General features: G+C 37.9%; 1 protein-coding gene across 1 annotated transcript; it reads left to right on the top strand.

The window, feature by feature from the left end:
* The first annotated feature begins 32670 nt into the window (after nucleotides 1–32670).
* LOC149202680 (E3 ubiquitin-protein ligase KEG-like) lies at nucleotides 32671–106482 on the top strand. Its single transcript, XM_089401667.1, has 4 exons — nucleotides 32671–32802; nucleotides 84176–84284; nucleotides 105860–106134; nucleotides 106294–106482. Exons 1-4 carry the CDS (start codon nucleotides 32671–32673, stop codon nucleotides 106480–106482), a joined length of 705 nt encoding a protein of 234 aa, XP_089257793.1.
* Nucleotides 106483–144179: the final 37697 nt, after the last annotated feature.

The following is a 144179-nucleotide window of genomic DNA, read 5'->3' on the forward strand; positions in this document are numbered from 1 at the left end:
TTGATCTAACTATTATTGATAAGCCTGGAAAGGAGAATGTTGTTGCAATTTTTTTTGTCCAGATTAACTTTTCCTGCAGGGAACGAAGGAATGGTTGATGATCAGTTACTAAATGAACACTTATTCACCATTTCATTTCTCTCTCCATGGTTTGATGACATAGAAAATTACTTGGTGTATTCAAAGTTTCCATCAAACTTGTCCTGCAAAGAGAAAAGAAAGATTTTGAGGAAGAGCACCCCATTCACTTGGATTGGGGGAAACCTCATAAAACTAGGCCCGGATCAAATTTTGAGAATATGTGTAAGGGAGGAGGAGGTCTTTGATATCCTTTTGACATGTCATGATGGGTCTTGTGGAGGTCACTTTGAAGCCAAAAGGACGATATTCAAGGTGCTACAAGATGGTTATTACTGGCCCACCCTACACCTGGATGTGAGGATGTATACTAGTTAGTGTGATTGATGCCAGAGGATGGGGAAACCTACCTCAAGGGATGAAATTCCTCTACAACCTCAAGTGAATTTTGAGTCATTTGACAAGTGGGGCATGGATTTCATTCGACCCATTGACCCTCCATCTAGAAAAAAGCAGTACATCATATTGTGCACTAACTATTTAACCAAGTGGGTTGAAGCCAAGGCCATCAAAGCAACAATAGACTAGAAGGTGGCCGATTTCTTAAGAGAAAATGTATTTTATAATTTTGTGTATCCTAGAGAAATGGTCATTGATCAAGGCAACCAGTTTACATCTCACATGATTTAAGATTTGTTAAGCCAGCACAAGATCAAGCATAGAACATCCACCCGTAATGACCCACAAGCTAATGGGTAAGTGGAGGTTACCAACTAATCGTTGGAGGGAATTCTGACCAAAGTGATTAGCAGTAGTAGCAAGGACTGGTCAGATAGATTAGTTGAGGCCACTTGGGCTTACAATACCGCCTAGAAGAAAACCACTATATTCACTCCTTATGAGCTGGTATATGGGAAGAAGGCCCTACTATCAATTGAATTTGAATACAACACCTTAAGAATGGTAGCAAAACTAGATTTATATCTCACCAAGGCGCCACAAAAGAGATGCTCCAGCTAAATGGGTTAAATGAGTTTAGAATGCAAGCCTTCTTGCACACAAAGGTGACTCAAGTCCAAAGGAAGATCTAGCATGACAAGAACATAAAGGACAAACAATTTCAAGAAGGTGATTGGGCTCTGTTGTATGATTCCAGGGAAAATGATTTTAAAGGGTAGTTAAGGACTAGATGGTTAGGGCCTTATGTCATAGAAAAATGTCATGATAATGGTTTAGTGCAGGTAAGGACCATTGATGCAGAGGCTATTCCTTTACCTATCAATGGGCATAGATTGAAGGTCTAGAAGAAGCCCTTGCTGAAGTAAGAATTCATCAATGGCATCAGCAAGGCAGTGATGGTGGTGGAGAAAGTCTGAACTTCTACCCCAACAAGTCCCTGAAGAAAGAAAAAAGAAAAAAAGAAAAAAAAGAAAAAAGAAGAAAGAAAATAAAGAGACTTAGGTGAAAACCTCCATGAGGCACCTGAGTCCCACTAATGGGGTCTTGATTCAATGAACCTCTGACATATCAAGTGCATTCGTGGCATATTAAACAATACCCTTAATTTGAATACATATTAGAAGATACCTCTAAATATCACATTATTTGACCCCCTACCAATACGAACCCAATACACTTTCCCAATTTAAAAACCTCTACTTTCACTAGATATTACATGTATCCATTTTTTCCTTAGCATTTTTTACACCCCTTTATATTTTTTTATTAACTTTAGGGTCCATTTTTATACCCAACAATATAAAAACCCTTTACCCCTTATATATCACCCAATATATTATGTCATTTTTTCCTCATTAAATGTCCCCCAATATGAACCCACATCATATGGTATTGCTCCCCCAGTGAAGCTCCCATGGTCCCACTGTTGGGTTGAAAACCTCTTGAGGCGACCCAGTGGTGTCGAAAAAAAAAAAAATATCTAGGTTAAAACCTCTTTTGAGGCACCCAGAGAAAGAAGCTATGATGAAAACCTCTTGGAGGCAGACTATTTGTTTAAAAAAAAAGAAAGAGAGAAAAGAAAAACTTTGAAAATGTTGTTTGCAGGTCAGTAGGAGGAGGATCATAGCAATAAGAGAGGAGCATAAGGACCTATATACTCCAGATTTTCATTCCTCCATCCCATATTCTTCCATATCCCAATAATCCCTCCATTTATGAACTCATCCATCTCAGCTTACACAGGCTCTGTGTTTTCTACAGTATTCACTAAAAACCTACAAGCGGATCCTATAGGAATTACTGTGGCTTGGGAATCCTTAGAAAAGTTACCCTAGAGCAAGGAGATGACCAGCCTGTGTCAAAAAATAAAATGTTTAATCCTCCACTTCATCACGATGCCTCCCATCACCATGATTACCCATGCATTCACCCAATAAGTCAGTTACAAAAATATTATATTTTCAAAAAAAAAAAAACAAATAGAAGAGGGTAAAAACATAAGACAAGGCGAAAATACCTGAAGACCATACCTCTCACCTACCAATCACTAGAAACCTTCCCTAACCGAGATAAGAATCCTTATGCTCTAGAAGTGAACAAAGGAATGGAAGTTTGGGGGAGAGGCAGCTATAGGACATGGTGTAGGTTTCCTGTAGGAAATCCTATAGCAATGTATCCCACAAAATAAAATTTTATAGGTTGCAGTCATATTCAGCATAGAGATCCCAATGTCAAGGAAGCTCCTCCAAAGCTTAGCAGCAACAGTAGGATCATCAACATCACTCTCTAGTACCTACACATCAAAGGAAACAAGCATCAAAGGATGCTAATAAAAAATAAATATATATGCAACAAATACACAACACATGGACATCATTCTCCAACAATCAACATCATCAAGGCATCTTACCCATAGGTATGTCATCTCGCTTAAGCTCTCTTGTTAGCATAATATGATAAAAAATGTAGGATTGTATAAGAGTTGGTTTTATAAGTAAAGGTGTCCAGTTAACTTGGACACCTTCGGCCAGTCGATGAGGAGAATATAGTTAGACCACTCCACACATGGTAGCAGTCGAATAAGAAAAAAGGAGATGAGGACAAAAATGTTGAAGTTACGGATGATCGAACTGGGAGATAATTACGAGGTAATTGGAAATGATGGAGTGGTAGTGGGACCAACAGTCCAAAGGTGGGTGCTCATACTTAGGTAGCCAAAACACCATCCCACACAATCACCCATATGAGAAAATAAAACATTGATTTCCATCTAAAGGAGGCATTTTCAATCTATAGGATTTATCGAAGCAAGGTTTCTCTCATCTCTTGAAGCAGTGTCTACAAGAAAGACAATGAGAAATTTTGAGTGCAGGAGAACCTACAGGATCCTACAGGAAGACCTACATGATCCTGTAGGGAGACCTACAAGATATAGAGAAAGCATATACAAGATTATTAGTGGGCATTTAGAGTGGAAAGATCAAAGGTTAGCTTCATCAGACAATAACTAGGAGGTAGGAGCTACACCTTCCCACATTTTCCAGTAAAAAAAATATAGAAAAAACCTCCATTTGGTTAAGGAAATTGTAGTCTAGGGGAATTATACTACATAGTTGTCATTTTAAATCTCTCGACCACTAGAATTTCGAATTATACCCATACAATCCTAAAAAATTACCAGAGGAAAAATGACAGGTGGATTTAACAAGAGGGAGCCCACAAACACAGTAAGAATTCATCAGCACCCTCCTGTAGTAGAAATCTTTACAAGGCATAATTGGATGGGTTTCTTTGAAAAAATTAGGTGATACGATGACAAGGTGGCCAAAGACTTTGCTCTCACACTCATACCACTAACAAGGACCCATGCCACTTTTGTGGTAAAAGTCCTCTCATTATAAATCACCCTTGAAGTCATAGGAAGAATCACCACACTTCCTTTAGGGTTTCCTTGGAGAAAGGAAGATAAGGGAAACAACACACTTGCAAAGAAGAAATTAGTTTTGTATGGGGAGGAGGTAATGGAGGACAAGAATGGGGTTAGAAGAGAAAGCCTTCCATAGCCTTGGAATGAAATTAGCTACCACCTCATTAAATATATATCATGTGAAGGGAGTTGTTGTGTGGTATATGGATACCATTTCAGGCTTCTCCAAGAACTGAGATTGCGATCGGACACACCTCCTCAAAATATACTAAGCATACCCTACTTTCTTCTTCAATCAGTGATAGATATGAGCATCAAAGTTCAGGAAAGAAAACATCAACAACTTGCCCATCATGGGTTAATCAAACTTATCCTAGAAGATGCCCTCCAAAACGTAAGACTCCCTATTACATGGAAAAATTTTAGAGACATGCAGGAAGAGGGAGAAATAAAATCTCTTGAATATGAGAAAAGCCCCACTACTAGTGAGAGGGATGAAGAAGAAAAAAGGGAGGAAGAAGGGGAAGAAAAGGAGGAGGAAAATGAAGAAGAGACAGAAGAAGATGTGAAAGAAGAAAAAAATGAACAGAGTGAGGGACTGGAGGAAGAAGAGGAAGAGAAAGACAAGGATGATAAGGAGAATGGACAAGAGGAAACAATTCAAAAGGAAGAACAGAGTTCTACAGTTCAAGGAAAAGAAGGGGAAGAATCACCAAGGGTATCTCAAAGACCCACTGAGAAAGAGACATCAATTGCTCTTACTGCCCTAAGTAAACTTATCAAGCAAAAAGGGAAGAGATAGAGACAAACCCCATTGTTCTTTAGGACAAGAAAAAGTACAAGGATTGGGCAAGGAAGACCTCAAACACCCACAAAAATTCCTATTGTCATTGAAGACTGATCAAAGCAGCAAGAAAAGATAACTCCTCTAGTGGAAAAACAAGGGGAAGGATCATCACGACAATCCTCCCCAAAATCTTCCATCACTTATGTTAGGAGGCCTATCACAAGGTCTCCCTCATTAAAAGGAAAAGGTCCCCTATAGGATACATAGAAGGACCTACAGGAAGTGGAGGCCATCCTACAGGAAACTCTACTAAACCTACAGGAAACTCAGAAAATGGACCAAGAATGTATCACTGAGTAGGAAACAAAGAAGGAAGATCCAAAATTGAGGGAACCTAGTCCTCAACCCAATCATGACTCTTACTAGAGGATCACTGAAGGGGGTAGGGTCATTCCATAGAAATTTTTCATCCCCTTATTCTTTGAGCTTGGAAAAGAAAGGGCAAGAACACATAGGTGGATGCAAATTCCCAAATCTAAAGGAGTGGAGGAGGTAGGCCACATGGAGGAGAGAGTAAAGGACATGGGTAGAGAACTTAGTAGCATAAGGGATAGAGAGGCAATGATGAAATCTCAGTTGGAAGTAGAGAATGCATGGCTAAGGGGATAATTACAAGAAAGGGAAAGTCAATTGGCATCTATGGCCAGTTTATCCTTAGAGGCAATCCAGTGCAGGATGCCAGCAAATTCATATGCATTGAATCTTAAGGAATAGTGGCTACAATTCCAAATTAAGACTTTAGCACATAGAGGGACTATGCCCTTCCAAGACTATAGACAATTCATTGATCTCTGTGATTAAATCACCATGGAGGATAGAGCTAAAAGGTCTGATTTTTATCCACAAAATTGGCCCTGACAGATTTGGATGTGTGGGACCCAAATTCAAAACTTGGTGACTTGAAATTAATGGCCTTAGCATCATGGATGAATCATGAGTAGGAAAGAGTTGAAGAGATGAAAAGGGAAATGGCAAGAGTAGAGACATAACCCCTCATGATAAGAGTTGAGCAATCTAACCCAATGGTTGTCATCAACACCAACAACTTGATTGAAAATGATCCTAATCTTGCAGCTAGGTACCTTGCTGCCCCAGAGCAAGCAGTCACACACTTAGAAGACATGTTTAGGTTGTTCAGAGATAACAACATGCAAGCTTGCCAAGGGAGATGGAACACCTTTCCCTACATCATAAAAATCAGAGACTACCATTCTCCTTAGAGAATGGGAGAGGCACTAAACAAAACACCAATGTACAAGCAAGCTCTACAAAGACTCAAAGTCAATTGGATTGGCTTGAGAGTCAGTCCACCACTAGTCATAGGAATGTTGGAAGGAAGGAAGGAAGAGAAAGAAAGCAAGTAGTGGGAAGAAATAGAGATGAAGGAAAGATTCTATTAACAGTAAAAGGAAACTACAATAGAAACATGGGATATCATGGAGGCCACTAGAGCAATGGAAGACATGGATATAGATTGAGTTTCTTCTCAGAGAATGAGCAACACTTTCAGTAGGGGGGTGATGATGAGCCTCATCATTGTGTAACTTTATGGACTTTAGTAGACCTCCAAGCTTATTTAAATCAACTCTTCTCATAATTCCTTACATATTTTTATTATATTTTTCTTAATGAGATGAGTAAAAGTAAGATGTATGTCTAGTGGACTAATGTGCATTGGTTGCAGTTTTTTGAGAACAAATCATGGCAATTTTGGCTAATTAAGGTCACAAAATCAAATGAGACAAGGACGAGATATTGTAGGAGATAGATCCTCCTCATTTAATACTCTCATTCAAATTTTCTCCATCAAATCACACTAGCTTGGAGTTGCAAGAAGCCGAGTCATGAAGAGCAAAAGGCAACCGAGCCAGTGACAGTTAAAGAGCCACTTCGTCTTGAGTTTGGGAGTCGAGCCTCCCTAGATTTAAGGAATTCATTGGAGACTTCAGTTCTATAAATAAAGATGCCTAGAGCCTCATTAGGATTCATATTTTTTATGTAAGAGTACTAAACATTTTCTAGTTCAAGACTTGTGGAAGACATTGTTATGTAACTTTTCTGATATGATAATGAGAATTAGAATTTTCTTGATCCAACACTAAGTTGATTCAGAGGGTTGAAGCTCTTGGGCTAGGGACCAACTCTAGCAACAAAGGCTCCTCCTCTTGTATTTGTATGCTTAGTTGATTTCATAGATTAATGGTTGAACTGGTTTTAGCATTATTTTATTGCAAGTAGTTGTGAATTTGATTAGTTGCTTCTGTTTGTGCATTTCTTCAGTAGTAGCTTAGAAAGATAAAGGAATACCAAAAATCCGATAGTAGGAAGGTTTGGCCTCACTCCTCCCCTCAAAGACTAGGGTTTGTGGAAAGAACTCCTATGCAGCCCCAAAAAGACATAATTCTGATTTCTTATGGAATTTAGGGCTTTCTGCTACTTGAGCCAACATTTTTTTAGTTTCCAAGAATAGGAATTAAATGTCATTTATGATATCTTTAGCCTTGCATTAGATATCATAAGGGTTGTGCATTATTCTTCAAGCTTTTCAATGCATGAAATAGGCAACTAGATAATGACATTTTGTTATCTTAGTTGATTGAATATCTCTCTTATTTGACATGATTCATGGATAAATGCCAGTGATTGATGCAGTGCAATAGTTTCAATAGTGCAGAGATATCTCATGACTAGAAACCCCAACCTAACTTCATCCATATATGATCATTGAAAAGCCACTAAGTCCCTCACCCAATTCATCATTCCATAAGGACAACTTTCTAGGTTTGTTGAGCAAATCAAACCATCTTACAAACTTTGTTTTGAGCTATGAAGAAGTCCTAATCACTCTCTTGCCTTATTTCTCTCACCATTCACCCTCCCTAATCCCTACACCACCTTCCAAATCACTCCTATTTCTCTCGGTATGATGCTATAGGAATACAGGGGATCCTATAGGAGCATTAGGACATCCTATAGAAGGCATTAGGATATCATGTAGGACGACCTGTAGTGGCCTGTTTTAAGGCCAAATTGTGGAAAAAAACATCTAGGAAGATAGGACAAGTCCCCTACCTCCTAAGCCATCTGACCTTCCTCCAAAATCTCTAACCCACCTGCCACATCACCAAGAGGATTTAGCATTCACATTTTCACACAAAAAAGACAAAAAGTAAAAAAGAGTTATTATGTTAATTTACATGCACAGCAATAGAATGTTTGGTTATTTTAGATTGCATGCCTAGGATAGTAGGATTAAACACATGTTAACTTAGCATCCTTTTGGAGCAAATCCTCTTAGCAGTTAGTTAGATAAATGGTGTGTTTAAGCATTTGATTTCAGTCTTTCCTTACTACAATAGACAAGATTTTAGTTAGTGCAAATTCCCATTTTCCTCATTGGTAATCAAGCTTCGTCTGAATAATAGAAGTTTGGTTTGAGACACCATATTTGTCTATGACTAGCTTAGCAATGACAAAGAGTGGACCCATCACATCTGCTTTTGTATACAACACTGTCACCTCCAAGTTTGTACGAACCTCGGGTTCATAAAGTAAAGTTGGTAGCCCCATGAGTTGTAGAATTCTTGCTGCAATACTGGTGCTCATCAAGTAGCTTAGATATTCATCATGGAGATAATGAGGGTGCATGGTGTTTATAATAATATCATATTAGATAGAGACACCAACTTCACTTCCAAGTTTTGGAGGGAGTTATTTGTAGAATTAGGGACAAAGTTAGCTTTCAGTATAGCTTATCATCCATAAATAGATGGACAAGAATAAATGGTTGACATGTATCTTAAGAACATGTTGAGGATGTATGTCATGCATTAGCAGAGGAGGTGGGAGGAGGATCTTCCAATGGTAGAGTTTTCTTATAAAAATTAGAATCAAGAATACTTGAAGATGAGTCCATTTCAGGCTCTTTTTGGGCTGAGTTGTAATACTCTTATTAGCTAGAGTGATCCAGAAAACAAGGTGTTTATTGGACAAAAACCATCTCCACCCCAAACCATCTCATTGGAAAATAAGCTTGTGATCTCAGGACTGGTTTAGGTGAGATCAAAGTAGCTTTAGGGTGGAGGTGGTTTAACCTCTTGATCGCCCATTTGGTTATGTTTTTTTAATCCCATGAGATCCCACATTCATGCTTGAAATATGGAATGGGGGTGATTGGGTGAAAGAGAGATTTGGTTCAACCCAATCTGTGGTTGGGTGGTACATGGAAGTTCCTAACTTGGTTGGATTTTGGATATGTTAATATGATCTATTTTCCTATTGTGATCAATGACCATATGCATTGGTTATTATGTTGATCCTATCTCTGATTTGTCATGGCTTCTATTATGGTTATATGCTCTTTATATGCATGGTTATATGATTCTCTCTTACTATGGATCTCGTTCATGATTCAATAAGTTATTGTATGGTTGATGAATTCATGGGCTAACAAGTGTGGTTGTAGCTACTTGATAGTTCCTTCAGTATTCTTAATAATTCTCTGATGAAGTTGAAAAGTTTGTAATCATATATGAATTCATGACCTGTAGCTTCTATGCTTATCATATGTTTGAAGAAATTTCTATAATGTATTAGGCATATTTTTTGCAAGGTCTAGACCTAATATTAATTGTTTAAACTTCCATTATCTTAAAATTGATTCTAGAAAGTTATGGGCATTTATGGGTAGTGGCATGAAGACTAACCCTGAATAAAGTGGCATAGATATCGCCACCACATGCACATAACTGGGATATCTTTGTCATAGCTACATGAAGACAGACTTATGGGTGTGGTTGGTGTGTTAAGCCAGAGAAAAAGAAGTTTCAACTCAGGGATTGATCACTGAGGGTGGTTTTCAAACACTTGGGTAATATGTGGTCCCTAAGAAATGAAAATATGTTTCTAGTTAGTAGGACCCACTTCCACAACTATAAATTTGATTTTAGGTCATATCATAGTGACTCAGCTCATGTTTACCCTCGAGAGCCTAAAAATTTTGGTAAATGTGGGAGGAGTTCATTACAAGAGGAATGTTTTTGTAACATACGTTTAGTAGAAGAACCAAAGGAAGAAGTAGACAACCCTATTGTTGAACCTTATATTAGATTTGAGGAATCTACAATGGTAGGAGAACTGCAAGGAGAAGTACACAATAGAGATGGTGGACTAAGGATTGGTGAAGGAAGAGGTAGAGGAGGAAAGAGAGGATTTCCAGGTGGTAGAGGTTGAAGGGGAGATGTTTGATACATTCATGAAGAGGATCCTTATGGGTTTCCTATGTTAGATACATATACCACTGTTACCATGAAAAATATCTCACCTTCTACAATTACTAATTTTCACAGCTTAAGAACTTAGGATACTCAAACATTTATTTTTTAGTTTTAAGTTTTATTTAGATCATATGATTATCTACTTGATAATCATAAATTGAAATTATTTCTGGACACTCTAAAAGATGGAATGTTTTATGGGTCTAGGAACATATTCTATCAAAACATAGGACGATATGAAACAAATATTCCTAGAAAAATACAAATATTTATGTATGCATCGTAACCTTGAGGACAGAGTCCTTAATATGGTTCAAAGACAGGATGAAAACCTTGAATATCCAATGGGAAGGTTTTCCTATAATATCAAAAGGGATAAACTACACAATTTATATGAAGAAACATAAAAAATTATTTTGCTAAAAACCATAAGGGATGAGTGGATTGATATTCTCAATTTAATGGGAAATGGATATGTCTCCCAGTTTTCATTTCAAAAATTTATGATTTTTGCAAAGACATTGTGAGAGGTAGGGAAAAATATGGTAATAACCCAAGACATCCAATCATGTCAAGTGTAAGAAATTTTCATATGGAACAACAAGTAGAGTAGAATTAGGTAATTTTCTTGACAACTTCAAAACATATATCATTGGAAATCTTAGCAAACAACTAGAAACTCTAAGGGTACAAAATAAGAAAAATGATGAGAATGTTGCATTATACATTTTATGTCCCAGGTGTAGGAAAATGCATGCTTTTTGAGAATTTCCTCTTGATAGTGTTGAAATATGTGTCATAAGTGTTAAGAAATCATGATACAAAAGAATTGTTGGAATTGTTGTGTTGGCAGTGATGCCAACAAGGTAATGGTCATGGTCATACTTTTCATATGCATGTGTGATGGATGTTTGAGTTGGTGGTCCTATTAATTGGCTTTGATGTATTGACAGTGAGATCGTTGTGTTGGCATTGATGTCAACTCTTGAGGTCATGCACCTATGTCAACCTCACAATGATGTAGATTGATGGACCACAGTGTATGTTGGCATGTGTTGGCATGTACATTGATGGACATGTAATGCTGATTGTTGATGTTGCTATAGGTAGATGGTTGTTGGATTAGTGGGTCCTGACCCAGGTTCAGAGTTAGTTGCGCCAAAAAAATCCCTACACTGTTGGCCCTTTCGGCATCAACCTATAGAGCACAGACTGAAGTCTCACCTGAAGTAGCATGAGGGGATGCTAGAACCAAGTTTATGCACCCTGAGGTTAGCGTGATGTCATTTCGTGCCCTCAATCTACCTTCACGCAGATCGATAATCCCTTGGGGCTTATCAGGCTTATCAATGAAACTTCCTTTAATCAACCTCTAGACCTCTGCGAAGGTCTACGACTGGCTTTTGTGGACCCTGAATAGGTAAATTAACTACTTATGTGCATCGAAGATTACTCTTAACCCAATGTTTGTTTAGATCTTCTTAGGTGTTTGATAGCTTTAACATTCAATCATATAGTCTTCACGTAAATAGTTAGCATCATTTGCGTTCATATAACAATATAAATTAGGTAAAATCGCACATCAATACATCATTATTTCATAAACGCATCATTCATCATGGCATAAAGCACATTCATACATAACGGAAGTAAATAGATAGAACACAGGAATTTCTATAATAATCTTCTTTATATTTATCCAGTTCAGCTTATAGACTCAAGAATTCTCTGTGCACTCAATTGTGGGGATCCATGCACTTAGCTATAGACTCTACCCTAGGCCTCTGCACACATAGCTATAGAAACTTTTCTTCCTCTAAGACTTCTATGATCTTCCCTTCTACTGACCCATTACATTCGTCTTTTTCTTCTATTCCTCCTGCCTTAGACTCTCTAAGACACACTTAATTATACAATCCTATGGTCCACGGACCATGGGTAGATCCTCAAAAATTCAAATCAACTTATATAAAGAAGGGTAAAATCATTTATGACTCTTTGATTATCTACACGCTCTGCGACCATAATTTGCGGATAATTTATATTTTATACATCAAAACTTGGGATTTTTGCCCCAAGATTAACTTGGGGGACCCCATCCTAATAGGCCCCCAACTCAAATATCATGACTCGCCCTCAAGTCACCTAGCTAGCACGAAGATCTTACTGCAAAGATCCCCCAGGTCCACTTGTGCAACTGCTACTTTAGTCATTCTCTACATGGCTGCCTGCTTGATCTGTTCCAACTAGATGCTCTATGGTTAGTCCTACATTGTCCTGCTTGATCTTCTACTGTGTATTGTGCAAGTTCATCAATTTTTCTTGAATATTGGAGAGACGATGTAGGCCTCATCCATACAAGGCCCCAATTTGTACTTAAGGACTACCTCTTTCTTCTATGTTGCTTCCACCTGTGTGAGCAGCTTCTTCACCTCCTGTAGCTTGGCGAGGTGCTATGTTGTAACAACGGTGCATGTTGTCACCCTTACTTTGTCATATTGATGTTGTAGCTCACAGACTTCTGTATTCAATCTCTGCAAGTTGGGATCTTCATGTAGAGTCGTTACTACCTCAATAGCCTGCTCAAATAGTCCGGTGCAGTCCTTGACCATGACATCCACCATCAAGAATCCATCATTAACAGCAGCTTTGCATTGTTCCCTTACCTCTTGTGGGGTTGAAGGATGTGACTTCATCTCTAGCTCTGTTACCTTTATGTTCATCTTAAACTGAAAACTGGCCACCTTTGCCTTGGCATCCGATACACCCACAACAAGCTTTCTAATCTTCACCTCTAACGATTCTTCCTATGGTGTCTGGAACTCTGGCACTGTTCTACAAGCTTCTGTCACAGTGGCCATGAGTTGGCACTCTGCGCCTGGATTTTCCCATCTACTGGCAACGCCTCTATCTTTTTGGTGAACATATGATGATTGATCACCCTATATTCACTGATTAGGCTTAGTGCATGCTACTCTTGAGGTTTAAACTCTGCTATCACACTTGCTTGCAGAATGTGACGGTACTCTTTGGAGAGCAAGACCACGTTGATGTTCTTTAGAGAACTCATGATGACTTTTTCATTAGCCGCCTCCATGCTCAAGGATCCAGCTGGTAGTGTGAATGTTCAGAGATCTAGTGGTTGAACCATCTCCATTGCCTGACTAGTTCTTGGTGCCAAGCTTGTTTGTCAATCACTTACCTATGTTGTGCCCACCTGGCTTCTACTCGTCTGAATTTGCAGGTCATGTAAATCCTTATGAATGGTACTTAGCACCTGTTGTTGTTGATGTTCAAACTGCTACACCAGTTCCACTGTGGTATCGCACACCTTGTCTCCAATCTCATCAAGATTGCCATCTGTTAGAGTAATTGGATCCAATGATGGTTTCATTGCTTTTGACTACTTCTGCGGTCCTTCCTTCTATTGATCCATGTATCTCTTTATCCGGAAGAGAGTGTTATGCTCCTCCTGACCACCTGGCCCTGCTCTGACTGCTCCTACTCCTCTGCTTGGGGTGAAGGGGACTTACCACTCCGCTCAGATTCACACTCTTCCTGTTCGGCCTGCTGCTTCACAGTGCACTCCTCTTCCACCTAGGCCTTCTCCATAGCCTCTTTTCTGTGCCTCTCGGCCAACTTCTAGACCTTATGCTTGACTTCTTCCTTCTTTTTCTTCTTCACAAACTTGTTGGTGCCTGCAGTGAGATCAGATAGAGAATGCCAATCTATCAGCTAGCACTTGATGGTTTCTTGAATGATGTCATCCGTGGCCAAGTAAGGGAGGTTGGATAGAAAAATCCATGAATTTGGGGTGCAAGGAAACATAAATATTTTCCTAACAAAAGAACAGTGGTTGGTCGGATACTTGTACACAGAGATACACGATATCTTCTTCCGCACCTTCCCGATCGAACGATATGAGTGGATTGCTAAATTGGCAGACGACCAAGAAAGGTGTTTCCTTGATGCTCCAATACTGTGGACCCTAGAGCTAGTACGGAGGTTGGAAGCTTTCGAAGATAATATCGCACGTGTTGTTGACAGCTCTCTTGATCGAGTCATAGGAGGATTTGTGAAAGAATTTGTTGTCGATACCTCAATCAGCTATAATGAAGTAGAGCGATGCTTTTTTAAGGGACCACAAGGTAAGTATTTGAGATCTTTGAATACTTGGATTAAAACTCTCTTGTGTGAAAAGCGAGTTATGCCACTGCCTTGATGTTTGGATCTACCCGAAGTGGATGATTCTTTAGAAATCAGGAGAGAGCAAGTCCTAAATACAACTCGTTGATAGAACCTCCTTCAAGTGACAACGAGGGAATGGTACATGCCTCAATGTGAAGCACTGTACAATTGATAAAGTAGTGTTTTATGTGAATACCTCATCCACCCACACCACCTCCAACTTTTCCTCCATAGCATACACCTTTGCTCACACCACCACCACCTCCGCCACCATTCAACATGTCGAATACCATGAAGTTGCATGTTTTCAAGGGTTTGGGATGTAAGGACCCAGATCTGTTTTGGTTGTATGGATAGCACAAAATATTACAAAAGATCATATAAAAAAGCCACAGTTGATTACTTCTCTACAAGATCGTGCGTTGACATGGTACATTAAGTACTGCACCGATAACTCATTGGCATCGTTAGTAGACATTGAGACTACTCTGAATAAGGAATTCGATAGGCCCAATTTAGAATCAAAATCAATCATTGGATTCAAGGAAGTTATATCGATAAGCCTTAAGTCTTATCAATCTATGTGAAGGTAGATTTAGGGCATAAAACAACATCACGTTGATCTCTAGGAGTGGAAACTTGGTTTCAGCATCCCCCAATATTGCTTCGGGTGAGACTTTAGTCCATGCTCCGCAGATTGATATCAAAATGGCCAGTAGTGTAGGGTTTTGTTTGGCACAACTAACTCTGAACCTAGGTCACGACCCACTAAGCCAACAAATGGTTCCATTCCCAAGATCGGGATCTGCATAAAGATATGTGTGATGTCACATCACTAGAATCCATCCAACAAAGAAACTAAGAAGTGGTTGGATAGAAATATCCATGAGTTCATAGCACAAGAAAATAAAAAATCCTCGCCTAACAAAAAAATAGTGGTTGGAAAAATACTTGTACACATAGATACATGAGATCTTCTTCTACACCTTCCTGATCGAACTATACGAGTGGATCACTAAATTGGCAAACAACCAAGGAAGGTGGAGGCTTGACGTCCAATAGTGTGGACCCTAGAGCTAGTATGGAGGTTGGAAGCATCTGAATATAAGATTGCGTGCATTGGTGACCACTGGCTTGATCGAGTCATAGGATGATTTCTAACAGAATTCATGGTCAATACCTCAGTCAGCTACAGTGAAGTAGAGCAACGATTTTTCAAGGGATCGTGAGGTAAGTATTTGAGATCATTGAATACTTGGATTAAAATTCTCTTGTGAACAAATAGGGTTATACCACTTCCTTGATGTTTGGATCTACGTGAAGTGAACAATTCTTTAGAAATCAGGAGAGAGCAGGTCCTAAATATAGCCCATTAATAGAACCTCCTTTGAGTGATGACGAGGGAGCGATACAGGCCTCAACGCGAAGCGACGTACAATTGATAAAGCATGGCTTTCCATGACCACCTCATCTTTCGACACCACCTCCACCTTTGCCTCCAGAGAATACACATTCCACCACACCACCACCACCTCCGCCACCACTCAACGTGTCAAATACCATGAAGTTGCCTGTTTTCAAGGGCTTGCGAAGTGAGGAAATGGATCAGTTTTGGCTAGTTGCTAAGGTTGTATGGATGACACAAAATATTGCAAATGATCATATAAAGAAGACACAATTCATTACTGCTCTACAAGATCGCGCGTTCACATGGTACATTACGTACTCCACTGATAACCCATTGGCATCATTAGCAAACACTCAGACTGCTCTAAAAATGAATTTGATAGGCCCAAGTTTGAATCACAATCAGTCACTGGATTCAAGGAAGTTATATCAATAAGACATTAACGCTTATCGATCTTTGTGAAGGAAAATTTAGGGCATGAAACAATGTCACAGTGATCTCCTGGTGTGAAACTTGGTTTCCAACATCACCCGATACTACTTCGAGTGAGACTTCAGTCAGTGCTCCGCGGATTGATGCCGAAAGGGCTAGTACCATAGGGATTTGTTTGGCACAACTATATTTGAACCTTGGTCAAGACCCACTAAGCCAACAATGGTGTTGTTATAGTTGATCATAGAGATCTACATGTGTTAGAGATGGTTCATGATATGCTAGTTGTGTTTCCAACTAGGTCCTCATTATCTCTTCATGTCTATTCCTATGAGCATGAATTTTAGTAGTGATGTGATGGACTCATGATGTGATATTGATGTTTCATAGGTAATTCTATTGTGTTTCAGCTTGTTTAAAGGTTTGATGGAGAGTGCAGGACTTACTCGCACACTTTCCAACCCTTTTTTTGGCCCTTCGAGGTCAACTTGACAGTCACACTTGGGAGGCATATTTGGTCTACTTGCAGATATGTGAGAGCCCACATCAAAGGTTTGGAGGCTAGTACATAAGTTGGAGAAGAGGATCCAATAGATGACTGAGGTCCTGGACTGAAGGATTGATGATTTCCCTGATTGTTGGCCATAGTCACATGCAAATTGCTTGTGGGAGCGATTGGAAGGCTCCAGTCGCATGCAGGCTAGAATATGGGAATGGTTATAGCCCCAGTCAATTTCAAACAATGTAAAGGGTGTGATTTGGGAAAGACAAAAGACAATATTCGTATTCCTCGTGTTGTTCGGAAGTTAATTGACAAAGAAATTCCTATAGGCTTCTATAATTGTTTGAAAAAGTCAGAAATTGTTTGAAAAGGTCCTCCAATGATGTGAATGCATTTACTGCACTAGTAGTGACCATAGTTGAATTCTTTGTTGCAATTTTTTCACCTTTCATCCTATCCCCAAGCTCAATTTCACCCTATAGTTTTTATATGCTTGATCTTAGATTTATGTGATGATTGATTGTGAGTTGATTGAGTTGAGGATGTATGTATGAGAGTGAGAATATATTAGAGAAGGGGTTTATGCTTAAAATTTTGAGTAGATCCTATATGCTTCAGTCCATGAGTGCTAAAAACTGAATAATGTTCATTTCTAAAGCATGTTTCAGTATATATCAGAATTGGAGTTGTTCGTGTAGTAACATATTGGAGAGTTTATGTATGTTGTTGGGTAGGATTTTTTAATGGCGATTCTCACACTTTTATTATGAAGAAGTTGTTGATGCATTTGGTGCATAGCCATAGTGTCTTATGTTTCTTAGTGTACTATGGAAAATTATTTTTAAGTAAGTATTTGATTGTGTCCACAACATTCTATTGGAGAGCACATATGTGCATTTATTTTATTTCTATTTGATGATGAGATCTCACTATTGAGAGAAAGTATGTAGAGATGATTTCTTGTTGAGCATAGTGTCTTGGGATCCAGTTTGAAAATACATGAATGGTGGCCCGCATAGTGGTAGAGGAATAATGACTTCATGAGAAAAGAGGAGGGATAGTGAAGCTTTAGCAAAGGAACAAGTTTCTCATCCAATTGTGGTTGGATGGTTTTGCAAAAACTGGGTGAGGCTAATTGGTCATGGTGGTGACCAGCATATTGGAGTCTGTAAGAGTTGATTGATAGTTTTAGGAGTAACTAGGCAAGGATTGTTGATTGTCCTAGCCTTAAGTGGGTGGTAGTCCATAGATCCATAGAGAAAAAAGTCTTCCAACTGATCAATAGTATCGAGTCTCCTAGTCGATGGTGGTTGGTATTTTGTATATTTTGTCGATTCTCCATGCTAATAGTAGTCAACTAGCTATGTAAAATCAGAGAAGAGCAAAAAAAACAAGGGTGGTTGTTCTCTTATAAGGGTTTCCAATAGAAATATTGTGTCTTATTAGTGATCATGCGATTTTCTGGATTTTTATTGTTTATGTTGCTCACGTGGTTTATGATTAAGCTTCTTATACAGCTATATGCACGTCTAATCTAATGAGTTGTTTGTCCATTTATGTGTGATTCACTAAAAAGTAATTAAAGGCTAAAATTGTTAAGAAGATCACACTATTGATTCACCCCCCCCAAGTAATGCTAAAATCTTTCCGACAATTAGTATCAGAGCGGAGCTCTTGGCTGCAACTTGATCACTAGAGAGTAGATTTGGGGTTTGTTGGCAAAAATTGATATTTTATTTTTTCATAATGATTGTTGTTAGTGTTACAAATTAAAAGGTATGGAACAAAAATGTAAAATTTCAATTATTATCTCGTGAATCTAACATTTGGAAAGTAGTATGTGAAGGTTGTGGTAAATATCCAATTGCGGATGCATTTTTGCAGCAAGATGCACAAGCACAATGCATAATCTACAAGAATCTTCATGATGGTGATATGAAGAAACTAGTGCGTTTGAAATGTAACAAAGATATGTGGGGCATGCTTGAATCTACATTTGGAGATGGTACAATTAGTAGTAAGGAAAATGAGAAGAAAATAAACAATGTGAGAGCATAACACATAAAACACATACACACAGAGATTTTCTCCTAGATCCCAAAACCAGGACTACCAACTTGATTTTTCATTATGTTCCTTTCAATGTTACAATACATATTTATACATGCTGAAGCATTAAATACCATGGACCAAAAACCATCGTGTCTAAAACAATGGACTGAAAACCATCGCATCCAAAACCATCTGCGAAAACCATGCACAAAACCATAGGTAGGTTTACCCAACCTAATATAGGGTCCAAAAAAAAATTCCCCGGGACGTTGCCCCATACCCCATAGAGGGGGACTACCCACACTCCTCAAACCCCTTGTGACCCCCCCACTGTGCAGTCGACAAAATGAAGGGGGGGCTCTGGCCCCCCTCTAATCCTCTAGGTTAACTAGGGAGGCTAGTCATGGTGTTATGCCGCTATACTACTAGTGTAACCCCTTATTGTTATTAGTAAAACCCCCTTATTATATTTTTGCACCCATGTAGTCCCCATATTGTTACTATTGTGCCCCATAGAAGCCCACTATTGTTATTATTGTGCCCTTACATTATTATTGTTATGTCGGCTCTGATTATATTATGACTCCTTAGACTCCTATATATAGAAAGGAGGTCTTGTCATTTGTATCATTGAAGAATTGTTCATTTGTGTAATGTAAAGGAGGTTGCCCCCTCGAAGAGGCTGAATTATAAGGTGTTGATCTATATTTTCTATCTTTTTGTGAGCTGGTTTCATAACATTTGGTATCAGAGCTTTGCATTCTAGGGTTTCGCTGCTCAAAATAGGTCATCGTGGCATTTTCACTATAACTTTTTTTCTGCAACATTTCAAAAGCGAAAAAAAAACCATTTGAGAAGAAATCGTACTGAACCTTGAATCCAAATTTCAGAGCTTTTAGTGCTATATTTGCGGAGATATGATCTCAGGAAGTTGGTCTTTTTAGACTCTTGAATTACATTCCAAACAGGTGACCTGGGGAAAATCGTCATAACTTTCTCTCTTAGCATCAGATTGAAATTTCGTCAGAAGTTACAAAAAGAGGACAGAATGTAGTTTCTTATGTATATCTTTCAGATCCAAAGGTCGAAACAGTGACATGTGGCATGTCGTACAATTTCGCTGTACTGAACTAGTCTATAATCAGGTCACCGTGGGAGATTTGGCATAACTCTTCCTTGGAGAATCCAATTTGGATCAGATTGGTGGCATTGCAAAGAGGACACTGAGGAATACTACAGGTTGTGATTTTAGAACTGGAAGATCTGAAATTACAGAGTTACAGTCATTTCAAGATCGAGCTCCTAAAATCAATAAAAAGCGAAATGAGGAAGTTTGATGGCAAGGATCCGGTAAATTGGATACTACAGATGGAGAAATATTTTAATATACATGGTGTACCACTGTTACAAAAGGTATGTATTGCATCTTTATATTTAGAACCAGATCAATTTTTATGGTATAAAGGGCTTTGTTCTCGTAAACTGCTTGTTACATGGTCAATTTTCACGAAGGAAATGATAGCACATTATGAGGATACAAAGAGAAACACCTTGTTTAGCCAATTGATAAATCTCAAACAAAAGTGTTCAATGGAATAACACATTGAGGACTTTCAAAAATTGAATATAAGGGTAAATGATATTCTAGGGAATCAAAGGATTGATGTCTTCATAGGTACTTTAAAGGATAACATTCAACATGAGCTTTGTCTTCGGGAACCTAATTCATTGGAGAAGGCATTCAAGTGGGCAAGAAAAATTGAAAGTGAAATTATGGAAAGAAGGAATACAACCACTCACAACTATAATTATGGAAGTTTTTCTTCTCCTAGCCTTCCACAACCTACAAGGGTGACACCACAACAATTGGAAGAAAAAAAAGAAAAAGGGCTTTGTTACAATTGTGATAGCAAATTCACTAAAGGTCATAAGTGTGTTGAGAAGAAATTATTTTACATAGATTATGAATAGGAGGAAGAAAAGTATCAAGAAACATAAAAAGAAGAGTATATACACTAGGAACCAACCCCAGAGAAATAAGAAATGAATCTGACCATATCTTGTAAAGCATTGGCAAGAATTACCACTCCTCAAACTCTCAAGATAGAAGGACATATCAAGAAGAAAAAGGTTCAAGAAGTGAAAGATCACATCAAGAAAGAAGAAATGAATCCAACCATATCGTGTAATGCATTGGCCAAAATTACCACTCCTAAAATTATCAAGATAGAAGGACATATCAAGAAGAAAAATGTTCAAGAAGTAAAAGATCACATCGAGCATCAAGAAATGAATCCAAAAATATCTTGTAAGGCATTGGAAGAAATTACCACTCCTCAAACCCTAAAGCTAGAAGGACATATCAAGAAGAAAAAAGTTCAAGCAGTGAAAGATCACATCAAGCATCAACAACAAGTTCTCCAACTTTTAAGGGATAATGCCACTTTGGTGCAGAATCGAATCAAACAACTGGTAGATCGACATTGCAGTTAAAAATGTTTTGATGTAGGTGATTGGGTATTTTTACGGCTACATCTCAAGCAAGCTATTTAGGAGAAGGAAATGTTGGCAATACTACATGCACTTAAGAAATGGATACCTTAACCAATGGGAAGACACTTCAAGGTAAAAATGGATCATGATAGTCTTAAATACTTTTTAGACCAAATATTATCTATAGAAGAATAGAAAAAATGGGTCACAAATATATTGGGTTATGAGTTTGACATCATCTATAGAAAAGGGAAGAAAAATTTTGTTACAGATGCACTCTCAAGAAAGGATGAGGATGTGGAAGCATTGTTTTGTGATATTTCTATTATTCAACCAGATTGGATAAACGAAGCAAGGGATGAATGGAAGAAGGATGAAGAAGTGTGGCCACTCATTCAAAAGTTGCAGAAGATCCCAATTCAAACAATATTGCCAGAACTTGAAGAGGAAGGAAAAATCATATTGGAACCTAGAGCAGTCACAGAAACAAGAACCCGACAGCTATGAAATCAATCAATTTCAGAGTATCTCATCAAGTGGAAGAACTTACCCGCTAAAGATTCTACATGGGAGGACAATAATATTCTACAGAAGAATCAAGAACTACTCAAGCGTTGAGGACAACACTTTTGAAGGAGAGGGGCATGTTAGGTCCCTATTCTACTAGTGTAACCCCTTATTGTTATTAGTACAACCCCCTTATTATATTTTTGTACCTATGTAGTCCCCATATTGTTACTATTGTGTCCCATAGAAGCCCACTATTGTTATTATTGTGCCCTTACATTATTATTCTTATGTCAGCTCTGATTATATTATGACTCCTTAGACTCCTATATTAGAAAGGAGGTCTCGTCATTTGTATCATCGAAGAATTATTCATTTGTGTAATGTAAAGGAGGTTGCTCCCTCGAAGAGGCTATAAGGCGTTGATCTATATTTTCTATCTTTTTGTGAGCTGGTTTCATAACAAGTGGAAAGAATATAACACAACCCAGCATTCTCCCACTTGTTGTTTTCCTTCCACAAGGGGCCATAGGAGAGCTTAGTCATTTACCCAGCCCCGAAATGACCATTGTTTCTCTACACCAAGAGAACTTCTCATAGCTCACAAATTTTGTCAATGCATCTGTAGTATTCTTCAAAGTGTCCACCTTTACCAGTAACACCCTTTTGTCTTCTATCATATCCCTCACAAAGTGATACTGAACATCAATGTGCCTTGTCTTTGAATGATAAGCAGAGGTTTTTGCTAAGAAAATTTCACTTTAGTTCTCACAGTCTATCCTTATAGCTCCCTGTACTAACCCCATACTTGAACACAATCTCTACAACCAAACGACTTCCTTGCTTGCATGAGTGGCTGCCATGTATTCTGCCTCTATAGTTGATAGTGCAACTACAAATTGTTTCTTACTCATCCAACTGACCGCACGTCCAAATGGGTTAAACACATACCCACTTGTAGATCTTTTCTGATCCGAATCTCTAGCCCAGTTTGCATCAACAAAGCCATGAATATCCAACACTTTGTCCAATCGTGGTATTCCTTGGTAGCACAAACCATAATCACTAGTACCACGCAAACACCTGGAAACCCGCTTCACTGCTATCCAGTGCTCCTTACATGGTTTTGACATAATCTTGCTCAATACTCCCACTGCATGTGCAATGTCTAATCTAGTCCAGACCATTGCATACATCAGGCTACCGACTGCACTTGCATATGGAACATGGGACATGTCCTATTCCTCTTCATGTGCCTTGGGACACTGTTCGGTAGATAACTTTACACCTACAGGAATAGGAACCTTCACCGGTTTACTATCCTGCATATTAAACCTCTACAGTATTGTCTTGACATACTTCATTTGGTTTAACCAAAGTTTCCTCTTTCCCCTATCTCTTTTAATTTCCATGCCCAAAATATAGTTTGCAGCACCAAGATCTTCCATATTGAATTTGGAAGACAATTGGGTCTTCACATCCTAGATAATTTCTTTGTCATTTCCAACCAACAACATATCATCTGCATACAAGACCAGATAAATAACACGTCATCAATTAATTTAAAATACACACAGTGATATAGTTTTCTTCTAGTGAAGCCAATTCCCCGTATAAATGTATCAAATTTATGATATCGCATCCTTGGTGACTGTTTTAACCAATACAGAGACTTCTTTAACTTGCATACCAATTCCTTCTTACCCTTCCCCGCAAAACCTTCAGGTTGCTTCATGTAGATCTCCTCTTCCAGATCCCCATGAAGAAATTTCGTCTTCACATCCATCTGTTCTACCTCAAAATCAAAAGCATCAGCAACAAATAAAAGTAATCTAATAGAAGCTACCTTGGCAACAGGAGAACCATAATCAATTCGCGACACCTGGAATAACCTTTTGCTACCACCGAGCTTTGTATTTCTCAACCTTTCCTTCATCATTTTTCTTCTTATTGAACACCCATTTGTTGCCAATGGGTTTCCTTCCAACCGAAAACTCCACCAGATCCCAAGCCTCATTTTTGTGCAAAGATGCCATTTCATCTACCATGGCCTCTTTCTAGAGTTTTCCATCCTCTGAATCTACTGCTTCCTTCACAGTTCTAGGATTGTCATCAATAATAGATAAAGAAAAATTTGAACAGAAATCAAATGGAATATACCTTTCTGGCTGCCTTCTTTCTCAAACTGATCTTCTCACAACGGGAGTTTGTGGCACTTCATCCTCTGATTCCTCTTCTGCTGTAGAGTCTGATTCTTCCTCCTTTAGCTCAAACTCTATCTTCTCAGGTTCCTTTGATAGGAATCCATGTTTAACAACATCTTTCACCTCTCTAAACACCATATCTCGGTTGTACACAACCTTCCTTGTTACTGGGTTCCAAAGCTTATAACCCTTTAAACTGTCCTTATACCCAATAAAGATGCACTTTTCAAATTTACTATCCAACTTGGTTCTTTTCTCCTTTGGAACATGTACATATGCATCACATCCAAATACCATTAGATGTGAAAGAGAGGTTCCTTACCAGTCCATACCTCTTGTGGAGTCTTATCCTCCAATGCCGATGAAGGTGATTTTTTGACCAGGTAACACGTTGTCTCCACCAGCCTCTGCCCAGAATTCTTGTCCTAACTCGACACCACTGAGCATGCTTCTTTCCCTTTCCATTAACTTCTTGTTCATTCTTTCTACAACTCCATTTTTCTCAGGTGTATATGGAGTACTCTTCTACCATGTTATAGCACACTTCTTACAGAATTCTTCAAATTCCTTACTTCAAAAATATCCACCGTTATCTGTCCTCAGCACCTTTATCTTCTTCTTTGTCTGGTTTTCCACCAGAACCTTAAATTCGTTAAACCTGCTAAAGACTTTAGATTTCTTCCTAAGGAAATATATCCATGTATTCCTTGAGAAGTCATCTATATATGATACATAGTACACAGACTTACCTAGTAATGGAACCTTCACAGGTCCAAACACATCACTGTGCATAAGCTCTAATATCTGTTTTTCCCTCTTACCACCAGAGGGGAAACTCACCTGATTCTGCTTCTCATATACACAATTTTCATAGAAATCAAAATCCAGAGAGCTATCAATCATACCTTCTGCCATACCTTTACCATGAAGTATTCGAAGGCCGTTCTCTCCAATATGTTCAAGCCTTTGATGCCACAACATGGTGAGACCACTATATTTTTTCGTCCACTTTCAGGACCTACAGAACTGTTGCACCCACCAACAACATTGCTACCTTGCATCTTGTATAGAGTTCCAATCCAAACTCCCTGCACCAATACCAGTGCCCTAGAACTATCTTGCAGGTATCCTTCTCGAAGACTATTTTTACACCTGCATCATCTAGCTTGCTTATAGAAATCAAATTTCTGGCCAATGCAAGAATATGTAAAACACCTGGAAGTGTTCTAACCCTTCCACCTTGCAATTTAAACTTTACCTTTCCACAACCAATGATTCTAGCCTTCCTATCTGCCCTAATAAGACATCACCACCATCGTATTTCTCATACTCGCAAAACCACTCTCTACGGGAAGTGAAGTGAAAGGATGCACCTGATTCAATCAACCATGCCTCATGATCTACATGTGTACTTGAAGAAGCCAGGTACACATCCCCACCTTCGTCTGAGGTGGTTTTTTCCTTTGCAGAAGGAGCATTATAAGATCCCTTTCCTTTGTTAGAAGATTTAGATTCACAATCCCTTTTGTAGTGCTCTTCCTTTGTGCATTTTAGCACACCACCTCTATAATTTTCCTGGAGAATTAGATCTCCCTCTAGATTTAGATCTCCCACTCAATGACTTAATTTTTTTTATGTTTTGGGACCGTCCTTGTACAGACAAGGCATCACCATTCTGGCTCTCCATATTTTTCCATCTCATCTCCTCTGTTAGCAATGATGAGACTATTTCATCAAACTGCAAGGCAGTTACATTGCTACCTATTGCAATAACTAGACTATCCCACAAATCTGGTAGAGAACAAGACAAACTGATGCACTTATCTTCATATGAAATTTTAATATCAATAGATAATAACTAACTTACAATAGTATTAAATGCATTCATATGCTCTGTCATTGAGTCTCCATCTTTCGTCTTCAGGTTATACAACTTTTTTCGTAGGAATAGTTTATTCATCAGAGAATTAGATTGGTACAAAGTCCGTAACATATCCCACAAAGCCTTCACCGTACCTTCCCCTGATACATTCAGCAATACAGAATCTGAGAGACATAATCATATTTTCTCTTTGCCTTCCGATCCAAATTCTTCCATTCTTCATCGGACACTCTCGTTGGTTTAGTACCTGGATCTACCATGATCCACTGATCTTTATCCACCAACATTTCCTCCATCTTGAGTTTCCAAAACTCAAAACTCTGACCATTAAATTTCTCGATCTCTATCTTTCCACTTCTCGCCATCTTCTTTCACCACCAGAATCGATCCTGCAGATATCCCACTGAACAGGGTCTACCACAAGCCCGAGTGAAACCCCTCAGCAACAAATGCATCCGCTTGAAGCCAAAACAACTCTGATACAAAATGTATGTTTTAACCCCATACAGATATTACCTACATATGAATTCTAAGAATAGAAAATAAACAATGTGAGAGCATAACACATAAAACACATATACATAGAGATTTTCCCCTGGATCCCAAAACCAAGACTACCAGCTTGATTTTTCGTTATGTTCCTTTCAATGTTACAATACATATTTATACATGCCAAAGCATCCAATACCATGGACTAAAAGACATCATGTCCAAAAACATGGACCAAAAACCATCGCGTCCAAAACCATGTGCGAAAACCATGCACAAAACCATAGGTAGGTCTGCCCAACCTAATATAGGGTCCAAAAAAAATTTCGTAGGGGGGGCTACCCACCGCCCTCATGTAGGTTTTAACCCTGTACGGAAATTACCTGCATACGAATTCTAAAACAAAAAAAATAAACAATGCGAGAGCATAACAGATAAAACACATATACACAGATATTTTCCCCTAGATCCTAAAACCTGGACTACTAGCTTGATTTTTCATTATGCTCCTTCCAATGTTACCATACATATTCATACATGCCAAAGCATCCAATACCATGGACTGAAAACCATCACGTCCAATACCATGGACCGAAAACCATCACGTCCAATACCATCGACCGAAAACCATTGCGTCAAAAAAACATGTGCGCAAATCATGCACAAAACCATAGGTGGATTCGCCCAACCTAATATAGGGTCCAAAACCAAAATTTTCCGGGGCGCTGCCTCGGACCCCATAAAGTGGGCTTACGGGTGCCCTTCAAACCCCCTATGAACTACGTGGAAAGAATATAACAAAACCCAACATTCTCCCACTTGTTGTTTTCTTTCCACAAGGGGCCACAAGAGAGCTTATTCATTTTTCCAGCCCTGAAATGCCCATTGTCTCTCTACACTAAGAGAACTTCTCAAAGCTCATAGATTTTTTCAATGCATCTGCAATATTCTTCAAAGTGTCGACCTTTACCAGCAACACCTTTTTGTCTTCTATCATATCCCTCACAAGGTGATACTGAACATCAATGTGCTTGTCTTTGAATGATATGCAGGGTTCTTTACCAAGAAAATTTCACTTTGGCTGTCACAGTCTATCCTTATAGCTCCTTATACTAACCCCATACTTGAACACAATCTCTACAACCAAACTGCTTCCTTGCTTGCATGAGTGGCTGCCATGTATTCTGCCTCTATAGTTGATAGTGCCACTACAGATTGTTTCTTACTCATCCAACTGACTGCACCTCCAAATAGGTTAAACACATACCCACTTGTAGATCTTCTCTGATCCAGATCTCCAGCCCAGTCTGCATCAACAAAGCCACGAATATCCAACACTCTGTCCAATCCTGGTCTTACATGGTAGCACAAACCATAATCACTAGTGCCACGCAAATACCTGAAAACCTGCTTCACTGTTGTCCAATGCTCCTTTCCTGGTTTTGACATAAACTTGCTCAATACTCCCACTGCATGTGCAATGTCTGGTCTAATATAGACAGTTGAATACATCAGGCTACCGATTGCACTTGAATATGAAACACGGGACATGTCCTCTTCCTCTTCTTGTGTCTTGGGACACTGTTCAACAGATAACCTCACACCTACAGGAATAGGAACCTTCACTGGTTTACTATCCTACATATTAAACCTCTGCAATATTGTCTCGACATACTTCCTCTGGTTTAATAAGAGCTTCCTCTTTGCCTGATCTCTTTTAATTTTGCATGCCCAAAATATAGTTTGCAGCACCAAGATCTTTCATGTCGAATTTGGAGGATAATTGGGTCTTCAAATCCTGGATAATTTCTTTTTCATTTCCAACCAACAACATATCATCCACATACAAGACGAGATAAATAACACGGTCATCAATTAATTTAAAATATACACAGTGATCTTCTTTGCTTCTAGTGAAGCCAAGTCCTCGTATAAACGTATCAAATTTCTGATACCACATCCTTGGTGACTGTTTTAACCCATACAGAGACTTCTTTAACTTGCATACTAGTTCTTTCTTACCCTTCGCCGTAAAGCCTTCAGGTTGCTTGATGTAGATTTCCTCTGCCAGATCCCCATGAAGAAATGTTGTCTTTACATCCATTTTCTCTACCCCAAAATCAAAAGTAGCAGCAACAGATAAAAGCAATCTAATAGAACTTACCTTGGCAACAAGAGAAAAAATATCACCAAAATCAATTCCTGGCACCTGGGAATAACCTTTTGCTACCAACCGAGCTTTGTATTTCTCCACTTTTCCTTCTGTATCTATCTTTTTTTGAACACCATTTGCTACCAATGGGTTTCATTCTAGCCATCAACTCCACCAGATCCCAAGCCTCATTTTTCTGCAAAGATGCCATTTCATCAACCATGGCCTGTTCTAGAGTTTTCCATCCTCTGAATCCACTGCTTCCTTCACAATTCTGGGATCATCGTCAATAATAGATAAAGAAAAATTTGAACAGAAAGCAGATGGACTATACCTTTCAGGCTACCTTCTTTCTCGAACTAATCTTCTCATAGCGAGAGTTTGTGGCTCTTCATCTTCTGATTCCTCCTCTACTGTAGAGTCTGATTCTTCCTCCTTTAGCTCAAACTCTATCTTCTCAGGTTCCTTTCGTTGGACTTCATGTTTAATAACATCTTTCACCTCTCTAAACACCACATCTTGGTTGTACACAACCTTCCGTGTGACTGGGTTCGAAAGCTTATAACCTTTTAAACCATCCCTATACCCAATAAAGATGCACTTTTCAGATTTACTATCCAACTTGGTTCGTTTCTCCTTTAGAACATGTACATATGCACCACATCCAAATACCCTCAGATGTGAAAGAGAGGGCTTCTTACCAGTCCATACCTCTTGTGGTGTCTTATCCTCCACTGCTAATGAAGGTGACCTGTTGACCAGGTAACATGCAGTATCCACCGCCTCTGCCCAGAATTCTTGTCCTAACCTGACACCACTGAGCATGCTTCTCGCCCTTTTCGTCAATGTCTTGTTCATTCTTTTTGCAACTCCATTTTGCTGAGGTGTATATGGAGTAGTCTTCTACCATGATATACCACACTTCTTACAGAATTCTTCAAACTCCTTGCTGAAAAACTCCCCACCATTATCTGTCCTCAACACCTTTATCTTCTTCTCTATCTGATTTTCCACGAGAGCCTTAAATTCTTTAAACTTGTCAAAGACTTCAGATTTCTTCTTAAGGAAATATATCCATGTATTCCTTGAGAAGTCATCTATAAATGATACATAGTACACAGACTTACCCAGTGATGGAACCTTCATAGGTCCAAACACATCACTGTGCACAATCTCTAATATCTGTTTTGCCCTATTACTACCAGAGGGGAAACTCACCCGATTCTGCTTCCCATATACACAATTTTCACAAAAATCAAAATCCAGAGAGCTATTACTCATACCTTCTACCATACCTTTACCATGAATTATTCGAAGGCCCTTCTCTCCAATATGTCGAAGCCTTTGATGCCACAACATGGTCTTCTCTCCAGAGACCACTAAATTTTCTACTCCACTTTCAGGAACCAAAGAACTATTGCACCCATCAATAACAGTGCTACCTTGCAGCTTGTATAGAGTTCCAATCCGAACTCCCTGCATCAATACCAGTGCTCCTCGAACCATCTTGCAAGTATCCTTCTCAAACATTGTTTTTACACCTGCATCATCTAGCTTGCTAACAAAAATCAAATTTCTAGCTAATGTAGGAATATGTAGAACACGAGGAAGTGTTCTAAGCCTTCCACCTTGTAGCTTCAACTTTAATTTTCCACGACCAATGATTCTAGCCTTCCTATCATCCCCCAAGAAGACATCACCACCATCATATTTCTCATACTCACAGAACCACTCTCTATGGGGAGTGAAGTGAAAGGATGCACCTGATTCAATCAACCATGCCTCATGATCTACATGTGTACTTGAAGAAGCCAAGTACACATCCCCACCTTCATCTGAGCTGGTTTTCGCCTCAGTAGAAGGAGCCTCATCAGATCCCTTTCCTTTGTTAGGAACTTTAGATTTACAGTCCCTTTTAAAGTGGCCTTCCTTTCTGCATTTCCAGAAGACCACCTTTACAGGTTTTCCTAGAGATTTAGATCTCCCTGTAGATTTAGATCTCCCACTCGATGACTTATTTTTGTTTCTGTTCTGGGACCGTCCTCGTACAGACAAGGCATCACCATTCTGGCTCTCCATATTTTTCCGTCTCATCTCCTCTGGCAACAAAGATGAGACTATTTCATCAAATTGCAAGGCAGTTGCATTGCTACCTATTGCAATAACTAGACTATCCCACGAATCTTGTAGAGAACACAACAAACTGATGCACTTATCTTCATCTGAAATTTTTATATCAATAGATGCTAACTGACTTACCACAGTATTAAATGCATTCAGATGCTCTATCACTAAGTCTCCATCCTTCATCCTCAAGTTATATAGCTTTTTCCATAGGAACAATTTATTCACCAGAGACTTAAATTGGTACAAAGTCCCTAACTTGTCCCACAAAGCCTTCGCCGTAGTTTCCCCTGATACATTCAACAATACTGAATCTGAGACACACAATCGTATTATGCTCTTTGCCTTCCGATCTAACTTCTTCCATTCTTCATCGGACACTCCTGTTGGTTTAGTACCCAGATCTACCACGATCCGGTGACCTTTATCCACCAATAGATCCTCCATCTTGAGTTTTCACAACTCAAAACTCTAACCATTAAATTTCTTGATCTCTATCTTTCCACTGCTTGCCATCTTTTTTCACCACCAGAATTGATCTCGCAGATCTCCCACTAAATAGGGTCTAGCACAGGCCCGAGCAAAACCCCTCAGCAGCAAAGGCATCGCCTTGAAGCCAAAACTGCTCTGATACCAAATGTAGGTTTTAACCCTATATAGAAATTACCTGCATACGAATTCTAAAAAACAGAAAATAAACAATGCAAGAGCATAAAAAATAAAGCACATATGCACAGATATTTTCCCTTGGATCCCAAAACTGGGACTACCAGCTTGATTTTTCATTATGTTCCTTTCAATGTTACAATACATATTTATACATACCGAAGCATCCAATACCATGGACCGAAAACCATCACATCCAATACCATGGACCAAAAACCATCACGTCCAATACCATGGACTAAAAACCATCACGTCTAAAAAACATATGCTAAAATCATGCACAAAACCATAGGTGGATCCACCCAACCTAACATAGGGTCCAAAACCAAAAAAAATTGAGGCGCTGCCCTAGACCCCACAAAGTGGCGTTACGGGTGCCCTTCAAACCCCCTATTAACTACGTGGAAAGAATATAACACAACCCAACACTTCAAACCCCCTGTGACCACCCCCCTATTGGGTGTGGAGCCTGATTATCTTCTATATTCAAAGGTATCGCCACATAGGACCCCAGTGCGAAATGGGGGCGGCAACTCCGCCCATAAAATATTCGCTGCAGGGGGTCCAGGGGGGGTGGCTGCGACCTTTGGGAGCCCTCCCCCTAGCGGGGGGTTTCGGGGGCAGCGCCCCCGAAGCTAAAAATAGCTGTAAAATTGCCTTGTAAAAGTATAGTAATTTCTAGTCAATCTGGACCGTTCATTAGGCGGATGATCTGACGGTAGAACTTATGTTTAGTTTAGGGTTTTTTGCCCTAGAAGGCAACCCCTCTCTTTGTATGAGGATATTGTATTTAAGGCTGTGTGATAGATGTGTATTCTGTGAGCAAGAAACAGAGAGGTGAGATTGTGAGAGAAAACAGAGGATATTACAGCGGATTTGCTGTAGGTTATGTCTCTTCATTTTGCTGGATAATAGAAAGGAAGGACTGGCTATTCGGGGTGGACGTAGCCCAAACTGGGTGAACCACGTATATCTGTGTCTCTTTTGTTTTGTGCGTTTTCTGTGTTTATATTTCTGCAATATTTTATGTGTTCCATTGCTCCGTAATATATAATTTTCTAACACCCCCCGTGCTACGCAATCATCGCAACAAAGGGGGGGCTCCATGCCCCATCTAACCCCGTAGTTAAATAGGGAAGCTAGTCATGGAAAGAATATAACAAAACCCAACAATCTAAAAGAATCTTCATGATGGTGACATGAAGAAACTACTATGTTTAAAATGTGCCAAAGATATGTGGGACAAGCTTGAATCTACGTTTGGATATGGTACAATCAACAGTAATGAAAATGAGAAGAAGAACAAGAATAATAACAAGAAGAACAGCCTACAAAAACAATAATCTCGTCCACAAGAGTCTCATTCTTCCAGTGCACATGATTCAGCACATGATGAGGAGAGAACATAAAATCTTGAACCTAATGGTATAAGAATTAATGATTTTATGTTGACGTATAATGGTTCATATTTCGATCATGTTGAAATGGATAGTGGAGATGAGAATGATATCAAGGTTCTTAGATTTGAGATTTCTAAGCTAACAGCTACATGCAAGGATCAAGAAAAACTATTGCAGATTTCTGCTGATAAGGATGCCAAGGTCAAGGAAGAGATTGTGAGCTTAAAACTTAAAATGGAAGAATTTTAAGGAGTAGAGGAAGGAATGAGGAAACAATATCAAACAAAGGTAGAAAAATGTGAGAAATTAGAAGCTAAAATTGTTTCTTTAAGAAAGGAGTGAAAAATGGAGAAGAGTACAATTTCCTTGGATAACTTCCTTGAGATCCAAAGATCACCATTAGATAAATCCGGTCTTGGATTTCAAAAAGATGAGTCTAGTTTTCATGCAGGTAAACATTAGGGAGAATTTTGAGGTCTAAAATGGGCCTCCTAAGGAAATTATAAAATAATAGTGGAAATAATAAAATAATATTAGATTTCATCATCAAATTTTAGAGGGAAAAATGAAACAACTACTTTTTCAACTCATACTTTAAAGTTATCTCCCTATGGGTTTACTCAAATTTTGGGTGGCACCACTTGTTTGATGTAAAATTTGATTCCTCATCAAATGATTACCCATGTTGCATACTTTAGATGGACCTTGCTACATGAAAAATGAGAAACACATGAAAAACGTAATTGCAATCATGTCTTTTCATGTAATTCTCTTTTTTTGTCTAGTAGGGATCATCGAAAATATGCAACATGGGTACTTCTTGGATGAGGAATTAAATCTTACATCTAATGAGTACTCCTGCTCGAAATTTGAGTAAAATCTTAGGGAGATAAGTTGAAAAAGATTGAAAAAATAGTTTTCTTATTTTATTATTTTTTAATACTTTTACTTTTTTACCCCAAAAATGGTGAATCACCCCCCATGTATGACATCATCATATAGAATCCTATTGGTTCTTATAAAGTTTACTTTGGTTGTACATTTTCCTTAGGAGGCCCATTGTAGACCTCAAAAGTTCTCTAATGAACACGATAAAAGAACCCAATAAACTTGTAGAAAACAATATTAGCAACAAAAGTGAGATCCAAGGAAATAAGAAACTGATCCCATAGCTAGTTAGTAAACAAAAGAGCCGACAATATAAAAACAAGAGGAACTAGCAGCGGATCAAGCAGTACAACCATCAACACTGAAGAAAATCCCAAGGAGCTCCTACATTTAGAAAACATTTTTCTTCTAGAGATAATAATGATAGATTTGTAAATTTTTAAAGGAATCAAGGTCCTTTTGTCCCTTGTGTGCATAATGTAGACTGTTACAGCTGTCACAAGTTTGGGAATATCAAAACGAATTGCTCAAGTAGATTGTATAGAGCATATCTACAGAGATTCTAGCAATATTAGCAGCCAAGGGTATTGGCCTTCAAGTATGATAGTGTTTTTTATCGTTTTTGTTATTCATGTCACCTTTTTCAAAATAATCCATCTCATTGCAGATCTTACCAATGGAGGAGAAGCACATTGCATGCACGATTTAGATTTGGCATGAGCATAAGAAAAGTTGATCCTCTTCACCATGTCAAGTGTTATAGATGTCATAGATTTGGCCATACGGAAAGAGATTGGTTGTTTCCTTGTTATTCAAGGAAGAATCATCAAAATCAGAAAAAACAAAGAGGATCTGACATAATTCCAGTGAAGAAAGAGAAGAAGTACTTGATTGAAGAGGAGAAAAAGCCACCAAAAACTATGTGGAGAGAGAAGGATTAAAAACTCTTCATCTAGTGAAGAGCATTCTCTAGTACAGTCCATGATTATTCATGCATACTTATAGAGGACTGGAGATGATGAGACGTGCATAACCTCAGGGGCAATGTATGATGGAGCTTGTAGCAACATTTGATGAGTTGATTGAGCCTCATGCACATTGAGGTCCATAGGATCAACCTGTCTTATTGGAGGTATATTGAGCTTAGGGGGAGATATGCATGGTATGGAGAATCATGATTTGTTACTTCTCTTTCACTTATTTTTGCTCATGTGATTAAATCAACTTTACATATGTATTCATGAGTGAAAATTAGCACATTTTTCATCCATGTTTATGTTTGTTGTTTCCACTAACAACTAGTTGAAAGATGTGCAACCATGCATAAATTGTGGTCATGAACCTAGGATGATTTGACATGACTTATGACATCGACCACCATTGTATGCATTGTTGTATGATGGTTAGTACAACCATGTACTTAGTATTGTTTATCATTTTACATTGAGATTATGTTGAGTCCTTAGCATGTTGAGCCATGCTAATGATAAGCTTGTTTTGGAGGATTCATATTGAGTCTATGTTGCATCCACATATATGGGCTAATTACAATATTATTGTCATTATGCATTATGTATTTTTATTATTAGTCCATAGGATCTTATCATAGAAGCTATATATTTCACTCATCTATTGATGTAAATTTTCATGGAGCCATGTAGTTATGATGTACTATCTTTTGGGTCATATATCTGAGTCATGAGGTCATGTTATTGATGAGCCTCATAAATGGGTAATTATATGGGCTCATTTTAACTCCTAACCTAGTCAAATCAACCATTCTCTTAGATTATTGTATGATTTTCTAATTATATTTATGCTTATAGGGTGAGTTGAATTAGTTATTATGCCATGTGGTCTAACATGTATTTAATGCATATTATTGATGCATTTCAAGGTCAAAGTCAAGGATCTAGTTGTCAAACTACAACAATAACTCAAAGTAGACAGAGGAGAGGACTTAGAGGGAACCCCCTCATTTATTTCTCCTCACTTCGAATTCCTCTTCATTCAACTCGAAGTACACGCAGCCAGATCATGCACTGGAATGCAGCCGAGCAAGTGGAAGATGATTGATAGTTATCTCTAGTTTTGGGAGCCAAGCCTCCCTGATTTTAAGGAAGTTGTTGGTAGCTTCAGATGTATATGTAAAGAGGCCTAGGGCCTCACTAGGGTTCACTTTTTTCTTGGGTAAACTCTGCTCAAATTTCAAGCTTACTATTTTGTGACAGTTTTATGTAATCTTGCTATTTTTTGATAACGAAGATGGAATCCTTTTTGAGGTAGCACTGAGTTACCTCAGAGGGATGAAGCTCTTAGTTTGGGTCACAATCCAAGAAGCCAAGCTTCTCTTTACTTGTATTCTTATGTTTTACTTCAATTTGTAGATTAGTTTGTTGTTAGATGTATTTCTCTTATGGTTAAGAATAGGTTGCTTTTGATGATTTAGTAGCTTGATTCCATTTGTGCTTTCTGCAGCAGGTTAAGCAGTGATCAGAGAAGATTCAACATGGTAACAACAATGCCTTGGCCTCTCTTCCTCCCTCTAGGACCATGATTTGAGGCAAAGATTCTTGCTGCCCTAAAAATGCAGATTTTCCTCATTCCTAGGACTTCCAGTGTTTGCAGCTCTCTAGTTGGCTGATAGTCCAGTTTTGCTTTGCTTTGGGTCTTCTTTATCATGTTCATTTCCTGATTTGCAATATTACTTTTGCATACTTTACTTTCTTACATCATTTCCTAGCATTTCCTTCTATACATCATAGTTTAGGCCATTTTAATGCAAAAATCTATTTTTCCTAGGATGCACTCATTTCATTGGTTGCTTGATTTTCTTAGTTGACTGTCAGTTTCTATGCAACAGATCTCTTCTAGGAGTAGGCTAGCTCACTAGAAATCACACCGTCCATCTGATCCATGACCTATAGATCTCCCACACCTCACCTCAACTCTGCCCTAGTTTCCTTCATTTTTCATAGAACTTCTTCCTCTGTCCTTGAGCAAATCCAATCATCTTTATCTCTCCTGGTGATTCATGGTAGAACTTAGGCACCCTAACACCTCATTCCAACCTTCATCCTTCCACCCACTCTCACACCCTCAAAACAACGAAAATTGCTCTCGGCCTCCTCCTGTAGGCCTCCTGTAGTTTCCTTGTTTTCCTCCTGTAGTTTTCCTGTGTCCACCTGTAGTTTTTCCTGTAGGCTTCCTTTTGAAGGCCGAGTGTGGTAAAATCCTTGAGAAGGCCACCTAAGACCTTCTAGGACCAATCCACACCATCCTACATCCTCCCAAGCTCTAGAATCATCCTCTAATGCCACCTGTTCGCTACCACACACACACAATAAATTAGATGCATGTTAAATTCACATAAAAACACATAAAAATCCAAAAACATGTTTTTTGCTTATTTACTTCTAGAAATGGCATGGTTATATGTTGTTTACTTCCTTGAGAAAGTAATGGCATTTCTTTCATGGTTTTCATAGTGTTTTTGGCAAAAGTGGAATTAGCTTGTTAATTAGGGTTTACTAGGTTTTGCTTCACATTCTAGTCTTTCTCTTTTCTGTAGTTAGAATAGCATTTGTAGAGTAATCTTCCTTTCCTTTCATCACACATAGAGCGTCTTCTGAAATTTATAGAAGCTGGCTTGATCTCCTTGTCATCTTGCGCGGGCTGACCAGGCGACAACCTGTAGTGAGAACTAGTACCTGTGCATATAGCACTGACACTTCCAAGTTTGTTATGAACTATCGGTCTGATAAAAGTAAAGTTGGCAACCTAGGAGTTGTAGCATTCTTATTGCAATACTGGTGCTCACCACTTTTTGGTGCCGTTACCAAGGAAGCTTTAGAGTATTCTGTGATTACTGCTTTCTTCTATTTCCTATTCCAACATTCTGCAAATAGTTTATTTTGGAAAAAGTAGACTAGTCATTTCTTTTCTTTCAGTTCTGCATTTCCTTCCTTTCCTTTTCAATTCTGCAAATTTCCATTCAGCAAGTTCATTTTAGCTAGTTGCAATTTGTTGTGTTCAATTACAGTTTCAATTTCTGCAGGTACTTTCAGTGTGGCGAAAAAGAAACAAAAAAAAAACCAACCAAAAATATTTCCTTTCATGCCTCATAGGAATAGAGATAACCTAGGAAAATTTTTTCCCAGCACCCCCACTACTTCACACAGCCAACCTTCTCTCTTCTTCCATGGATGAAATCAAGTATAACCCTTAGGTGAATAGCTAGACATATTTGAAGAACCTATAGGGGAAGAAGAAGAAGAAAACATTCCTCTGGAGCCAATGGCTGAAAAAAGAAATGCTAAGGGAAATGGAGAGAGAATATAGGGTACCTTCCCCATTTGGGAGACCAATGGGGAAACCAAAATGAAGAATATAAGTCCTTCAGCCCTACCTCACTTCCATGGTTTGACTAAAAAATATCTGGACACCTTCTTGTTCGAGTTTGTTGTCATCTGTCGAACTTATGACTATGCAAAAGATGAGCAAAAGTTGAAACTATTCCCTTCTACTCTCAAGGATGGAGCACTATGCTGGTTCATGGGATTACTTGGAAATAGCATCACAACTTGGGCTCAGATGCAGCAGACCTTCAACAACAAGTAATGAGACTATTGTAGGCCGAAAGATACTAAAGAATAAATCTTCTGAATGACCATAGGAAGTGATGAGTCCCTGGAAGAATATGAAGAGAGGTTCCAGCTCAGTTACAAAAGGGTCAGGTGTACACTTGACCCTGAGTCTCTGAAGTTGGTCCTGCTCAGGGGAATTTGAGAAGACCTTTTAGACACCTTCCATCTACTAGCCGGGGGAGACATCTACCAACTATCCTATGAGGACATAAAGATTGTTTTTAGAAACCATTCTAGAGGAGCCAGAAAGAAAGGTATGGGGAGCCAACCCATAGCCAATACCTCTTCTTCCGATTCATCGATTAACGGTGAAATTGGAAAGATGCTGGAAGACATCAAGAGTGAGATGCTGCAAAATATTTCCACGCAAATGGATGCATTACATATCAAAGGAAAACAAGAGGAAGTAGAGATGGCTTTGGCCATTTTTTTCCCTACATGGCATCCTAGGAATGAATGCCCATTGAACTCTATAGAGGTTTGTTCAGTTTGTAAAGAATATCATTCTACAGATGGGTGGCCTTCCTTGCCTAGACTTAAAGCTGTATACCAAGGGGGCGAAGGATTCATTGAATAGATATATTACATAAAACAAAGGAGGCCACATGGACCTAAAACATACCAATAGGGGATGCAAGGGACATCTCAGGCATACTACAACCCCTACCAAGTCACCTCCATACCTTCTTGGGCCCCCCTACTCATCCTTCCTGGTCCATGCCTCCTCCTTGGTCCTTCACAGCTCAATATCATGCCCAACCATCCACCCATTCATTTCAATCCTATGCTCAGCCACAACCTCAATGGAATGCATCTCATCAGGGGTGGAGGCCCTAATACAACTCTCTTCTCGCTCTTCTTCCTCCACCACCTGCCCAACCACGACCGCTACCTTTTGCTCCACCAAGGCAACCCCAAATGCCTGCCCAACCAAATCCGAACCTGAGCAATAGACATGCTCAGCAAGTGTATAGCGGGGAGCCATCACGACCAACTTATGCTGTGGAGATTCAAGAAATTAACTTGCAATCCAACAAAGTTATCCCAGATAGCCAGCCTCCGCCCAGGGAGGTTGAAGAAGATAAAGAGGAAAGCGAACCTAAAGCAAATCCACCCTTTCCTAAGAGACTATCCATGACAATCCAGCCTACCCCAGAAGAGACTGAACTCCTGGGAGAATTGAAACATTAATGTGTGAAGCTACCACTTCTCCAAGCCATAAAAGATGTGCCTATCTACAATAGGTTGATCAAAGAGAAGGGCTTTAGGAATCCAGGAAGGTGCAAAAGAGATGCCCCAACCATCAATGTCATAGGATAACTGTCCGACCTGATGTTGGGGCAGATAATCTATCCAAAATATCTGGACCCTGGAAGCCCAGTAGTTGATGTCGACATCAATGGAACAATGGTCCCACATACCATGATTGATCTGGGAGCTGCCATTAATGTGATGAGAAAGGATGCATTGCTCAAACTTAACCTCCAAGGCTCCTTGAGGAAGACCACGATAGTGCTGCAGCTAGCAGACTACTTCACAGTGACCCCTGAGGGGATTGTGGAAGATGTGATGGTCTCCGTTGATTCTTGGGAGTACCTTGCTGATTTCTTAGTTCTACAGCCTAAGGCAAAGTTCACTGGGTATCCTAGGACTTCCAGTGTTTGCAGCTCTCTAGTTGGCTGATAGTCCAGTTTTTCTTTGCTTTGGGTCTTCTTTATCATGTTCATTTCCTGATTTGCAATATTACTTTTGCATACTTTACTTTCTTACATCATTTCCTAGCATTTCCTTCTATACATCATAGTTTAGGCCATTTTAATGCAAAAATCTATTTTTCCTAGGATGCACTCATTTCATTGGTTGCTTGATTTTCTTAGTTGACTGTCAGTTTCTATGCAACAGATCTCTTCCAGGAGTAGGCTAGCTCACTAGCAATCACACCGTCCATCTGATCCATGACCTATAGATCTCCCACACCTCACCTCAATTCTGCCCTAGTTTCCTTCATTTTTCATAGAACTTCTTCCTATGTCCTTGAGCAAATCCAATAATCTTTATATCTCCTGGTGATTCATGGTAGACCTTAGGCACCCTAACACCTCATTCCAACCTTCATCCTTCCACCCACTCTCACACCCTCAAAACAACGAAAATTTCTCTCGGCCTCCTCCTATAGGCCTCCTGTAGTTTCCCTGTTTTCCTCCTGTAGTTTTCCTGTGTCCACCTGTAGCTTTTCCTGTAGGCTTCCTTTTGAAGGCCGAGTGTGGTAAAATCCTTGAGAAGGCCACCTAAGACCTTCTAGGACCAATCCACACCATTCTACATCCTCCCAAGCTCTAGAATCATCCTCTAATGCCACCTGTTCGCTACCACACACACACAATAAATTAGATGCATGTTAAATTCACATAAAAACACATAAAAATCCAAAAACATGTTTTTTGCTTATTTACTTCTAGAAATGGCATGGTTATATGTTGTTTACTTCCTTGAGAAAGTAATGGCATTTATTTCATGGTTTTCATAGTGTTTTTGGCAAAAGTGGAATTAGCTTGTTAATTAGGGTTTACTAGGTTTTGCTTCACATTCTAGTCTTTCTCTTTTCTGTAGTTAGAATAGCATTTGTAGAGTAATCTTCCTTTCCTTTCATCACACATAGAGCATCTTTTGAAATTTATAGAAGTTGGCTTGATCTCCTTGTCATCTTGCGCAGGCTGACCAAGCGACAACCTGTAGTGAGAACTAGTACCTGTGCATATAGCACTGACACTTCCAAGTTTGTTATGAACTATCGGTTTGATAAAAGTAAAGTTGGCAACCTAGGAGTTGTAGCATTCTTATTGCAATACTGGTGCTCACCACTTTTTGGTGCCGTTACCAAGGAAGGTTCATAGTATTCTGTGATTACTGCTTTCTTCTATTTCCTATTCCAACATTCTGCAAATAGTTTATTTTGGAAAAAGTAGACTAGTCATTTCTTTTCTTTCAGTTCTGCATTTCCTTGCTTTCCTTTTCAATTCTGCAAATTTCCATTCAGCAAGTTCATTTTAGCTAGTTGCAATTTGTTGTGTTCAATTACAGTTTCAATTTCTGCAGGTACTTTCAGTGTGGCGAAAAAGAAACAAAAAAAAAACCAACCAAAAATATTTGCCCAGCACCCCCACTACTTCACACAGCCAACCTTCTCTCTTCTTCCATGGATGAAATCAAGTATAACCCTTAGGTGAACAGCTAGACATATTTGAAGAACCTATAGGGGAAGAAGAAGAAGAAAACATTCCTCTGGAGCCAATGGCTGAAAAAAGAAATGCTAAGGGAAATGGAGAGAGAATATAGGGTACCTTCCCCATTCGGGAGACCAATGGGGAAACCAAAATGAAGAATATAAGTCCTTCAGCCCTACCTCACTTCCATGGTTTGACTAAAAAATATCTGGACACCTTCTTGTTCGAGTTTGTTGTCATCTGTCGAACTTATGACTATGCAAAAGATGAGGAAAAGTTGAAACTATTCCCTTCTACTCTCAAGGATGGAGCACTATGCTGGTTCATGGGATTACTTGGAAATAGCATCACAACTTGGGCTCAGATGCAGCAAGCCTTCAACAACAAGTAATGAGACTATTGTAGGCCGAAAGATACTAAAGAATAAATCTTCCGAATGACCATAGGAAGTGATGAGTCCCTAGAAGAATATGAAGAGAGGTTCCAGCTCAGTTACAAAAGGGTCAGGTGTACACTTGACCCTGAGTCTCTGAAGTTGGTCCTGCTCAAGGGAATTCGAGAAGACCTTTTAGACACCTTCCATCTACTAGCCGGGGGAGACATCTACCAACTATCCTATGAGGACATAAAGATTGTTTTTAGAAACCATTCTAGAGCAGCCAGAAAGAAAGGTAGGGGGAGCCAACCCATAGCCAATACCTCTTCTTCCGATTCATCGATTAACGGTGAAATTGGAAAGATGCTGGAAGACATCAAGAGTGAGATGCTGCAAAATATTTCCATGCAAATGGATGCCTTACATATCAAAGGAAAACAAGAGGAAGTAGAGATGGCTTTGGCCATTTTTTTCCCTACATGGCATCCTAGGAATGAATGCCCATTGAACTTTATAGAGGTTTGTTCAGTTTGTAAAGAATATCATTCTACAGATGGGTGGCCTTCCTTGCCTGGACTTAAAGCTGTATACCAAGGGGCCGAAGGATTCATTGAATAGATATATTACATAAAACAAAGGAGGCCACATGGACCTAAAACATACCAACAGGGGATGCAAGGGACATCTCAGGCATACTACAACCCCTACCAAGTCACCTCCATACCTTCTTTGGCCCCCCTACTCATCCTTCCTGGTCCATGCCTCCTCCTTGGTCCTTCACATCTCAATATCATGCCCAACCATCCACCCATTCATTTCAATCCTATGCTCAGCCACAACCTCAATGGAATGCATCTCATCAGGGGTGGAGGCCCTAATACAACTCTCTTCTCGCTCTTCTTACTCCACCACCTGCCCAACCACGACCGCTACCTTTTGCTCCACCAAGGCAACTCCAAATGCCTGCCCAACCAAATCCGAACCTGAGCAATAGACATGCTCAGCAAGTGTATAGCGGGGAGCCATCACGACCAACTTATGCTGTGGAGATTCAAGAAATTAACTTGCAATCCAACAAAGTTATCCCAGATAGCCAGCCTCCGCCCAGGGAGGTTGAGGAAGATAAAGAGGAAAGCGAACATAAAGCAAATCCACCCTTTCCTAAGAGACTATCCATGACAATCCAGCCTACCCCAGAAGAGACTGAACTCCTGGGAGAATTGAAACATTAATGTGTGAAGCTACCACTTCTCCAAGCCATAAAATATGTGCCTATCTACAATAGGTTGATCAAAGAGAAGGGCTTTAGGAATCCAGGAAGGTGCAAAAGAGATGCCCCAACCATCAATGTCATAGGATAACTGTCCGACCTGATGTTGGGGCAGATAATCTATCCAAAATATCTGGACCCTGGAAGCCCAGTAGTTTATGTCGACATCAATGGAACAATGGTCCCACATACCATGATTGATCTGGGAGCTGCCATTAATGTGATGAGAAAGGATGCATTGCTCAAAATTAACCTCCAAGGCTCCTTGAGGAAGACCACGATAGTGCTGCAACTAGTAGACTACTTCACAGTGACCCCTGAGGGGATTATGGAAGATGTGATGGTCTCCGTTGATTCTTGGGAGTACCTTGCTGATTTCTTAGTTCTACAGCCTAAGGCAAAGTTCACTGGGTATCCTCTCATTCTGGGAAGACCCTGGTTGGCTACAGCCGATGCCTACATCAGCGGTCGAGCTGGGAACATGACCATAAAGAACGGGCACATGTCTAAGAAGTTAATCCTATATCCTCCTACCCAACCCTTGCTAGAACATGATCTACCTCTCTAGTTGGAGGAGGAGGATGAGGATGAAGTTTATTCTACACCACTTTGCACCTTAGAAATTGCCATGGGGGGAAAAACACATGATGAGGATGATATGATTGAAAATTTGATTCAAAATCCACCTCCCAGTGTATCACCATTAGAAGACATAGTAAAATAAACCCAAAACAACCCCTCAACTAATCTCTTTGTGGTGAAATCCACTTTTCTCCGTGTTAAAAATATAGAGTTCGGCCCAAAAAGAACATTGAAAATCAATCCATCCCTATCTACTTCCCAAGAGAAGGAGATATGCAACATACTAAGAAAACATCTAGATGCCCTCACCTAGAGTTATAAGGAGATGAAGGGAGTGCACCCTTTAGTATGTACTCATCATATATATATCAAGGAAGATTGCAAGCCAGTCAGGAAGCCTCAAAGGAGGATGAACCCAACACTTAAAGATATTTTTAAGGAAGAATTGTAGAAAGTGCTTGATGCAGGATTCATCTATCCCATTTCTAACAGTGAATGGGTCTCTCCTTTGGTGCTAGTGCCAAAGAAAAATGGTAAGTGGAAAATTTGTGTCGACTATCAGGAATTGAACAAAGCCACTAAAAAGGACCATTTTCCTTTACCTTTCACAGATCAAGTGTTAGACGGTTTGGCAAGGAAAAAGTGTTTCTCCTTCCTAGATGGGTCAAACAGATTCAAATTATCCCCGAAGACCAAGATAAGACCACTTTCACTTGTCATTGGGGTAACTTTGCTTACCAGGTCCTTCCTTTTGTTTTGTGCAATGCTCTAGCCGCTTTCCAAAAACTGGTATTGAGTATATTTTCTGAACTAGTTCATGATCTAGTAGAAATATACATGGATGATTTTACTCCTTATGGCTCTGATTTTCAGGAAGCTTTATCTAACCTAGGAAAGTTCTAGATAAGTGTATTGAGATGAACCTATCCCTCAATCTAGAATAATGTGAATTTTTGATGACTGAAGGGACCATGGTAGGTCATGCGATCTCTCAACAAGGACTGTAGGTGGACCCCAAAAAAATTGCCATCATCAAAAGGGTCCCTCCTCCTCAAAAGGTCAGAGATGTCAGAAGCTTCCTAGGCTTAGCTAGATATTACAGGAGATTCATTAAAGACATCAGGAAGTTAGCCTCTCCTTTGTTTGGCCTCCTAGGCAAAGATGTTGAGTTCATATTGTCGGAAAACTGTCAAGAAGCCCTAGATACCTAAAGAGCAAGCTAGTGACTGCCCCAATTCTCAGAGGCCCAAACTAGGCGCTACCCTTTCACATTCACACAGATGCCTCGAATAAAGCAATAGGAGCTACATTAGGACAAATTGATGAAAGGTTACCTTGTGCCATATACTTTATAAGAAAAAACTTATCAAAGGCAGAGTTAAACTATACAGTGACGGAGAAGGAACTCCTAGTTGTCGCGCATTCCTTAAACAAATTTAGACATTATATCACAGGGTATCAAACCTTTGTGCACACTGATCATGCTGCAATTAGATATTTAATGAACAAACCAGATGTAAACGCTCACATTATTAGATGGTTGCTTTTAATGTAGTAATTTGATCTGAACATTATTGATAAGCCTGGTAAAGAGAATGTTGTTGCTGATTTTTTGTCTAGAGTGAATTTGACTGCAGGTGAAGAAGGAATGGTGGATGACCAAATGCCAAATGAACACCTATTTTCTATATCAGTACTCTCTCCATGGTTTGCTGATATAGAAAACTACTTCGTTTCAACACAGTTCCCACCACACCTATCCTGAAAAGAGAAGAGAAAGATAGTAAGGAAAAGTGCCCCTTTCAACTGGATCAGAGGAAATCTCTTCAAACTTGGCCCAGATCAGATCTTGAGAAGATCTATCGTGGAGCAGGAAGTCTTTGACATCTTCCTGACCTGTCATGACGGGCCTTGTGGAGGTCATTTTGCAGCAAAAAGAACTGCATTCAAGATATTGCAAGTAGGCTACTACTGGCCCACTCTTCATCAGGATGTGAGGAGATACACGAGCTAGTGTGATCAGTGTCAAAGGATGGGGAAACCCACTCCAAAGGATGAAATTCCCATGCAACCTCAAGTGACCTTTGAGCCATCTGAGAAGTGGGGCATGGACTTTGTGGGGCTTATCGACCCCCCTTCAAAGTAGAAGTAATACATCATTGTGTGCACCGACTACCGGACAAAGTGGGTAGAGACAAAAGCAATAAAAGCAGCAATAGAGGAAAAAGTAGTTGAGTTTTTGAGGGAAAACATATTCTATAAGTTCGGGTATCTGAGAGAGTTGGTCACAAACCAAGGCAATCAGTTCACTTCCAACCTCATTGAAGACATGCTCACACATCATAAGATCAAGCACATGACTTCCACTGCTTACCATCCACAAGCCAATGGGAAAGTGGAGGTTACTAATAGAGCATTGGAAGGGATCCTAACCAAGGTAGTGAGCAGCAGTAGAAAAGACTAGGTGGACAGATTAGTTGGGGCCACTTGGGCCTTCAACACAACATGGAAGACCACCACTAGGTTCACACCCTATGAACTGGTCTATGGGAAGAAGGCTTTGTTGTCAATAGAATCTAAATTCAATACCCTCAGGATGGCAGCCCAGCTGGACCTAGACCATAGTCATGCATAGAAGGAGAGATTACTTCATCTCAATGGATTGGATGAATATAGATTACAAGCCCTTCTCCATACGGAGCTAGTTTAGCCTCAAAGAAAGATATGGCATGACCGAAATATCAGGGAGAAGAAATTCAAAGAGGGAGATTGGGCACTACTCTATGATTCAAGATACAAGTATTTCAAAGGCAAGCTGAGGATAAGATGGTTGGGACCCTACACTGTGGAGAAATGCAATGATAATGGTTCAGTTATGATCAGAACCATTGATGATGAAGCCATCCCCATGCTTGTCGATGGACATCAGTTGAAAGTCTACAAGAAACCCCTCTCCAAGAGAGAGTTTATTGAATATTTGAATTAAAAAATGATGCTAGTGGATCATGTCTTAGCTTCCACTTCACCCACTCACTGAAGAAAAAACAGAAAATATAAGGACTCAAGTGAAAGCCTCCATGAGGCGCTTGAGTCCTATCACTGGGTTCAAAACCTCTTTTGGGGCGACCCAGTGATGTCAAAAAAAGGGGAAAAGAATAAGATCCCTAGGTGAAAACCTCCCTTGGAGGAACCCAGGGCTAGCAATTAAGGTGAAATCCTCTTTGAGGTGCCCTAGTTGTTTTCCAAAAAAAAAAAAAAAAACAGAGAAAGAAAAAATTGAATATTTAGTGCATTGCAGGTTTGCAGGAGGACTACAGGGAGCAGAAGAAGGTGCCAAGGGGACCCTGACATTCATACCAGCATCCATCTCATCTTCTCCACACCTTCCTCCATCATTCTTGGCATCTTTTTCACCCCACTGTACCTCTTCTTCCGAAATTGTGTTTTCTACAGGAGGCTCTACTTTTTCTACAGGAGGCTCCTGTAGGAATTACAGAGAGCCAAAAGTATTTACAGAAGGCAACTTGAGGGACAAGAAAAGCATCATGAGTAACCTATAATCCCTCTTACCATCTTCAAGCCTCCTTGCCATCATTTCCAAGCTTGCATCACACTCCAAGCATCATTATTGTTTTTTTTTCCTTTCCAAGAAAAAAAACAGAAAAATAGTTTTTCAATTTCGAAAAAAAAGAAAAATAAAAGGAGGAAAAGGCACCATTAACTTTACCTGAAGCCTACCTACTATCCCTCCATCATTCATCTCCACCTCTGGCATCATTCTTGAGCTCCAAGCACATGGAAATAGCTGAAGTTTCAAGGGGAGAAGTAGCTACAGGAGCTCCTGTAGGAATTCCTGTAGCAACTGATCCCATATAAGTCCAACACCAGCAACAAGGGAAAGCACATCTGAAGGTTGAAAGGGCACATGAAGCTCAGCTCTAGTAAAACAAGAACTTGAAAAAACACACAAAAACACATCAGTAAGCAGAGACAGCATGCATGAAGGAAAATGAAGGCATGCAGTAGAGAAAGCCATAACACCTCACAGTCAATGGCAACAAATACACTTGGATTAAAGGTAAGTAGCTAAGTCACTCCTCTATCTACATTTGTCTGACTAGAAATCATATGAAGGCAATGATATGGTTGAAATCAAAAGAGGGAAAGGTGTCCAGTTAACTTGGCCACCTTCATTGAGTTGACTCCACTTAACCGAGATGTCACCCACACGTGCGCACAATCAACTCAAGCAAAAGATGCGAAGGACAGGTAGTGGAAGGAAGAGTTAACTCTGGTGCCATAATGAGTAATGATTATGAGGGAGGGTCATGATGACCACATAGGTGGGGAACAACAATCATAATCTGGGTAATGTACACCTTGCCAGCTCAACACTCATAACCGAAAACAGCCATAAAAGGTAATGAGCACTCCTCCCAACGCATTCTCACCACATTTTCTTCAGTTCCTCCTCGTAACTCAGCCACAAAGTAGTCTTCTTATGCCCCCACAGCCTTGTATCCACCATCCTCCCTTGAAAACCTCAATATTTTTGCTCTCGGCATTTTCTACAAGAGCACCTATAGGAAATCTACAGGAGGGACAACAGGCTTCTATAGGAGGGGCAGTGAGTCATTTTGAAGGGAGGAAACATGATTTTTGGAACCAATTTTAGTCTGAAGAGGTAGGGTTCATGAATGTCCTCTGTTGAATATCAAAATTTGAAAGAGTTGGTCTGAAATTGAAGATAAAATGAGTCTTTAAGAGGGTAGAAATACATTAAAGAAAAAAAAAAAAAAAAAAAATTGCTTAAAAAAAAAAATACAGTCCCCTCTCTTTTTCAATTTCACTCAAAATTCTTTTTCTCCACCTCCATATCTGGTTCTTCAAAAGAAGTACAGGCAATATGATAGGGCGGTTTATGAGAAAGAGCCCACTAACTCCAGTAGACTCCATGCTCATCCTTGAGTGGTGGAAATTTTTACAAGGGCAAACTTGATGAATTTCTTTGAGAACTTTAGAGCGTTTGATGATGAAATTGCCGAGGAATTTTCTCTCTCTCTGGTCCCTCACACAAGAACTCATGCTAATGTAACCATTAGGGGCCTCTCCATTGAAATAACCCCTGAATTCGTTAGTAGGCTCACTACCCTTCCTCTTGGGCTGCCTTGGAGTAAGGATGAGAAAAAAATTGGCCAGGCTGGCAAGAGGAAATTTTTCCAAGATAATGAAACCCCTGTTGAAGACAAAAAATGGAATTAGGATAGATAGTGTACCATATCCCTGGGATGGGGTTAGCTACCAATTGATCAAATACATTTCTTATGAGGGGAGGCACAACATTGTTTATGGATATCATTTCAGAATCTTCCAAGAACTGAGATATGGCATGGATATCCCAGCACATCAAAAGCTCAGTATCGCTTACTTTCTCCTTCAGTCCCTAATTCACAGCAGCTAGCTCACCATGGCCTAATCAAGATCCTAGTAGAAGAATCCCTCCATACCCTTACAATCCTTATAGCATGGGAAGTTTTCATAAATATGACAGCTGAGGATGACATCAAGGCATTAACCTATGATGTTAGTACTGCTGTCAGTGAGGAGGGGAACAACAAGGAGGAGAAGATGAAGCCAGTGGTGACGTAATAGAGCAAGAGAGGAAGGAGGAAAGAAATGAAATAGAGGAGGGGATAGTTGAAGGGACAGAACAGGAGGTAGAAAAAGAGACAAAGAAGGAGGAGGAAAAAGAAACAAAAGAGGGAGAAAAGGAGGCAGAGAGCATAGAGAAAAGAGAAGAGTCCCCTGACACTTTGGAAAGAGAAGCAGAAACTACCCTCACTACCCTCGGTACACTAGTCAAGTAGAAGTAGAAGAGGAAAAGAAAAACCTCCATGTATTTCAGGGCAAGGAAGAGTACCAGAATTAAAATAGGAAAACCTCAGCCCTCATCAAAGACTCCCATTGACATTGAAGATTCACCATCTACCTAGGTGAAATAATCTCCTTCCAAGACACCCATAACCTATGAAAGGAGGAATACAAGATCCTCTACATCGAAGGGAAAGTCAATTCTACAGGACCCCAAACCAGACCTGTAGGAGGCTAAAACAGTCCTACAGGAGACACTGTCCAAACTATAGGAGACACAAAAACTTGAGGAAAAGATAGGAGGACAGCCAAAGGTGAAAGAGGAAGCACAACAGCTACAAGAACCTAACCCCCAACCTAATCTTGACTCCTATTACAGACTACTTGAGGGAGGCAAGATAATCCCACAGAAGTTTGCAATTCCACTGTTTTTTCGAATTGGAAAAAGAGAGAGTGAGAACGCGTAGGTGGATGAAAATAGCCAAGTCCAAAGAAGTTGAGGATATTGGCCACATGGAAGACAAACTCAGGGAAATGGGCAGGGAATTGAGCTCTCTCAGAGATAGAGAAGCCATTACAAGAAGACACCTTGAGAATGAGAATGCATTACTAAGGAGGCAACTACGGGAGAAAGAGACTAATTTGGCATACATGGCTAGCTTATCCATAGAAGAATTAGAATGCAGAACACCAGCCAAATCTTATGGCGTCTATCTAAAGGATCAATGGCTTTAATTCCAAATAAAAACTTTGGCATAAAGATGCATAATGCCTTTCCAAGACTACGGGCAGTTCATGGATTTGTGTGACCAAAGCACCTCCGAGGACAAAGCAAAGATGGCAGAGTTCTATCTACACAACATGGCCCTCACAGACTGGAATGTGTCAGACCCCAATGCCAAGCTACGAGATTTGCAATTAATGGCCATGGCGTCATGGATAAACCATGAAGAATTGAGGGTAGCAGAAATGAAAAGATTGTTAATAAAATATCAGAATGAACCATTGATGATAAGAGTCGAGTCATCAAATCCTATGGCACACATTAGCACACACAACCTGCTTGCCAATGACCCTAATATTTCCCCTAAATATCTAGCCAATTAGGAACAAGCCATTGCACACTTTGAAGATATGCTTAGGCAACCTGGGGATGATTGTGTGCATGCATGCATGAGAAGATGGAACACCCTACCCCACAGTTTGCATATTAGATAATACCATTCCCACATGAGGTTGAAGGAGGCATTGAAAAGAGTGTCAATGTACAAGCACTCCATGCAAAGGCTGAAGGTCAATTGGATTAGCCTCAAACTGAGTCCTCCACTCATATTAGGCATGCTGAAAGGTAGAAAAGAAGAAGAAGAGAAGGAGCAGAGGAAGGACATAGACACAAAGGCAGGATTTTATGGAGAACATGATCAAAGCACATCAGAAGCCTGGGATGCTAGGGAGGCCACCAGGGCCATGAAAGACAAAGAGATTGACTAGGTTGCTCAGAGGATGAGCAACACCTTCAGTAGGGGGGTGGAAATGAGCCTCATAAATGGGTAATTATATGGATTATTTTACCTCCTAACCCAGTCAAATCAACCATTCTCTTAGCTTATTGCATGATTTTCTGATTATGTTTATGCTTATAGGGTGAGTTGAATTAGTTATTATCCCATGTGGTCTAACATGTATTTAATGCAGATTATTAATGGATTTCGAGGTCAAAGTAAAGGATCTAGTGATCAAACTATAGAAATAACTTGAAGTAGATAGAGGAGAGGACTTATAGGAGGGAATAACCCTCATTTATTGCCCCTCACTTTGAATTCCACTTCATTCAACACGGAGTACAAGCAATCGAATCATGCATTGGAAGGTAGCCAAGCAAGTGGAAGATGATTGATAGGTATCTCGAGTTTTGGGAGCCAAGCCTCCCTGATTTTAAGGAAGTTGTTGGTAGCTTCAGATGTATAAGTAGAGAGGCCTAGGGCCTCATTAGGGTCGAATTTTTTCTTGGGTAATCTGTGCTCAAATTTATTGAGTACTATTTTGTGACAGTTTTATGTAATTTTGCTATTTTTTGATAATGAAGATGGAATCCATTTTGAGCTAGCACCGAGTTACCTCAGAGGGCTTAAGCTCTTGGTTTAGGGCCCAATCCAAGCATCCAAGATTCTCTTTACTTTTATTTTTATGTTTTACTTTAGTTTGTAGATTAGTTTGTTGTTAGATGTATTTCTCTTATGGTGAAGAATAGGTTGCTTTTGATGATTTAGTAGCTTGCTTCCATTTGTGCTTTCTGCAACATGTTAAGCAATGATAAGAGAAGATTCAAAAGGCTTGAAAAAGTGCCTTGGCCTCTCTTCCTCCCTTTGGGACCATGATTTGAGGAAAAGACTCTCTTGCTGCCCCAAAAACACAGATTTTCCTCATTCCTAGGACTTCCAGTGTTTGCAGCTCTCTAGTAGGTTGATAGTCTAGTTTTTATTTGCTTTAGGTCTTCTTTGTAATTTTCACTTCATGATTTGCAATAGTCTTTTTGCATGCTTTCCTTTCTTAAAGCATTTCCCAGCATTTCCTTCTATACATCATAGTTTAGGCCATTTTAATGCAGAACTCTGTTTTTCCTAGGATGCACTCATTTCATTGGTTGCTTGATTTTCTTGGTTGACTATTAGTTTCTATGTAGTAGATCTCTTCTAGCAGTAGGCCAACTCACCAGAAATCACACCCTCCATCTGATCCATGCCCTATAGGTCTCCCACACCTCACCACAATTCTACCCTAGTTTCCTTCATTTTTCATAGAACTTCTTCCTACCTCCTTGAGCAAATCAAATCATATTTCTCTCTCCCAGTGATTCATGGTAGACCTTAGGCACCCTAACACCTCATTCCAACCTTCATCCACATTTTCCACCCACTCTCACACCCTCAAAACAGCGAAAATTTCTCTCGGTCTCCTCATGTAGGCCTCCTGTAGTTTCCCTATTTTCCTCCTGTAGTTTTCCTGTGTCCTCCTGTAGCTTTTCCTGTAGGCATTATTTTGAAGGCTGAGTGTGTAAGAAGCCTCCAGAAGGCCATCTAAGACCTCCTAGGACCCATCCACACCATCCTACATCCTCCCAAGCTCCAAAAACGCCCCTTGACGCCACGTGTTTGCTGCCACACTCACACAAAATAAATTAGATGTATGTTAAATTCACATAAAAACACATAAAAATCCAAAAAAAATGTTTTTTTCTTATTTACTTCCAGAACTAGCATGGTTAGATGTTTTTTACTTCCTTGAGTAGGTAATGGCATTTCTTTCATGGTTTTCATAATATTTTTGGAAAAAGTAGAATTAGCTTGTTAATTAGGGTTTACTAGGTTTTGCTTCACATTCTAGTCTTTCTCCTTAATGCAGTTCGAATAGCATCTATAGGGTAATCTTCCTTTCCTTTGATCACACATAGAGCTTCTTCTAAAATCTATAGAATTTGCTTGAGATCCTATTGATAATGCGCCAGCTGACCAAGTGACAAACTGCAGTGAGAACTAGTAGTTGTGCATATAGCACCGATGCTTCCAAGTTTGTTACGAACTACCGGGTTGATAAAAGTAAAGTTGGAAGCCTGGGAGTTATAGAATTCTTGTTACAATACTGGCGCTCACCAGTTATGGTCATGTAATAGTCATGTATGAGATCTTATGTCACTACTACAACCATTTATTTATCATTTTATCTTTCATATGAGTCATGGTCATGTCAAGTTACAATTTTTATGGTGCTTCTATCTATCAAATGAAGCATTGTTTGCCGTGGAAGAAGTCATCTCAACCAAACAGTTGATATCTCTACAATTTGGAGATGGTATATATTTGGAGCGAGCATTATTTGTTCCTATTTACTTTAGCCATACATTGTTGGCATTATGATCTATTTGGAGTTGTGCATGCTATGTCTCATACTATGCTATGACAATGGGGTTTTTGGCCTCATGTGATGAGATGTTAAGGTAGTAGCTCCTATGTAGTTATGGGGGAGATTATGTTGGTTTCCTCAAATGATGTTGTTATGGAGAGGAGTGTTGTATGATGCATATTCTTGTTTGATTCATATTGTTGTTTGATTCATATACTTTATGCTACTCATTATTTATATATTTGATGTTGCTTATAGTTGCACATGTTGCATAAGTTGATTATGGTTTCCTTATGTTGGCATGATGATGCTTGTCATTAGAAGTGTTGGTTGGTAGTCTACTCTGGATGTTGATTGGATATATATGCTTCTTGTTTCTTATGTGGAGGCATGTATAACCTTGATATGCATTATATTTCAGACATGTAGATATGTATTATTCCAGTGCTTATGCTCCAGTATGTGCTTTAGTTCTTGCTACCTATTCATATGGAGTTGACCGTTTTCCATTGATGTCAAAGGGGGAGAGAATTTGGAGAGATTTGGATGGATAAAGTGTAGCTTCATTTTTTGGAGAGTGTATGGAGATCATCCTCACATGTTGATTAGGTTGACATCAATGCCAAAGGAGGATTTTTTTGTCATTTTTGTGTTGGAATTGATGTCAACAAGGTCATGGTCATGGTCATACTTGTCATATCCATGTCTGATGGATGCTTTACTTGGTGTTCCTATTGGTTGGCTTTGATTTATTGACAGAGGGACGGTTGTGTTGGCATTGATGTCAACTCTTGAGGTCATGCACCTATGTCAGCCTAATGATGATGCAATTTGATGGACCATCGTGTATGTTGACATATGTTGTCATGTACATTTATGGAGATGTCATGATGATTTTTGATATCTCTATAGGTAGATTTTTTCGTTACATTTGATCATAGAAATTTACATGTGTTAGAGATTGTTGATGCCACACTAATTGAGTTGTCAGCTAGGTCCTCATTAGCTCTTCATGTCTATTACTATGAGGATTAGTTTTAGTAGTGATGTGATGGATTCATGCTGTGATACTGATGTTTCATAGGTAATTCTGATGTGTTGCAACTTGTTCAAAGGTCTGATGGAGAGTGGAGGACTTGCTCGCACACTTTCCAAACTTTCTTGTTGACCCTTCTAGGTTACCTTAGCGGTGACACTTGGGAGGCATGTTTGGTCTACTTACATAAGTGTCAGATGCCATGTAAGAGGTTTGGAGGCCATTACAAATGTTGGAGAAGAGGATCTGATAGATGGTTGAGGTCTTGGATTGAAGGATTGATGATTTCCTCGATCCTTAGCCATAGTCGCATGCACATAGGCCTTTGGAAGCAGTTGGAAAGCTCCAGTTGCATGGAGGCCAGCCTATGGGAGTGAATATATCCCTAATTGAGTTCATATAGTGTCAAAGGTGTGACTGGGGAAAAACAAGAGAAAATATTTTCATTTCTTATGTTGTTCAAAAGTTAATTGTCAAAGAAACTCCGAGAGGCTTCCATAATTATTTGAAAAGGTATAAAATTATTTGAAAATGTCCTCCAATTACGTGAATGCATTTAGTGCACTAGTAGTGACATTAGTGGATTGATTGGGTCCAATTTTTTCACCTTTGATCCTATCCCCAAGCTCAATTTCACCCTACATGTTTTATATACTTGATCTTGGAGCTATGTGATGGTTGATTGTGAGTTGATTGAGTTGAGTATGTATGTATGAGAGTGAGAAGATATGAAAGAAGGATGTTATGCTTCAGATGTTGAGTAGATCCTATATTCTTTAGTCCATGACTACTAATGAATGAATAATGTGTAGATCTAAAGAATGTTTCATTATAGATCAGAATTGGAGTTGCTGGTGTAGTGATTGATTGGAGATTTTATGTATGGTGTTGGCTAGAGAATTTGATGGTGATTGTCACACATATTTCATGCAGGAGTTGTTGATGCATTTGGAACATAGCCATAGTTCCTTTTTTTTCTAAGTGTATTATGCAACATTATTTTTATTTGAGGACTTTATTGTATTGATATTTGATTGTGGCCACAACTTTTTATTGGAGAGCACATATTTTGTGAATTCGTTTTATTTCCATTTGATGATGAGATCTTGCCGTTGAGAGAAAGTATGCAGAGTTGAATTCTTGTTGAGAATAGTATCTTGCAATCCAATTTGAATGTACATGAAAGGAGGTCCACATAGTGGTAGAGGAGCAGTGAGTTCATGAGAGAGGAGGAGGGATAGTGAAGCTTCAACACAGGAACAAGTTTCTCATCCAATGGTGGTTAGATAGTTCAGTAGAAACTGGGTAAAGCTCATTAGTCATGGTGGTGACCAATAGATCAGAGTTTGTAAGAGTCGATCGATAGTTCAAGAGTAATTGGGCGAGGATCATTGATCATGGTGGCCTTCAATGGATGGTAGTCTGTAGATCAATAGATAAAGGAGTGTTCTAGCTGATCAGTAGTATCAAGTCTCCTAGATGATGGTGGTTGGAATTTTATATCTGAGGTTGGTCTCTATGCTTATGGGAGTCATCAAGCTATGCAAAATATCAATTGCTTGACATAATAGACATTTAGAGTAGATAAGCAACAACAAGGGTGGTTTTTCTCCCGAAAGGGTTTCATCAGAAATATTGTGCCTTATGTGTGGTGATTTGATTATGTGTATTTTTATTGTTTATGTCTCTCACATGGTTTACGATTTAATTTATTATATGTTTATACGCATGGATAATCTAATGATTTGTTGGTGCATGTATGTGTGATTCAGTAAAAAAATAATTAAAGAAAGAAATTATTAAGAAGGTCACACTACTGATTCACCCCTCCCCCTCTTAGTAGTGCTCAAAGGCTTCCAACAAGAATTTCCCTCAATAGCTAGGATTAAGGATTTTTTCGAGGATTAAGTTGTAAAAATTCAAGCTGAATCACTTTACTTTGTTCCTCCTAAGACTCCTTGGCATCCTAGACAAATAGTTATGGTACAATATCCCAATATAAAATATCAATGATATGCACAACCAAAAAGTAATTGCGATGAATGTATGTCCTAGAAAATTTGGCCACCTCAACCTCAAAAATCATCTTAGTTGGAGAGTTGGAAAAATTATTATGGTAGGAATCCTCAGTATCCTCAATTCCAATAACCATACCCTCAATATCAATCTCAGTACTATCCCCCTCAATCTTCATAACCTAATCAAGCACAATTTCAACCCCAATTGATGAAAAGTCAACCACTTCCCTTCCAATCCACTCCATTTCCTCAAAAATCTAACCAACCACTTCTAGATCCAAATAATAAAGCTCCTCAAAAACCCATTTATAATGTTAAGGGTCAAAACTTTCAAGCTTGTATGATAGCCACTCTAGGTATAAATGATGTCCAACTTATATTTGGTAGGATTTTTCGAAAGAAGTCGCCACCAATTGTCATGCAAGAATTAAAGGAGGAAAAAATTCGTGAAAAAGAGGTATCTCTTGATCAAGAACAGACTCCTGAAAATGAATAAAACCAAATCCTATAATTCATCTAATAAAGCAACCTTTTATTTCCTTACAAAGTCCTCCTTTTCTTGAAAGGCTTCCAATTGATAAGGGAATAATAAAGTAAATAATTTTACCTAAATATAATATGGTAGATGAATTGAAAAATATTTTCATCAAAATACCTTTAACTCAACATATAAAAGAAATAACCATATTTTCAAAAACAGTAAAGGAGTTGTGCATTAAAAAACTAGGAAGAAAGAGAAAAGACATTAAAAACATTAAATTCGTAGGAAGGATTGCAGAAATTATGATAGGGATATCAATAATTCAAAAATATTTAGATCGAGGTAGCCATATTGTAAAAATTCATATCAATGGTAGTTATACTCCAAATACTTTGATTGATTTAGTATAAGTCAATAATATCTTGAGCAAACGAACTATGGATCAATTAAAGCTTTCTAATTTTCAACATATCGCAACTTTACTACAACTAGAAGATAGATCTGTTATTAGACCTGATAGCATATCAGAAGATGTATTTGTATCTTTAGATTCATGGACCTATCCTCTTGATTTTATGATTTTAGCTCCCAATAATAATTTAGGATGCCATCCATTGATCCTTGGTAGACCTTGAATAGATATAGTTGATGCATTTATAGGTTGTAGATTGGTGATATGTACATTTCTTATGGAAGTTATACTAAGAGATTCACATTATATGCGCATGAAAAAATAATAACTGAAATAGAAAGTGAAGTTTGGATTGATGATGATAATGAACACTTTGAAGATATTCAACCTATATTTACTCTTTCACAAATAGATGTGGAGTATGAATTGATAAATTTGATGAATAATAATGATTCTTCTTGATATTGTGAACATGATGAAGGCCTTTAAGAGATATGTAATACTGAATATTTATCATCTCGATAATCTAAATTAGCTTTACATTATATGCAAAAGTTTGACAATTCTTTAGTAGAAATTTTTCCACGCAAAACATTTAACATTAATAATAACTTGGAAGCATTTCAAAAGAAACAATTGATAAATATGCTAAAAAGACATTGCTCTACATATGCATAGGAATATACTACCATGAACGGAATTGATCCTAATGCATGTATGAATGACATTTACATCGAAGAAAATTCCAAATGAGTGAGACAACCTTAGATAAGGATGAATCCTAATCAAAGAGAAATTGTTAAGGAAGAGCTACAAAATTTGCTTAATGTGAATTTCATTCACCTAATATCAGATAGGTAATGGGTCTCACCTTTAGTGAATGTTCCTAAGAATAATGGAAAGTGGACAGTGTGCATTGATTATAGAGAACTAAATAAGGCTACTTTATAAGATAAATTTCCACTAGCTTTCATTGTTCAAGTACTAGATACTTTAGTAGGAAAGAAATATCTTTCATTCTTTGATGGTTTCAATGGATATAAGAAAATCCAATTGGCACCAAAAGGTCAAGATAAAACAACTTTACATGTCCATGGGGTACATATGTTTACAGGGTACTTCCTTTTGGGTTATGTAAATTTGCATCTAAAACATTCCAAAGAGTAGTTTTAGGTATCATTTATGATTTCATTCATGATTGTGTAGAAGTTCACATGGATGATTTCATTTTTTATGGAAACAATTTTGAAGAAGCCCTTGAAAAAATAGTAAAATATCTCATTAGATGCAAAGAAGCAATTATTTCGTTGAGTCATGAAAAATGTTTTATGATGCTATAATGAATGAATTGTTTTGGGTAACCTATTTTAGGTGATGGAATCAAGGTGGATGCACCTAAAGTGGAGGTAATCCCCAAAATTCGAATTCCTACTTTTTAAAAAGATGTTAGAAGATTTCTTTGTTTTACAAGATATTATAGAAGATTGATAGAAAACTTCAAAAAGATAGGTTCTCCACTCTTTAAACTTCTTACAAAAGATTGTGATTTTGTTTGGAATTCTAATTTCCATATGGAAATTGAATCATTGAAATAGAAAATTACTATAGAACCAATATTAAGACGGCCTAATTGGTCTCTTCCTTTTCATATTTCTAATTATGCTTCAGATACAACCTTAGGAGACGTGTTGGGACATAAATACTTGACTCCTTATGCTCTTTATTATACAAGTGAAAAATTGATTGACACAAAGTTAAATTATACAATAATAGAAAATGAGTTTTTAGTTTTTGTTCATGCCATTAATAACTTTGAACATTATATTACTTGTTATGAAGCCTTCATTCATACATATCATTGTACTATTATATATTTAATGAATAAATGAATTACTTATGGTAGGATAAGTAGATGGTTTTTATTATTACAGGAATTCAATATTACCATTCTAGATAGGCCATGAAAGGAAAAATCAATTGCGTATTTCCTTTCTAGGGTTTAGAATTATAATGTTGACACTCCTTTGAATGATAATTTCCCTTATGAATATCTCTTTGTAGTGTCTACTAAAACACCTTGGTTTGCAACTATTGATAAATATTTAAATAAGAGAAAGTTTCCCCTATTTATCAGCTAAACAAAGACATAAAGTTATCCAGATCAGGGAACATTACTCATGGATAGAGTGAGAATTTTATAGAAACAGACCTGATCTAATTATCCATATATGTGTTTGAGAGAATGAACTACTAGAGATATTATAATCTTTCCATGATGAACCATGTGGAGGGCCCTTCAGTGATAAAAGAATTGCATCCAATGTCCTTGTTTTGGGGTATTACTCAGCTTATATTTTTTATAAGTCCCAAGGAATATGTCAAAAGATGTTTTAGATGTCAAAGAAGGAGAAAAAATGTTCCATCAGATGAGAGGCCTCTGTAACCTTAGGTACTTATAGAGCCATTTGAAAAATGGGCTCTATATTTTGTTATTTGAATCAACCCTCCATATAAATAGAAAAGGTATATTCTTGTTTATATGGATTATGTAAAAAAGTGGATAGAATCTAAACCACATCCTTTTTCTACTGAAAATTTTATAATTACATTTATTTTTGAGGATATTTTCACTCGTTTGCATGTCTCAAGGGAAATTGTGACAGATCAAGTTACTCAATTCACATCCAAGTGGGTGCAGAAAATTATGAAGCATTATGAAATCAAACATCAGAAGTCCACTCCATATTATCCACAAGCCAATGGGTAAGTGTAATTTACCAACAAGTTAATTGAAGAAATCCTTACCAATATTGTACACTTAGACATAAGAGATTGGGCAGAAAGACTTCCAGAGGCCCTTTGGGCATACCACACAACATGGAGAAACACTATAGGACATACTCCTTATGATAATTTATATGGGAAGCAAGTATTGCCTCCAGTTGAATTCCAAGTGGATACTTTTGGGACAACAACAAAGTTGGGGTTTGATCTATATGAAGCTCAAAAACAAAGATTGGAACAATTGAATGAGCTGGATGAGATCCAATGGGATACCATACAAGAAAAAACATAATCTAGTAACAAAGAACCAGGTGGTATGACAAATTCATTAAATTCAATAAATTCAAGCTAGGTGGCTAGTCTCTTCTTTTTGATTCTATGTTTAAGGATTTTCAAGGAAAACTTCAACACATCGGCTTTTTCCCTATGAAATAGATACTCTTTTTCATAATGGAGTAATTAGAATCATGACTATTTATGAATGAAAGGCTACTTTCCTAATGAATGGGAATAGTTTAAAGTTATATCATAAGCCCTTGACAAGTGAATAATTTGTCAAACATTTGCAAGAGAGTTTTGATTTGAAGTTAGAAAGAGAGGGAGATTTTTATTCCTTATCATTAAAAGAATTTTAATTTATTTCTCTTCTAATAAAAATAATAATAATATAATAATAATAATACTAATTAAAGAAAAAAAATAAGAAAAAAGGGAAGAAAAAAAGAAAAAAATAAAAGCATAGTCATGAAAACCAACATTGTTGGCATTTCTATGCAGGAAATGTTAGCTAAAAATCAAGGGGACATTGCTAACTTATATTTTCACATTTCCTTTCTTCTTTTTGCATTTTATTTTATCCCAATCTTTATTTGAAATAAATTTTGAAGTCTAATAAATGTTTTTGAAGACATGTTTCTCTTTTTAAAGAAAAATCTCCAATAAGTTGCAGAACTCTCAAAATTATTCAACATCAATAAAGCTTAGCCACATCAGCATGAACAAGTTTCTAAAATAAGAAAATAAATTGAGCAAGTAGTTGTAGAATTGTCAATATTTCGTTGTTTAGGTCAAATTCTAGAGCTAGTGAGATACCTACAACATTATTCAACCAATAAGCATCCAAAAAGCATCATGGGCCTGTAAAAGTAATCAAGTGGTTACATCAAATGGTATGCACATGGCCTATTAAATTAATTTTCATTAAGGATATGATAGATTGTTTAACTTATATAATGGTTTTGATACACCTTTTGAAATGACTACCACACTTAGAACACTTACCTATTATCCCTACCATAACTCGGTTCATCATTATAACATCCTTCCATCACCTATCTATAATTAAAATTTTCATTGTTAAAAATATCCTAAATCCTAATGGTCCTACAAACATGGGTCAAATAAACTAGTGGGATATTTTCACAAGAAGAAAAGTTTTATTCAAATTCAATCCTCTTTCTATTACATTCATACATTGACATAATAAACCTTTCTCACTACTCACCTCTTCATCTATTTTCATCCATCTCTAACAAAAGAGGCAATTCGAGGGCACAACTTCTCCATTGACATGGTTGTTAATGTGAGGTTTGAATAAGATGGAATCAGTTTCATTTGTGCTTATTTGAGATTCAGAGACCAGATGTAGAAGGTAAAATGGCTTCAATTCTTTGAAAATTTTGATGGGTATGAAGTAGAGGTCACAAGGGAATTTTCCAGAGAATTCAATGATTTGTAGGAATAAATAAGAAACATAAGGCTGAAAATATGGATTCCTTCATAGCAAAGGCTAGAGAACATGCTCGCCATGGTGGAAGTTGGTTCAAGAGTCGAATATTTCAAGATTAGCATTCAAAAATATTTCTACATGATCTAAACATGGAAACATTGGCTTTGAAGAATGGTATTCTTGTTACAACAATCAAATCCAAATGGAGGAACCTATTTCTTATGCAACCAAATCACAAACAGAATAAAATGTAGATAAATGACATGAAAATAATCCTCTTTGAGAGGGAACCCTCCTTTACATTGAATAAATGAACAATTATTGGATGATACAAATGAAAATACCTCCTTGGTATATATAGGAGTCTAAGGGGTCACAATATAATAAGAACCTACATAAAAATAATAATGTAAGGGGACAAAAATAAAAATAGTGGTCTTCTATGGGGAACACCAATAACAATATGGCTACATGGGAAAAAAATAACAATAAGGGGGTTACACTAAAAATAATAGTAAAGGGTTGCACTATTATTATACAGAACTAACATTAAGACTCTCTCCTTCAAAAAAATTGCATCCTCAATGCTTGAGTAGTTCTGGATTCTTATGTATAAAATTCTCATCATCCCATGTGGAATCTTAAGTGGGTAAGTACTTCCACTTAATAAGATACTCTGAAATTGATTGATTATGTAGTTATCTTATTATGATTCTGTGACTACTTTAGGCTCTAATATGATTTTTCATTCCTTGTCAAGTTCTGGAAATATTGTTTGAACTGGGAGTGGGTCATCGATAACTTTCTTTAAGCATGAAACATGAAAAACTAGGTGTACTTGGGAGGATGCAGACAACCCTAATTTGTATGCCATAGTACCAATATTTTGCGACACCTTATAAGGACTATAATACATGGGAAATATTTTATTATCCTTCTTAGCTTGCTTGAGGGAAATTTGTTTGTATGATTGTAGCCATGAAAACACCCACTTCCCTATGTCAAAACTTCTTTCATTGTGGTGTTGATATGTTTTTTGTTTCATTCTATTGTACGCTAGAGTGATTTTATCATTTAAGAGTTGGAGAGCTTGTTGGTGCTTTTTGTGATCTTCCACTGCTTGAACCTTAGAATTTTCTCTTAAAAATAATTTGATGGACAGTGGATGATATCTATAAACTACCATGAATGCGATCATTTTTCATACAATATGGAAGGCATTGTTATACCGCCATTCATCCAGAGGTAACCACTTGACCCATTGCGTTTGTTTATCATATACAAAGAAAGGAAAATATCCTTCCAAATATTTGTACACTATCTCATTTTTCCCATCAGCTTGAGCATGATAATATGATTTATGACCTAATTTAGTACCAAGAAAAGAAACTAATTCTATCCAAAATTTCCAGTGAAAATGGGATCTTTGTCACTTACAATAATATTTGGGTTACCATGTGGCTTTTGGATTGTTTCCATAAATGCAATAGCAATTGTACTTGTTTTAAAAGGATTAGATAATGCACAAAAGTGTGGATACTTGGTAAGTCTATCAACTACCACCACGATTAAACTCTTCCCTTCAGACGTGGCTAAACCTATGACAAAATTGGTTGAGATATCCTTTGAACACTGACTTGGAATGGCTAAAGATTGTAACAAACCTTGGGTCTTAATTAACTGAACTTATTTTTTTGGAAAATCAAACATTTTTCCTTGAACTCCTGAATATCAGATTTCAGTCCATCCCAAGAAAATCCTTTTTCACCGTGTGGTATGTTTTCGAAATCCTGAGTGCCCTCCTAAAGGAGAGGTGTGCAATTCCAAAATAATCTTTTGTTTGAGTTCAAAATTCTTAGATAGATATAAATGATCTTTGTAACATAAAGAGTCATTTTTCTAGATAAATGTATCTGATGTACATGGATACTTTTGCAAATTTCGAATGAGTCCCAACACCTCTTTATCATTCTTCCATTCCCCCTTACTTCAGTTATCGAGTCAGGTTGGATAATAGAAATGGCATAGAGAAATTATTCCACATCCTCATCCCTCCTTGAGGGAGCATCTGCAACAAAAATTTTCTTCCCTTTTTTGTAGATGCTTTCAAATAGATAACCCAACATCTTAGTGACCCATTTTCTCTTCTCTTCTGAAGAAAATATTTGTTCCAGAATGTATTCAATACTATCATGATTTTTTTTTACCTTGAAGTGTCCTCCCATTAGGTAAGGGTGTCATTTCTTCAGGGCATGGAGTAATTCGATTATTTTCTTCTCATAAATAGGTTTATGTAAATAATTTCCCTTGATTTGAAAAATTTCAAAACCATTCAGTATTACTTATTGCATTCAAACAACGATTCCATTTCTTGAAGAATCGCATTCCACGATAAAGGTTTTTGTGAAGTCTGGAGTAGGTAAAACTAGATCTTGGTAGATTTCCTCTTTAAGATGTTCACTAGATTTAGTTTCTTTTGGAGTCCAAAGAAATGCATCTTTCTTCAGTAATGTTGTTAGATGTGTTGCTATTTTCCCATAATTATTCACAAACTTGAGATAATACCTAGTTAACCTGAGAAATCATTGATGATGCTTTAGGGTTGTGGGGATTTTCCAGTCCATGATGGATTTAATTTTGTTATGATCTATGTTAAAACCCCAGGGAGATAAAAAGTGACCCAATTATTACACCTCTTATACTGCAAAGAAACATTTGCATCTTTTGGATACAATTGTTTCTCCTCCAATAGTTTGAACACTCTGTCAACATGTTAAACATGGTCCTTCCAAGACTTGTTGTAGCTTAGTATATCATCAAAAAATAATAACTTAAATTTTCTAAAGAAGGGTTTGAAAATGGAATTCATCAAACCTTGAAATGTGGAAGCTGCATTAGTAAGGAAAAAATGCATGACCAAAGAATCACATTGACCTTCATGAGTTGTAAATGTTGCTTTCAGAATGTTTTCAGTCTTCACTCTAATTTGATGATACCCTAAACAAAGATCCAACTTGGTGAGGTATAATTCTCCATGTAATTGATCCAATAATTAATCAAAGATAGGAATGGAAATTTTTTCTTTAATAGTGATTTTTTTTAACTCCCTATAATCCAAACGAATATGCCATGATCCATCCTTCCTGTGTACCAATACTATTGGAGCAGGGAAATAAATTTAGCTAGGTTCAATTGTACTCGCCTCTAGAATTTATGCAACCATACATTCAATTTCACTCTTTTGCGCATAGGGATATCTGTAAGGAATGATTTTTGGAGGAAGACTTCCTAGAATCAAGTGAATAGCATGATCATGATCATGAATAGGTGGGAGGACTTTGGGAGTCCCAAATACCTTGGAATGATTATGAAATATTTTTTGGATATCTGGAGAAACAAATTCTTTCGATGTTTGAACATCTAGTGAGCATAATTATGAAATTATGAATCATTGTTTGTTGCACTTGATTTGGTAATTTTGCTATCTCATGTTGCATTTCATCCTCTTCTCCATGCATCATAGTGGAGATTTTTGGTTTCTTACTAGGTGTAACCATTTTTGTTTCGAGATATTTTGGAATCAACTAATGATATCTATGCTTCACTATTCCCTTTCAATCACTTCAAATTGATTTTTCAAACAAAAGTTATGTAAAATAAAAATAAAAAATGATACACACCTTTTTCTTTCTTTTAGGATCTCGATATTCAAACAGTTGTCTCAGTAATTTTGGGTTCCCAAGGTCCAAAATTCCATTATTTGGTAGACCTGTCCGTCTTATTTCCAATGCCATAAGTCATACCAATATGGATTGTTCAAGATAATTTTATGCCAAATATCCCATGATGACCTAATTATGGACTAGTTCAGTACAACGAACTTGTATGGGATGTCACATGCCATTCTTTCATCCTTCAACCCTAAAATTGGTACAAGAAAAACCAGTTTTTGTTCACTTTTGGCCACATTTTATGAAATTCAAATCTAATGCTTAAAGATAAATTTATGTTGATTTTTCCTAGCTCACCTGTTTGAGGTTGAATTATGAAGCATGTAGAAACCCTAAATTATTCCAACCATATCTTAGAAAATATAGTGAGCCAAGATCTAACTTTTTTATATGAATTTCACCAAGATTTTTCCTTCAGTGGTCAAAATTTCAGTATCTGAAGATTTATAGAAAAATATTATAGCGAAAATGCCAATGTAACTTGTTTGAAACATCAAATCCCTAGATTCCAAAGCTCTAACACTAGATGTTATGAAACGAGATCACACATAGAAGAAAGTATAGATCAACAACTTGAAAACTTGCCTCTTCAAGGAGGAAACCTCATTTACATCACATAAATGAAAAATTCTTGGATGATTGAAATGACAATACCTCCTTGGTATATATAGGAGCCTAAGGGGTCACAATATAATCAGAGCCTACATAAAATAACAATGTAATGGAACAACAATAACAATATCGGGCTTTTATGGGGAACAACAATAATAATAGGGGGAAACATCAGCACAAAAACAAAAATAAGGGGGCTACACTAATAATAACAATTAGTTGTTACACTAGTATTAAAGGGACCTAACACGGTTACTTGTACTCAAAAAGTTGCTCACTTGTCAAGGTAGGTTTAAGACCTTACTCTTCTACCATGCAAGGTTATTAATGCACTTTTTTGAAGTAAAAGAATTAAATTTTCCTTATTACTTGATGTGGAGATTGAAGAAAATGGCCTTTAATATATAGACAGATTCTAGAAATATTGATAGGGCTTTGTATCATCATGGTTTGGTGAAAATTCTTGTTGAAGCCAAATTGAAGGCTACTGGTGGTAATTGGAAACACTATATAGCTAGAAATAATTTCATAGAGGTTTTAAAGGAAGAGGAGAGACAAAAAACTAAGAAGGGTCAACGCAGAGTAGTTCAAAACCTAACCCTAAACCTATTATTGAAGAAGAGGTTTTGACTATCAGTGAATCAATAGAGATGGAAATTCTATTGGAGGAGATAGAGGATGACACCCCCCTTAGCCAATTTTTGGAGAATATTAAACAAAAAAATGTTATAAGAAAGAAATCCAGTAAAAATGTCAAGAAACTAAAAATAATAAAGGTTACAAAGACCAAAAATAAGAAGAAAAAAGGAAACAAAAGGAAGACTACACAAGATGTAGTGGAGAAAAAGAAAAATTTGAGGAGAAGAAAGCTACATTTCAAGCATTAAGTTGAGCCACCACAAAAAATCCCTCAAGAGACTATTAATCTTAAGGAATTTCAAGGATAAAGATTGAAAGAATAGTTGCCAACCTGCAAATTCTGAAAGAATCTTATTTGTTTTGATCGGTAAATTCTTCTCTCAATCTATCACTTTCTGTCCTGATGATGAATCCCCTTTGGGGTTAGAAACATTGACATGATGGAGAATATACTATGGATAATCTGGGTCATACTTTTCCAATAAATGACTACAGAAGTTTAAAATTTAACATAACGTCCCTGTACGAACGGGATACATGGAATGAGATTTGTTCTCTCAAAATTTCAAGGATAAAGACTGAAAGAAGAGCTACCAACCTGCAATTTATCAAACAATGTTATTTGTTATGATCAGTAAATTCTTCTCTCAATCTATCACTTTCTGTACTGATGATATTTGAAGTGTCGACATGATGGAAAATATATTGTGGATAATTCGGGTCATATTTTTCCAAAAAATGACCACATAATTTTAAAATTCAACATAACTTCCCTGTATGGAGGGGATACATGGAATGAGATCTGTTCTCCCGAAATTTCAAGGATAAATATTGAAAGAAGAGTTGCCGACTTGCAATTTCTTAAACAATGTTATTTGTTCTGATTGATATATTCTTTTCTCAATCTATCACTTTCTATCCTGATGATGGATCCCCTTTGGGGTTCAAAATGTCAACATGGTGGAAAAGATATTGTGGATAATCCAGGTCATATTCTTCCAATCTTAAGGAACTCTATGATGTTGACATAGGAAAAGCAACAAAGTCCGCATTCTATCAGAGTCCAAAAATAAAAAATCCTGAAATTGGTCCATCCCCAGAAGAAATTTATGAAAACTTGAAGACTTTAGAGCAAAGAGAGCAATAGAAGGAAAAATCTCGCATGATAACTCAATTTTATGTTGAAGTTCCATATGATTATGTTCCTATAGTAAATTCTTAGAACCATACTACTACTTCTCAAGGAAAACAAGATATTGTTCACACTCTCAAACAAGACATTTATCAGTTAAAGGTATTGAACCGACACATGAGAAAAGAAAATGAAATGGTCAAGACACAAAATGACACTATGTTTTTAAGAGTGTGTCATTGGTACAAGAAGAACAAGAAGCTAGAAGCAAACAACAAAGTGCTGAAGAGTAACAACAAAGGGCTACAAGGAAAAATTCTCATGAAAAACCTAGATGGTCAGTTAATGTGTAAAAAATGTGAGCATCAAACATGGATGTCGTAATCCAAGGTTAAGAAATAGTCTAGTTAAAGGAAATTTCTTCAATTTTGAGTTTTTGTGCATGAGGACCTGTAACATCCTCAATGTGGGGGAGCATTGAAGCCTCAAATTCTCCTCATTTTGACATATTTTCACCCCTTTTCATCCATTCCATACATTGTTTTGACATATTTATAAGTTATACTATCATTTGGGTCATCCTCAGCTATAGCAATAAGATATCAAACATTTGTATCTCATAATCTAGATTTTCCTTATAGAAATGACTGAAATATTTCTATTGTAACACCCTACTCCTACATTTACTAAAGTTACCTACTCCACTGGGGTAAACATGTGACGAGAAGATACTATGATTTGATTCAACTCGCCATGTGCAGTTAAGGAAGTGGAAACAACAAAACACAACCAATCTAACCTTCTACACATGCTACAAAACCTTCAGGAGCTAACCAACCCTTCGAAGTGACCAACCTCTGAGGTAAATTGACATTTCACTACCCTAGATGATCATTCACTCCCATGACATGGACATGCATGTGACTGGGACCTTCCAATGGTTCACACATTGAGGGAATCCATGAAACTAGGACCTTCTAATTGCTCACACATCAAGGGAATCCATGCGACTAGGGTCTTTTTCAATAAATTCTATGTCAGTGACAACATATTCTATGCCACTTTTTGAGGGCTAGGACTTAGGCCACTGCCCAGAAGTTAATGAAACTTCCATATATGATAAATAACAAAGAAACAAATTTACTAATGCGAACATTTGATTAATGAATTTAATGGACTCCTTCTAGCCATGACAGGAATTTCATCAAACATGTGACAAATATGCATTCTATAGGTCATAACAACATATGTGAGCATAGGGGTGTCATACTTATCTAAGAATCGCTAATAATTGATGCCTGATCACATTAGCTACATTTATCATCTATTAGTTCAAATGTTCATTGTTCATTCATTTAAAAATCAAAACATGATGATATCCATACATCATCATTGTCATAAAACAAACTCATAATGAACATATAACCAATAGAAATAATAAGCAAATAATAACCATAAAAACCACATATGAACAAGTATATTTACACATGAAATACCAAGGAGAAGGAGCTCTTATTAATGAATGCATAAGCCAACTAGGTTTGGGAATTGCATGTACCACCCCACCATAGATTGTCCAAATATTTCTTTCGGCCAATCACCCCCATACCATATTCTAAGAATGAATATGGGATTCATAGCCAGAAATCAAACAAGTATTCATGAGGCTAAACCACCTCACCATCATCAATAGAACCGGGCTTTACCACAATCTCCATGAGATCAGTAGGCCCTAAACAAGCATGGATTCAATTGGATTTCTCCACCTACACCGTGATGAATTTTCCTATCTCCTAGTCTTTAGGCTTTACCATACATGACGCCATACCACGGTTGAGGATCCATAGGTATAATAAATAATCCACCCTCTAGGCTTTATCATATATCCTACCATTCACCGGCCAAGGATTGCTAGGACTAATCAAGGGCACCCACTTCTACGATTTACCGTATATCCCACCATTCACTACTCAAGGATTCCTTGGCCTATTGAGCTAACACAAAATCCTATTTTACCACAACCCATAGTCTAGTTCAGGGGTTACACAGCTAAGACTTCACCGCTATCCATAGTTCGATTCAGGGATCACTAGTCCATTTGTTATTTCTTTCAGTGACCACCACACTTAGTTTCAAGTCAATCTAATAATACAACTCAACCAAAACATGAGAACCCTATCACACCATGGCTATCTAGAAATGGAAAGGAAAGGAAAAAGAACACTGTCACTCTTGTAAATACCCATGAAAATGAAAACAAGAGAACCAAATGCATAGATGCATGTACCATGCATTTGAAATCTAGCGAGGAAATCACACACAATTTGATACCTACAATTAATCCCACTATATTCGCTTAATCTGTCTCTTCCTTACTTGTTCTTTTCTTCGTCTTGCCTTGTTTTCTTTTCTTGTTCTAATGTTGAAGTATTACAAGGTAACTCTAAGTGTCGAAGAGTGTGTGAGAGAGAGAATAGAGAGGGAGATAAAAACTTGTCTAACAAAAGGTTAAACCGAAAAAAAGCTACAAACTCATCCTCATAAGCCTTTTTATCAACGAGGCCTTTATTTTCTTCAATTTTCCATTATTTTCATAAATAAAATTCCAATTAATGCCTCATGCATTTCCAAAGCCTTTGTCATTACCTTTTCCAAATTCCTTAGCCATAAGAAACCAGATCAACACCCACTAGGATGTTTTACCGAAAACTAAGCTTGGAATAAATATCACATGACCCTAGTCTTATATTTTTTTACATAATTTTTTAACCAGGGTTGTTACAAAACCCTCCCCATTGGGGAAACACCATCCTCGATGTTCAATGATACCTACAAACAATAAGACCACTCAAAAGAAAAACATACTACCCATGGAGATTTATGACATAGATCGTTTCAGTATTTACAATGACCACTGCTGAAACATGACCAACATAACATTTACTGCAGCTTTATAACATAACTCATTATGATATTTACAATAACCACATATACTTATTCATATTTTCTTCAACCAACAAATAACCATATTATTTATGGAGCTTTATAAATCTGTCTTTATACAATATTTACAATAATATACACATATGCACATTTTCTCTAACCAGCAAATAAAAGGATATGATGCCTACATCCAAAATAATTGAATCCATAGGCTCACACCTCCATCCTCAAGGTAATACTAGGATTCACCTCCTTCCCAAGAAGTCTAGAATCCATTGTCAAAATGAAATTTGCATCTAGTGTCTAGCACTACAATCATGCGCCACTTGTCCTCTCAGTGAACAATTACCAAATCATTATTCTAGAGCACACTCCCAAAGTGCATATGAATCCATATGATAATTCTAATGACAAAAACAAATCCATCGCTGACCTTCACTTCTATGCTACACATTCCCCAGGGAAATCTAGTCAACCCCTTCCATGCAGTCACTCACATTCAAAGTTCCCCTACATCCCTTGTCCCATGCAATCCATCTCTTGGAAATGTTTCCTCATATCGAAAGGTCTAGAAACCAAGGCATATACCTGCCTCAAACAATCATACCAGCCATAAAATGCTCATGAAAATAAATGGACACTACTGGGTACTAGTGTCCCACAATGGCCGTACTCCTGAAGTACTTTACCAACATATTGATGCTTGTTCCAAATCCATCTGCTATTCTACTAATTCTTGTAGTCATTTCCAACAAAGAAACTGAGCATGTTCATGCATTCTTGTACCAAGCACATAAGTGTCATTAGATTCACAATAATTTGAAATAAATTTACATCATACCTCAATGGTGGCCTGTCAACAAGGTACACTTCAAATTTTGTTTACTTGCTATGAAAACAAGCCAAACTAGTCGTTTGATCAAATCATCATGTATACACACATCACATCTGGATAGCTCAAAAGGCAACCGTCATAGATCAAAATCATGACTTTCATGCAATCACCATAAACTAGAATCATAGATCACATGAAACCATTATAAATCAGAATCATAGATCATATATATAATAAAAATAAAATAAAATAATGACACTTATCCTTTAATCAATCCTTACTTTTTCCTTTGTTCTTCTTTACACACACTAGATTGGTTTCCCCACCCAGCAAGCATCCAGTGCCTTTGGTTATCTTCAATCACATACACATACACCTACATCCAATGTACAAAATAACACATACATATATACCTAATGTACAACACAAAACATTTATCCATAGTTGACATACAACACCACACAATACATGTACCGAGACCTGGCATACAACACAACACAATACATGTACTACACAAAGTACAACACAACAAATACACATGTCACGATACCATAACTCCACAATGCACATACAAAGTATGACATGCCCGGAATACAACATGTACGATATGAACACAATACCACATGTACACTAGTACCATATTTACAACATGTACATAGTACCACTTGTACACAACACGACCTCCACAACATGTGTAGAACATCACATGTACAACATGTACACATCACCCCATGCACACACCACCATAATGGTACATAGAAACACATGTAAAATGTGCACACAACACCATATGTACATAGCACTACACATACAACATGTACATAGCACCGTATATGCACAAAACCACATATCCAACATGTACATAACACCATATATACCCAACACTACATATGCAATATGCAAACAACACCATATATACAACAGTCACTCAATGCCATAGGTACAATCATTGAATATATAATATACACAAAATTAGCACTGTACATACAAAACCACACTCTCTCTACCAAGAAACCTTCCTTCTAGTGTCTCTCTACCATCAATGCTTATCCTAGCATGTCGCGGATCACACTGTTTTCATTTCGTTGATGTATCTCTCAACATTACCTCTCCATAATGTAAGGATATACATAGTATAAACACATAATATGAAATCATATTCACCTGATATTGGCCTCACAAATTTGTCGAGGCTACTCTTCCCACTTGATTCCCCATAAGACCAAGAACCTCTTTCATGCCCTTCACCTACATAAGCAATCATTCCTTCGCACGAATGATCCCTGACAGCCCTCTCATATGGTGACATAGATACATACATACATATATATAAACATTAACATAAAACAATCATGATCTCGTTAGAAAATGACATACATACATACATACATATATACATATAAATATTAGCTTAAACAATCATGATTTATGATGACCCTGTCAAACACTACATCTATACATATATAGACATCAACAAAATCATGATCACAACATAATTACCAAAGAGAATTATGTCATGGTTAAGAGAATTCCCTTTATCCACTCATAGCATGCATAACATTGAGGAAAACTATTCCCAACATATCCAAGGCATCCGACGCACCATATCCATTTAATTTACCTTTCTTCTTACCTTACTCATGATTTTCCTGCCATTATCCACTTATCCCAATGGACCCAGCCAATCAAATTGTTTGTCATACTCTTGCCTGCAACTTCCCTTATACATGCACCAAGCATCATTTGAGCATTACATCAACTATTTAGTTTTCTTTATCTCTTCCCAATCTCCATTGAGTTCCTTCTTCCCAGTGAATTCTAAATACCCCAAAACATAAAAGACAAGAGAAATAACAAAGACAAAAAAGAAGAAATCATGAAAACCAATATAATAAAACACCAAAAACAAATTGGCATGACCATGCACTAGACCAATCAAACCGCAAATTAAGTGTGACAAGTAACAAAAGACCAAAAGCACAAGACTAAAAAAAATACCATGACTCAACCCAATGGGTTCCCAATGCCTCCAAGGGAAATTCACCCTGAGCCTCCTTTAATATTTCATGGAAGTCTGTTTTTCTAGGAAATTACTTGCATCATACTGCCATAAACACATAATTGTTAGTGTATAAATAAACATGACAATATATCGGTTGTTCTTCCAAGCACGTTTCCTTGCAAATGGACATATCCAGGCCATCTCTCAAGCGACCCCAATCCTTCGATGAATCTAGCTACAACTAGAAACTAGCTAATATACATGTCAAATATATGTTCATGAATATAACACATATCCACAAAATGCCAGATAATGTCAACGTTAGGAAGACTTCCTGTAGTCAAAGAATTCATGTTTTTGGAATTTGGGTTTCCAAACATAGCCAAGAAATTCTCACCCAATTCATTTATTTTACCTTTACCTTGGAGCAATTGAGTCTTACGATGTACTCGCAGATCACTGAATGGTTAGTTATATAAACAAATCAACTATTACCTTATCATGATAATACCAAGTATGTTTCCCAAAAACGATTTACACATGTTAGCCACATGTTTCAAGGATCAAAACATCGTGTCTACTAATTGAAATCAACCTATGCCAATACTAACAACCATGTCATAGTAAACTAATAGTCAAAGTCATAATACTAAAACTAGCACATAGTTACACTCAAGTACATATCAGTTGTCTCATCACATAATTCATTAGTACAACCATCTTAAAACAAGATCATTACTTCGTTCGATATTTCAAACATATATTCATATCCTGCAACTAATCAAACATTCAAAAAACTTGCAAACATACCAAGTTAAATAAATAAACTATATGACATAATTAAACACTCAACCATCAAATAGACGACATAATCAAACTCATACCTTAATTTATCTGATCAGAGGCTATCTTGTCTTTACAATTAATCTAGTTTAGCATGATATAACTTCACAACACATTAACTCAGCATAAATAAGGTCATGATATCCATAATGGTAAATAGCTAGTAGGTTCACATCATATGCTCATAAACAATTGTCAGTAATACATAACAATCATATATGCACAGTCAGTCTAAATTAGTATCACATAATATCACAATATATTAACTCATACCTAAATGTCATAACCATAATCATTCGCATAGGAAAATCCATTTTAGCATAATACATATAACATCATGATCTCAAATTCAATGAGCATACTCATCATGCATATGATGATAATGGATAGAACAACAAGTCACTATCCTTCATGGCTAGCCAATGCATGTGCATATAACCACACTGATTAACTAGCACCTATCATGCATGTAACTATAACAACAATAGAATGATAGGCATGTACATAAACATAATGCATACAAAAATCCATTAACTAAAATACCTACATGCCAAACATACAATACCAATATGATGATCTGATCTTACCCCAAGGTCTAGTGTTGCAACCTCGCTTTGATGATCTCCATTTGTTGCTTCATCTCAGCCAACACATTAGCATCATAACAACCAAAAACGTTATGATGACACAAAAATATAACAATGACCATCACAATGCATCTCTTATCTACTATACATGCTGATGAGCCCCAATTTTTGGTACAATTTGGGCTCATATTGGCCTACTTACCTTGTTCAACCATTCATCTTTTACCACTTATGCATTCATTTCTTAGTATATTCGTGTTTTGTAGGAAGAAGGGCAGGCATTATTTCTATGTGACTAATACATGATGATTTCAGGTTCTTGGCATTAAAGAGAGCAAAAGACCACGCAAAAGGAGACAAGGAGACAGCAAAGGTGGCATTGCATGTTCATAGGGAGGTTGTCTACAGCTTTAAATGACTTCCCTCGTGATTGTCACCTTAACTCCGAGCTCCAACAGCTCTCCCCACCGAGCTTAAAGGCAGCCAACACGTTCTACAGGATCAGCAGTTTTACAGCAGTTTGACTTTCAGTTGGAACAACCAAGCTCCACGAATCAAGGAAGCCAGCTTGATCCTCATTTTGTATAAATATGAAGGCCGTAGCCTTTGTTAGAAGCTTTTTGACTTTTGGAATTACTATTGTAATCTCTGAGCACGAGTTACAGCTCGGTTTTTGTTGTTTTGTAAGCCAGTTTTGGCATGACATTAGACTTTTGATTATGAATAAAGGCAAGCAGATTTGGATCTAATTCTGAGTTTTTAAGGGAGCTATAGCTCTCAGGTTAGGGCCCAACCTGAGAGCAATAGATCTCCTCTTCTTGTAGTGTTATTTACCTTTCTTTCCAGCATTGTGTTTCCTTGTTTTGATATGCATTTCAAAGAATACAGTTTGCTGATTTGATTTGGTTAATGAGAATTGCGTAGGACTAGTTTATGGTTAATTCACTTTCAGTTGTTTAGATCAGAATAGGAGGTTTGTAATCCACTGGAGCTCCAAGAAAAGGGTTGTTAGTGTCTTCACTGTCATCTCTGTTTAGGGATTGAGGTGCAGTCCATATCAACCACCAAAAAGAACGCAGTCTTTTACTTCCATGCAAGCTGCAACATAGTCATTTTCATTGAAGATCCATCCATGCACTTTTGATATTGAACCATACTTCTTCATTTTCACTCCATGCACGGCTTCTTTTCTCAGTTTACATTGCTGTTCATAGGTTTATAGCACAGGTAGCATAGGTTAATGAATTCTCGTTTTTGGTGCAAGACATAAGTAATTTGTTTCATTTACACTGCTCCATATCCTTCTACTTCCTTTTTCTTCTTCTTAACCTCTCCTCAAGTCACCTACTCGACCTCTGTTCAGCTCGTTCACCTTCCAACTCTTCCATTGCCCACGTAGCTTCATCTTTTTGACCTTTCGTTGATCCCATCCTTCTATCCACCAACCACTTCGTGCACTCTTTCTCTGTCCTATTTCTCTGCCCCTGAGTCATCACAAGCTCCATATCCACCTTACCTATCCTCCCATACCACTCCATCACTTCACCATCACCTAAAACTCCCATGGTAGAGCATCCTGTAGAAGTTAGCAGACTTCCTGTAGAATCCCTGAGTTTCCTGTAGGATCCCCTGCAGACATCCTGTAGAAGCCTGCAAACTTGGTTACCGAGCATCCGAACGTTGTAGACTTCTATAGACTGATGCTAAGGATCCCCTGGGACCTCTCCTAGCCCCCCTGACCTTTCCCAAGCTTTCCTTCCTTTCACACCACCTCTGCACAACCAAACCCTAATAAGAAACAAAATCATCATCACTCCAACCATTTAAGCAAAAATACAAAAACATGTTATTTTCAATCAAAGTAGTTTAAGTTCATGCATTTCACATCATTAGAAGTAATGGCATCATTTCCAGACACTTGCACTCCACCCATTGCATCCTAGAGGTTAAGCTAGTCAGATTAGGGTTTACTAGGGTTTCCATGTTTTGGTTGGTTTTCAGTTCATTTTTGCAAAGTAGATTAATTTCCTTTGAGATAGCCTTCGTCCATCATTTAGAGAGCTTCTTCTGAGAACATATAGAAGTTGGCTTGAGCCCTAGCGGACTTGTGCCAGCTGACCAAGTGACAGCTACGACAAGAGCTAGTACTTGTGCATACAGCACCGTCGCTTCCAAGTTTGTTACGAACTACCGGGTTGATAAAATTAGAGATAGGAAGCTCCAGGAGTTGTAGCATTATTGCTACAATACCGGAGCCCACCATCTTTTTGGCGCCGTTGCCGGGGAAGCGTCAGAGTATTAGTAATTGTTGCTTTTCTTCTATTTTCTTACTCTTACCTTCTGCTCAGTAGTTTATTTCATTTCCATTCTGCAAAAGTAGCATAGACATTGCCTGCTTTCATAGATTAGGATTTCCTGCTTTCATAGATTAGCATTTCCTGCTTTCATAGATTAGCATTTCCTGCTTTCATAGATTAGCATTTCCTGCTTTCATAGATTAGCATTTCCTGCTTTCCTAGACTAGCATTTCCTTTCTGCAAGCGTAGACTAGCATTTCCATTCTTGCAATTTCATTTGAGCACAGTAGATTAGTTCTTTCTTGCTTTCAGTTTAATTCTGCATCTTTTATAGTTAGTTGTAGATCAATCTGTTTCAGTTTTGCAGGTACCAAAGAAAAAAGCAAAAACAATCAAAAGAAAAAGAAAGCCTTTTCCATTTCATGCCTCGTAGGAACCGAGATAGATCAGGCAAATTCCTACCAAACACCCCCACCACATCACTGAGTCACCCTTCTCTCTTCTTTGGTGACAGTGACCCAGAAGAACCTATAGGTGAACATCCTGAGATAGACAAAGATCCTATAGAAGAAGAAGAGTTAGAGACCACTCCATCTGAAGCTATGGCTGACAATAGAAGAGAAGATGAGAGAATAGAAGGTGCCTTCCCCATCGAGAGAACAATGGAGAGATGAAAATGAAGAACATTAGCCCCTCCGCCTTACCTCACTTCCATGGAATGACTACTGAAGATCCTGATACCTTCCTGTTTGAGTTTGCTGTCCTTTGTAGAACCTATGACTATACTGAAGATGAGCAAAAGCTGAAACTCTTCCCTTCAACTCTTAAGGATGCAGCATTGCGCTGGTTCATGGGTTTACCTGGGAATAGTATCACCACTTGGGCTCAGATGCAGCAAGCTTTCAATACCAAGTACAGGGATTACTGTAGGTCCAAGGAAACCAAGGGGGAAATCTTTCGGATGACCATGGGAAATGATGAGTCCCTAGAGGATTATGAGGAGAGGTTCCAACTTAGCTATAAGCGGGCCAGGTGCACACTTGACCCTGAATCCCTCAAGTTGGTCCTGCTCCGAGGAGTCCCTGAAGACCTCGTAGATACCCTTCACATGTTAGCTGGGGGGGACATTTACCAACTGCCTTATGAGGACATCAAAACTGTGTTTAGAAACCACTCCAGGGCAGCTCGGAAACGAGGTAGAGGAAACCTCCCCTCAACTAGTGTCCCTTTCTCCAAACATGAGCTTGCAAATCAATTAGAAGATCTCAAGAGTGAGGTGAGACAGACCATTGCCATGCAGATGGACACATTCAGGATCCAGCAGAAGAAAGAAGAAGCTGAGAGAGCCTTGGCTGTCTTCTGCCCTAGGTGCACAAGGAGACACCCTAAGAACGAATGCCCATTGCATTCGGTTGAAGTGTGTTTCGTTTGTGAGGAGGACCATCCCACAAATCAGTGTCCAACCTTACCTGGGTTTAAAGCCATGTACCAAGGGACAGAAGCTCCCACTGAACCTCTCTATTACCTCAACCAAAGGAGGCCACAAGGATCTAGACCCTATCCGTAGGGAATGCAAGGGGCACCTCAAGCTTATTACAGCCCCAACCAATCGACTCCTATGCCTTCCTGGGGTCCCCCTGCTCATCCTTCCTGGTCCATGCCTCCGCCATGGTCTTATCCACCTCAGTACCCTACTCAACCTACTTCTCATTCATACCATTCGCATGCCCAGCCTCAGCCTCAGTGGAATGCACCTCAGTCGGGGTGGAGGCCCCAATACAACACTCCTCCTGCCATTTTGCCTCCACCACCAGTTCAACCTCAGCCTTTACCTCCTGCTCCTCCAAGGCAACCTCAAATGCCTGCTCAACCGAACCCGAACCCCAACAACAGACAGGCTCAGCAGGTATACACTGGGGAAACCTCATGCCCTACCTATGCTGTGGAGATCCAGGAGATCAATCTTCGATCTGGAAAGACTCTACCAGATCACCAACCTCCTCCCCCAGAGGATGAGGAAGATAAACAGGAAAGTGAACCAAAGGCTATTCCACCCTTTCCTGAGAGACTAACAGCCACCACACAACCCAACCCAGAGGAGGATGAGCTTCTGGGTGAGCTCAAGCAGTTGTGTGTGAAAATACCACTTCTCCAAGCCATCAAGGATGTGCCAATATACAACAAACTGGTTAAGGAAAAGTGCTTCAAACACCCAGGCAGGCGGAAGAAAGATGCTTCAACCATTAATGTCATAGGACAACTGTCTGACCTTATGCTAGGACAAGTCATCTGCCCAAAGTACCTAGATCCTGGAAGTCCTGTAGTAGATGTACACATCAATGGCACCATCATACCTCACACCTTGATTGATCTGGGGGCTGCCATTAATGTGATGACCAGGGATACCATGCTCAAGCTTAATCTTCAGGGTTCCTTGAGGAAGACCTCGAAAGTACTGCAACTAGCAGATCGCTCCACCGTGACTCCCGAAGGGATTGTGGAGGATGTCTTGGTCTCTATTGACTCTTGGGAATACCCTGCAGACTTCCTGGTTCTGCAACCAAAGGCAAAGCTTACTGGATATCCTCTCATTTTGGGAAGGCCTTGGTTAGCTACTGCAGATGCTTACATAAGTTGTCGTGTAGGAAACATGACCATCAAAAATGGTCCCATGTCCAAGCAGCTAGTCCTATACCCTCCTGCCCAACCCTCCTTAGAGCATGACTTACCACTCTGGTTGGAAGAAGGAGAGGAAGACGAGGTGTACTCAGCACCTCTGTGCACCTTAGATACCACTAGAAGAGACCCCCCAACCGAGGATGACTTGATCGAGACCTTGATCCAGAATCCACCTTCCAGTAAACTACCCTTAGAAAAATTGGTGGAGGATGCCCAAGCTAGCACCTTAGTGGATCTTTGTACAACCAACCCTGTTACTCCCAGAGTCAAGAATGTGGAGTTCGGCCCTGAGAGAGCATTGAAGATCAGCTCCTCCCTATCTCCTTCCCAGGAAAAGGAGCTATGTAGCCTGTTGGCCAGCCACCTAGATGCTTTTGCTTGGAGCTATAAGGAGATGAAAGGAGTCCATCCTTCGGTCTATACCCATCATATATACATCAAAGAGGATTGTAAACCGGTTAGGCAACCCCAGAGGAGAATGAATCCAGCTCTTAAGGACATTGTCAAGGAAGAATTGCAAAAACTGTTGGATGCCGGATTCATCTACCCCATCTCAGATAGTGAATGGGTGTCCCCTCTGGTGTTGGTTCCCAAGAAAAATGGGAAATGGAAAATCTGTGTGGACTACCAAGAACTGAACAAAGCTACCAAGAAAGACCATTTCCCTCTACCTTTCATAGATCAAGTGTTGGATGGACTGGCAGGAAAGAAGTTCTTCTCTTTCCTGGATGGGTTTAGCGGGTACAACCAAATCCAAATCAGCCCGGAAGACCAAGATAAGACCACCTTCACTTGTCCTTGGGGTACCTTTGCCTACCGAGTTCTTCCCTTTGGGCTATGCAATGCTCCTGCTACCTTCCAGAGAGCTGTCTTGAGCATCTTCTCGGAGCTGGTCCATGATGCAGTGGAAATCTATATGGATGACTTTACTCCTTATGGGGCCAACTTCCAGGAAGCATTGTCCAATCTGGGAAAAGTCCTAACCAAATGCATTGAGATGAACTTGTCCCTTAGTCCTGAAAAATGTGAATTCCTAATGACTGAAGGGACCGTGCTAGGCCATACCATTTCTTGCCAAGGGTTACAGGTGGATCCTAACAAAATTGATCTCATCAAGAAGGTTCCACCTCCTCAAAAGGTAAGGGATGTCCGGAGTTTCTTGGGATTAGCAGGATATTACCAGAGATTCATTAAAGATTTCAGCAAGCTAGCCTCGCCATTGTTTGGCCTGTTGGCAAAAGATGTGGAGTTTAAGTGGACTGACGATTGTCAGAGGGCTTTAAATGAATTGAAGGACAAGTTGGTGTCAGCCCCAATTCTGAGAGGTCCAAACTGGGCCCTACCTTTCCACATCCACACTGATGCCTCGAACAAAGCCATAGGTGTAGCTTTAGGACAAGTTGAGCAAAAACTTCCATATGCCATTTACTTTGTTAGCAAAAACTTGTCCAAAGCCGAGCTGAATTACACTGTAACTGAGAAAGAATTCTTGGCTGTGGTCCATGCACTGAACAAGTTCCGACATTATATTACTGGCTACCAAACCTTTGTACATACAGACCATGCTGCAATTAGATATTTAATGAATAAACCAGATGTGAATGCTCGTATTATTAGATGGTTACTTTTATTGCAGCAGTTTGATTTGACCATTGTTGACAAACCAGGTAGAGAAAATGTTGTTGCTGACTTTTTATCTAGATTGGATTTGTCTGCAGATGAGGATGGAACAGTGGATGACCAGATGCCCGATGAACATCTGTTTGCTATTTCAGTACTCTCTCCATGGTTTGCTGATATAGCAAACTACCTTGTTTCAGCACAGTTCCCTCCGCACCTATCTTCAAGAGAGAAGAGCAGAATCATCAGAAAAAGTGCCTCATTTACTTGGATCGGGGGCAATCTGTTCAAGCTTGGCCCCGATCAGATCTTAAGGCGTTGTGTAAGGGAGGAGGAAGTCTTTGATATCCTCCTCACTTGTCATGATGGACCTTGTGGAGGACATTTTGCAGCAAAGAGAACTGCCTTCAAAATCCTGCAGGCAGGCTACTATTGGCCCACACTTCATCAAGATGTCAGAAGATATGTCAGCCAGTGTGACCAATGCCAAAGAATGGGGAAACCGACCCAAAGGGATGAGATGCCTCTCCAACCTCAAGTGACTCTTGAGCCATTTGAGAAGTGGGGTATGGACTTTGTGGGCCCAATCAACCCTCCTTCGAGGCAACGGTATTACATCATTGTGTGTACTGACTACTTGACGAAGTGGGCAGAGACTAAAGCAATCAAAGCAGCAACAGAAGAAAAGGTGGCCGAGTTCCTAAGAGAAAACATCTTCTATAAGTTTGGCTATCCAAGAGAGCTGGTCACCGATCAAGGGAGCCATTTCACATCCAACCTGGTTGAAGATCTACTAGCTCATCACAAGATCAAGCATAGGACTTCCACCCCCTATCACCCTCAAGCAAATGGGCAGGTGGAAGTCACCAATAGAGCATTAGAAGGGATCTTGACAAAGGTGGTGAGCAGCAGCAGAAAGGACTGGGCAGATCACCTGGTTGAAGCCACATGGGCTTACAACACCACTTGGAAGACCACCACCGGCTTCACACCTTATGAGCTGGTCTATGGGAAGAAAGCTTTGCTGTCCATTGAGTTTGAATACAACACTTTGAGGATGGCAGCTCAGCTGGACCTAGATCTCAGCCATGCACAACAAGAGAGGTTATTGCAGCTGAATGGACTGGATGAGCACCGAATGCAGGCCCTCCTTCACTCGGAAGTGATTCAACTTCAGAGAAAGGTGTGGCATGACCAACATCTCCATGACAAGCAATTTCAGCCGGGAGATTGGGCTTTGTTGTATGACTCCAGATACAAAGACTTCAAGGGGAAGCTGAGAACCAGATAGCTAGGGCCATATTCAATGGAAAAATGTCATGACAATGGATCTGTTCTTATTCGGACCATTGATGAGGAAGCCATCCCCATGCTTGTCAATGGGCATCGATTGAAGATCTACAGGAAGCCTCTCTCAAGACAAGAGTTCATCAAAACTATGGAGAAGGCAGTGTTGGTCATAGAGAAGGGTTCTGCCTCTGCTTTGGGCATACCCTGAAGAATCTAAAAAAAAAATAAAAAAAAATAAATAAATAATAAAGATCCTTGGGTGAAAACCTTTCTGAGGCGCCCAAGGCAGGTGGTAGGGGTGAAAACCTCATTGAGGCGCCCCTATTGTCTTTCAAAAAAAAAAAAAAAAGATAAAGATTTGAAAAGATCCTTGAGTGAAAACCTCTCCGAGGCGCTCAGGGCAGATGGCAAGGGTGAAAACCTCATTGAGGCGCCCCTGTTATCTTTCAAAAAAAAAAGAAAAAGAAAAAAGAAAAAGAGAAAAAGAAAAAAAACAAGGTCAGCAGATTCATTATGTAAAATTGCATGCAGGTGTTCTATGGAGGAGAGGAAGCCTCTCAACTCAAAGCCAAGGGTCCTCATCATGCAGTCAGGACACCTCACCAGCACCCCCTCCAAGAATACTCATTTTTTCCAAGGTATGTGCAATTTTATTACAGCTTGAGTCTTCTACAGGAAGACGCAGATTTTCTACAGGAAGATGCAGAGTTTCTACAGGAAGGTGCAGACTCTCTACAGGAAGCGCAGCCTTTCTACAGGAAGCTCTGTATTTCTACAGGAAACTTCCTGTAGAAGCCCAGAATGGCCCAGAATTCATTTCATGAAGAGATCTAACGGCTAAGGATCGGTTTGGACGCATGCATGTCACTATTGTCAACCATGCACATTGTTGTTATCTTGCTCCACCATCCTTGTCGACATGCAACAAAGTTACCTGCACCAGCAAAGCAGATCGATGAGTCTCGAGAAAAAGCAAATTGTAAATGGAAAAAGCGCTAGAGATCTCACACCATATTCATCACAGTCAGCCAGAAGCTCCGAGAGCATGATCGTGAGGCCATCCATCGTCGTGCAGCATGCACCCAAGGAGGAAGAACTGTTCCAAGACATCCCGCGGGAGTCCTGTAACAGTTAAGCCTGCTAGAGTGGATACCATTCACAGCACAGGCCATATGCGAGGAAACGTGGGCGCATGCAACTGAAGCATCCCATCCATCGACGACAGCTTGTGAACAGGGACCTCCGGACCTGTGTAAGTTCGCCAACAGCAGGTAAATCGACTCATCAGCGTCCAACGAGCCGAAACATCGTGTGCAGCCGCGCAGGTAAGTGTCTCGACCCTTCCTTCCATCAGACTGCATGAATGTTACTTTGATTGATTGCTAAGTGTAAAGGTGAATTGGTTGAGCGGCTGTGTGGCCATTTGGCCGGCCACGTCGGCCAGTTAATGGTCTAGTTGGATGTGTGGGTGGCGGCCATGACAAAAAGAATGGGCCGCATGCACGTGAGAACGATCCCGTCGAAGAGAACGAATTTAACCCAAGAGGCGGCGACAGATCTGCGGGAATTGGTGCGGCAGCAAGTGAACGCGCAGTTGAATGATGGGGTGACGTCACCCAACGGTCCGGCGGGGACAGCTCACCCCCCGCGCCACGAATTCCGCCGAATTCAAAATCTAATCGGCTAGATTGCACTCATGCATTTATCAACCACCGTTTGAACTCGAGCGGCGATCCTGATCCTTCTGCAGTATGATACGCCGAGCCTTTGGCCATCAGAACGATTGAGAAGCACACCCAAGGCGCAAACCGACTGCAGTCTCTCCCGAAAATCGCGCGCGGCATTCTACAGGAACGCTGTCATTCTACAGGAACGTTGTCATCCTATTGGAACGCAGTTTTCTACAGGAAAGCGGGTGCCTCACGTAAAAAGGTGGCCAATTAAAGAGGTAACCCTGAACTCTTCATGCAACTGGTTATTAAAGGTGGCAGAATTGTCATCCACAGTCTGGTCATAGGAAAATGGTGAAATTGTTGTCTGCTGTGCCTATACTGTCATTCTACAGGATGTCGAGTAATTAAACTGTGTTAAGTTCCTCAGGGATAAGTTTGTGGGTTATATGCATGACATTCTACGCTCTATCTCAGTAAACCAAAATCTCTTCCACATTCACCACCTCTGGTTAAGAAAATTGTTTTATCATGCTGGGTGGGTTTATTAGACGAGAACCCACTAATTCAGCCAAATTAAGGGAAAACCAGGGGGTGGTAGAGCTCTTCACACGAGCACGATGGATATCCTTTTGTGATAAGCTGCAGGGTTACGATGATGAAGTGGCCGAAGAATTCCTGCAGGCTCTGAGGCCGAAATCCAAGACACTGGCCACAGTGAATTTCAGGGGCCTAAGCCTCAAGCTCACCCCGCAATATATCAGTCGAATCACTGAACTTCCAATGGGTCTGCCGTGGGATAAGGAAGAACGGAAGTTGAGCCAGCAGGCCAAGAAAGAATTCTTTCCACCTGAGGAGGAATTCTCGGAGGACAAGAATGGGGTGCGAAGAACAAGTCTGTTGCCACCATGGAACGAAGTTAGCCTGCAAATCATGAAATATATAACCTGTGAAGGCCGTTATAGCATCGTGTACGGGTATCACTTTCGGTTGCTCACTGAGTTAAGGCACCGAATTGATCTTCCTGTAGAAAAGAAACTAAGCATTCCTTATTTCCTGTTACAGTCTCTGATGGAGTGTGCTACAAAGCTAAAAGAAGGCATACCAGATCAGGTCGCCCACCATGGGTTGATCAAAATTCTTGTGGAGGATGCACTTCATTCATATAAGGTTCCCCTCTCATGGGAATCATTCAGGAATTTAACCAGAGATGGAGACATAAGGATGCTCACTGAAGAAAGTGGTTCCTCCAGCAGTGAGGAACAAGAAGCAGTGGCCGAGGGAAAGAGAGAAAAAGGCCAGAAGACCCCGACCACAGTGCAGAAGAAAGAACAAAAGAAGGAGCACGAGGAAAAGGATGACAAAGAAAAAGGTGGCACACCCATCTTATCAGCAAGAGAAAAGAGGTTGAAGAGCAGAACGGACAAAGCTGAGGTGGTCCACATCAGCCCAAGTACCTCGTCAGCACCTGCAACCAAACCAAAAAGCAAAACCCATGCAGCTAAGCAAGCAAAGGTGGAGACACCCGTGTCTACAGGAAAGCAGAAACAGGCTTCTACAGGAAGCCCGAAAACAGAGACAGGGGCTTCTACAGGAAGCCCGAAATTGGCAAAAGGGTCTTCTACAGGAAGCTCGAAAATCATTAAAAAAGAGGCTTCTACAGGAAGCCCGAGAGTGGCTAAAACAGGGTCTTCCACAGGAAGCCCAAAATTGGTAAAGAAAGGATCTTCTACAGAAGGCCCGGAAGTGGGTAAAGAAGGGGCTTCTACAGGAAGCCCGAAATCTGAAAAGAAGGGGCCCTCTACAAGGAACCTTGAGAAAGCAAAACGCAAGAAGGAGAAGGCCGGTATTCTCGAAAGGGAGGCAGCAGCTGCGCTGGCCGCCCTCAGTACACCTCCAAAGCCGAAGGAGAAGAGAGAGAGGGAGATCCCTCTACCTTTTGAAGCCAGGAGAAGTAAGAGAATAAACACGGGCAAGCCGCAGCCTCCACCCAGCAGCCAAACCATTTTAGGGGGTGTCCCTACTTCACCCAGTGAAAGAACCCCCTCTAAACCATCGGCCACCCCCGAGAGGGGAAGCCCAAAAATAACTTCCTGGACACGAAAAATAGGCCAATCGGCTTCCGAAGCCCGGCTCAAGGAAACAGAAAAGAGGGAAGAAGCGCCACCCTCGTCACCACCAGGGGCAGAAAAGGCAGGGCCACCAAAAACAGGAAAGGAAGAGCATGCTCCGGGCTCTAGTTCTCGGCCAAGGACGAGGAGCCAGAGCAAAGTTGCTCAAGGATGAGCAAATATTTCAGCTGGGGGGTGATGATGAGCCCCAATTTTTGGTACAATTTGGGCTCATATTGGCCTACTTACCTTGTTCAACCATTCATCTTTTACCACTTATGCATTCATTTCTTAGTATATTCGTGTTGTTTGTAGGAAGAAGGGCAGGCATTATATCTATGTGACTAATACATGATGATTTCAGGTTCTTGGCATTAAAGAGAGCAAAAGACCACGCAAAAGGAGACAAGGAGACAACAAAGGTGGCATTGCATGTTCATAGGGAGGTTGTCTACAGCTTTAAATGACTTCCCTCGTGATTGTCACCTTAACTCCGAGCTCCAACAACTCTCCCCACCGAGCTTAAAGGCAGCCAACACGTTCTACAGGATCATCAGTTTTACAGTAGTTTGACTTTCAGTTGGAATAGCCAAGCTCCACGAATCAAGGAAGCCAGCTTGATCCTCATTTTTTATAAATATGAACGCCGTAGCCTTTGTTAGAATCTTTTTGACTTTTGGAATTACTATTGTAATCTCTGAGCACGAGTTACAGCTCGGTTTTTGTTGTTTTGTAAGCCAGTTTTGGCATGACATTAGACTTTTGATTATGAATAAAGGCAAGCAGATTTGGATCTAATTCTGAGTTTTTAAGGGAGCTATAGCTCTCAGGTTAGGGCCCAACCTGAGAGCAATAGATCTCCTCTTCTTGTAGTGTTATTTACCTTTCTTTCCAGCATTGTGTTTCCTTGTTTTGATATGCATTTCAAAGAATACAGTTTGCTGATTTGATTTGGTTATTGAGAATTGCGTAGGACTAGTTTATGGTTAATTCACTTTCAGTTGTTTAGATTAGAATAGGAGGTTTGTAATCCACTGGAGCTCCAATAAAAGGGTTGTTAGTGTCTTCACTGTCATCTCTGTTTAGGGATTGAGGTGCAGTCCATATCAACCACCAAAAAGAACGCAGTCTTTTACTTCCATGCAAGCTGCAACATAGTCATTTTCATTGAAGATCCATCCATGCACTTTTGATATTGAACCATACTTCTTCATTTTCACTCCATGCATGGCTTCTTTTCTCAGTTTACATTGCTGTTCATAGGTTTATAGCACAGGTAGCATAGGTTAATGAATTCTCGTTTTTGGTGCAAGACATAAGTAATTTGTTTCATTTACACTGCTCCATATCCTTCTACTTCCTTTTTCTTCTTCTTAACCTCTCCTCAAGTCACCTACTCGACCTCTTTTCAGCTCGTTCACCTTCCAACTCTTCCATTGCCCACGTAGCTTCATCTTTTTGACCTTTCGTTGATCCCATCCTTCTATCCACCAACCACTTCGTGCACTCTTTCTCTGTCCTATTTCTCTGCCCCTGAGTCATCACAAGCTCCATCTCCACCTTACCTATCCTCCCATACCACTCCATCACTTCACCATCACCTAAAACTCCCGTGGTAGAGCATCCAATAGAAGTTAGAAGACTTCCTGTAGAATCCCTGAGTTTCCTGTAGGATCCCCTGCAGACATCCTGTAGAAGCCTGCAAACTTGGTTGCCGAGCATCCGAACGTTGTAGACTTCTGTAGACTGATGCTAAGGATCCCCTGGGACCTCTCCTAGCCCCCCTGACCTTTCCCAAGCTTTCCTTCCTTTCGCACCACCTCTGCACAACCAAACCCTAATAAGAAACAAAATCATCATCACTCCAACCATTTAAGCAAAAATACAAAAACATGTTCTTTTCAATCAAAGTAGTTTAAGTTCATGCATTTCACATCATTAGAAGTAATGGCATCATTTCCAGACACTTGCACTCCACCCATTGCATCCTAGAGGTTAAGCTAGTCAGATTAGGGTTTACTAGGGTTTCCATGTTTTGGTTGGTTTTCAGTTCATTTTTGCAAAGTAGATTAATTTCCTTTGAGATAGCCTTCGTCCATCATTTAGAAAGCTTCTTCTGAGAACATATAGAAGTTGGCTTGAGCCCTAGCGGACTTGTGCCAGCTGACCAAGTGACAGCTGCGACAAGAGCTAGTACTTGTGCATACAACACCGTCGCTTCCAAGTTTGTTACGAACTACCGGGTTGATAAAATTAGAGATAGGAAGCTCCAGGAGTTGTAGCATTATTGCTACAATACTGGAGCCCACCACATGCTTAACCACAACCATGAAAATGCTTGCATAAAAGCATATAGATATTGACATGCATAACAAATGCATATACAACAAACATGAATTTATGACTAAAGAACCCCAACAACAACGTCATAAACTCCTACATGGAAACACAACTGTAATAATGACCACTACGATGCATATATAACAAGAACATATATAACCTACTTGCATGCATGAAAAAAATTATTCCCATCCAGTCTAAGTGTTGAACCATGCTCTGATACCAATCTATGGTATGAGATAACACCCAAAGAAAACAGAAACTAAACATTCCCCAAAGAGAGCAAAACCCGTTTCTGATACCACTCTCTAACACCCTCCTCCCACATTTACCCAAGTTAATTGGTCTTCTAGGGTAAACATGTGATGAGAGGCTACTATGATCTAATTCGACTTCCCATGTATAGTTAAGGAAGTTAAGCTGACAAAACATAACCAATCTAACCTTCTACACATGTTACAAAACCTTCAGGAGCCAGCCAATGCTTCTAGGTTACCAACCCATGAGGTAACTTCATATTCACTACCTTAGAGCCTTAGTTTCTCCCATTACATGGGCATGCATGCAACTGCAACCCTCCAGTTGCTCCCACAACAAGCACATCCATGTGAGTGGGGTCCTTTTCAAGCAGTTATGTGCTAGCAACCCCAAATTATATGCCACTTTTTTAGTAGTAGGACATAGGCCACTGCCTAGAATTCCTTAAAACTTCAATAAATGATAAATAACATAAAAAATAAAGGTACTAAAGAAAACTTTCAATTAATGACTTAACTAGACCTCTTCTAGGCATGGCAGGAATTTCGTCAATCATGTCACAAATATGCTTTCTAGAAGCCATAACAACATATATGACCATAGGGATATCATACTTATTTGATAATCGCTAAGAAGAATTGATGCCTTATCACATTAGCTTCATTATCATATATTAGGTCATATGTTCATTGTTCCTTCATTTACAAAGAAAAACATGATGAGAGCCACACATCATCACTATAACAAAACATACTCATAACCACAATATAACCAATAGAAATAAAAGGGTCATAACAACCATAGAAGCCATATATAAACAAGTATATTTACACATCAAATACCAAGGAGAAGGAACTCTTCTTAATGAATGCTTAAGCCAACCATGTTTGGGACTTCAATGTACCAGCCAACCATAGATTGGATGAACCAAATATTTCTTTCATCCAATCATCCTCTTGCCATATTCCAAGCATGAATGTGGGACTCATAACTAGAAATCAACAAGAGATTCTTGGTGATAAACCACCTCACCCTCATCAATAGAACTGGAATTTACCGCAATATCCACTGGATCACTAGGTGTTAAATAAACATTGATGCCATAGGATTTCTCCACCTACACCATGAGGAAATTTCCTCTATCCTAGCCTCCAGGTTTGACTGTACACCCATCCATACCATGGTCAAGGATCCCTAGGCCTAACTAGAACTCCACCATACAGGCTTTACCATATATCTTTCCATTCATTGACTAAGGATTCCTAGTACTGATCGAGTGCACCCACCTCTAGCATTTACCTTATATCTTGCCATTCACCAGTCATGGATTCCTAGGCCCACCAAGGTATAAAAAAATCATCTTTACCATAACCCACAACCTGGTTGAGGGGTTACTAGGGAAAATATTTACCGTAATCCACAATATGATTTAGAGATCACTAGACCATGTGTTCTTTCTATCAAAGACCACCTCACTTAGTTTCGAAGCCATCCGACAATCCAACTCAACCAAAACATGAGAACCCCGTCAAACCATGGATATCCAAAAATGGAAAGGCAACGCTGAAGAACTTTGTCACATGTGCAAAAACATATGCCAATGATAATATGAGAACCAAATGCACACGTTCATGTACAGTGCATGCCAAATATAGTAAGAAAATCACATATGTAATTTGATACCTACAAATAATCTTGCTGTAGCTGCTTCATCATGTTCTTCCTTGCTTGATGTTTTCTTCCTCTTTCCTTCTGTTCTTTTCTGGATCCAATACTAAAGCGCTCCAAGAAATCTGTAAGTGTCCAAAAGTGTTAGAGAGAGAATAGAGAGAGAGAGCTCCAAAATGGAACTAACAAAATGTTAGACTGACCAAAAGCTACAAACTGATCCTCATAATACTTTCTATCAATGAGGCCTCTATTTTCTTTAATTAACCACTAATTTCCTTATTTTTCCTTCTCACATGCAACCTGTGACCTTTTAGCTTCCTTTTCTCCTAAATTCAATTATTTTCATAAATAAAATGCCAATTAATGTCTCATGCCTTTCCAAAGCCTTTTCCATTTCCTTTGCCAATTTCCTTAGCCATAATAAATCAAATGAAAACCCACTAGGATGCTTTTCCAAACACTCAGCTTGGAATAAGTGTCCCATGACATTAGTCTGATATTTTTTTTATGTGAATTTTTAACAAGGGTTTTTACAACTATGGCTATTGAATTTTTCATCTTTTCGTAGCTAATGATAATTTCTGCAAATAATTCCATGGTTAGATAGGTTCCAGAGACTTTGAAGAAGAAAAAATTACATTGATAGATGCCAAATGTAGAAGACAAGGACATCCACCTATCTAGATTACTCAAAAGATCATAAAGCTCAACGATTAGATTGATCGAAGTACAAGTCAACTATGATTTGTTCGCATGCAAGGTTTTGAGGAAAATAATTTCAACAACAAGAAAGCATGGAAAAGAGTGGCATCAATTGAACAAGCACCTAATCTCAAATTACTTATGTATAGACAAAGATCTTTCTCATGATTTTCTATGTAAAGATAAAATCATTTGAAAATTGATTTCTATTCCAATTTAAACACCTAACTATCACTTAGTGAACTTGCCTTTCGACGTTTATTTCTTTAGTTGTTAAATATTAGGAACATTATAAATATTACCCTGATCTAGAAGAGGAGGACAATCAAGAATTCTAAATTTGTACTTGTTGAGATCCAAGACTTTATTTTTAGTTAATAGAATACTTTGTTCCAGACTTGAGTTACAAATGTGTTGGTGAATAGTTTAATTTGAGCTCATATTTACGTTGCGCTCAATAGGAGGGCCGCCTAAAGAGTTGTAAGTTAGTTTAATTATTCATTTTTTATTCCTTTTTAGAAGTTGGTTCCATTTGATTTTCAATTGTCATGTGATTTGTTAATAGTGTTCTTTCAATGATTAGCTTACTTACTATTGGTTTGTTTGCAGAAGTTGAGGGCTCACAATCAAAATTATAAAAACAAAAACATTTTCTTAATTAAGTTTATTGTCTTACAATTGTTGTTTAGTCTCATATTCAATATAATGTTCACATTTTCTCTAACTATAGCAAGAGAACATTAGTAATCTACAAGATTTGTAGTCTACATTCGAATCACTTCTTTCGATATAATTTCAATTATGCTTTCCAGTTAGATTTCTTTAATACGTTTCTCAAGTAGAGTTAATTCCAAAAGAACTTAGAATAGTTTCATTTCAAGTCAAGAGCAGAATATATTTATTTCAAGTCAAGTAACATAAACTTTTGATTTGGTTTCAATTCTATCAATTAAAATAGTCTTTTAATTCTATCAATTAAAATAGTCTTTCAATTCTGTCAATTAAAATAGTCTTTCAATTCAGTTCAGTAGCATAATTCGTGTTCTTAGATTAAATTTTTGGTTCATTTCCCTTTGATTTAAATAAGTCCTATAGAAACAACATGTTTATGTACTTGGTGTTGGAAATCGTTTATATATCATATTTAAAACTTGCATTTTGATTTGATAGACTAGAATTTAATTTCTTAACTAAAAATAAATCTCCTAGCATATGTTGTGCACATACAATTCACAAGTACATGAACCTTGGTTTGACAATTTGATGATGTAATTTAACTATCAATTAAATTACCCAATAGGTAGATTATGCTAGTGGTAATGATGTAGGTAGGAAGTCCTGCATGTTGCTATTATAAAGCATTTTATGGGGTAATTATTACCTACCCTACATATGACGAGGAGTTATATGCACTAGTGAAAGATGTGACTATGTGAAAAGACTAGTTGACAGGAGATGGGATAGTAATCCACACATATCACCAACCATTACAGTACCTGCATGCCCATAGTAAGCCACAATAGACAAAGAACTACAAGTTGATGGGGTTGTAGAATAGTTTGATCTAGTGATCAAGTATAATAAGAGAGCACAAATAACTTGGTTAATATGCTTCCAAGGCCACCCACAACAAAGATAAAAAAAAATTGAGAATTCTAATTCACATGGAGTCATCCATACATGATATATAGAAGTATACATATTTAGAAGATGAAGGCTTCATGGAGGTGTTACAATAGTTGTAGAGCTAGATTCATGTGTATGATGGTGAAATCATAGTTGACTACCATATCGAGGATGGAGTACTCTATAGGATGGTTAAGTTATGTGTTCCTAAAGCTGGAAAATTGTAGCTAATTATAAAGGCTCATGCCTCTAAGGTTGCAGGGCACTTTTTTGTAGGGAAGACAATGGAAAACGCTCAAAGATATGTATGTTGCACAAATATGAAAGCAAAGGTAGCTAGGTTAATAAGAGGATTCATGCTTTGTTGTATCAGAAAAACTAGTAATAGGAAATAGGCACAATATCGTCACTTAATAGTACCCACTCATCCTTGGGAAGGAATTTCTATAGAATTTGTAGAAGTTTAATCAACAACCAACAAGGGACAAGACTATCTATTTATGGTAGTTGACAAGTTCAACAATATTTGGGTTTTTCTGCTTCGTAAAAAGGCCATCAATGGGAAAGAAGAAACAAAATTGTTCTTTGGATAGGTTTGGGTGCACCTTGGGATATTGAAGAGCATTGTTTCAGATTGAGACATGAGATTTGTTACTGAATTTTGGACTACATTATCAGAGAATATGGTCACAAAGTTAAATAGGTCTACAACATTCCACCTAGAGAAATATGGGCAGATAAAAGTATCGAAGAGGAATTTGGTGCATCTTTTGAGGGCATACCATAAGAACCATTCAAAGCTCTAGGATGCTATATATATATATATATATATATATATATATATATATATATATATATATATATATATATATACAACATTGTTATAACAAATTATTCCACAATTCCATTGGTAAGTTCTCATTTGAAACTCATTTTGAATATTTTCCACCTTCAAATTTTGATATTTCTTATGGGAAGTAAGGAGTGAGAGAAGATATTATAAGGAATACCTTAAGGATATACAAATTTGTAGAAAATATTAATAGAATCATATACATGTTTAAGAGACAATGAAAAATTCATAGGAAAAATATAAGGTTGCACATGATCAACAAAAAATAAAGAAGTCATTCAAGGTGGGAGAAAAAATATGGTTTCAATTGAACAAGGAAATTTTATAGGGTCTTAGTAAGAAAGTCAAGGGTCTATGGTATGTTCCCTTCGAGATACTAGAAATGGTCAGAGATAACACCTATAAAATCACTCTACCAAAATAAATGTTCATTTACGCAGTTTTGAATATGGATAATATGATACTCTCTTTTTCTTCAATGCTGGATCAGGAAAAGGAACAAGTCCCACCTTCTATAGAGGATTTGGCATTAGTTGCCCAATAAGAATTGACAAAAGATACAATTTTACAAAAAAATTTCGAAACTAAAATACAAGGACAACATGAGGTTTGAAAGAATAATTTCCAAGTAAATATAAATGGTACACCAGAGATGAGGCAAAATTTCCTCACCTCAATTAATAGAATCTTTTGAGCATCAAAAGCCTTCAAAATGTTAAAAATATGAAACTCTAGTCAAATTCCACTTTGGACTATGTATTTGATGGAGGTGTTGATGGAATCTGGTTCCTCTTTTCGAGAGGACGAAAATCAACCTTACAATCAACTCATTTGGACAAGTGTAAGTCAATGAGTTATGAATTATTTTATTCATATAAATATTCTAGATCAGGTCGACCCTATGCACTTGTACCAATGGACAGGTCAAGTTGACCATCACAGAAACCTATAAATAGAAGGTACCTCAATATCATTTGAACACACATCAATCTCTCTTCTCCTCTTCTATCTCGTCTTGGCTCAAACAGGTCTGACAGAGGAAGCTCGCTCAAGTGTTTGAAACTTCAAGATGAAGCTCACACTAAACTAGGGTTTTCTAATTCAAAGTCATTGGCACAAAACTAAGAATTTAGGACTTTGGAAACTAGCACATAGTGTTCATGAAAGTGAATTTGGGTCCTTGGTCATTAGCACAAAGTCTTCATGAGAGAAACTAGGAGTATGGGTCAGTTTGGTCCCTATTTGCTCGCACATATTGGTATGGGAGAGACCAAGTTGCCACAGTCACTATCTTGTAGTTCACCAAGAGAAGCCCTATCTCTGATAATCACTCACACAACTCATCCTCCCTGCGAATGAGAGTTCAGGATGAGATTTTAGTTTTCCAAAGATTTCACTCAGTGACAAAAGTGTTCAACAACAGGCTACATGCAGTGACAATACATTACACTTATCTAAATCAGAGTTTTGATGTTTAGATTCATTTCATGGTTTTCCTAGTTGTTGTGAAGATATGGATCATGATACTCTCTTTTTCTAAAACATTTGATGACAATCTATTAGAAGAAGATTTGCAAGGGTTTTCCCCATAATGGGTTTTTCCCTGGTCTCCGACCAATCTTGGTATCTCTATGTGTGCATGTTTTTCTTCTTTTATTCCTTTATGTTTTGATGCATTTATGATGATTTTATTTTTCTTTCTACATAGTTGCATATGGTGATGAATAATGAAATAAATTTGAATAATGTTATCATGTTATGGGGTGAACTTAATTTATTAATGAAGAAATTCAATTATCAAAGCAAACAACAATGCAACCCTATGAAAATTAACACAAAAGTCATGAGGTATGATCTAGATTAGATCATTATATTACTTCATCCATATCAATTCTTTTAGATTAAAAAGAGTGGAGGAATTAACTCATAAGACCATTTTCACTGATGGGACCCAGTTTGGAAAATTAAGGTTAGAAACCTTCGAGGAGAATTTTGAAAGATGAAATAGAATTTTTTAGGGGTAAAACTTTGTCGATTTAGTGTTTCATGTGTTTTCCTATTCTACACACAACAACCTTTGCAATGGTGCAAAGGTTGCCTGAAACAATGCATGTTTGAAAATGTCATGCCACTAAAAATTTGACCTTCCTATTTTGGTCACCATAATTCGAGAGGATTCCACGTCAACCCCCATTGTTAATGGAAATTGGGCTAACAATATGATCATGATGAAGAAGACTCTAGAAGAGTCCATATTTTAACCCTACTTAAGATTTGAAAGGGTCAAACCTAACCACTGGTAGGCTATTGGGTTGTGTTATAACTAGGCCACTAGGAGGAAATGGGGTTCCATTCTTTCAGGTGCATTTTATTCCATAGACGAGAATATTAGTTGAGATGGATAGAGAGAGGCCACAGACAAAATATGTATGCACTCCAATAGCCCACGAGCTACAAGCCTTACATATTTTTACTTCGAACCATTTTTTATTCAGAGAAAGAGAGCAAGGTGGCCTCACCTTCCGGTTGTTTTTTCTCCCAAAATGGTTTCCTAGCATATTTCTTTTTCCGAATGTGGGTTGTGAGCTTTTATTTCATTGTTCTATTTTTTCTACATAAATTTTAGTTCACACCCATACTAAATAAAAGTTAATCTACAGATCCAGAAATATAAAGAGAAATAAAAACTCCATAGTGTAGAATATGGATTTTCAAGTATAATTTTATCATGTATATTGTAACAAATTGTCTAGTGGAATATCCATAGTAGTTTACGGATCACAAGTCATCCCTCAGGAAGTTGATGGAGCCGATTTGGTTTCCTCACTTAGTATATGCTAGTTTTCCATTAGTGAGAGGGTGGGGTTACCTCTTATTTGATGTATAGGATGAATATCAGAAAAGTTTGTGTTGTACTTGATTTGGGGTTCATCATGTCTAATCCTCCACAAATGGTTTATGGATTTGACATTGTGAGGGCCCTTCATAGCCATAGAAAAGGTGTGAGTTATTATTTCTAGCCTTTAATAGCAATTGTAAACAGAGTTGGAAATACATGGATCACTCAAATGACATACCAAATTCCCTCTATCTCCACTTTGAGGGATGCTACAATTTTGTTAATGGAAGAACTAATGCCTCGATGATTTTAATTTTTAGCTTTTCAAAGCCCTTATGTGAACACTTCCCTAACTAGAAGGTCTTCCATATTTTTTTTATGGGATGGAATGGTACAATTACTGCTAAAAATGAAGCTATTAATTTATTCATCCAATTTTTTCCCCAAAGAAATTCATGAATTTAAATACATTTGTACACATACCACTTTATGGTTTCCTCCAACATTCTAGGATATATCTGCTAATTCGATACTCTAATAGCATACCCTTAATACACCAAAAAAATATATGAATGCACACATTCCTTGAGATTCTGTAGCCATTGGTGCTTCATCAAAGACTCTATTACCTGCATCAAGTGTGAGATATCCTCATCCCATGTAGAACTATAAAATTGGAATATCATCTAAATAAATAATAGAAAATTATTCTAGATAAAGGCATAATATATTATTCATTAATCTCATGAATCTAGCTAGTGGATTTCACATAGCAAATGGCATAACTAGCCACTGATACAAATATTTTATTATTTTGAAGGAAACCTTCCAAGTATCTTTCTCTTTGACTTGAACTTGTTGATACCATGGTTTTAAGTTTGTTTTGGTGAAGTATTTCGCATTTTACAATTGATGTAATAGATCATCAATCCTAGGTAGGGTGTTCCTATTCTTGAATATAATGTTAATGATTTGTTATCAATGCACATCTACCAAGATCCTTCCTTGTTTAACACCAATATGATGGTTGAACCATAAGGAAAGGTAGTTGACCAAATCACACCCTACTCCAGTAGCTAATACAACTACTTATTCATTTCACTTATATAATTGGCTATCAGTATAACCCAATGTTTGGAGATGGAGCATGTCACAACAATTTGATCTCATTCTCCACTTCCCTCTTTTTTGGTATCTTTATGTGCTCCTTGAACACTCCCCTATATTTCAATAAGTACTCTGCAAGTTTAAATCTAATTCTTTTAGTACACCCTTTAGCATTTCCTTTTCTGTTATTGAATCCAAACAAAACTAACTTTCTCTCAATAGTCGAATATATTTATTTCTAGAACACATCAATTTTTTAGCTTGGTTGTTACTTACAAATGAAATATTCGACTTCCCATTATGTACTTTGATGATGAATGATTTTCCATCCAAGAGGATGTGGTACTAGTTTTCTCTCTTCATGAATATTGAATTTTATATATACATGTAGGGACTCCCAAGCATGAATCCAGATGAATCAGGTGGAAGCATATCACTTTCTACTTCATCAACCAAATCAACACTTTAAGAAATTTTACTTGACACTATTTTCTTACAAAGAAAATTTCATCCTTATATACCCATCCCAATGGACATGGGTTAAGATGATAACAAACATTCAATCCAATATTATTGACTATACCCACTTCTATAGTTTCATCTTATGAACCTAATTCGAATAGGGAATTGATCTTGGTCTTCTTGACCTATAACTTAAGGTGGAAGAGGCTGGGAATCTCATTCTCTTCTTGATTATGAAGGTTAATCAAATTCATTTCCTTATAGAATAAGGTGCAAATAATCTTCTCATCAACATAAAAACTAATTTCCACCCAATTTCACAAATCTATGGTGAGAAGATTCTTATTTTCCCATGCTTCTTGGATTCTTTAGGTTCAACACTAGATGCAATTTCTAACACTTCTCCATAGTGTGTCCCTCAATGTTGTAACAATTGAAGTGATTAATAAGATCCTTACATTGATGTGCAATCATGGGGGATGCACTGGGGGAGAAATATCATACCACGTTCATTCATATTGGGGGATATTTATTGAGGAAAAAATGACATAATATATTGAGAATATAATAAGGGGTAAAGGGATTTTATATTGGTAGGCTTAAAAAATGGAGTTCAAAGTTAATGAAAAGATATAAAGGGGTACAAAAAATGTTAATGAAAAAATGGATACCTACAATTTCTAATGAAAGTAAGGGATTCTTTTAATTGGGATAGTGCATTGGGTGCATATTGGTATGGGGTTAAATAATGTGATTTTTAGAGGTATTTTCTAATATATAGACAAATTAAGGGTATTGTTTACTATGTCACAAATGCATGTGATATATCAAAGGTTCATTGAGTGAATCCCCCCATTTGTTCAATAGATAATATATCCTTAACCTTTCCCTCTTTCCACTTCCTCTTCCCTTCCTTCAAGACTTATTCATGCCCTTTCTATTTCAAACTACTTGAATACCCTTTCTTACGGCCCATGTTCTCCATGTAGTGTGCCAATACATATGTCTCAACCATTGTTCTTGGCTTGAATGAAATCACTTGCTTTCATATATGGTTGTGAACACTTGATAAATACTCAAGCATTAGATTTAATCTCTTTCAAGAGACTTCAAGCATGATGGCCATCTTTTTCAATTGAGTGGTGCACTCATACACACTCTACCCCTAGCTCTTCTTGAAGTAGTGCTATTGGATCCGATGGTCATCTACATACTCAATAGGGTATGATTGGCGATTTATGATGGGTTTAAAGTCCTCCCACTTTGTTACTAGGGGGAAAACTCCATCCTTAGTGTCTGTATATGGCTTTCCCACAAGGCTAGTACATGATCCTCTAGTTTCAATGTAGAAAATGATAATTTTTTTCCTCATCTACATGTTTAACCCTAAAGTAAAATTCTAGCTACCACAACCAATTATTTGATTTTATATCATCAAACTCACCTTCATATGACTTTAGGTCTATCTTTTCTTCCATATTAAATAGGACATGTGATTAATTCTTGATACTTGATATTGGTTTCCCCTTTTTGTCTCTTTACTCAATCCCTTCTCAGGATCTTGTTCATCCCCTAATTTTACTTCCTATTTGACCTCTTAAGTTGGAACCTTTGTGTCCTCCAATAAACCTAAAATTGTCATTTAGGAGTAGCATGAGCATGTTCACATTATGTTTTATATCCATGACTTTCTCTCCTAACCATGTAAATCTCATCTATTCAGAATATTCAGGTTACTTTGAACATAATCATTACCTATGGATGGGGTTTTACAACTTCATACTTAAAACTTATTTCTATATCCCATGCAACATCCAACAAAGTTCCCATAAGAAAACATTCTTTGGTACCAATATGATCTGTAAACTATTGTGAATATTCCATTAGATAGTTCATCACAACAAATTGATAAAGAGTAAAATGTATATTGCGAGGAAATTTTTTATTAGATTCTAAAATTTTCAATTCTTGTTTTTATACTCATGTATATGTAGTAGATAAAAAAATAGAAAATTTAAAACAATAAAATGCGATCGCACGCACAATGAACACAAAATATTCTCTAATAAACCCTTCCAGGAGAGAACCCAACTAGAATATGAGGGTGCTCTATTTTTTATCTCTCTGCAATGGAAATAAAGAAACTACTGAGGAGAAGGCACTATTTCTAGTGTTTCCTAAGGCTTGTAGCCTTCTATGTTAGTATAAAACACTAATCTCCCTCTACTATGCTCTCTCAATCCCAATCCCAAATTAATCTGATATCCTACATAACTAGCTACAATCAAATATAATGAAATCCCTTTTCTTGCTAGTGGCCTAGTTATAACATATCTTGATAGCCAAGTAGGGGTTAGGTTTCACTCATTAAATTCTAAACTATATTTATAACTTTTTGATTCTAGGGTGCTCTTCACATTCCACATTTATCTAATCATTATTGCATGAGAAGTGGGGGGTGATGTTGCATCCTTTCCAACCATCATGGTCAAACGTGTTATTTCATTTTTTGGGGAATAAATTTTGCATCAAAACATTGATTAGAGAAACTCTTAGATGAGCGAAACAATATATGAGTGTAGAATAATGTCATAAGGTCCAACACTTAAGCAACAAAGGTTTATCACCAAAAGAACATCGTTTAAGGCCTCAAAAAGGTTCCAAAAGGTTTCATAATCCAATTTCTCAAAGTGAGACCCACTGATAAATCGACTCTTGCAAGATGATTCCTCCACTTTTTCCACTCTAAAAGCATGAATATAAATAACAAATAATATAATTATCCAATACAAATTGTATTTGTGTAATGGATTTCATTTAAATATTTTTGTTTTATTAAGTTTAATTTAAATTAATAAATTTAGCTAAACTATTCTTAAAATGGTTAGTATTTAAATATATTTGGAAGATATTATATATGTATATGCTAGGGATTATTACATATATTATTTTAATTAAGGATATTTCACACATCACTAAACATAAAGTTGCAGAATAATTTCTTTTGTTTGATTACATAAAATAATCTTAGAAAAAAATGAAGTGAAATTTCACTACTCTTGGTTATTGAAGGACAACATTGCTCTTGGAATAATGAATTTATTGATAGAATATGTGTATTGTATAACCCATTATGCCAATTTTAATTATACATAAGTAAACTATAATAATTTTATGTTATATATATATATATATATATATATATATATATATATATATATATATATACATATATACATATATATATATATACATATATATATATATATATGTGTGTGTGTGTGTTTGTTTAGGTTTGGATGTGTCTCTCTTAGTGTAATGACTATTATTAATGTTTGAAAATTTAACTAAGTGATTAAAATACCTTTGTATAAGTGATTAAACAATCAAATCATGCTAGGGTTTATATGACCAAATGCCTAAGCATATTAATGTTTAAATGAGGATTAATTAAATGAGCAAGCTACCTAAGGATTCTTTATATGATACATGATTAATTAATAGAATTGCATGAGAGTTTTATGTATGATCTATTTTGTAATGAAATGCAAAAGATAGTTGTACATGTCTATATATATAAATATTATTTACGATAATATAATATTAGTGTATATTCATCTTAATTTAGTATTTATTTATTTATTTTATTGTTTTCTAAACTAGGTTGAGCTTAGGCTAGGGAAAACCCTAATGTTGTATGGAAGAAAGAGCTTCCCTCCAATGAGATTCAGGATCAAATGAGCTTGGATGCCCTTTTGGATAATTTAATTTCCAAAATGGTGACTCCCATCCTCAACCCATTCCCATGAAAATTGAACCTAAGACATGGTGGGAACTAAACCCCACACAAACCAATTAGTCTATAGATCATAGATCTAATCTTGTATTTATTAAGTATACAGAGGGATCCAGATTAAAATTGAGATGGAAATATGTAGATATTTAAAACATCAAAAGTTAAGAAAGGTGTACAATATAATGCGTTATAGATGAATAAATAAATACTAATATTCATGCCAAATATTTCTCTTTTAGTGATTTACAAGATTCATCTGTGTGTGTGTTTGAATGACCATTGTTTTACTTAGACTATATTTGTTGTTTTCATATTTTAGTCTTGTATAATATATTATATTATGTCAATTTATGTTGGCATTGACATCATGGATAACAACTAGACATTATAATCATTTAAATACTAGGATATAGAATATACCTTACTTCTGGTAATGTAATGATAGTAACTAATTGATTGAATTTCATTAATGTTTTATATGAAACCTATTATACAATGAAATATGACTTATCTCAATGCAATAATAAGATACAGAAAGAATTAACTTAATAATTTGAATGGTAAAAGCCATGTTCATATAGAAATGCAATGGGGTCCAATCTTTATTCTACCTCGAGAACACCTACTTGAAAGCATACAAATAATTTAAATCTCTTCCATATATAAAATTATTTTGCAATGAAAGCATCAAAATTTTGGAAGCATCACAATGGCAATTATAGTATAAAGTTTTATAAAATATAGAGATTTTATAGATTACTCTGGAGTCTAAATAAGTTAGGGAAGTTAGATAGAGTAAAAAAATTTCACAAAAAATATCAATGGTTTTTATCCATATTGTAGCCTTTGAATTATTGCTAGTATTGTAATGAATTTTTTATTGCTTTAGATTTTGCAAAATTTATATTTTTTTTCCTTTATAATCTATCATAATAAAATCATGAAAGAATTGTGGTTTGTAAATTTGATCACACTTATGTTTTTTAACCTTTGAACAACTATGAAACATATTTAACTTAACACAATTTTTGCTTCGAATTTTATAAAAGCATTGAATAAAGATTTGGGAATGTGTATATACAGGTAAGATATATAAATCAATTCCTACCCATATTTTCTAATGTGTGCTGTGATTCCTCATTTATATGTGGCAAAAAAAGTGTGAATATATTTTTGTATAGAAAAGATAAAACTTTAGTAAAATTAAGAGGCTCCAATTCTAAATTTTAATCCTCAAACATGAAACTACTTAAAGTATAGTGGCCTGAGCAGTAATAGTAATAGAGATCATAACTTTGAAGCTACCTTAAAGTAGAGTGGCCTTACCACTAATGGTAATATAGATCATAACTTTGGACCATTACAATTGAACCACACAAAACTATTAGTCCCTCTTTGAATGAACGGCCATCCGTGTCTTTATTTTATAAAGAAATGGTGAGTTTCCTTTAGTATTGGTTTTATCCTCAAATAAGGGGTTCATTCCATCAAAAGTAATAACAAATGAATACTGACATTCTATTGGTTGACTTGAGCTACTAGAACCCTTAAGGCCATAGCTCATAAAGATGATGGAAATATATATTATATACCTTGTATCACTCTACAAACATATTTACAACCCATGTCATACATTATTGGGAGTTTACATTATTCAATTAAACTCATAATGTTACCTTAAGCTCGGATTATATTTACATTCTCAAAATCAATTCAATTTGTGTCATGTTAGGTTGTGCGTCTATTTTATTGAACCCAATTTTTAATACAAACTTCAATTAATGATATCCTTCCATTCTTAAAACCATTTTAATTGTACGAAAACCACGCATTCATCTTTGAAAATAAGAAATTCAAGTAGCATCTAAAAATAATATTATTATTTAAAAAATTAGTCATTTATGTTATTTAAATATTTAAATATTTTCAATTTTTATACTTTTAAAAGAGAAGAAGTGGAAGGTAGGACTTTTTCCTTTTCCAGCTTCTTGTTCTTTCTCATTTCAAAGGAGGAATTTTGCTAAAAGCTTTACAAGAAGTCTCTTTCTCCCTGAGTGAACTAAAATTTTTTGAAGGCACTTGATCTAAATGTCAATGTGATTGGTCTCATTTATCTATGTCTTCGACTTCAAAGGACTTCAAAACTATATATATATATTATTAGAGGGAGGATGTTGATGAGATTAAGATATATATAAAAGTAAAAAATTCCTTCCAAGCACTCATGAAGTGGGAATATAATAATATGCCAACATTGTTTTCTTCTACTAAAATAAAATAACAGCACAGCATTGAGATGAATATAAGGGTAACTATCTCATGTCCTCTCTTTCGTGACATGATTTGTTTCAATACCTTTTTCCTAAACGAGGTATTCAATATTGACATTTTCCGAACTCCTTTCTCTGATTTTAGGAAATGCATATAAACAAATTAATTAGACAGACCAACTCATTCGATTATTTTCTTTGTTTCTTAACCCCTTAATTCTCATAATTATATTAGCAGGTTCTACTATTATATAATATATTAAATTTCTCTCGTTGATATCGAATGCCCACAATCCTCAAACGTGTATGCGAATTTCAAATGAGACATTCATTAAATTCGAAGTTGTGAGTTGGAATATCTTTTTATTTTTATTATATATAAATATCTTTAATTTGTTTTCAAATTTTCATTAATGGGAGTTTTTCGCTTTGAAATTTGTGTGTATGTATATAAACAAAACGAGACCAGAGAAAAGGTCAAATGTGGGCCTTTACCTTTTTCATTTTAGTATTATATATATCTCATTCAATGTGGGCCATTTAAAACATGAAGGCACGTCGCCCATATTAGGTCACGTGCATGAGGTGTGGTGGGGTCTTAAACGCCAAGTCTGGATGGAGATGACTATTAATATGGTAAGTTCAATTTTAATCAGTGTCATTGTTAAAACAAGGAAGGCTGCGGGGCAGCTAGTCCCTGCCCTGTGAATAGTAGGCACCCTATTCTTATAGCAGATGACCTTGTAAATAAAGCCATCACAGATCATTTTGTAGTTTTTATGTAGCTCATGCCTACGGAACTTGGGATACTTGTCATAAACAGGAATATTTCCAGCGAGTCAATCTGACTTATCCAGAGCAGTGCAAATCACCCTGAGAGGAGGAAGCTTGATTCTCTGATTTTCTATAACTAAACAGTTTACCAAGATCCAAAGCATTTGGCATGGTCCAGATAGCAGGGTCTCTCTCTGTGCTTTGTACTTCCAGTGAATCAAGGTGAACAATGAAACACTGTGGGTGCCATTCTGAGCATATGAACAAGAGTTCGAGACATTTCCGTCTAGCAGACGATGAGGCTATTCGAGTCGGTCCTTCGCTGCCTTCGTAGGGCGATTTCAATAATTGTGGCACCTCATCGTAGCACAAATTCGTTCACTGCACAAAGCCCCTCTCCTTGAATGGCTCGTAACTTATGCTGAGCTTGTCGAAACTATTTTGGAGTATCCTGAAGCAGATGTGGAGGTTCTGGACAAGGATGGAGACCCCCCAATTGTATTTGCACTGGCTGCTGGAACACCTGACTGTTTAAAAACCCTGATAAAGAGAGGAGCAAATGTGAATGCAAAGCTAAAAGAGGGCTTGGGCCCTTCTGTTGCTCATGTTTGTGCATTTCATGGCCAACCTGACTGCATGCGGGTAAGGCTTTCAAGTTTTGTTCAATAATATAGTTATAGAAGGATATAAGAATTTTTAAGCTGATTGTTTTTGAACATTATGTTTTGCTGGGCTGAATGACGTCAATTCATATGACCAGTAATTTCTTTGCGAAGCTGTTAACTAACTTTTAGACAACAGGAGCTCTTGTTGGCAGGGGCTGATCCTAATGCCATAGATGATGAGGCTGAGACTGTTCTACACAGAGCTGTTGGAAAGAAGCACACAGATTGTGCAGTTGTGATATTGGAAAATGGAGGATGCAAATCAATGGGCATTTTGAATTCGAAGGAAATGACGTATGTATTTCTATCTTCGTTTCCTAAATGAGACTCTGCACATTCCCTAAGTAATAAAGAGTGTGTGCCAGAGATATATAATCAGTATGTAGAGCCATTACATATTGCATAAGCTATGGAGGCATTTACAAAATCCTATTGTACAGAGAATATGTTTGCTTTATTTGTGCATTTCACTGTACAAGTTTTGGTTAACAAACGATTTTTTGGAGAAGTAAGATTTCATTTTTGTTTTGTTTTGCCTTTTAGTTTCCTTGAAATATTGCTATTTCTCTTAGATTAGGAGGTAGATTAATGAAAATTGCAAGAATCTGTTACCTTGGTGACAGGCATCGCATTCTATAGAATTTGGAGACCTCAACGCATGTGATCTTCTGGAAGGAGCGATACTCCTGGCTGAAGTCAGACAACTCTTGCGTTCCTCCTCGATGGACAGTTCAATAACAAATCTAGAGTAGGCGGGTGAAGGTCCCAAGTAGTTAATGAATGACTGTAGATCAGTTCAAGTCCCTTTCATTGCACACACCAAACATTCAGTGACATTCGACACATTCCTGTGCTTGGGTAGATAGAGCCACCAGCCGAGAGTAGGTAGGTGATTATCCGTGCTTGAGTAGATAGAGCCTTTACACACTAGTGGAAGTAAGTACAAATAGTACGATAGATCGATGCCCACTGAGAGATTCGAATTGAATACTTCTTTCTGGAAACCTGAGTGTTCTAAGTTCTGAGGAGTTAGAATTCATGGCTATTAAGAAGTGAAAGCCATGTGTGATAAGGAAGCTCTACTGCTTAGCCTATTAGAATATCGGCCCAATCCTCCATATGCCTATTATCAATACCTATTAGATTAGAAGCTTGATCCTCCATATACGAAGACGAAGAGACATCTCAGATCTTTCCTTGATTGAGTGAGCCTATTTATTGATTGAGCAAGCATGTTCTCTATCAGCCCGATCCTCCATATCATATACTAAGACGAAGAGAGATCTCATGTCTTGAATGTGGATTGAGCTAGAACCTCAATTTGGATTGTGGGGGACGATGGCGGAAAAATATATATCCGTCCAGTGCCTTAAAAATATGCATTCCCAGTTTCAGAGATACAATTAGAAATATCAATTAGAATGGCACATAGCAATGTTAACTATTGGAGTCTATTTGAAATCGAGTAAATAAAGAAAAAGTAGATAATCCTTACCATTATTGTGCCATTATCAGAATAGGACACTAGATCCGAGTGAATGGAATTACGTAATTTTGTCAATCAATTGGGAAAACGTAGAGTTTAAAATGTAACAAAATCAAGTAATTAGAATGATATGTTGATGTTGTATGAAAAATAAAACATAACCGGTAACCTAAGCAAGAGATATAACAATACATTAATAAATTAATGTAGGCCCAAAAATTTATTTAATTGTTTTGTAATAGCGAGCATGGAACACCAAGACGCATGTATTACATGTGGAGAGCATGGCGCATGTATTACACGTGTTACAACAACAATATTTGCATATGTACAGACCAGCAGAGGTATTGGGGCTAGATTTTTCTTTTGTTGCTTTGTCACTGTGTTTTATTCTCCACATTGTAATGGCAAGGATCTTCGAGCGGGTTCCGTTGACGACGATCTTCGAGCACCTTCGCACCTTTTCTCAAACCCTCGGCAATATTGGTGCCGCCAGTGCAGAGCAGGCGCTCGACGACACGGTTAGCCGCACGCTGGCCGTCTGGACTCATGCGCTTCAAGGGTAAAACTCGTTTGGCAGTCAAAGAGAAAACAACAATGGATAACCAGTCCTCGGGGCTCAGATTTGATATCACAAAAGCCATGGCCCGTTTCAAGAGCGCCAGCTTGGTTCCCGACATGCTTCCGCTAACGTCAAGAACCGTAACAAGATCGATCGGTGCACGGCAGCCTGGATCTTTCACCATATTTCCCTCGCAGTCTTCATAGTTACTATACTGCTAAGATGGCACAATTAAAAACAATTATGACTTTCACCATAGAATGTGGAAAATGAGCTGCATGACTTTCCATCAATGTTAAACAAAATAAGTAGATCAGTCAGGTGAAGAAATATTTCTGCCATAAATATGATTACTGATTAATGATGGACCATTGTACTATTTTTTCATGCCCGGCTTGAGTACTGAGTAACCACTTTTTGTCTTTTTGTCAAAAAACTTAATTGCAACAGGATTATCATTATTTGCCATTGAGCTGAGATTAAGACTGGCATCTATAATTTTTTTGTGGGTAGAAGCTCATAGATTTCATGGTTGCTCATGCCAGTGATCCATCAAAAGATTCTGAGGCTACTGGGACAGAGCCATCTCCCTCATCTGTCTTGGAATTTGTACAGGATACTCAAAATGTTCTTCATCGTATGGTCTCAGAAGGGGATGTGGAAGGTGTTAGGTGATTTTCTTTACTCTCCAAAATTTTTGTTGTTTGCATGAATTTTTGTTGAAATAGATTTCTTAGTTATATGGCTGTAGTTTTATCTTTGACAAGCAATGAATTGCAGAGATTTACTTGTGAGAGCTTCATCTGGAAAGACTGGAAACTCAGTTGGTACTCTCCTAGATGGTCGCAATACTGAAGGACAAACTGCCTTACATTTGGCGTGCATGAGGGGTTATGCTGAGCTTGTCGAAACTATTTTGGAGTATCCTGAAGTAGATGTGGAGGTTCTGGACAAGGATGGAGACCCCCCAATTGTATTTGCACTCGCTGCTGGAACACCTGACTGTTTAAAAACCCTGATAAAGAGAGGAGCAAATGTGAATGCAAAGCTAAAAGAGGGCTTGGGCCCTTCTGTTGCTCATGTTTGTGCATTTCATGGCCAACCTGACTGCATGCGGGTAAGGCTTTCAAGTTTTGTTCAATAATATAGTTATAGAAGGATATAAGAATTTTTAAGCTGGTTGTTTTTGAACATTATGTTTTGCTGGGCTGAATGACGTGAATTCATATGACTAGTAATTTCTTTGCGAAGCTGTTAACTAACTTTTAGACAATAGGAGCTCTTGTTGGCAGGGGCTAATCCTAATGCCATAGATGATGAGGTTGAGACTGTTCTACATAGAGCTGTTGGAAAGAAGCACACAGATTGTGCAGTTGTGATATTGGAAAATGGAGGATGCAAATCAATCGGCATTTTGAATTCGAAGGAAATGACGTATGTATTTCTATCTTCGTTTCCTAAATGAGACTCTGCACATTCCCTAAGTAATAAAGAGTGTGTGCCAGAGATATATAATCAGTATGTAGAGCCATTACATATTGCATAAGCTATGGAGGCATTTACAAAATCCTATTGTACAGAGAATATGTTTGCTTTATTTATGCATTTCACTGTACAAGTTCTGGTTAACAAACGATTTTTTGGAGAAGTAAGATTTCATTTTTGTTTTGTTTTGCCTTTTAGTTTCCTTGAAATATTGCTATTTCTCTTAGATCAGGTGAATTTACATACAAAAATTGTTTGACACACCTGATATATGTTATGGTCAAGAGCGCCTGGCTAATCTGCATTTGAATATGGCATAGGCACCTTCTGCAGACTAACAGATTACAGGTAGCGATCCCCACAGCCGCTCAGTCGCAGCCAAACCGACTGAGATCACAGGTTGAAGAGACGGCTCAGTTGCAGCCGAACCGACTGAGATCACAGGTTGAAGAGACGGCTCAGTCGCAGCCGAACCGACTAAGATCACAGGTAGCGATCCCCACAGCCGCTAAAGGTAGCTGGAGCCGGCTTTTTTCGAGTTTCTTTCTTCCCGCTGCCAAAGCCTTAGACGATAGGGGGGCGAGTCTGTCTCGGCGAGAGAGATAGGTTCTTCCTTTTCTGTCTCAGCATCTACATATAGCTTTGAGTCTGCATAGTAGATCTCGCATAGTCTGCATAGAGATAGGTTCTTCCTTTTCTGTCTCGGCATCTACATATAGCTTTGAGTCTGCATAGTAGATATAGCCACCGAGGTGTTACAAAATAACCAGATGGCAGTGTCAAAGTACCAGATGGCAGTGTCATGAAGACAGCAAGCAATCAACCAACTTTGATATTGCATTCGGTTGCATTCGGTACCTCCCATAGCATTTAATGCTTCGAACTAATACTAACATTAGTTTAACACTTTCAAAATGCAAATAAAATGTAAATGAAACCGATGAATATAATGAATATAGTATATAGTTTGGCCTCCCCGCCTCGGGAAGAGGCCAAATAACACGGTAAATTACAATGTACTAAAAAACTTTCAATATACACCATCAACCGCCATTAAGAAACAGCTCACAAGCAGGTTAACTAATGCTAGCATCGAGGTTTTCGATTACTATAGTCCCTGGCCATTGCCAGATGGCAGGGACTAATAACAAAAAAGTTTTAGAATAAAAAGATTTAAAACAATATTTTATTACTCAATAATTTTAGATAATAAAGTTGGCCAAACAAACTATCGGAAACCAGAAAAAGAATTAGTTTGACATAACTGTCCATCCACCTAATTTTTATTAATAAAATAATTTTTATTATAAAATTTTAAAATCAATATAAAATCAACCATTAACCTAAAAAGGTTTACATAAAAAAAATTAAAAATGATTATTTAAATAAAAATCTAAACCACAATTGAAATTGAATATATTATTATTTTTAAGATATTTAATAAATATATTTATAAATAAATAATAATAATTTTCGATAATAAAGCTGGCCAAATAGACCATTTCAAAGAAGAAAGAAAATTAGTTTGATATAAATTTCAATTTACCTATTTTTATTAATAAAATAATTTATATTATGAAACTTCAAAATTAATATAAAATCAACCATTAACATAAAAATTTTAAATAAAATAAATTAAAAATATTAATTAAATAAAAGTTTAAGCCATTGTTGAAATTGAACATTATTATTATTTTTTTATAGATATTTAATAAATATATATATTTATAAATAAAAAATAATAACTATAGATAATAAAAGTAATAAATAAACTATCTCAACAAAAAAAATTAGTTTCAATTCATCTAAGTTTTATTAATAAAATAATTTATATTATGAAATTTCAAAATCAATATAAAATCAAGCATTAACAATTTAAAAAAAATAAATAAATTACAAATGATTAATTAAATAAAAATCCAAATCCAAACAACCATTGAAATTGAACATTATTATTATTTAATAAATAAATAAATTTATAAATAAATCATAATAAATTTAGATAATAAGGCTCGCCAAATAAACTATGCCACAAAAAAAACAAAAGAATTACTTTGATATAAGTGTCAATCTAACTAATTTTTATTAGGAAACTTCAAAATCAATATAAAATCGACCATTAACATTAAAAAAAATTAAATAAAATAAATTAAAAATAATAAATTAAATAAAAGTCTAAATAACCATTAGAATTTAACATTATTATTATTTTTTTATAGATATTTAATAAGTAAATATATTTATAAATAAATAATAATAAAATCAAATCTATCTATTTCTAACTTCTTATTTATAAAAGATAAAGAAAGTATAAACTAAAACACAAATTGTCTATTTCGCGAGTTTTTTTCACTGACTCACCTTGATGGTTTTCGCTGAGATCATTCACTCCTTCCACTCAAATACATAATATATTTGTCTGAGGGTCTAGGTTTCAAAAAGAAAAAATAGTTATCCATGTCTTTACATATCATTCTCATACAATCTACGGGCTAGGTTTCGTAAGGCAAAAGTATTAAATTATAAAAATAAAAAGTGGAATAGGATGATGGAAATCTTTTTTACAGGCTAACAATTATTATTAATTGGACAAATGGTCAAATAATTAAAAAAAAAAATGAAATAGGTTAATAGACATCAGTTTTCGGGAAGCGATGCTTAAGTCCTCTGACGCGGCGTTTTACTTGTGACATCCGAGGTCTTCTTGAAGAATGAGGTTACTGGGGCATATTTTTACTAATGGTATTGTCAGATCTCAGTTTTACTAAGGGTAGTTAAGCTTAATCGTCAAATATCCATGTTTTTTATTGAGGTGATTTTTCTAACTATTAAAAGTGGTTGGGATCTAGATCAAAAAAATTAATAAATCTTGCAGTAGCAGTGTTTGAATCATGTTTTTGATAGTGGAAATAGATTCATCACTATCAAAAATATCTAGGGCACCCAAAACCTCGAAGTTTGACGGCTGTACGCTAGATTTACAAAAATCCTTGCTGGAATTTACCAAAATTTTGCCTGAATTTCCATAATTTTCATGGCAAAAAAATAGTCTACCTGAAGTACTAAACTTTTTAAATGTGAATGTCACTAATAATGATTATATAAACTAAACTAATAATGTGAATGTGACTTAATAATTTAACATATATAAAAGCAATTCCATATAAAATTATAGATAACAAAAGAAGTTAATGGTCTTATTGGCCAAGTATCTGTAAGGGACACCTAAAATACAAAGACTTTAAAATCAGACAACATGATAAGCATAGACTATCCAAAGAAGGTTGAGACTTCAAGATAAGCATTGATTCACCCTTAATACTGGATCTTTTAAATTATTACAAAAATATTCTCTCTCTTCACTCACACCATGCAATCCTGCATTTTACACAATTACAGCTAAAGCATGAACATTGAAGTCTAAAGCTTAATTGTTGAGACTCAAGGGGCTCTCCAGCCTAGTATGAAAGAGATGTAATGTAATGTCATTTCTAGTCTTGTTAAACATCTTGACTTGGTCAAATTACATTTTAAAAAAATGAAATTGAAAAAAGAAAAAAATGATTATAATTATAATTATTAATAAAACATTTTGAGTGGTCTAATTACAAAAAAATGAAACTAAAAATAAAATAAAATAAGTAGTAATTAGGCCGAGACGGAGTATGGTAGAGATGTGTAATAATGTAAAAATTTGTACTCCATCAAAATAAAATAAAAATAAACAATTGCTCTCCATAATAGAGATGTTGTAACATAATGTAATCTGAGTTAAACATTTTAAGTCAAAATAAAATAAAATAAAAGTAAAAATAACCAAATAAAAATAACTGGGAAGAAACAAAATAATAATAATAATAGAATTGGCTCATGGTATTGAGACAATCTATTTAAAACCCATTGGTATTCTTGTGAAATATAACCTATTTAAGGGGGATTAAACCTTTTGGATTTGTATGATCCTTGCATAGTCTCATTGGAGGGTTGAGCATGATCTTCAACTACATCCAAACCTAGGTGAGCTAGCTAATTTATACATTTGTAACAGAATGTAAACAGAATCGGTGAATTATGCCTTATTTGAGAGAAATATTATGATTTCAATTTAAAGAGTACTACTCCATTCAGTGATATAAACAAAATGGTTTTCTAACAAAATTGTATTTACTTATCTGAATTTAGATTTCATTGTTTTGTCTATCTTATCTACAAAATTTAATTAAATTATTTACAAATTTTAATTAAATTCAAATTTTAATTAAATTATTTAGAAAAATTAATTAAATTAAATCTTTCAAATTACAGAAAAATGAATTTTATTAGTATAATTAGTGAAACAATGGATTATTTGAAAATAATTATATCACTTTAATTTAAAGTGTCAGTCTCCAATCAATCATCATAACGAGAATATGATTAGATATGATTTAATTTACCTTAGTGAATTTGAATTTCGTTATTTTTTTAAATTTTATTTAGGGATAAAAGTTTGTAAAAAGATTTTTTTTTGTAAATATGAATTATATAATTGATTTGAGCAAAATCTGAAGAAAATAAACAAAGCTAAGATGGTTGTTGTTGTGATTGCTTTCTCTCAAGGTCACCCTCAACACTGAATTGGGATCTTACATGGATACACAACAATAGAATGCACTATTGCTTGATATTTATGAGACATTGCCCGAATTATTAGCGACGCTAACAGGGAATAAAGTTGTTAGATGAGAAAAAACAATGGAAGTCCATGCCAGGTTTCCCTTCATCCGCAACTGCACTCAACGCGATCCACACAGTTATTTCCTCAAATTCTCACATATAGATTGAGCCCTGTTACGGTCTCGAATTCTGACAAACAGATTGAGCTCTAATGTAAAGTGAGTCTGTTTGGAATTTAAGGAGGGTCAGTTTTATATTTATCCGAGTTTAATGTTTTTAGAAGATGATAATCATTAATCATATTTTTTTTATAGTTTAATTTGAAATTGGTTATATATATATATATATAGATATATAATTATAATTTATGATTTTGTTTTTGGTTTTAAAGTACAATATGCATGGCATTGAGCTTTGAATAATCACATGGCTTATCTCTATCATTATTGTTTTATGATCTTCTTATATACTTTTAGTTTAATATCATGTGTTACTGTTATGTGTCACGGAGGTTTCCGTCTTACAAGTTTAATTCCAAACAATTATATGAATGTGTCAAATGTTATATTTTTTATTTTTTTGAATTATGACTTCAAAATATTGTTATAAAACAGATTCATAAGATTTTATCAATAAAAATTATGAATTAAAATTCATGTTATTGTGTATATATTTGTTTTATTTATTTTAGTGGCTTTGATTCTAATCAATGAGTTTAGCAAGAATATTATTTTTCCATTAAAATAGATGGACATAGTATATATTATGATTTATTTTCAATTAAGTAGATGACATACTATAAAATAGATATTTATCTTATTAATAAAGTTTTAAATACTAAGGTTTAATTCTCAATATTATATTATTTGTAGTTTAACTAATTATAATCATTTTCTCAAATATCATATTGTAATGAATTTTATAAATCAGTGTCGATCCATCTAAACTCCATATTTATCAAGTCTCTAGAGGATCAAATATCTCATGGTGCAAACCTCTTTTTCTACTACAGAACTTGACGAAAGGTTTGCACCTCCAGATATTTAATGTCTGTCAATGCTTGATAGGTCTAGAGTTTAGATAGATCTATGCTCACATATAAAACACTAACTAAATTTTCTTGTTTATTTGGGTAAAATACTAATATTAGGTTTGATTTTGGAGTTATATGTAGTTTCTTTAGTGTTGGGACATTTGTGACAGATCGAATTTTATTTATAAAATGGGTTTGTTTTTTCACAGAGGATACACTCAATCAACCATATCACATGTGTTCGTGGCATATTAAACAATACCATAAATTTGACTAAATATTGGAAAATATCTCTAAAAATCAAATTATTTAACCCCCTTACATTATGAACCCAATACACCTTCCCAATTTTAAAAACCCTACTTTCACTACATATTGTAAGTATCCATTTTTTCATTAACAATTTATATACCCCTTTACATTTTTTCATGAACTTTGGGCTCCATTTTTTATACCTACCAATATAAAAACCCTCTACCCCCTATATATCCCCGAATATATTATGTCATTTTTTCCTAAATAACTATCCCCCAATATCAACCCACGTGATATGGTATTTCTCCCCTAATGAAGCCCCCATGGTTTTTTTGTTCGATTAGAAAACAAGTCTATCTTTTAGTTGGATATGGAAATCTCAATGTGGTTACCAAGGCTATGACATGTTTGACACATACACACTTGAATCTAAACACAATTGTGTTTTGTCATTTTAGGCATTAATGTGTTTGCAAAGGAGATCTATTCTTCTTCCTTGCTATAAGAATATGATTTTCTTCAAAATGGATGCCATGCATATTATTATTTCTTGAAATTTGGGAATCCTCCCATGTTCCCATTTAAAAGAGGCTTCAAACTTGTCTTATTATTTTTTATGTCCTCCTTAAGTCTAATGCATCACATTAAAAACTACATTTGATTGTTTATCTTCAAGATATATTATAATTTATGGGTTTGACCAAGTTACATGAAAACATTTCAAGAATGGTTTACTATAATTTGTAAAATATTTGAAGATACATAAATAATGACTATGGATAGTTGGACCCAATCATTGGCTAGTTTGGTAGTAAGAATGAACCCTAAAGTAAACTTCTAACTACCACAACCAATTATTTGATTTTATATCATCAAACTCACCTTCATATAACTTTACGTCTAGCTTTTCTTCCATATTAAAGAGGAAATGTGATTAATTCCTTATACTTGATATTGGTTTCTCCTTTTTGTGTCTTTATTCAATCCCTTCTCAAGATCTTGTTCATCCCCTAATTTTACCTCCTATTTGACCTCTAAGTTGGAACCTTTTTCTCCTCCAATAAAGCTAAATTTTTTTTTTAGGAGTAGCATGAGCATGTTCACATTATGTTTTATATCCATGACTTTCTCTACCAACCATGTAAATCTCATCTACTAAGAATATTCAGGGTTACTTTGAATATAATCATTACCTATGGATGGGGTTTTACAACTTCATAATTGAAACTTATTTCTATATCCCATGAAACATCCAACAAAGTTCCCATAAGAAAACATTCTTTGGCACCAATATGATCTGCAAACTATTGTGGATATTCCATTGGATAGTTCATCATAACGAATTGATAAAGTAAGAGTAAAATGTATACTGTGAGGAAATATTTTATTAGATTATAAAATTTTCAATTCTTGTTTTTATACACATGTATATGTAGTAGAACAAAAGTAGAAAATCTAAAATAATAAAATGCAATCGCACACCAAACAAAATGAACACAAAATATTCTCTAGTAAACCCTTCTAGGAGAGAGCCCAACTGGAATATGAGGGTGCTCTTTTTTTATCTCTCTAGAATGGAAATAAAGGAAATATTGAGGAGAAGGCATTATTTCTAGTGTTTCCGAGGGCTTGTAGCCTTCTATGTTACTATAAAACAATAAACTCCCTCTACTATGCTCTCTCAATCCCAATCCCACATTAATCTAATATCCTACATAACTAGCTACAATCAAATATAATGAAATCCCTTTTCCTCCTAGTGGCCTAGTTATAACATATCTTGATAGCCAAGTAGGGGTTAGGTTTCACTCATTAAATTATAAACTATGTTTATAACTTTTCAATTCTAGTGTGCTCTTCACATTCCACATTTATCTAATCGTTATTACATGAGAAGTGGGGGACGATGTTGCATCCTTTCCAACCATCATGGTCAAACATGGTATTTCATTTTTTTGGGAATAAATTTTGCATCCAAACATTGATTAGAGAAAGTCTTAGATGAGAGAAACAATATATGAGTGTAGAATAATGTCATAAGGTCCAACACTTAAGAAACATAAGTTTATCACCAAAAGAACATCATTTAAGGCCTCAAAAAGGTTCCAAAAGGTTTCATAATCCAATTTCTCAAAGTGAGACCCACTGATAAATCGACTCTTGCAAGATGATTCCTCCACTTTTTCCACTCTAAAAGCATGAATATAAATAACAAATAATATAATTATCCAATACAAATTGTATTTGTGTAATGGATTTAATTTAAATATTTTTGTTTTATTATGTTTAATTTAACTTAATAAATTTAGTTAAACTAAGGAGATACGATCTTGGAGGAGCGAGACGGAAGGAAGTGATGATCTTCAACAGTTAGGATTAGGGTTTTCCGCAGGGTTTTCCTCTAGCAGACCTGAGATTGGGGCAGGGCGCAGGTAAAGACTGTAGCCACTTGCATTAGATCAGGACAATATAGAGTCACGGGCTGTTGGGGTAGGAAGACAGGCCTCAGGCTGGGCTGACAAAGAAATGACGAAACCGACTGGGGGGGAGCGATCCCCTCCTACAAAAACATAATGGCAGTTGAGGCAAGCAGGAATGGAACGACCAGATTCAAAGGAAAACAAAGCAAGGAAGCCCTAGTCATGGGGGCTCAATGGCAAGCTGGGTTGGGAAACAAATGTTTACCCCGAGAAACCAAAAAAACCTAGGCTTTTAGTCCCAGACAACAAACTAGAAGAATACAGAGGATATATGAAAGACCATGCTTTGATTTGCAAGTTTATAGGGGCATAGCCGTCAGAGAAAGAACTGACAAAATGGATAGAAGAGAGATGGCAACCTAAAGGACATATTGACCTAAAATTAGGCACTAAAGGTTTCTTCTCGGTCATTTTCTCTAACCTGGATGATAAGGAGAGGGTTTTCGATGATGGACCCTATTTCTTCAACAACGCAGGTCTCTTTATGAGGCATTGGGAAGAATGCTACAACCCAGATAAGGAGAAAATGTTGGCGACACTAATATGGGTCCAGCTTTTCAGACTCCCAATTGAGTTTTGGGATCCAGAAATCCTGGAAGGTATTGGGAACTCAATTGGGACCTTTGTCAAAGTAGCAGACACCACCAGGAAAGGCAGATACACCTCCTATGCAAGGATCTGCGTATACATGAACATCACGAAACCACTCCCTGATTGTATTGAGGTGGAATACCATGATGAAGTATGGCAGCAACCAATGGATTATGAGCACATTCCATTCCACTGCAGAAGATGTCACGAATACGGCCACCTCTTCAGATCCTACCCATTCAATGGTGTTGGGTCACCACTGGAAACAAGGAAGGAGGAAGAATTAGGGAAGGAGGAAGAAATGGGCAAGGATAGAGAGGATGATTTTTCAAAAGTGCACTGACAAAAAAAATCTCAAAGAGGACCGACCAATTTTAAAACACCTTCCAAGGAATCAGTCCAGGTAAATCAAAATAATTTTGCAGCTCTACAAGAAGAGGAAATAGATGAAGAAGGGGAAGAAAGTGGCGAAGAACCAATAGAACCTAAAAATATAGATAAAGGGAAATGTAAGGCACAAGCTACGATAGGGTAGGAAAATGAAAGGGAAGAGACAGAAACCCAACAAGAGCAAATCCAAATGGAGATCGACCCCCGGAAAGACAATGGCAGTGAAGAAGAATAGGTCATGGAAAGACTAGTGCAAGAATTGAGGCATATGGATGAGAGGTTCATCCTAGAAGATCAGAAGCAATTATACAAATACATGTTCCAACGATACCAGGAGAAATGTGGATCAATCATAGTTAGTCAACCAGAGCACCTAGGATCGCAAGGGGGACAAAGCATAGAAACAGGCACTACAGGGAAAGGAGGAAGGAAACAGGGAAGAAGAACCATGAGCGAATCCATTTAGATGGTAGGAGAAATGATGGTGAATTTGGGAAGAGTCGTGCCTCTATCAGAGGTATTCCAAGAACCCATAAAAGTGTTGAAATGATTATTACAACTTGGAATATTAGAGGGCTGAATAGTAAGGGGAAACATAGATACCTGAAGGAGAGACTTAGGAAGGATAAACCTAATATAATGATAATCCACGAAATGAAGATCAATGAATAGAAACTGAAGGAAATCATGGGCAAATTTAAACCGCATTACAAAATAGTAGCCGAGGATGCCACAGGAAGTGTTGGGGGCTTGGAAATACTTTGGAACCCCAAGGAGGTTCACTTTGAAGATTGGCTAAGTTTACCTAGAATTCTATCGGGGAAATTTAGGAACATTGGATCCCAGGAATAGGTCCTCATCACAGGAGTGTATGGGCTGCCTATACCTAGGAGCATAGGATTTTCCTCCAGAACTTGGAGAAAACCCAAAGTCTTTTCACAACAACCCATGGATTCTAGGAGGAGACTTCAACATGATCACATCACTGAGTGAGAAAAGAGGAGGTCTGAGAAGGCCAGACATGGATATGGAAGCCTTCCGAGATATAATCAACGAACAAAAGTTGGTGGACATCCCAACGATAAATGGGACTCACACATGGAACAACAAAAGAGGAGGCACCCACCAAATTGCCTCGTGGTTAGATAGATTCCTCATATCTGAACAGGTAATAAACTCCATATTTATCAAGTCTCTAGAGGATCAAATCTCTCATGGTGCAAACCTCTTTTTCTACTACAGAACTTGAGGAAAGGTTTGCACCTCCAGATATTTAATGTCTCTCAATGCTTGATAGTTCTAAAGTTTATATAGATCTATGCTCACATATAAAACACTAACTAAATTTTCTTGTTTATTTGTGTAAAATACTAATATTAGGTTTGATTTTGGAGTTATATGTACTGTCGGGCGGATGAATCATTTTTGCGGACAAGACCGATCTCCCTAGTATCTAATGATATCTAGCGACAAGCAAACCAAACAAATTCTATCTTTCTCTAAATATGCAATTTATAAATAAGGGCCAACAGGTGTTTTAGGCCTACCTCAGGTCCAGTGCTAGTTTGTGGAAGCCACGCTCCGTTGATCCAAATGAACTACCTTTTAAAGAATCTGCAAACACAATCAAGCACACATATTAAATAGCACCTGCATAGCCAATATAATAAATCATACTTATCATGATGATCAAGGAATTCATGAAATAAACCATAGAAGACAATTTATTGAGAAAAATGAATCTAATTGTATTAACTTTAATCAAAGAAGAACTTTACAACCTTGGTGCCTTGATTTTGTACAAGCTCCTCCCAGTGTCCAGCAAGAATCTCCTCTACTTTGACAAGTTTCACTCTCTTCCCAAAGAAGCCAAAAGGTATGTAATCTCTCCTCTCAAGCTTAACTAGGAAGTCTCAATTCCAACAGAATTTGCCCTCCAAAATGTTCAGCTTTCAACCTCCCTAGCAACCAGCCCAATGCTCAATTTATAGTGCAGAGGAGGGAAGTTACTAGGTCCACCTTCAGAGGGATAGAGTCCTGCTTCAAAGGGATAAGCTCCTCTCATCAGGGGGTTAGCTACTTTAGTTATGGGATGCATGAACCACCTAGGAGCGAACCAACCACGTCAAGATTCCTTCTAGAAGCATCCGGAATTAACCCAAAGTGAGTTTTTAAGAATAAACTTGCGCCCTTTTGACTTTCACAGGGGTCCGCACCCACTCCTTTAGAGACAGAGTGGGCAGGTCCACAGGTGACATGACCAAGGGGTACGGGACCGTAGGTAATGGTAAGAGAAAGTGCAGAACCAGAGTTTTATAGATTTTCAAAGACTTTCTCTCATTTTTAAAGCTTGACATGAAGATCTGAGGTTTGAGACTTGCAACGGAGGACAGTATGAGTGGTGATAGACTCACAATGATTGCAAAAAGTCATCGTGACAATATTTTGTGTAACAGATTGCCCCCTAAAGTGCGAAGTCTATAGTAGATGAGGATTTCATTTATCATCTAAGAAGACTGAAGTACTTTATCATTTCGAGGATCATATTGTGGAGAGCCTGGTTGGAACCTGTAAAAACATTCAATACAAAATATATATATGAGATCATATCATCACTGAGGTAGGCATTCCCATACTCAGATCAAAACTGACTAGAAAACTAACTAAACTGCTCTGATATAGGAATGATCTTGCAATACATCACAAGTATAGACTCATGTAGACACAGTATGGGCACAGCCATCTGTTTATGAATATTCCATTGTATAATGAATACAAAATTCCTCGAAGCCTGGATGGTGGAAACTAGATCCAGGGTCTTGATTTCTACTTCTCCAAATAGTACGATTCTATCCATGTGAATGAATTTGTTGAAGTCGAACATGGTAGAAACCACTTGATTACCAGTCAATGATGTAAACTGTTAACAAGTGTGAGAGAAACCACCATTAATGTCAATGGCTCTCAAAGTACTCAGTACAATCCATGAAATGTGAATAGATGTGTTGATGTCGAACATGTCACGGAATCCTTTGATCGAAGGTCAATGATGCAACCTATCATCGAAGGCGAGAAACCTGCCATTGAGGCATGCAGAACCCAAGGTACTAACGATTTCTAGATCATCTTTCTAGATAATGAGTTGAAGTCGATAGAAAACGATCCGTCATAGGCAAGCCCATAACACGAAATCATAGATCAAGTTTGAAGAAATATAGTTGCAAGGACTGACTCAGGGATGGTCAAGATGGATGACAGATACTTTGCAGACGAATGGTTTATTTGCACTGACCTCTTGAACACATAACGACACTGCAGATGGTTTGGTGACAATTGACCCAAAGCTAATACCCAGAAAATGGCTGAAGACTTTCAATATGGTTTGATTAACTGTTAAGCAAAGGATTTCCCAACCTAGGTGAACAAAAAGTGTCGTGTTCAAGAGTGGTTAAATTTTTTCTGAGACACAAAGTATGACAAGCAGGTTCATTTTTCTCTCTTTTCCCCACCATTTCTGGCAAGTACCTCTTTATTTTTGACAAGCTTGAGGAGGATAACATTTGCTTGATTATAAGCTCATCCTTCGGATGAGTCCAACTTAGTTTAAATTCGAACCCTAAGAAGGAGTGGTCCGTTCCTGTTTTTAATTGAACAGGTCCTTTACTGTTAAATTTTAACGAGTCCAGTATAGGAGAAACTCGGCGTTTTTCAATTTTAGTGAGTCTGAAAAAACTTAAGAAAACTCCATGTTTGTCCTTTTTCATAAATTTGTGTCTCTCAAGTCCGAAAAAGTATAAAATAATACTTGAGAGAACTGCTTGACCATTACGATCAAGGAGTACTTTTCATAATTAGTGTCTCTGATCTGAAAAAGTAAAAAAGCGATCAATTACACGTCGTTTTATAACCAATATCGAATTTGAAACGACAAAAATCCGGCAATCTTTTCATGCTTTTACAGTTAGAAAAGAGCTGTAAATGGACCATCTTTTTAATTCCGTTTTAACGAGCTTAAAAAAAAAAACTCGGCGATCTTTTAATTTTTTAGGAGTCAAAAAAGAGTTTAAAGATGACTCTAATGTTTTTTGTCCAAAATGATCAATTTTGCCCGAAAAATCTGTTATCCTGCACAAAAACTCAAACATTACTCATACCTGTTTAAAATAAATAAAAATGCTTCAAAAGTTACCTCTTTAAAGTCAAAAATAAACAAATTAAAAATTCATATATTCAAAAAAACTTATAAAAGGGGCTTTTGTAAATTCATTTTTACCATTTGACTTCAGAGTGAGAAAAGAGAGCTTTTGGTAAGAAATTTCCCGTGAAGATTGCGGAAAATTCGTCCATTGGAATCGAACACCGTCACCTCCAGGTAATCCACATCATCTTATTCTTGCGTTTCATTTGAAATTTGTTTTTAGGGTTTTATTTTGATTTTTAGGAAATATTTAGGTTAAAAGACCGCGTGCGGGGGTCCGTAGGCGTAGCATGCAAAATCTGCAGACCTCGACTTTTTCGTATGCAGAAAAAAGTCAGGGGACTGCACCCGCTGTTTAGGAAGAGTGCGGACCTATGCACTGTCTCTAACTTAGAAAGTGCGATCCCCACGGCATATGTTCTAAAATTCCAAATTTTTCAAATTTTTCCCAAAAACTTTGATTTAAGATATTCTAATCCGCCTTTTCTTTGAATGTAGGGTATACACCCTGCTTGACTGGCGGGAACGGGAGCACGAGTATGTGGACCTCGCCAGGATTAATCATCAACCTTCGATGATGCATTGAAGGCATGCAATTTATTCAAATTCTGGGCCATACCTGGCATGAGGGCCTAGGTGGACTTTTTGCAGTGGCTGGTAGATAGGTGGAATGTACAGGACCAGTGTTTCTTTATTGGTGGCCACCAGCTCGAAATGGAGTCGGAAGAAATTTACTTTTTGACTGGTTTTCCTAAGAGAGGTGAACAATTGAGTCTATTCGGGGCTAGGCCAGGTGGCTAGTCTGTCGATAGCCTCCGGCTAGAGTTTTGTAACGACCAAACCAAGGACAAAGGGATTGATATCAAGACCATCTCCCGTCCTGAACTCAAGGTGATTGCATTTACTGTCACCAGGCTCTGTGGAAGCGCAACACTACATATGGCCACTGGATCCCAAATCTGGATGGCAGTAGACTGCTTTCGAGGCACCATCTTCAACTGGTGCAAGGCTTTGTTCGCTAATGTAAAAGGCCAACTGACTAGAGAAAAAAATGGACAACTGAAAAACTTTGGATATGGTTTCTTAGTTGTGAGCTTTGTTCTAGAGAGGGTCGCAATGTTGATCCCATAGCATATTTCCATTGGAGCTAGACTTCACCGAGAGCCCAAACTGATGCGTTGAGTTGCAGTTATGGCTCGTTATCTTGAGGAGGGTTAAAAAGTTGTCCAATTTCCTCCTGAGTATTTTCATTGGTTGGAGAACCAAGTTTTTGCTATTCAGGATTTTCCTTATGCTGGGATGGATTATCGTGGTCACCCAGACATGGCTCTTCCACCAGGAGAGCAATGGGATGACTCAGGTAAAATCATTTTCAACATTTTCTAATTTAATTTTTATTTTTTTTAAATCGTCCCAAAATTGAGAGTAAAATGTTTCGAATGCAGATGTAGGTCCACGGCCACCAGCCACTCTCTGGCCCTATGAGAGGAAACAACCAGCTGTAGCAGCACCAGCCCCACGGGATGAATCTACAGAGACCCTGGCCGAATTGGAAAACCATCTAGAGCGTTTGACAGTAGACATTCCAGAGACTAGCATAGATGACATTCCTCTTAGGCTACAGTGCTATGTGATTGGGGTCCCAGGACCTTTGAGGTTCCTTTGTAGGGTAGCCCGTATAGTGGTTTCTTATCGTGACCATCACCAGTGATAGGATGATCGCCTGTTGTAGACTCATATGACATTTTTGCTTTTTGTACTATCATTTTTTCCGATAATAAGGTGTTTTTCAACCTATGATTGAAGACGATGTATATTTGACACACTTCTATGCTATGCTATATCACTATTACGGGCTATCTTGTAAAAAATGTTATGGAATGTTTTTAAATTTACTTGTTTGATTACTGCAAATGTCTACTTAACATTCAAGAAACAATTGCATCTGCTAATGCATTTAAATATCTTGGAATATGCTGATATTCAATATAGTCAAATTCACGTTCCAAGAGACAAACTATCAAAAATAATCTCAATAACACTAGATTTCTAATGGCATAAACTCTATTAAGCTGCAATACAATGAGTTCAGAATCTAACCTCACAATCAAACTCCGAATCCCAAATGAGATGGATTCAAATAATAACTCAATCACTGCACTATACTCTGCAATGTTGTTTTTTGTTTGACCGAGGCTTACCCCATGCATAGATACCAACTCATCAGAGGGCGAATAGATAACCCAAGCTGCAGAAGAAATGTTCCGTGTATTACGACAAGCACCATCAGCAAAATCAATGTATGTTTGGAGAGACGTCAACATCTGCAATATCAAGAGTAAAATCAAGATAAGCAGGAATAATGACAAAAACACTCTCTAAACTAAGCACACTTTTCTAAAACACACCAGCTAGAAAGAAAACTAACCTAACTAAAAATCTCCACACCCAGATTTAAGCATAATATCTCTTCAGGTAAAGACCATTTCTGGGTTTACCTAAAGAGACTCCGTCAGAGTCTACCAATTCATAGGCCCATTTTTCCAGCTTTCGCTTAACAACATAAGGACCATGCCACATGGGTACGAATTTTCCAGCACCCAACTTATCATTTGCTTGATCGTACAGTAAGACGAGGTCTCCTTCCGAAAGATTACAAGGTGTAACATTTCTATCATACTGAGACTTAATACGTTTGGCATGAATTTCGATTGCTAGTACAGCATCACGTCGATTCTCATCTAGCTGAGCCAAGTACAACAAACGTTTCTCCTCTTCGGAAGTGGCTGGAAGTAATTCTATGGTCATTTGCAATGACGGAATTTCGCATTCAATGGGTAACACAGCTTCCAAACTGTAAACTAGTTGGAAAGGAGTGAAACCGGTTGATGTTTTAACTGAGGTTCGATACGCCCAAAGCGTTGAAAATAACATGTTATGCCAATTCGACCTATGAATCCCAATGATTCGTCAGATCATAATGACTAGAAATTTGTTGACGGCTTCAACCAGACCATTAGCCTATGGATAATATGGAGTTGAACTATCGTGACGCAGACCAAGTTGGTCTGTTAGTCCAGTCATCATAATATTTTGAAAATGATGCCCATGATCAGTGATAATCACTTGTGGAACACCGAACCTGGCAATTATGTGATTGAAAACGAAAATCACAGCAGTTTTTCCATTTGCTGAAAATGTAGGCATCGCCTCGGCCCACTTGGTAAAATAATCTACCGCAAGGATGATATACACATGCCCCCTGGCCGAGTGAGGGTTACATGTAATAAAATCGATACCCCATTTCGCAAAAGGACCGACGCAAATTATAGGGTGGAGAGGAGCAGGTGGAGCGCGCATCTTTCAATCAAAAATTTGGCAGTTGTGGCATTTTCGGACCGCGTTAATACAATCTTTAAACAAAGACGGCCAGAAATAGCCAGTGCGCAATATCTTTTGGGCTGTGGCAAACACATACATATGACCGCCACAAACTCTAAAGTGACAATCATTTAGAACCCTTTCAGCTTCCTCATGAATTAAACAACACCGGAAAACAGAGTCCGCCCCACGACGATAAAGAGTATCTCCAATAATTTTGAATTGTTGGGATTGGAATCATATTTTCTGACGTTGAGATCTTGAAATTTTAGGCCGAAAGGATTGGGTTTGGAGACAAACTATGATATCTCCATACGAGGGATCTAAAGTGCTAATTAGAAACAAGGATTCCTCCGCAATGGGCTCTTCCACCATAGTTTCAGTATCAGCACATGGGAAGTCACACATCAACTCCACAAAAATTAAAGATTTCTTTGACTTAGATTTTTCAAACTCCAAGTCGAATTCCTGCAAGAAAACAATCCATTTGGAATACTTGCCCCCTAGAAATTTTTTGTCAAAATATAGATCATAGGGTTGCAATCGGAAATTACAGTAGTTTTGTGTAGTAAAATGTAATGATGAAATCGTTGGACAGCTTGAACAGCTGCCAAGGCCAATTTCTCCACATATGAATATTTTAGCTCAGTTGGATTAAAGTGCGACTAATGTAATAAATCACATGTTCACTACTGAATTCATCTTCCTGAACTAACACCATTCCGATGGTGGAATGAGAGGCGGAAAGATATAAGAAGTAGTCCTGGTTGTAGTTGGGAGGATGCAATAACGGTGCATGGGTCAACGTGTATTTTAGTGCATCAAAAGATTTGTCAGCTATCTCATCCCAAAAGAATGGAGTATTTTGTTTCAAAAACCGAGCAAAACCCTTTGTTATCTCGGTGTAGCTAGGAATGAATCGACATAAAAAGTTTGTTTTTCCTTGCAAACTTTGGAGTTGGCGAAGAGTCGAAGGAGGAGGCAATTTGAAAATAGCTTCAACCTTTGAGGAATCGACACTAATGCCGGCTTTTGAAACAAAAAGTCCCAGTAACCGACCCGTTTCTATACAGAAAACACACTTGTGTGGATTCAACTTAATTCGATAATGCCTACACCTCATAAAGATTGCTCGTAAATGGATGAGATGATCGGCTCGATGTAATGAATGAGTAGGTAAATCATCGAGATAGGGTTGCACAATGTGCTTGATGTCATGAAACACGTAAGACATGGCCCTTTGAAAAGTTTCACTGGCGTTCTTGAGCCCAAAAGGTAATTTGCAATAAGCAAATGTCCCCCATGGACAAATGAAAGCCGTTTTTGGTTGATCAGCAGGTAGAATATTTATTTGATTATAACCGAAAAAACCATCCATAAAGGAGAATATTTCACTGCCGGCACAATCATCAATGATTTGATCGATATAGGGAGTTGGGTAATTGTCTTTTGGACAGGCTCGATTAATATCGCTATAATCGATACATATTCTTATTGTTCCTTGCTTTTCGTTAATAGGAATGATATTCGATACCCAATCCGTTAAAGGAATTGGATAAATGAAACCTGCTTTAAGTAATTTTTCAACTTCTGCTTTAATTGTAGTAGCTTTTCGCGGGTGGATCTGACACAAACGTTGCCGGACGGGTTTAGCATCCGGGTAAGTTTTGATTTCATGAACAACAATTGCTGGGTCAATTCCTGGCATTTCCTCATATGACCAGGCAAACACGTCGCGGAATTCTTGAAATAGGGCCTTATATGTTTGAATTTCATCTTCCATACAAGAGGCAACTATATGAATGTTTTCAACAATTCCAGGCTTAACCGAAATGTCAATAGGAATAGTTCGAGAAATATTTCCCAAATTTAACTTAGAATCAAGATTTTTCAATGCATTCTGAGGTTCCTTGACATAATCAGTCGTAAAAATAGATGAAAAATCATTTTCAAAACGATCAATCTCAGGTAAAAACGAAGATCTATGATGAAGATCTTCCCATGGTAAATCATCAACAGACAAGATTTCATGAATTTGCTCATCAGTCTGAACAAGTTCGGAAAACGTTGTTGAATCTGAGTCTGATTTTGAAAGTGAATCTTCATGGACCACATTCATTAAGTCAATTGTGGTTGAAGAAGGGTCTGAAAACGAATGTACGGCCTGATACGCAATTTCGTATGGACTCAAAGGCATAGCATCACCAAATGAGTCTATCTCAGATTCGGAAGGTACGATCCAAGGATCATCATAAACAATGGTGTCTGATGAAATCATATGAATGGTTGCAGTAGAAGGCGGTATGTTAGGAGGAGGAAAGGAAAAAGTTCCTAGTAAACCAGAATCTTTAACTAGTCCTACTCCAACATCCTTATAAGGGATAATTGTTTTGCCAACATGCTGGATACTTTTAGAAGAGGCTAGGTCAGATGAAAAGTAAGTTAACTGGTCTATAGTTACGATATTTCCATTATGAGGAAACTTTGTAAGCTGAAAGACTGATGAAACAACAACAATCATAGCGTAAGACCAACTACGACCTAAGAGAAGGTTGCAATCCTGTTACAGGGAAAAGTGTCTATATAGAACTGCTCTATCCCACTAAGGTGTGACAGCTGCCTTAGAAACTAACAGAGAAAAGCTACTTTCGTTTTTCCTTTATGAATTATAGATAGAGAGGAACAGAAAGACCAACCTTTGTCTTGCGCTAATCTCCTGATTTGATTCCTCTCTTCCTTGATAGTCTCCAGCTACCTACTCCCTTGCACGCCCAGCTTCACAAAGTACCTGTAAGATCACAAAAGCATAGCACTATACAAAGACATGGATCTATAATCATAAACAATCTAGGATCAGATGTAAATTGACCATACAAATGTAACAAGCATCAATGACACAAGAGCATGGAGGAAAACTTGAATAGCTTTTATTGATAAAACAAGAAAGAGCCAAGAGGAGTTACAACCAGTTGTTCTGACCCAGCATCAAACTCCTAGCTAAAAAACCCCTCTTCACCTCAAACAAAGCTTAGATCACCCAACAATCTGATGTTTGTCTGAAGAAACCAACAGCAATTCCTTACAATATGCAAAATTTCAGCCTCTGGATCTTTGGGATGAGGGATCCATATATAGATGTCTATAATGGAGATGACTTAGCTCATGATTTGATTAGCGTATTCCCTCTGATAGTTCTTGCTTCCACTTGGAGATTGATGGTCTCTTACTCATCCTTGGTCGAATTCAGTGAGGCAAGTGTCACAGGAGAAGATTCTGGAAGCTTCCATTTCCTCTCCACCTCGCGGAATGACACTACCATTTGTCATTTCTCGCCCATCGCACCCCACAGAAGGGATTTTTGAAATGCAACGCACCCACACAGTGTATTTAGGTGAGATGCAATACACTTAGCCAGTGGAGCAGCTGAAATGATCCTGTTTAGACCAATTCTGAGCAGCTTTTCATGGAAAACGTTTGGGAGAAGTTGTAATCTGCTGACCTTGTTCCTTTAGGGGTTAGAACAACACTTTTAGGGACTTAGGAGCCCTTGATTTATGGACATTTCATGCTTGGGGTTGTAGGGCCCAAAAATGTCTATAACAGTTGCCCCCTAAACCATGAGGTCGTTAATCTTTTGATGTCGGGTGAAATGATTTATTATGAGGATCCGAAGTTCTTTCAAGCTGGGAGGAGACCTGTAATAAGATACAATACAATACATTATCTTCATAATATTTTCATGATCTAGCTGAGGTGGGCATTCCCATGCTCAGCTTTATAAATTCATTTTCATGTACATAGGACAGACAATCGTCTGAGTGTAGACTGATGATTCTGATAGAGCCACCATCCTTTTGATTGGATGATTATCTGTGCAACAATGATGTACATTTGATGTCTTTATTTCCCTGAATATATATCGCAGCCCGGATGGATGAAACAAGATCCGGGGTCTTCAATCTCGTTTGATCCTCACTCGAAGTACAAGTCGATCCATGTGAGAAATGTTCTAAAGTCGAACATGGAAAGACATCGCTTGATTACCAGTCAATGATGTAAACTATTAACAAGCGCGAGAGGAAACACCGATAATGATAATGACCCTCAAGGTACTGCAGTACAATTCACGTGGTGTGAATAAAGGACTTGGCGTCCAACACCACGCAAAATCTTTCGGTCGAAGGACATTGATGTAAACCTGTCGCCGGAAGTGAGAAACTTGCCATTGAGGCATGCAAGCTTCAAAGTACTGAATGGGGTGTTCCTAGATCAACTTCTTGGATAATGAGCTGATGTCGACAAGAAGCGATCCGTCACAGTAGGGCCTTAATGAATCCCACATCAATGACACGGAACGGAGCAAATGATTTTAATGGAGGTGAAAACGATCTGGTGATATAAAGTTCAGGGTGGCGGTCATGAAAGAATGGAGTATAAATGTATGGTAGTGGGTGAGACACAGTTGAATTCTCTGAATGACTTCTCTTGAACATATCGGCGACATTGATGTGATGGATTGGTAGCATTAACCCCAAATGTGGATGGTATGATGGGACCATGGTGATGTGACCGGTGAATGAAACAACCCAACCCGACTCGGACACGGAGTGGAAGTGTCATGGTCAAGAGCGACTTGCTACCAACAAAGGTTCTTCAAGTTTTCTTCCCAATTTTCCCCACTCATTGCTGACCAGTACCTCTTTATTTTTGTCAAGCTTGAGGAGGATAACATATGCTTGTTCTATAATTTTCCCTTCAGGCAAACCCATCGCTATGTTTTAACGAGCCTAGCGATAGTGAAACTCGTTCTCGTCTATAGAAAAGTTTGTCGCTATTAATCTTTTTAACGAGTTTAACAACAAAGATAACTCGATCCTTTTCAATTTTAGAGAGTCTAAAAAGGAACATAAAGGTAACTCCAAAATTCCTTTTTCGTCATCTAATCCCTTAAGTCTGAAAAAGTATAAAACAATACAAAAGGGATGAATTTTCGATACTTTTAACGAGCCGAACAAAACAAGCGCTCGATCTTTTTGTGTAATAATCCCTCAAGTCCAAAAAGATTAAAATTTAGAGGAGGGATAACACTTCCTGTCCCTTTAACGAGTTGGAGAGGCCAATGGCTCAGCAAACTTTTCATGTTTTACGAGTCACTTGAAAAGACCTTAAAGGAGACTCATCTTTTGAGGAACGAGTGATAAAATGGGTAGCAACTGATTCCAGGTAAGGTTTGGAATTTTCCAATCATGACAGCGTTACAAGGATGGCTAGTGAAATCACTCTTCGCAGCTGTTCCTCAAAATGGGTAAACAATCAAATGGAGGTGAATGATCGGCCAATGTAAAAGTGGAGGTGACGGTGCAAACACGACCAAGGCTTTAATGGCTGAAGTACTACATTCACGATGGTTATTTACCGGGGAATAGTTCATTTTTTAACGAGCTTAAACGCGGGGGGAAACATTTCCTCATGGCTTATGTTTATATTTTAACGAGCTTGAACTATGTGCTAAAACTGCTAGATTAATCCAGTCGTGTGATAAGAATGTCTCATATAAAAATGGCAACTTTTAGATTTTTGCCCCACATCCTTTCTTTATGCAAGTTAGGAAACGACCAATCCTACAAGTTTAAAGGGTTAGAGGACCTACAAATTTAAAAAATAAATAGTCTCTCTTTGCTTGCAAGCCAAAAGGTTTGCATGCCCCCAGGTATAAAACAGAGTTTCAAGGTTACCCCTTCTTTAGCCCGTTAAAACATTTGTTTTACCGAGAGAGGCCTACCTCTTACAGGTTACCCAAAGATCATTCTATTCACAGTGCAAACAAAACACTTCTTCGGCGATGTCTACCGAAATAGACAAAGGTGAGTGAAGGAGGCTACTCCACTCACATAACTTTGACAAGAGAATCTTGTTCTAGAATAACCCCCTCTTCCAATCACGAACAGGAGTACAGACTAGTCATATTCTCTCGCGGAAACCTACTCTATACCCGAAGTTTTCCTGCCAAAGCAGACCAGGGTGCATGCCCCCTGGGTTTCAGCCATGTCCCCCCGAATCACTCACGCTCATCGGGTGAACGGACTGGAGATTGAGACATTTCTTGCGTGAAAATACCATTCAGGGATGGTATATGACTATTTGCTCTGTATGATTCGGGAAATGAAAGCTGGTCTACGAGCTTGACCACTCTTCCTTCGTGCGGAAAACACATTACTCTAAAGAGTGAGGAGACAATTGCTCCCATGCAATAAATATAGTCTCGTCCAAGGAGTAGATTGTAATCCAGGGGTCCTTGAACTACCATTACGTTCATGTGAACAGTTTTCCCTCTTAATGTTATGGGCACATTGGGAAGGATCCCTAACGGTTGACTGGTTCCTTTGTCAAAGCCTGTTAGATTTCTCATCTCAGGCAAAAGCGATGGCGAACCAAGCGCTTTCCAAGCAGTCAAGGAAAGGATACTCACAAGAAGCCCCTTCATCTATGATGGTACCGGCCATAACCATTATATATATTTGAACAATGATTCGGAATGGTATACTAGCCGGTAAATGGGGTCTGCCTAGTTTATTCCAGTCGAAGAAGACAACTAGGTTGCTTGGAGGTGGGACCAAATAGATGGCCGGGTACGACTCTGACGAACTTCCTTCCTGCGGTAAAGGAACGGGTAAATTGCCCCCATGTTCGTTGGAGTCTGTGCTTATGAAAACAATTTGGACGGTGTCATCCTTGTTCTCTTCGGTGACTGTATCATCTGAAGATGGAACCTCTGAAGGCAAGATCGGGTCAACTGTCATCTCGACCTTTTGACTTTCATCTGGTATGGGTTCAGATGGTTTGTCTTCAATGATAGATGCTTCAGCTGACCACCTGAGCGGGCCAGCCAGATTTTCAACTAGTGACGGACTCGGCAAGAGTTTTTTATATCCAGGAGGAAGTCGTAACGGTGAAACCGGACGATCGTCCAAAACACTTTTAGCTTTGTCTAAGAAGGGACAACGGTGGACGGCATGATTGCCTTCACACAGTTTACAAGGAAATCTATATTTTCCTTTTTGTCCTGGGACTTCACTTTCACTAGTTGATGGTGTATTTTCAACATGACCATCAGAGGTTGATGAAACCGGGTTGTGCAAACGAGGAGACTAGTCCCTTAAGATCTGAGGGATGCAAGGACAATCTTTGTGATAGTGGTCTCCTTTGCAAATGACACATGGCGATTTAGGCCTGGTCGGTGCAGTGTGTGGATTTTCGCTAGACGACACTCATTTGCCCCCATTCGCTTTTGGCTCCTTCTTCTTCTTCTCTTTCTTCTTCTTTTCCTTCTTCTCCTTAGGTACTTGACTTTTGGCTTTACTGGCCCCATCAAGCGAAGAGGAAGGAGGAGAGGAAGAATTAGAGGAAGTAGAAGGTCGGTGGGTAACTCTGGACTCGTCTAGTTGCTGATTCGATTGTTCAAGAATTGTGGTGTTCTGAATGACAGAGGTTGAGAAGAGCCATATAGGCAAACCAATTGTCAGTCCTGGAAGTGACAATGTGGCCATATGCGGTGCACCAACATCTCCGCAAGAGGAGAAGGGACTAGGATTTCCTCCAAGGGGAATTCCTTGGTTGGTGGACTCCATTTTCTCAACCCAAGATCAACGTAGGAAAGGGGTAATGAGTATTCAGTTTAAAATAAATTTTAGACGCTTTGACACAACTTGTTTTTTCAATTTTTAAGAGTCGAGAAAAAACAAAAGATGACTCTAGTCTCCTTCGATTTTTAATGAGCCTGAAGTGACAAGTGCTTAGATGGACCTTTTCCGTTAAGGAGTCTGAAAAGGAACGAAAGGGACTACTCTAGAAATCTAGGTAGAGGGATTACCAAACCAATCGCAAAACTGCAGAATAATTTTTACGGTACAACAATCAATCTTCCTGAATGTTGTGTTCAATGCATTGCGATCGATAAGGCGGCAGATACGGCTTCCTATGGATAAAGGATTAAGCCTATTGGGGTCTCCCAAAATATACTCGACGGTACGTGGGAGAACAAGTCCGTACTGGCACTTATCGTCTCAAAGTGGAGGAATCACCCAACCATCAGTGAGAACAACAGTTATCGGGCTTTACGACGCCGGAATACGTCTCTAGCCTAGACTTCTAAATGTTGTTCGTTAAGTTCCAAAGCGTTGTTAGATTCATTGAATTTATTTTAAGTTGATCTTGTTTATGAAGTTTGCCTTTCAGGTTCACCGCGAGATGTAGATGTAATTCCTAAAATGCAATCTAAGATGATAAACAAACTTTTTATCTTCTTTGTGCAATGAAAATCCTAGCTACTAAGGAAAAGAAAGACAGAATCTTTTCACAAAGAGCAAAGAGCACACTCTAAATGTACTTTCCTAAATCAAGCCAATCAGACTGTCTATATGCAAATGCACATGCATGTATTTGTTTTCGACTTTCTTAGTATATGAATGCTAAAAAGAAAGTTGATGCACAAATCTGAATTTCTTTTCAAGCGAAAAACATCAACAAGTTTCTTTTCGAAAAGAAAAAAATGGAGACAATCACAACACCTTACGATTTTGAAATGAATACTTGTTCTTGACACTAGAAAATTACGAATTCAGACCAAAAACAATAGTAACAGGATAATCGACTATCAACAGCAATCAAACTCTTTCCTACGATTGAAATCGACACTTGCGACAGTTTCAAATCAAAGGACGACAGTACGATTATGCTACTTTTGCAAAGGAGAACTGTAAATGACTCAACAAACACACAAAAACATCTACAGTTCTTTTGTACAAAGGAGGCAGAATATCAGCAAGGAAAAGGGGTTTCAGACAGGCATATACTGATCACAGGCAACAAAATTCAGGAATAGAACTGGAAAGAATGAATCACAGAAACCAAAACTGCACAGAGCCTAGTCTGATCAGCGCACCTGTAACACAGAGAATTTGAAATGCAGCATAGCTTGTCCACTCGGGAAGTGCGCTGAAGTTCAGATTCTCTGAACAGTACCTGCGCTGGGCCAGAAACGAGACTCTGTTTGGGTTCTGGGTCACAGTTTGCAGTTCAGTTCTTGGGTTTTGGCCGAGCAAAAAGCAATCAGTAATGCAACAATCAGGGGTAGATCTAAGGAGGATCTATGAGCTATCACAAGGGAAATCAGATAGTTTGTGAATCAGTTGTTTAAATCATAAACAGATCCAGTAGATGGATTGAAGTAGCAGTTATCTACTTTGCATTTGTTATGGAAAATGCAGTTCGAATGCTACCTATAAGTTTATGAAACAGAAAACAAAGAATGATAAACAAACAAGCTAATTATCTCCCCAGCGGAGTCGCCATTTTGTTACAGGGAAAAGTGTCTATATAGAACTACTCTATCCCACTAAGGTGTGACAGCTGCCTTAGAAACAAACAGAGAAAAGCTACTTTCGTTTTTCCTTTATGAATTATAGATAGAGAGGAACAGAAAGACCAACCTCTGTCTTGTGCTAATCTCCTGATTTGATTCCTCTCTTCTTTGATAGTCTCCAGCTACCTGCTCCCTTGCACGCCCAGCTTCACAAAGTACCTGTAAGATCACAGAAGCATAGCACTATACAAAGACATGGATCTATAATCATAAACAATCTAGGATCAGATGTAAATTGACCATACAAATGTAACAAGCATCAATGACACAAGAGCATGGAGGAAAACTTGAATAGCTTTTATTGATAAAACAAGAAAGAGCCAAGAGCAGTTACAACCAGTTGTTCTGACCCAGAATCAACCTCCCAGCTAAAAAGCCCCTCTTAACCTCAAACAAAGCTTAGATCACCCAACAATCTGATGTTTGTCTCAAGAAACCAACAACAATTCCTTACAATATGCAAAATTCCAGCCTCTGGATCTCTGGGATGAGGGATCCATATATAGATGTCTGTAATGGAGATGAGTCAGCTCATGATTTGATTAGTGTCTTCCCTCTGATAGTTCTTGCTTCCACTTGGAGATTGATGGTCTCTTACTCATCCTTGGTCGAATTCAGTGAGGCAAGTGTCACAGGAGAAGATTCTGGAAGCTTCCATTGCCTCTCCACCTCACGGAATGACACTGCCATTTGTCATTTCTTGCCCATCGCACCCCACAGAAAGGATTTTTGAAATGCAACGCACCCACACAGTGTATTTAGGTGAGATGCAACGCACTTAGCCAGTGGAGCAGCTGAAATGATCCTGTTTAGACCAATTCTGAGCAGTTTTTCATAGAGAACTTTTGGGAGAAGCTGTAATCTGTTGACCTTGTTCCTTTACGGGTTAGAACAACACTTTTAGGAACTTAGGAGCCCTTGATTTATGGAAATTTCATGCTTGGGGTTGTAGGGCCCAAAAATGTCTATAACAGATCTAGAGGGGCATCAACCACTTCCACATCTAGATTAACAGTTTTTCCTTCAAACCCTATAGGTAAATCCTGTAGAATGCCAAAACGATGGAACCCACGGCCATCAAAAGCCTTTAGAATCATCAGGGATTGATTAAGTGTAGGAGAACCAAGCGATCTCCAACACTAGATCGACATAATACACGTTGAGGCTCCCTCATCAATCACAGTCCTATAGCAAGATCTGTTTTTTACTAACAGTGGAATTTGGAAAGCCATTTGATGAGGTAAGCGAGGTATACTATTTTCTAAATCGAAGATTATAAGGTTTGAGTCCTGAATATCAATAGCTCCTATAGCCGACAATAGCTATTTACGTTGTCTTGGACATGATTGCAGCACCTCCAAAGGTGACATTGCTGAAGGTGAAATAGCTAAATCTTCAACAATGTTATAGTTCTGAGCAGCTCTCGCATGTGGATTGAAAGCTAACTTTCGAAGTATACCCTTGGTGGGCGGTTTGATTACTAAGTCTGGGTTAGGTTTCTCGATATGTAGCGGATCAGAACCAGGAATTGAAGTTGATGGGTTCGAATTAGAATATTTTGCTTCCTTACCACCAACAGGGCTTTTACTTCCATAATCTTGTGATCGTGTCGCAATCCTAACATGGGACATCATCATTATGGGTTCTTCTGAGGCATTTGAGGAAGAACCTATCATCTTACTGTCTCAACTAGGAAAAGGATCCTTCAAAATAGTAGGCGTTTGAGAACCTTTGACGATTTTCGCAACCTCAGCGCAATGAGGGCAGTCTCTTGTAAAATGCTCTTCGTCACAAATGAGACAAGGATAATGAGGTTTGCATTTCTCATCAGTAGATTCCATTTTTTCTAGTTCTCTTTCAAATTTTTATCTGTTTTATTTTTCTTCTTCCCTTTCTTCTTACCGCCGGATTTTGATTTGGACGTAGATGACTCTACAACATGAATATCGGCAGAAATTTCCGCGGAAGAATCTCCTGTCGGGGATTCTGGTAAAGTTATGATAGGAGAAGAATTCTTGGAAGATTTCTTCTTACTTTTGGTATTAAATGTACCAATCATACCATCAGCGGCATCAGACCTTGAAGGAGCTGCAATTATTTGATTTTGTTTAGGAAGATTGGGGATTTTCTCGTGTAACGTACCTGACTGCATATAAACAAGGTCAAGGTACTGAGCTTGAGCAATTACTTGCTCTTCAGTAATGACTCCTGCCTTAGCTACATCCTCAGTGATTTTCGGTAATAAAGATTTAACAAACCATTATGCTAATATCTGATCCAGAATAAAAACTTTCACTAAACGCTGTCAACATCTCCATTCATGAATGTGATCTGAAATGTAAGTGGAAGTTGACTGTTTTAATGAAGTTAATAATTCCGTGCCATTGTCATATCTGACTGGCAACTGAAAATGAGTTAAAAACGAAGTAGCTAGCTGACTAAAATTATAAAAAGAGGCTCGCAGTAACTCAATGTACCACTTGGCCGCAAGACCAATTAGAGTGCATTGAAAAAGCCGTAAACGAATTGAATCATCTGAAATGGAGTTATATGCACACCAGAGGTGATAAGTCATCACATGGTTCGACGGGTCCTCTCCTGATTTACCTTCAAACTTAGGGATATCACTGGGAAACTTATTCAGCATTGGCGGCCAAAACGGAAGATAATTAATCAGATCGTTTGTAAGGTGCGACAAATCAGGCAAGTCCAAAGTTTCAATGAATGGTAACTAACGATTAGGGTCTCTAAAACCCTGGGTCATGAGACCAGCCCCAAGAGGAGGATGTCCAGGATAACTAGGAATTGGAATTGCATTTGGGATATTATATCCTCCCGGAAACCAGGATTAACTGGACCATACTGGGGTTGTTGAGGTTGCTAATAAGTATATCCAGGGTATGGTTGATACTGATAGACTGGGTTCTACACAGCAACACCGAATTGGTCCTGTCCCTAGTATGGTTGATAAGTAAATTGAGGTTGACTTGTGATAACCGTACTTGGACCAGTTTGTCCTACAGGTGTGGAGTACTAAAAGAGGTATGTTTTTTATGATCATTTCAGTATCTTTTCAGTAGAACTTGCAAACCCTTTTGCATCATGAACTTGGAAAATGATAAAGAATTATAAAAAAACATGTGAGATTAATATGCAAGACTAAAACGCTGACAATTGTCATTTCCTCATGTAGGAAGGAGTGAAAACGAGAAGTTGTCATTCCAAAAGAAAGGACAAGGGCGAGATAACCGTTGTCCCTTTGACAGGAGACTGAATGCAAATGAGGCAAAGAAAATCAAAGCGAATCAGCCCAGAAAAGGAGGTGGAGATACCAACTCGGCGCAGGAGAGGAAAGAAATGATTAAGGATTAACGGTTCAGCGAATCCCTCAGGATCCTTGATCCTGAGGGATCACTATTTTATCTATTTTTATACTTAGACATCTCCATCGTCACCCTTATAAAAGGGACAGCACTGTTAGCTCGAGAGAGAGTTAGATATGATTATGTTTTTATGTAATTTCTGTTAAGATCAAAACTTTGATCATCGAGTCTCGATAAGAACTGGTTCATTGTAATCTTACTTCATGCATTAATACAAACTTGGTGATTACTTCATCTCTGAGTCTGGATTAACCTCAAGCGGTGTACCCCTAGAGGCTAAGGGCCCGGCCCTAGAGGACACTTGCTCTTGTGTTATTACGTTTGCCTTTTGCGTGGTTTTCTTATCGTTGTTATTTGGTAATCTGATGTGTTTTATAAGTTTACTTCACATGCTCTGTTATGTTTAATTCATTAAGGTTTCCACAGATAGAACTATTATATTTACTCTGCATCATATGATTGTTCCTTTCAGAGTTGATCTAATATCACTCGTCTTGATAGAATACTGTTACTATTCCATTTCAGAGCTGTTGTGTTGTACATTCACGTCACAGAATTCATCTTGGGAGTTATGTTCTTCACAATTGTTAAATTGATGAACAACGCTGTTCTATTTTGAAAGCAGTCGTATCCCTTCTAACTGAGATTGATGCTTAGATCGGATTACTATTTAAGAGTGTTGTGTATATATATGGTTTTCAAGCATGGTTCCATAACCTATCAGTAATCAGTGTTGTTCCATTGGTGTGTGCTATTCGACCTACCTTAAGAGTGAAAGATTGCCATTTGATTATGATTAATGCATTTGATTTGATAGCTTAAGTTTGTTACTACTTGTGAGACTTAGTTGCTGTTCTATTTCTTAGCTGCTGTTCCATTTAAGAGATTGCTGTTCCATTTCAGATTTGTTGTTCCATTGCAGACTTGCTATTCGATTTTTTATTTGCTGTTCCATTTTCTTATCTGCCATCCCATTTACAAGCATTTGTTATTTTGGTGTGGGAGACGATCTAAGGCTGTAGTGAGCCGTGGCATTTACTGTCTGGCTCCCAGATCCATGATCTGTTCTCTGATTTCCTTTTCCTTCAGTTTCCAAAGGGATTAGTTACCGCTACTGAACCCTTGACTGATAAAGTTGCTTAGTCTTTTGAATGTGTGATTTCCTCTTTTGAAGTAGTTAAGTTGTAGACAAGCATTCATTTACTCTTGTATTTCTAAACGCTGTACTACTAGCATTACTCTGATAGATGATAGCCTCAGACTGAGACACTCTTTGAAATAACAAAATGCTCTCGGATTAACATATTAATGTGAGGTAATTAGAGGTGAAAGAGACCCTTTTTATAGCTCTACATTTTGGTGCCGTTGCCGAGGAAAGAGTGTAACCATTTGTCCTTTTTTCAGAGTAGTGTATGAACCTACTAGGGAAGAGTTGGATTTTAAAAACGGAAGGTAAGAACCTACGTACGGAGCATGTAAAAGCCCTGCTCCCCTGTCCGCTTTCCTAACAGATTTGCTGTTGCTTTGTGTGAATAGAATTTAGTAGTTAATTTGAGTGCATGACTAAGCAAAAAAAACCAGAAAAAAATACCAAACCTCTACCCAAGCCAGAAAAAGCTAAGGGGCCGGTGACCCTTGGTCGAACGACCTTCATAGATGAAATCTACAAGAAAACAGAATCTCAACCATCAGTAGGACCCAGGAAAATCATTTCTAAATAGCCTACTAGTTCCCTTCAGGCCACAGGATCACCATCTGTAGCCTTTGTTAAGGTGAATAGTGAAACTGAAGAGTAGGAATTTCAAGAAATTGAAAATTCTACTCCAGAACTATTGTAGGAAGGGAATTTCAGCAATCTTTGTGAAGGAGAAGGAGAAACAGGGGAAACCAAGGAACCAAGATCTCTTATTGGAACAACTCAGCCTTTAAACAGCCCAGACAAGTGAAGTGCTGCAAAAATCATCGTTGAAGAAACTCAATCTCCTCAGACATCAGGTATTCTCATTATCCCAGATAGAGGAAGTGCTATTAAAACTATTCCTGTCAAAGCCATCCCCTCTCAGCCGAGGAATACCCCCCTAGATATCCCAGAAGGTTATTGGCATATATTCGACCATATGGCTCAAAATTAGCCAAACGCTCAAACCTCTACATTACAATACCCTATAGTGGATTCTGCAGCAAATGCGCCTATGAAAGCAATCCCTCTTCAACATATCCCTACATTTCACGGTCTTACATCAGAAGATCCGGATGCATTTTTATTTGAATTCGACGTGTTGTGCAGGGGATATGATTACACCACCGACCCCCAAAAACTGAAACTATTTCCCTCTACATTAAAAGGGGCTGCTTTAAGATGGTTTATGGAATTAGGTGGTGGGGTTATAAATAACTGGGATCAAATGAAAGAATATTTTCTAAAAAATATCAGGATTATTGCAGGTCTAGAGAACTAAAGGACAAAATATTCCAGATGACAGCTAGACCGAATGAAACATTAGAGGAGTATGTGGAACGTTTCCAGTATAATCTGCAAAGATCTCCTTATGCATCACTACCTTTACCTGATAATGTGTTAAAAACAGCATTGATAAGGGGCATGAAGGAACAATGGATCGAAACATTAAACATCATGGGAAAAGGGGATATTTATCAAGAAAATTTTGCTAACATTATTGATTTATGTATCAGGAGCTCGAGAGGCAGCACAAGAGTAAAACCGGCAGAACATGATCGGTTTGTAAGAGATAATAAAATTTCGACAGAAGGAGTAACACGTGTAGAAATTGGAAATTTATTGGAAAATTCTAAAACTGATATTCTAGGGACACTAACTACACAACTTGATATTATGCAGGCTAAACAGAAGCAAATGGAGGCAGAATAGAATTTGGCAATCTTCTGTCCCCGATGCAGGAAAAAGCATAGCCACAAGGAGTGTCCACTGGATACAGTCCAAAAATGTGCCATCTGTACAAAAGATCACCTTACGGAGAGCTGCCCCTCACTTCCTGGGTTGAAAGCGCTATATAAGGAAGCGGAAGAAGAACCAGAATCATTGTATTTGATCAACCAACGCTGTCAGTGGCAGCCGAGACAATCTGGTATGTTTCAGACCCAACTTCTTCTTTTCATCCTCCACAATATAATGCTCAACAATATAATATGTGGCAAAGTCGATCCCAACCTCTGTTTCCAAACTGGTCACCACAGTCGTTTCCTTCTTCAAACCCGTGGCTAAATCAGGCAAGCCAATCTGGTTGGCCGAATTTCCCTTGTACTCCACCATATTAGCAAGGTAGCCCATATCCTCCACAATGTACTCCCCCTACTTCACAAAGTTCGGCCTGGCAGACAAACTGGCAGAGACCGATGCATAAGCCAGTAGGAACTATTCCACTTCCTCAACCTACACTACCAGCCTTACAACAAAATCCCCAGTCTAATATGAGACCGCAACTCCCAGCCCAACCCAACCCCAATCCAAATAACAGACCGGTCCAATCTCTCCAAATTATAGAAACTCCAGAAATAGGAGCCGATCTAAGGGAGTGCAATGATCTTCAGTTAAGATCTGGCCGTATTATTGAAACTGAGGGAGAAAAGACAGTTCAGATTGAACATCAGTTACCCAGAGAACATCTGTCACAACAAGAGGATGGGAATAAACAACAAACTCATAATCAAGCAACCACATCCTCTCCTCCATTCCCAGAACGATTAGTCATACCTCGACCTATACAATATCCTGATTTTGACATTCTGGGAGAATTACAAAATCTGTACATAAAAATTCCATTCCTCCAAGCCATTCAAGACATCCCTATATACGCAAAAACTATTAAAGAATTGTGCATAAAGAGACCAAGGAGGAACATAACAAATAATCCAAGAGTCCAAGTAGTTGGCACTTTATCTGACTTACTATCAGGGAAAGAAACACCCATTAAATATGAAAATCCAGGAAATCCAATTGTAACTGTCCAAATTTATGGTCAGACCCTATCTAATGCCTTAGTTGATCTAGCAACTGCAATTAATATCTTAACAACCACTACTTGCCAAAAGCTAGGCATTACATCTGTAGAACCCACCTCTACCTTCCTAGAACTGGCTGACCGATCTGTGGTTAGGCCAGAAGGTACTCTACATGATGTCATGGTCTCTATCGATTCCTGGGAATATCCAACCGATTTCCTGATAATAAATCCTAAAACCCGACTGGATCGACACCCGCTGATTTTAGGTAGACCTTGGCTTGCCACTGCCGATGCTTACATTGGTTGTCGGCAAGGAAATATGGCCATAACCAAAGGACCAAATATCAAGAATTTAGTTTTGTATCCTCCAGCGCAACCAAGTGTCACAATAATCAAAACTAATAAGCACCCTGTATCATACCTTATTGATGACATCAGATCTCCATTAACTATACAAGAGGCACTTTACTTTAAAGACCAAACGGAAGATGATGCCATTAATAATTTCATTAGTCAAACTCAATCTAGATCCTGCACACAGTGTCACATGATAGAAGCAGCATTTGATAACAAATTAGAAGAAGACCCTCTGAAAGATACGCATGATCAAACAATACCTGTTACTTCTGTTTCAAATAGTAAAATTGTGGAAATTGACCCAGGAAAAACCTTAAACATTAATTGCAACCTCACACCTGAACAAGAAACAAAGCTCATC

Source organism: Pinus tabuliformis, chromosome 2_1, assembly GCF_031772625.1.
Source record: "Pinus tabuliformis cultivar Carrire ecotype Pingquan chromosome 2_1, CPIR1, whole genome shotgun sequence".
Classification (NCBI taxonomy): domain Eukaryota; kingdom Viridiplantae; phylum Streptophyta; class Pinopsida; order Pinales; family Pinaceae; genus Pinus; species Pinus tabuliformis.

Coding starts and splice junctions, on each gene's coding strand:
- LOC149202680 (XM_089401667.1), top strand. CDS start 32,671: ATGGATAGTGGAGATGAGAATGATATCAAGGTTCTTAGATTTGAGATT. Junction 32,803..84,175: donor CCAAGGTCAAGGAAGAGATT/GTGAGCTTAAAA, acceptor TACCATTCACAG/CACAGGCCATATGCGAGGAA. Junction 84,285..105,859: donor TGTAAGTTCGCCAACAGCAG/GTAAATCGACTC, acceptor ACCTCATCGTAG/CACAAATTCGTTCACTGCAC.